At 42.5% G+C, this 144,179-nt stretch overlaps 1 protein-coding gene and 1 long non-coding RNA gene across 3 annotated transcripts; one reads left to right on the top strand and one right to left on the bottom strand.

Moving 5' to 3' along the window:
- Nucleotides 1-38,842: 38,842 nt before the first annotated feature.
- Nucleotides 38,843-50,915, bottom strand: Tmco5a (transmembrane and coiled-coil domains 5A). Of its 2 annotated transcripts, none has more exons than XM_070005668.1 (12): nt 50,813-50,915; nt 50,249-50,293; nt 49,369-49,521; nt 48,714-48,837; nt 48,317-48,367; nt 47,401-47,472; nt 45,346-45,402; nt 44,877-44,936; nt 44,397-44,461; nt 43,334-43,391; nt 41,390-41,430; nt 38,843-39,219 (listed from the first exon to the last, which is right to left on the bottom strand). In XM_070005668.1, exons 2-12 carry the CDS (start codon nt 50,281-50,283, stop codon nt 39,021-39,023), a joined length of 915 nt encoding a protein of 304 aa, XP_069861769.1. In that variant the 5' UTR covers nt 50,284-50,293; nt 50,813-50,915; the 3' UTR covers nt 38,843-39,020. The 2 variants fall into 2 exon arrangements, with proteins under 2 accessions (XP_069861769.1, XP_069861770.1); XM_070005669.1 differs by lacking the exon at nt 50,813-50,915 and adding an exon at nt 50,683-50,799.
- Nucleotides 48,159-77,969, top strand: LOC138816129 (uncharacterized). Its single transcript, XR_011368567.1, has 4 exons — nt 48,159-48,267; nt 65,842-65,958; nt 66,085-66,279; nt 77,892-77,969. It is a non-coding gene; the product is annotated as an uncharacterized lncRNA (long non-coding RNA).
- Nucleotides 77,970-144,179: the final 66,210 nt, after the last annotated feature.

The raw sequence follows: 144,179 nt of genomic DNA, 5'->3' as shown, positions 1-144,179 counted from the left end.
TCTGAGCCAAGTTCTCTTCGACAGATAAAGCCAAGATGATGTTATTGTTTACAGGGCAGAGCTTAGAAGATAAAAATCATAAGGTAGCTCAGAATAGGTGGTGACTACTAACTTGCTGTGTTTGCACTGTGGATGGAGGGTTCCGGCTTAAATTAGTAGGCCCCCAGCCTGCCTCATTCTCTGCAGGTGGGCAGAAAGGGCCTGTTAGGCCCCGGAGGGCTCCTTTTGGAAAACAGAGGCCTGTGTCTGGCTGGAGGCTCCGAGTTCCCTGCCGCACAGTGTGTCCCTGTGTATTTGTGGGAAGTGTCAGGAACCCCTGGTGTGGAACCTGGTCAGGCCATCTGCTTGGCCACTTCGCCTCTGTGTGAGGGTGACACAGCCACTATCCTCAACCTCTCAGCTTTGGTTCTTTTTGTGTCAAATGAGAACAGCAATGGTTTGGATACAGTTACTCGGGAGTTGGCTCAGAGCTAGCATGAGGATTCAATGAGGCCAGGCATGTAAAGAGCTCAGAATAGTACCTAGTGTGTGGCAGTGCTCGCCCCTCCTCCGTGAGCACATTCATTTGTCCTTTCTGAATAACCAGAGCAAAGTTACCCCAAGTGCATTTGAAGAATCGGAAGTTTTTCCCTGCAAGAGGAAAGGGGTCTAAAGTAAGGGGCAGCCAGTTGTGTTTTGTTCTGAGCGGAGCCCCATCACGGTGCAGTACTTCACTTTTGAGCAGGGAGGCCCGCAGTGTTTGAAACACAGGAAGTGAAGGAAACACAGGAAGTGTTCTTTGGAAAGACACTTGAGGACTCTTCACTTCTTGTGTCCTCAAACCTGGTTCTTGTCCATTTCCTGCCCTCTCTGGGCCAGGCAAGGCTGGACTGGAGGCATGGGGGAGAGAAGAAAACACTGTTCCAACACTGCTTTCTCTTGGTGATTTTCTTTGGAGGCTTAAATGTTCCATTTGAGGACATTTTGGTGGTGGTTATTAAAAAAAGACGGGGCAGCTTCTTTCTGAGGGTGGACAAGTCATTTTCCCCCTTGGGTCTTATCTCTGTCTTATCTGTAAAAAATGATAGATTAGGGCTGACCCCCCAGCCTGGAGTCCTTTGATTGAGCCATTCACTGTTGAATTTGCGGGGAGGAATGTGGATGTGGAATTGGTTCCTGTTTTAGATTGTGGATCCAGCCCTGGGGGAAGGAAAGGAGACACTGCTGCCCTTCTGTTTGACGTTTGAGTTCTTTGGACTGTTGGGGGGTCTAACCCATGGGGCCAGAGGGAATGTGCTAGAAGTCTGCGAACACAGTTTCTGAAGAACAAGTGCCCTTTCTTTGCTTTTCCCTCCATTTCCCCAGGAGTAGAGTGGGGGAGGAAAAACTGGTCTTTGTTGTGAAACCATATTCCCAAAATTTAACCTGGAGGAATGTTTTAAGTTCTGGAAAACACTGTGGCTGAGCTGTGCAGTTATGTACTTAGAACAAGAAGGGAAGAAAGTTGAAAGCTTGGGATGAAGGGATAACAGTCAGGAAATGACCCCTTCCTGGGGACCGCAGAAGGGAAACAAAGTCCTCTCAGGACCTGGGAGAGGGTGAGGCAGAGGAGGCCAGCGGAAACCCACGATCTCGGTGAGGGCAGGAGGCGGTCCTCGCTGAACACTCAGTGTCTGTCTGCCAGGCCCATTAATGGCAGCGAGGTGCAGCAGGCCCTCATTGTGCACAAAATGCAGCCGGGGTCGCCCTGGCCCGGCCGGGCGTCCTGAATCAGAGTCCTGTGTGCGCCCGGCTGGGCCAGGAGCCCGGGCTGCAGGCTGGCAGGCCCAGGCTGGCGGGGAGGAGCCGTCCCTAGGGATGAATGGGGCTTTGTTCACCAGCCCAGCCCAGGGACCCTCTCAGCAGGCTGCACAAGAGAGGCAGTGTGCAGAGGTATGGAAAGGAGCCCAGGGCTCTCCCCAGGAACACAGCCCTGCCCTCCACCCTTGGCTAGCCCCAGGAAAGGGGCCATCCTGTCTCAGTACCTGCACCTCCACAGGGTGGAGGTGACCTGGACACTCCCCTCTGCCGCAGCACGGGGAAAGGCACCCATCAACACACTCAGGACGGTTGGAGCCCCAGCCGGACAGGAGCCAGGTTGACCTGCAGGTCAGTGCCAGCTCTGAAAGGCTCTTTGGTTCTCCTCACAGCCGCCCACCTGCCCTGGTGCTGGGTAGGTAGACAAGAAATTGCCTTTGCCAGAGGAAGTTGTTTCTGAGGCTGCTGCTCCGCATTTTCCATTTTCTCAAATGTGGATTGGGCCCACAATGATGTCACAGCCAGACCTGCAAAGTGATGTAACCTGCCAATGTAGAGACAGCATGGGGCATTTGAGGCTTAAGTCACTCTCTAATTAATATCCTTACTCCCCCCATCCTCCCCACCGAGACGGCTGTTCTCCCTGGTGTCAAACAAAATTTCTCTGTGTTCAGTAGTTTTTAATCTGTTAAATGAATATTACCTGTGTGGTACATGCTTGTAGTCTCATGTACATGCCAGTACACGCCTGTGTTGTAGTACATGCCCATAATCCCAGCACCTGGTAGGCAGAGGTGGGAAGATGTACAGTTTAAGGTCAACCTGGATTACATAGTCTCAGCCTAAACAAAAACTGGAAACAAGCAATAACCCCACAATAAGACAGAAAAAGAAAAAGATGACTGTCATAAGGCCAGAGCCCAGCGTCATGAGCTTTGGGAGGCTTGCAGTAGAAGGGGTACTGTACACATGTAAATGTGCGGAGGATGCATTGGGCTGGAGTCGCAGTAACTTGCATAGAAAAAAAGCCATATTGCCGGGCACCAGTGGCTCACGCCTGTAATCCTAGCTACTCAGGAGGTTGAGATCTGAGGATCAAGGTTCAAAGCCAGCCTGGGCAGGAAAGTGCGTGAGACCCTTGTCTCCAAATAACCACCAGAAAACCAGAAGTGGCACTATGGCTCAAGTGGTAGAGTACTTGCTTTGAGCTGAAGAGCTCAGGAACAGTGCCCAGAGTTTAAGCCCCACAACCAGTAACAACAGCAAAAAGCCATTTGTTGTTTGCCTTTTCTGTTTTGTTGACTTGATGCCACTTTTTCTTTCTTTCTTTTTTTTTTGCCAGTCCTGGGGCTTGAACTCAGGGCCTGGGCACTGTCCCTCAACTCTTCAGCTCAAGGCTGGTGCTCTACCACTTGAGCCACTATGTCATTTCTGGTTTTTTGAGTAGTTTATTGGAGGTGAGAGTCTCATGGACTTTTCTGCCCAGGCTGGCTTTGAACGGTGATCCTCAGATTTCAGCCTTCTGAGTAGCTAAGATTACAGGCATGAGCCACTGGCACCCTTCATCCCTGAGCTTCTTTGGCTCAAGGCTAGCACTCCACCACTTGAGCCACAGTGCCACTTCTGACTTTCTCTGTGTATGTGGTATTGAGGAATTGAACCCAGGGCTTCATGCATGTTAGGCAAGCACTCAACCACCAAGCCACCTTCCCAGCCCTGGTGCTACTTCTTTTTTTTTTTTTTTTTTTTTGTCGGTCATGGGGCTTGAACTCTGGGCCTGGGCGCTGTCCCTCAGCTCTTCAGCTCAAGGCGAGCGCTCTACCACTTGAGCTACAGCGCCACTTCCAGTTTTCTGGTGGTTTATTGGAGATAGGAGTCTCACGGTCTTTCCTGCCCGGGCTGGCTTTGAACCGCGATCCTCAGATCTCAGCCTCCTGAGTAGCTAGGATTACAGGCGTGAGCCACCAGCGCCCGGCTTGGTGCTACTTCTTAATAAGGCTAATTGCCTAACATGGGTCTCTCTCTGTCAGAACAGGTATGTGCTTCATTCAAGATGTGCTCCTGACTTTTTTAATTCCCAGGTTCAGCATGCCCAGAATGCTCCTTGACTGTCGCAAGTGCTCAATAATATGTGGAGTGAATGACAGAGGAAGGGCTGAATTCAGTTCCTTATAGAGCCAGTAAGAAATAGTGGGTCCCAGACAGCTCCTTGGGAACCTTGGCTAGAGAAGTTTGCTGGCAGGGATAGGAAAACATTTTTGAAGAGTGCGTCAAATATGTCCTCAAAAGAGCCAGAGGACAAGAAGGGGCACTCGGGCTCAGTCACTCTTTCGGAGTGTGTGGCTGGTTGGTAAGGGCTGTGCCTTGCCCATCATTTATTCTTTAATTATGCCAAGAAAGCAGAATAGTGCTCTGCTGGAGGGGATCATGGTCTCCTTTGTGTTGCTCTAAATGTCTCTCCATGGTGCTTGGGATTCGGGGCCTGGATTAGATTTCTATTTGTTTTTTCTCTGAGGCTTAGAATATTTGAATCTTCTTCCCATTCAAAAAACCCAACCAGGCTGGGGCACAGGTGGTTCACACCTGCAATCCTAGCTACTCAGGAGGCTGAGATTGTGATTTGAAGCCAGCCTGGGAACGAAAGTCTGTGAGACTCTCATCTCTAATTAACCACCAGAAAATTGGAGGTAAGCCTATGGCTCAAAGTGGTAGAGAGGCTAGCCTTGAGTGAAAACGCTCAGGGACAGTGCCAAGGCTCTGAGTTCAAGCCCCACAACTGAGGAAAACAGAAAACAACAAACCCAACACCAAATACAACCATCCAGTAAGCTCATGAATATGAGATAATAGAGGAAAGATGTCCATGCATCAGCAGGACATATCACGTTAGTGACATTAGTAAGCAAATGTGTGCTCCACCCCTCTTCTCTCATTCTGCATGCACATCTCCCACACACACTTGACCTGAGCATGACCAGTCAGTGAGTAACAAAGTCCAGTGTAAAGATGGTGGTGCCCCAAGGTGACCTTGATTATGTCAGGTATAGCCTGATAAATACAAACTGTCCATAATGATTTCTTATCCGTGGTTCTATTTTGCTGTCATTTTAGCCACCATTTTGCCTTGATATGGACATCACCATGAGGACTGAAATCCTTTCTGTTTGTTTCATTCTGATGACAACCACGTGGACTGTGTGGGAGCAGATGAGGTCCTGTGACAATGCAGATCAGCCTCTCTCATTACAGGTCCAGTCTGTTAACCCAATCCCTTTGAAATCAATGGGTTGTTCTGCTTCTTTCTAAATTGCACTTTCATGGGGCACCTTTACCTTCATTCCTAATTAGTCACTAATGAACAAGTTAATGTATTATCTGACTCCAGCAAATGGTGAATGATCTAAAAGGGACTACTACAGGGAGGAATGGAAGCTTCTTGACTAATTAACTAGTTATACTGTGTCTTTTGCATACTGGGCATTGGAACTTAGGACCTGGCACACACCAGGCCAGAGCTCAATATCTGAGTTACATCCTGTTCGTTAATTGTAGTTATAAAGTAAAAAAATTCCAAACGAACAATCATATTTTGTAAGTTTAGATTTACTGCCTTGAAGAATTGTACCTAGAAACTGTTGTGATATTGTAGCACCTTTCCCTTAAGATCCTTGACCTCCACAGGGCTGTGGGTTGTTGGGGATGGTAAAGTTTGCAGAGACGGTACCCAAAGAGAGGAAAACAGGAGCCATAGCCATGTATTGCAGACTTAAAAAATAATTCGGCAAGGTCAAGGGGCTTGTTCCTGGTCTCGAACTGCAGATAGACTTAACTCTCCAGTCTCTTAACTACCATGTCTGTCTTTTGGCCTCTGCTGTTCCAGGGGAGCCCAACGCCGGGTCCCAAGGGAAATATGAAAGCCACTTCTTACTTCATGGTTGGAGTGCTTTGTTGTTTTTAGAAGGTATGAATTATTAGCTCAAACTCTCCCCCCACCTTTCTTCCCCCCTTCCTTGTAACTTGTCCATTCTCTAGAAGAATGCTGCGAAGACTGCTCTTTTCTTTACTAGATGACCCATGGCCTTCTTAGTCGGGGTTCTCTAAAAGCTAGGGTGGAGATTTTTATTTGTCCTGTGTTTGGGCAATAAAAGGGGAGGGGCTGCCTCATTCAGCTGCCAGTCTTTGGCTCTTGAAAACCAAAAAGGCAATGTCTCTGGGCTACCGAATGCTGGGGTGGGCCTCGTGGACTGAAGTAGGCCCTGTGCTGGGCGGGGTTCTGTGGAGCTGTTCCATCATGTGATGTTGCCAGGGCAACATAGAGTCTTCTGAGCTGGAATGCTTCAAGAAGTACAACAAGAAGACTACAAGAGTGCATTACAACTTACAGTCATGTGTTCAATAACATGTCATCTCGCCGTAATGGGGCTTTTATTTTGATTTTATTTTGTGGGATTGAAAGATCAGAAGCCGGAAATTAGCTGGAGAGGATAAAGAAAAGGAAAAATCAAAGGGGAAGGGGGGGGGTGCTATTTCTGTTCCTTAAGTGGGCAGTGGTTAAACAAGAACATCTGGTCCTGGAGCCGGTCTCTGCAGTGCTGCTTTTAATTACCCCGTCATTTGGTCTCATGCTAAATTAGTGACTGTGAGAGCAACTCACATCTCCAAACTGACAGGCCTGGAGAGCTCAACTTAGCCTGCCACATAGTCAGTCAGAGGGGAACACGCAGCTTCCGGTTTCATATTTAAACCAGGATTGACTCATAATTGTAGCTGTCAGGAGGGTGATGGAGACATTATGTAATCTGATTCTTAGGGTGATATGTGTTTTAGGCTTCTGCTCTGTAAATTCCAGAGGAAATTCTGTACTCATTGAGGAGAGTTGCTGGCTGCTCTGTGGTGTGCCCAGAAGGGTAATGACAGGGCTATGAAAGGTTCCTAAGTCTGCCCGAGTCCACACATGAATGAATTCCCCCCTTCCACCCTCCCCCCTTGCCCTGAAAGGCCCTCCTGCTTTTCCATAGACTTCTGAATGTGGATGAGCCTAGGAAAAATCTGGCAAACCTTGAAGAGCCTGATGCAACTAGGGAAAGATGTTTGGGTCCACAACCTTTTTTTTTTTTTTTTTTTTCTTGGCTACACAGTTCTCTTTATTCCCTCCCATCATCTCAGCCTAAGAGATTCTGTGAGTGGCCAGCCACCAGATGCTTCTGGAGACCCAGCTCTGGGGCTGGGGTCATGTGCTGCATTTTCATTCTGCTTGTGGCTTGTATCTCTAAGGCTTGGCATCTCTGTGGATAAGTTAAGTTTGCACGGAGCTCAGGAAGGCTTGAGACAGACATGGTGTGTGCTGCGGCCAAAAGTTAGCCAACCAAATTGATCATTTAATCAAATCACATGAGATTGTTTAACTTAAAGAAATGCCCTTTCAATACTTTTGCTCGAGGGAGTCTTGTGTTTTCTGTACCCAAGTAGTACAAATTCTATCTATAGAATAACGATGCATTGGCTCAGTGTGGTGGCACACACCTATAATTCCAGCTACTGGGAAAACAGACACAGTAAGACTTATGCATAGTTTCCAGGTCCTTTTTTTTAGTATATATATTTTTATTATAAAGATACTGTACAGAGGGGTTATAGTTACATGAGTAAGGTAATGAGTACACTTCTATCGAACATTGTTACCCCCTCCTTTGTTTTTCCCCTACCATCCCCTCCCTCTCCAACTCCCCACCTCCTCTATCTCTCCCCCCCCACCGGCCTGCCCAGTTGTAAAGATCATTTTCAACATTGTGTCTTGTACATCTCATTGTTACAATGGGTCAACCTGTATCCTTATTTCAGCATTTTGTTATTTCCCTTCCCCTCCCCAAATTAGAAAAATGTATATACAAGATGCAGGACACCGAATCAAATACAGTGAAAATAGGGGTTGTACCATGAGGGAAGAACATACAAAAGAAACAAAAAAAAACATATAGTACATTATAATCAAGTCCTTTTTAATGTTTTTTCAAAAGTTTTGCTTTCTTAAAATAATACTTAAAATATTTCTCCCTTTGCAGAATTTTATTCTTTAGCTTTCTTTTATAATTAAAAAAAGATACCTTCTATAGAGACCCATTTAATCATTTAAACTTAAAGAAGTTTAGGGTCTTCTGTTGTCTGGCAGGTTTAGGACCAGCAGAGGTAGGAAAGTGGCACTTAAGACAAACAAAGCTAGAGGTTCTCAGCACAAATCCCTAATTGTGAAGTTGAATACCTGAGGATTTGAACCAGAGCAGGCTGCAGCAGCAGGGTGACAATTCTGACCTCAAAGACCACATCTAGACAAGCTCTTTGGTTGTGGTTATTAATGTAAGGAATAATCAAAAGCAAATATATTGAATCCAAGAAATTTCTGAGAGGATTTGTATCCTTACAGATACCCTAATCTTGGCCAGTATCTTCAGGTAATTATTGAATCTGCAGGTAATTCCCAGATGATCAAACTTGCATCAATATGCAAGGATTGCTAAAATTAGAGTAACAGCTTTCTTCTGAATGTTCATCAGAGATACAGACAGTATATCTGATGATGCTCAGATAGTAAAGAACTTCTTACTAGAAGAGATCACCAGGGACTATGGAAGAAAAATGGGGAAGATTTTCATAAAAAACAAAACTAGAACTGTCATGTTGTCGAAATTCTTACTCTTCCAACAAGATGGAGAATATGCTAGTAAACAGCAACTGTTCACTTAATCTTTTCCCACCATGTTAGAGTGGAAACAGATAACTTGTTTCTTTGAGGTAATTTTTAGATTTGTAAGGAATTATCTCTGGTCCAAACAAAGAAGATTAAATATCATCAAGAGTTCCAGGGGCAGGACTTGTGTGTAGTAGTTGGGTGTAAGTTCATGTTTTCTTCTGCTGAGGAAGAGTCGACTTGTGTGTGTATGTGAACCACGTGTGTAGGAAGAGGGATGTGTATGGATGTTAGATCACCGAAGATACTATTAGTTAGCTATTGAAAATCACTGTATTAGGCTCTCTCCATGTCAACAGGTTCCTCACTAGATTCAATCATTGATGAGAATTCAAGGAAAGTATATCTGTTTTCAGCATGTATAGGCTTTTTTCTTTTTCTTTCTTTCTTTGTGCAAGACACTCTCACTATGTATACATCATATACAGTTGGTATCATTATTCATATTTATGTATTTTTATACACACATATAACACCTACAGTATCTTTTATTTGCTACCAGTTGCCTTTTAAGTTGGGTGTCAGTCATTCTGTTTCCTCACTTTTCTTTTGTCATTTATTCACTTACTCAACAAATAATTTTTGAGCACCAGCTATGAGTGAGGGCTGTGTCTCAGGAGGCCAGGGTCTTCTCCGAATGTTCTTCATGGAAAGTTGGCAGTAAGCTGGGAGCTGCTTTAAGTATTGAATAGTGGTAATTGTTTTAGAAAACCAGGCAAGTGAGGTGATTATGCTACAGGTGATAAGGGATGGTGACCCTGCTCCATAGTATTTTAGCAAAGATCTGAAGAGAATGAGAGCAAGGTGTGGCGGGGAGAGATCGTTACCTAGCGGAAGAGTCACTACAAAGGACCTGTGGTAGGAAAATGCTGAAGGTGATCCAGGAACAGCAAGCGGCGTGTGTGGAGTGTGAGGCGGTGCTGGAGGTGCATCCAGGGAGCAGGCCTCCTCAGGTGGGCTGGATGGCCAGCTGTGCGGCCAGCTGTGTGTTTAACACTCGGAGCCAGGGCTTGTGGGGCTCAAGTTTTACAATCCCAGGCCTTCTGAAGGGAAAAGAATATACAATTAGATACAAGCAAATACTTTTACAAGAATTACAAAACCTGTACACCCCACAAAATCTGCCTTGCTTTTCTCCCTTTCATTAGCATAGACGAAACTCTGATTTTTCCTCCTATTCTTTGGTGATACCATTTTGTATAGGAAGAATAAAGCGATGGTTGGCCTTGTCACTTCCTTGGTTATGATTTATATTATTGATTGTGCAGAAGCATTTCTTTTAATCTCCTTTAATCCCTCACAACTCTTCCTTCTGTCGCCCTGCTTTCCCTCAGTTACCCTCTCCCATCATTGCCCACAACTCACATGGCTCATTTTCCACTTCCAGCTTTTTATTGGTTGATTTGAGATAAGAGAGTGGCTGGCTTTGAACCACAGTCTTAGATCTCAGCCTCCTGAGAAGCTAGGATTATAGGTGTGAGCCACCAGATAAGATGCTTGACACAACTCTTCTTTAGTAATCTTATGAACATTTTTCAGGTTTGTTATCAATTTGGGAGAACTTTTCAGATTTCTTTCATTCTTTGAATTGTAAGAATTTCCATAGATTAGCTTCTGGTTCCATATATTTCAAACCCTTTTTCTTTCCTACTAGCCTCATATATCTAACATGTTGAGAAGTTCTTATGTCATGACCTCTAGCCATACACTTTAATGTTACAAGGTATATTGGCACAGAGGATGGTAGATGTATTCCTAGAAGCCATGTCTTCACCAGCAGAAACTTTACATAGAAATATTTGTGAACTGCACTAGTATAGCCCACTAACTCAAATGAAGTCTACAAAGTGGGAAATTATGATTCAAGTATCTCTTGTTGGGTTGGGAATGTGGCTTAATGGTAGAGTGCTTGCCTAACATGCATAAAATCCTGGGTTCGATTCCTCAGTTCCACCTAAACAAAAAGCTGGAAGTGAGGCTGTGGCTCAAGTGGTAGAGTGCTAGCCTTGAGCAAATGAAGCTCAGGGACAGCACCCAAGTCCTGTGTTCAAGCCCTAGGACTGGCAAAAAAAAAAGTATGTCTTGTTGACCTAGGTGTGGTCATTTAACACCTGTAATTACAGTTTATGGGAGGCTGAGTCAGGAGGATCAAGAATTTAAGGTCAGCCAGGCGCTGGTGGCTCAGCCTGTAATCCTAGCTACTCAGGAGGCTAAGATCTGAGGATCAAGGTTCAAAGCTTCAAAGCCAGCCTGAGCAGGAAAGTCCGTGAAACACTTATCTCCAATAAACCACTAGAAATCTGGAAGTGGCGTTGTAGCTCAAGAGGTTGAACACTCGCCTTGAGCTGAAGAGCGCAGGGACAGCGCCCAAGCCCAGAGTTCAAGCTCCACGACCGACACACACACACAAAAAAGAAAAAAGCAAGGCCACCCCAGGCTCCATAGTGGGTCCCTGCCACAAAAAACAACGAAAAGCAAAATAAAACAAGGAAGTTATCTCTTGTTTGCAACAACAAAAACCATAGAACACCCAGACATTGCAAGGGTTCCTTCTTGAGATTCAGTCATGGATGTCTCCTGAGAAAGGTAGTAAAATAAACTAACTTGTGTTGTAAAGGAAACGTTTTGTTAGAGCACACTCCAGAGGAGCTCCAGGGAGCCAGGAAAGCCAGCAGAAGGCTGAGTTCAGTCTGCAAAGGGAAAGCAAACACCCAGCTCCTTCCGAGTTCCAGGAAAGCTGGCTATGTTATCATGGGGTATTGACGTGTTTCCTGATAGTTCCTGCCCACCATGTCAGACTGCCTTCCTTTCTTAGCTCTTGCTGACTCAGCACCTATGGAGTGTTCGCTCAATCTTTTTCTCTTGCTCAAAGTCGTTTAACTTCAATGTCATCAACAGTACCTTCTTTATAATAGTCATTTCTGCTACTGTACAATATTCCTGTTGCTATTTTATAAAGGCCTATAGTGCTGGCTCTCCCAAACAATTTCGATTCAGTGTCTATGATCTGTATGTGGGTTTATCATTTCATATTATCAAATATTTCTTTGCTTGAGGAAGAACTGTTTGACTCTCATCCTCAAAGTTTTTCACCCCATTTTATTTGGGCATAAACTTTATGATGCGTTGCTTTAGAACAGAGATGAACAAACGTTTCTGGAAAGGGTTGTGTAGTGAGTTTCTCAGGCTTTGTGAACCATATGGTCTCTGTCAGAGAACTATGTGGGGCAGGAAGGCAGCCACAGACCACTATGTAAATAAAGGGACCAGGCCGTGTGCCAATATAATTTTATTGACATGAGCAGAGGCCGGGGCTAGATTTGGCCCACAGTTTGCAGTATGCTAATCTCTACTTTACAGTTTTCCTCTATCTGTTCCATATCCTTTGTTCCAGATCTCAGTCTCAACCTCTTTGAGTTTAGTGTCTCATCTTTATGCTAAGGACCCTAATATATGCCTTGCTTACCACATTGGATTGTTTCAAAGCCCAGTGAGGCGGTGGCTATAGGAATCTGTTAAAGCAACATCCATCTGTACATTTCTTCCTTTTTTCCTACCATGTTACAACACATTTCTCTACCCTTTTCTCACCAAAATCTCCTCTATAGACATCCAGTCACAGGGGAAATTAAGGTTTCACTGTTTTATCCTTACTCTAGGTCCTCATGTCATGCTGACTGTTGGCCACTAAACCATCACCTAACTCCTTGTGGTTAACAGAAAGCTGAGTTTGTTCTGACCATTGTAAGAGAGATCATGATCCAAGTGTAGCTTTAATAGAGCAGCAGAAGACAAGGGAGAAAGTCAGGGTAGTCACTGAGATTTTGAGGCTCACCTAGACAAAGCGAGGCCTGGTTGGAATTAGATAAGGACCATCATAAAGCAGGATTTTAAAGCATGGGTCAAAGAGTGTTGGAGTGTAGACTGTCACTTGACTTTCCTGTTAAAGAGCTGATTGGTCTTCAGACGTTTGCTGGAATGAGAAGTGAAGTTATATGGGTAAGTTTCCTGAGGTAGTCATTATGTTGGTGAGCACATTGGCATGGTAAGGTCATCTTAAAACGAGGCTAATAAGCTGGTGGGTGTAGAAGGTTTCGGTTCTCAGCTGTAAGGCATATTGGCAGTATACACACATGTGTGTATCTATACATATAATGTATGTATACTTTCCTCACTCCCTTCTTTATGCAGATCAAGGTAAAAAAATTCAGTTGAATAGACAAGGATTCAACTGAAGTGCTTGAAATGTTCTGGCATTTTATCCTTCCAGATATATCTTATATAGGTTTGGCATTAAAAAAAATGTGAATTCACTTTTTCTCTATTATGTCCCCAAATTGAAATGAACTGGTAGTAGCACAAATTAGAAAACTAGTCAGGAAAAGAAAATGATCAAATGGGAGATTTAGGAGAGACCATAGTCTTTATCCGGTCTTTTGCAAAGATGAAAGTGTGTATTCAGGACCAAGGGAGTCACTGAGACAGAGAAAAATGGAAATTACATGTCAGTGGTCTTTTTCTTGCAATAACAAGTCACTTGGAACCAAAGGATGCTATTGAACTTTTAGAAAATGGGACTGCTTTGTTGGCACACGTGAGAAATTTCCAAGGCTTTTTTGATTGACTGGACTATGCCTCAGAACTTAGGATGCTTCCCAGGTCCATATGTTAAAATCTTTCTAGAAGGCAGTTACTCTACTGCTTGCATATGTTTTGATTAGCTGAGTTACATAAGCTAGTCAACTGAATTTCATGTTGTTGATCAAGGCAGCTTGTGATCCAAAATTGAAACTTCTCGATCTTTGGAAAATTTCCCTTCTATTTATTGCCTCTTTGTCTTTCTTATCAAACTTGTGTTTTTCAAATTTAAACCTGAAATCTACTTTTCAGCAGCACCTGGCAATTTTGCAGACATTTAGTCAACTTCTTTTTTTGTGGTAGTACTTGCATTTCAACTCCAGGCCTCTTGCTTGGTAGGAAGGTGTTCTATTATTGAGCCATGCCTCCAGCCCTTTATATATATATTTGCAGGGGGAGTGCCAATCCTGGGGCTTGAACTCAGGCCCTAGACATTGTTCCTGAACCTTTTTTGCTCAAGGCTAGTACTCTACCATTTGATCGATGGCTTCATTTCTGGCTTCTTTTGGGTAGTTTAGTGGAGATAAGAGTCTTACAGATTTTCCTGTCAGGGCTAGCTTTGAACCGTGATTCTCAGAACTCAGCCTCCTGTGTAGCTAGGATTATAAGTATAGCCTCTGGTGCCTGACTACAGTGGTTATTTTTGGGATAAGGTCTCACTTCCTTTCCCTGAGAATGTTCCTGGGTTTGGATCCTATTTTAGGCTTCCTGCTGTAACTGGGATGACAAGTGCATACAACCACTTTGCCTGCCTTCTTCCATCGAGATGGATCCTTGCAGACTCTGTGTGCCCAGGCTGGCTTGGAGCCACGATCCTCCCAATCTCAGACACATGCCACTACTACCCACTTTGACTTCATTTTTTTGCGTGTGCTGCTCAGAGTGGGCAATTGTTACTTGATGCCGGATGGTGTAAGAAGGGGTCGGAACATACTTTCTGTCATAGAAGCCTTTTTACTGGGTAGGGGAAGAGGAAGAGTGGGATTTCAGGAGCAGCACTGAGCATAGTAGCACAGTAAGTGAACACTTACTCCATCTTTTTTCAGTTGTCAGAAATGACCAAACCATTTCTGTTCTGCTGTCTACCTTTATATAACTATTACGTGAGCAAATCATTTGGGTTAACTGGACGTGATTTTTGTTGTTGTTGGTGGTGGTGGTAGTGGTGGTGGTGGTTGTGGGGCTTAAACTCAGGGCCTGGGCAATGTCCCTGAGCCTCTTTGTGCTCATCAAGGCTAGCACTCTCCCACTTGAGCCACAGTACCACTTTCCATTTTTGAGTGGTTAATTAGATAAGAGTCTCATGTGGGCATTTCTGCTCAAGCTGGCTTTGAATCACAATCCTTAGATCTCAGTCTCCTCAGTAGCTAGTTACAGGTGTGAGCCATTGGCACCTGGCTGGAAATATTTTTTAAAAATATATTACTATTATTTTGGTGGTATTAAGGTTTGAACTCAGGGACTTGTACTTGAAAGGCAGGTACTGTACCCTTTGAGTCACATTCCTAGCTATTTGTGTTTGTGTGTGTGTGTGTGTGTGTGTGTGTGTGTGTGTGTGAGAGAGAGAGAGAGAGAGAGAGAGAGAGAGAGAGAGAGAGAGAGAGAGAGAGAGAGAGAGAGAGAGAGAGAGAGAGAGAGATAAAGGGTCTTGTGTGTTTTCCTGGACTGGTTTTTTTTTGAGATGGAGTCTGCTTACTTTTTGTTTGTCCTGGTTGGCCTTGGACCATGACCCTCCTGTTTTATACCCCCATTCTTATGCAGGCAGTCATCCCCGGGTGATGTAGTAATGTGAAGCACCCGCAGTGTGGTCACCTGTTTTATATACCTCGCTATGCCCAGCGTGCCTCAGCAGTAAACATGTCTGGTTGAGAAATGGGAAGAGTTGACTAAAAACCCAACTTTCAGAGAAGTCAATGGGATGCAATACTTTAAGACTGGAGACCAGGTTGCCATTTCCATTCTGGTTATGAAGGGACGAGGGAAAGCAATGTTTACCAGAATGGGGAGATTGAGAACACTGATGGAGAAGACCATTTAGCATGGGCTGGCACTTACAGTTGGGAGATGCAGCCAGTCCATAGCAGCGCATGGTGAGAGACTGGGGAAAAATACCCACTTGAGATCAGTCTTTTCTCCTCTGATACCTCTCACTCCCACCAAGGAAAGACCAACCAGAGCTTGGGAGCAAGGAGGTTGAGTGCTAGTTGTGAACACAGCTCAGACTCAATGGCCCAGAGAGAGCAAGGGAAGAGTGGAGGACAGATGGGGAAGGGAAACTAGACAGTACCTGGTGGAAGTGGTGCTGTGCCTCAAGTGGTAGAGTGCTAGCCTAAGAAAAAGAAAACAACAAAGCTCCAGTATCAGCACAAAACAAAAAACAATACCTAGTATCCCAGCTACTACAGAAGTCAGTATGGAAGTTCCTCTAGAAACTACAAGTATGACTGCCACATGATACTGCTATGACACTTACATCTAAAGGAATGTAAGTCATCGTACAATTGAGATAGCTGAGCACCAGTGTTAGTAGCAGTACTGTTCTCAGTAGTTACTATACATCAACCTTTGTGCCTAACAACTGACCAGTAGAGAGATTATTCAGCAAGAAAGAAGAAATTACATCATATTCAGATAAATGGCAGATTATCATGTTGAGTGAGACAAGCCAAGCTTAGAAAGACAAATATTGTATGTTTCACTAATAATAATAATGATAATAATAATAATAATGTATGATTGAAAAAGGGAAACTTTGTAGAGGGGGAACTAATAAAAGGGGAAAGGGAGAGGAGAGGATGGGGGTGTGTAGATATAATTGAAGTGTATTGCATATGTGTGTGAAAATAGCATACTGAAACCCACTAAAACTACCTAAAGGAAGGGGATAAGAGAGTAATAGAGGGTGAATTTGTCATTATATGTATGCATGTAAATATCACAGTGCAACGCCTTTGTACAAAGCCAATTTGTGCTAATATTTTTTCTTCCTGTGGAGATCCCAGTCTCATGCTTTCAATTTCCCTTGAATTACTCCATGTGTAAGCTGCTGAGCCTTGTGAAATGCTCTACCATGTGAAACAGAATGGGAGGCAGGGTAGTAAGCATTTGAAATGATTTTACTGAGAGTTTGAAGACAACAGGAGTTTTAATGCAGAGGAAGTATTAGAAATGCCATCGTAATGCCCAGTTTCTGGTCCACATAGCATGCCTTCCCAGGGCGGTCCCCTGAGGATGGCTTTCAATGTAGTGTTTGCAGTTATGAGGGAAGAAGAGGGGATTTTTTTCACCAGAGCATGTGGAAATAGGTTCTGTTAAACTTTGGGGAAGCTAAATAATTTTTTGGTGGACCATTGGGAAAACCACTTACTGTCTGGTCCCTTCTTTATTTTTGTCAGTACTGTGGCTTTGAACTCAGGGCCTGGACACTGCCCTTGAGCTTCTTTTGCTCAAAGGTAGCGCTTTACCACTTGAGTTACTGTATCACTTCTGGCTTTCTCTGCTTATGTGGTATGTACTGAGGAATTGAACCCAGGTCTTCATGAATGCTTGGCAAGCACTCTACCACTGAGCCACATTCCTAGTCCCTCTAGGTCCCTTCTTTTTACCTTCCTATATCTGTGTCATGGAAAGGTCTTATGTAGTGTAGATCTTCCAAAATTATCTCAATTTTGAATACTTATAGTCTCGAGCTGAGGGACAGCCCCTAAGCCCCAGAGTTCAAGCCCCATGACCACCACCACCAACAACAAATAATAATAATTTAAATGCCAGCAAATATCAATGTTTAAATATTTTAGTATATAAATAGTATTTCAGATTGTGTTTCTCCATGACACAACTTGTAAGCCTTGCTTTTTAGAAAGCTTTATTGATATATAATTCACATCACATAGTAGTCACCAGTTTAAAATGTTAGTATTTTCACAGAATTATGCACCAACACCATGGAAAGTTACTTTTCATCGTCCCATAAGTAACTCAGCAGCCATTCCCCTGGCAATGCTGCTGTTCTTTCTGTCTGTAGATTTGACTGTGGTGGGCATCTCATAAACCAAACAGTATGTGACTGGATTCTTTTTCCTAGCATGTAGTTTTTCCAGTTTGTCTATGCAGTAACATGTCTCAGTACTTCATTTCTTATTTCTAAGTGTTTGTCATAGTACTAAGTACATTTATCTGTCAGGGGACGGACCATTCGGGCAGTCTGCACTTTTTGGCCATGTTGGGTAATGTTACTATCAGTATATATGTTTTTTTTTGTGGACTTGTACTCTCAGCTCTCTTGGAAGTGTTCCTCAAAGCAGATCTGTTGGACTGTGTAACTGCATTTGCTAAGTTTGGCAGATTGTGATTCTTGGAGGACACCAACTGTCTTGTGCAGCTTGGGTTGCAGGGGTTGTGGAAGCTATGGCCAGGGCACCATTAGACAAGCTGTGACATATAAGACTAACGTGAACTCATTGCCCCCGCCTCCTTGTGGCACGCCATTGTGTAATCTCTCTCTTGAGTTGAACAGGAACTGTGACTTGCTTGTTAACTGTATGACCTGGAGATGAGATGTCACTTCACTGATGATTACATATGGCGAGACTCCATTTGAACAGCCTGGAAACTGTCCTGGAGGATTTGATGAGGTTTGCAGTTGTGTTGGGCAAGCCCATGTGGCAAGGATCTGTGGGAAGTCCCCATAACCCCACAAGCCACAGTCATACAGCTACTAGGAGACAAAGTCTGCCAGCAATGGGAGAGGACTGGCAAGTAGGTCTTCCCAGTTGAGCCTCTGATGAAAGTGCAGCCCAGCGAATGCCTGAGTAGAGCATGCACAAGACCCCACTGAGTGCTGTCCAGATGGCTGGCCCGTGGGCACTGACAGAATGAATACGTGGTGTTTGATGGGGCTAAGATTGTGTTAATTTGTCACCAGGCACACTAAATCAGAAGCCTGGGATTTGATTCTATTATGTAATCTGGCCTGGGCCACAGAGTTTCACTTGTTCAGGCAAATACCCCATTCACTTACCAATATGACTGCCCTAGGTGTAAGGGGAGGCTGCTATGGAAATTTAGGTACGGGCTTGTACTTGTAATCTGTACCTCTGGGACATAATTTCTACTATGGAAAGGGGATGGCAGAGGGAGGGGTAGAGTTCCACGTGGCCGGCTTAACTCATATGGGACACTTGCCTGTTTATAAACTGTGTTCCCAGAAAAATCGCTAAGTAATCAGAGTAAGTGCTTCTCTTTACTTGGGACTAAGGAGTGAGAGGAAATGCAAGGAGTTGAGGCTGTCCCATGATAGAGCTTGTGGAAAAATTAGCATTTGCCTGGCCCGCTCTGCACACAGAGGTGCACGCTTGATGCTGGCCTCTGCTGTGTTTCTTTAGCCAAATAATAACTGAACAGTCTCAGCCTGGCAAGCACCACTTCTGTTCTGGGAATTCACCTAGGTTGATTCTATCTTAGTCATCCATTTCTATATTTAACAAACCTTACACTCAGAATCTTTAACTAATAGCTCAGTTACACCCCTTGAAGCCCTGTGTCCTCTCCTACCTGCCCCATGCAGATGGACCAGCTCATGTGCATCTCTTGGCTGTCTTTATCAGGGCACTCTGTTTTCTTCCATCTGATGCTGGCCTTTTGCGAGGAGAGTGAGCTGGATTATATCCTGCAGCACAGACATACATGTGAAACACTTTTTTTCTTCTGTGCTCTGAATTTAATTTCAAGCACTGTATAGATGACTCTGTATGAAGGAGCTAATATAAACAGCCAAATAACTAAGTAGACTTACCTTACATGACTTGGAAATTTCCCCGTTAGGGGAACAAAATGATTTGGAATCAATGGTAAGTAAGTGTCTGATATCAAGTTGAGTGAAAGAGCCAGGCAGCATGGAAATTTCTGCCTTCTACAGTTCACACCAGTAGCTTCATCAAAAAGCAAAATACCTATTTTGCCAAGGAAGGAATCCTTGTTTTCTCCTAATAATTCTCTTACAATCACAGAGTGCCATACTCCAGTTATTGGGAGCAGAGATAAAATGGATGAGCGGGAGTTTTAGATGATGAATATCACATAAGATACAAAGGTTACCTGGACACAGATGGGGCAGCTCCTCTCTTTCCAATGGTCAGGCTCCATTGCTTTGTTTTGCATCTATATTTTATATTGATAAATGAGAAGGTATGATTACACTTTCATTAAACTGTGAGGGATGTCTGTGTATTGTGAAGTGATTTCATTGATGCTGGCATTAGGACTTGAACTCAGGGCCACATTCTCTTGATTAGCTTTTTTCTCTTCAAGGTTGGAACTCTACCACTTGAGCCACATCTCTCTGCTTTTGCTTTTTTGTCTTGTTAATTGGAGCTAAGAATCTTGGATTTGTCTGCTTAGGCTGACTTTGAACTGGAAACCTCAGATCTCAGCCTCTTGAATGGTTAAGATTACAGGTGTGAGCCATCTGTGCTCAGCTCATTTCATTGTTTTGTTTTTGGTTTTTTGGTGCCAGGTCTGGGGTTTGAACTTAGGGCCTGGGTGTTGTCTCTGAGCTTTTTAAACGTTTTGCTCAAGGCTAGTTCTGGAGGGAGTTTGTGAATGGCAGTGCCATTCACTGTGGCTGCTCTTCCCAGTAGCTGGGTCCTGGGTCCTTGGTGTTCCTGAGTTGGGTATAACTCAGTCCTGTCGTTGCTCTCCAAATGCTTTATCTACCATTTCTATAGAGGCTTATGCTTTTTTATTTGGACCCAAGCAGAAATCAGCTAATTTTATATGACAGTTATAAAACCATACAATGTTCTGCTGAGTAGAGTTTTAAATAAACCAGTAAAATGCTTACATTAGCATGAGGGTTAAACTGAGATGGAGCTGATTTTAAGTGTTTTGCTACTTTTTCCTTCCTCCTAAATATAGTTTGTACTAGGTAGTTTTGGGTTTTTTTTGTTTTTGTTTTTGTTTTTTTGGTCAGTCGTGGGGCTTAAATTCTGGGCTTGGGTGCTGTCCCTGTGCTCTTCAGCTCAAGGTGAGCGCTCTATCGCTCGAGTCACAGCGCCACTTCTGGTTTTCTAGTGGTTTATTGAAGATAAGAGTCTCATGGACTTTCCTGCCCGGGCTGGCTTGGAACCTGGATCCTCAGATCTCAGCCTCCTGAGTAGCTAGGATTACAGGCGTGAGCCACTGATGCCTTGCTCTAGGTAGTTTTTGTAGTATTACCCCTGCTTGTTCCAGTTCCTTCTGTACTGTGACTTGTTGCTCATGTGTTAAATATCACATTGGTATTTGCAAAAGAAACACCAATAACTTAGCTAGTTTCAAACCTAATTCACTCTGAAAGCTTGTGCAGGCATTACATGCTTAGCTGTGAATAACTTCTGAATTCTGCAGTAAATGCAGAGGAAGTATGTCTTAAATGAGTGGATATAAGGAAACACATGCGTCAGTTGTTCGAGTTTTACTCAGCATTTGTCATTCTTGCAGTCATCTAACAATCATGTCACTTGTTTCATGTTAACCACTCTGCTAGGTACTGGGGATTCAAAACTGAATAAAACAGTGGCCCTGCCCAGGAAGAGCTTCCAAAGATGGCCAAATCATCCAAGTATAAAACTAACATGATAAGAGGTGAAGTATTCTGGCAGGAATAAGAGGACTGAATCATGCTGGAGGAGTCAGAGAAGGTAGCATTTTAGTTGGTTTGGGATTTATCTGATGTAGAGGTAGGAGGGGTGATGTTAAGGAGATGATTCTAGACCTGAGCAGCAGTGTGGATGCACACAATGCTATGGCTGCTTTGGATGACAGTGGGAAGTTGTGTGTGACTAGAATGAAGTGTGTGTGTGGGGGGGCCCTCTGGGAAATAAAGTGGAGGCCAAGAACATTGGGAAGGATGTTGTAGGCTGAGTGTGGAATTGTGACTAAGGCAGAATAAGAGGAGCGAGCCAAGGTAGTGATCTACAGATGAGATTGGAGTTGAGGAAGATGGAGTTGTGAAAGGCTCTACAAAAGTCAGCCGAGGCTGCTAATTGGGGGCACCGCTGCAGAATCTTCTATAGGTAGACCTGGGTGAAGCTCCTGCAGTTGGGATAGGACTTAAACTAGTTGCTGAGAGGGAAATGCTGGGGATGACCTCCATCTGTGAAATGTGTTAAGGGTCACATTGTAAAGACTTGGGATGGATGAATGGGTTAAGAAGGACAAGGGAAGGGAGGTGAGCCCAGCATTCTCTTCCTGGGAGACTACTCGGCTAGTGTGTTATTAGTACAGCAGGGCACAGGCGGATGATAGAAGTTTCCCTGGGAAGTGCAGGGTGCACTGGGGAAAGGCAGGGTGGCATGGAAAACATTCCTGGTGTCTGTTCTCTCTCCCTTTGGCCCCCTCTGGTTTGACAGTGACTGGGGCAGAAGTCCTGGGGCAGCGTCAGATCACCGAGTACCTTCTGTGAGTGTTTAGGTCTTCGCTTGCTGCCCGTGGGCTTACTGAGCCCACTCACAAACTTGAGGCCGTATAATAAACAGTATGATCCACACGCTCATTACAGTCCCATCCGTCAGTGGGGGAAGCAGCCAGAGGATGGTCTATCTGGAAGCATCCATCACATTCTCAGTGTGCAGAATCAGTAGAGCCTCCACAGGACATCTCTTGTTGGCTTTTCTTCTTTCCTGTCTCCCCCTCTCATTCATCCGGCTCCCTTGAATCACCTCTCAAGCAAACTACTTGCTTGTCAGTTCTTACTTCAAACTCTACTTTTCAAGTACCGCAGGCTACGATGGATGAGGAGCCAGGATGGGTTTGATTTTGGATGTGTTAGGTCTGTAGTGCTCAAACTGGTTTAAGAGTACTGAAAAGCCCTAAGTCAAGCTAATGTACAGTTAAATAATACAATATATTCTAACCTGTCCATGTTAGAATGTAGAATTGTACTTCTGAGTTTCAGCACAGAGTATGGCTACATGGAAAGGCCCGGGCTCTTGTGCCTTCCCTTCTGATCATGGTTTTCATCACGTGCTATGGATAGCCTCTCCCTGTCCAGACCCTCCAGACCCTGATGTGCACTAGGAGGATGCATGCAAAGTGGCAGAGGTTGCACTTAGGAGATCAATTTAGGAAAGAAAACTGCAGGGCTCAGTATTGAGTTCTGCATACCTATAACATGGCCTAACAGTGGGTGCATGGACAGGGGTAGGCAGGGTACCCTTCTCTTGTGGGGGAATAACAGCCAGAGGAGAGTCTTTGGAGAGTCTTAGGAAGGTCCTGAGGGGCATGGGAACTGGGCTCCTTTGGTGGCTCTCTGACAGAAGACAGCCATATGGCAGCATGTTAGAGCTGTCTAGGAAGCAGTTTGGTAATGTTGGTCTGGGGCTTGGAGAAGTTGGAACTCGATAAAAACATTTGAGAGCTGGACATCGGTGGCTCATGACTATAATGCTAGCTACTCAGGAGGCTGAGATCTGAGGATCCAGGTTCAAAGCCAGCCCGGGCAAGAAAGTTCCTGAGACTCTTATCTCCAATAAACCACCAGAAAACCAGAAATGGCACTGTGGCTCAAGTGGTAGAGCACTGGCCTTGAGCTAAAGAGCGCAAGTACAGTGCCCAAGCCCAGAGTTCAAGCCCCACAACTGACAAAAAAAAAAAAAAACAAAAAAAAATTAACTAACAAAAAAAATTAACTAAAAAAAAATTGAGAGTTGGTAACGTGGATTGTCTCTGCATGGTGAAAGTTGATAGACTCATGGGGGGGGGGGTAGAGAGAATAGAGGAGGTCTAAGAACAGAGTCCTGTGGGTGGCTGGGGGTGGAGCCAAGGCAGGAGGCTGAGGAGTGACAGCCTCTAGAGGTGACTCAGAGAGTTTCATCTTGACATTCTAATGGAACTTCATTCTTCCAAGCTAGAAAAACAAATACAAGTTAATCCCCCAGTACGGTGTTGGAATTCATGTGTTTGTCTCTCTGTGCACTCAGGTGGCAATGTGTATGGACTCTTCTATCATCAGCACACTAGGCTCACTCACCAAGCTGTCTGAGGCTTTGACTTTGCCTTGAATCCTCTGGGCATTTTTTTTTTTTTTTTTGGTCGGTCTGGGCCTGAGTGCTGTCCCTCAGCTCTTCAGCTCAAGGCTAGCACTCTACCACTTGAGCCACAGCGCCCCTTCTGGGTTTTTCTGCTTATGTGGTGCTGAGGAAGTGAACCCAGGGCCTCATGCATGCAAGGCAAGCACTCTACCACGGAGCCACTTTCCTAGCCCTGTGGGTTGTAATTCTTGAAACAGTGAGTTATCAGCATGTGAAGACTGCGTGTATGGGCACATGTATACATGTGTGTATAGACTAGACATTATGTACACAAAGCAGCTCTAAATGGCAGCAGGGATCAAGAATTAAAATTACGCTAAACACAGAGAGCCAAATAGCTTTCCTTTTGCCTCCTTTTTCTTTCTATATTATTCCAGATCATCACCCTTCCCACTTGTGCTTTTCTCCACCAAGATAGTCTGATTCATCGGCTCCTTTTCTTCCTCACCTCCCACAGGAACTGCTAAAATTATTTTGCAATGAATGATAACAGGACTCCTATTGAAGCCCAGGCCCCACCTCTGTTCCATTGAGGTTCCTTCAGCCTCCAAGGCAGGTCTTCATTCTGGATGGGTTTTTGTTTATGTCAAGGAAGTCCTTAATGGTTTGTTCTCTAAAAACCAGGTAAGCTGGGGATCCTTTCCAGGCAGGACCAGCACTTTGCTTTAGCTGTTCACTGACCTGTCCAAGTCCCTCACTTCTTCCTACCATGGCTTTAGAGACTCTGTCCCCTAGATTGCTAATGCTGGAGTGTCTTCCCTTTTGAAGGAACCTTATCATGTACCTACAATTATCTTGACTCTGTTTGCTCTTCAAAAACTAACTCTGTAACAGGCTTGGTGGTTCATGCCTGTAATCCTAGTTACTCAGGAGGTAGAAATTGGGAAAGTTGTGGTAAAATGCCAGCTTTTGCAAAAAGTTCTCAAGATCCTATCTCAAGCAATAAAAGTGGCCATGGTGGTCCACACCTGCCACCTCAGCATCAATAGCAAGATAGCTGTCTTGGTTGATGTGACATAAACTTGAGATTCTGTCTCCAAAAGAACTGTCTGGGAGAGAGGCTTAAATGGTAGAATGCCTGCCTGCTGAATGCTGGGCCCTGAGTTGAAAACACCAAAGTACCACCAATTAAAAAAAAAAAAAAAGGAAAAGGAAAGAAAAGGGCTGTAGGAGCCAATGGCTCAAGTGCTGTGCTGTATACATGCTGTCTTATAAAACATTGAAGATGCTATCATTGTGTAAGACTTTGTGAAAGACTTGGGAAGTCTCTTATGTTGCTTCTGATCAGTGCATGTGACTCCACGATTACCTTAAAATAAAAAAGCTGAATTTAAGACATTAAACTGTTTTCCAGGGCGAGTTTGCCAGGAGAACAGAGACAAGAGAGAAGGGCATTTTAGGCGAGTGGTCAAATTAAATGGAAAGTAGGTCAGCAAACCCTGGATTCCAGAATGCGGTACCTTAGGGAGCGAGTGCGTGGTCAGCCGAGGCCAAGTTAGTAAAGGTGATGTTTAAGGAGTTTGAAATTTCTAAAAATTAGGATCCTTTGAAGAATTTTGAGTAAGAGTGTTAGGTTTTGTCTATAACTGAAGAGTGTCTAGAAGTCAAACCAGGAATAGACAGACATCTGGAAATGTGGGATTAAAAGCTTGGAGAGCTGGGGGCATGGTTCAAATGGTAGAATTCTTGCCCAACAAGCTGAGGCCGTGAGTACAATCCCCAGTGACGAAAAACAAAAAAACAAAACAAAAAAAAAAACAGAAAAAAAGGAAGTTTGGATTGAAGAGGTAGGAGAGTAGTGATAGTAAAAATAAAGAGTTAAAGATATGGGATGCTGGTTAAGAATGGCTGACATAATTTAAATTTAGAAAATTAAAGAGAACTGGTTGTAGAATGGAGGTAAATTGATGAAATAGAGCCAAAGTGCTCCTTCAGGTTAGATATCCCCAGGGCCACTAGATTGATGGCAGAGAGAGAGAGAGAGAGAGAGAGAGAGAGAGAGAGAGAGAGAGAGAGAGAGAGAGACAGACAGACAGACAGACAGACAGACAGACAGACAGACAGACAGACAGACAGACAGACAGACAGACAAGAAAAAAAGGGCTGGGAATGTGGTTTAGTGGTAGAGTGCTTGCCTAGCATGCATGAAGCCCTGGGTTCAATTCCTCAGTACCACATTAAACAGAAAAAGCCAGAAGTGGTGCTGTGGCTCAAGTGGTAGAGTGCTAGCCTTGAGCAAAAGAAGCTCAGGGACAGTGTTCAGGCCCTGAATTCAAGCCCCAGGACTGTGGAAAAAGAGAGAGAGAGAGAAAGGCAAATGTTAGGTAATGTACCTATTAGAGCCCCCCCCCCCCCAGGGTTCACAGTCCTCTCTGTTGAACCCTACCAAGATTGAAGACTTAGGAACAAAATATTCTTGTATGTTCATCTATTGTGTTGTGAGGTGTTTTGTCACTAGACAGCCCCATATATTTTGTCCCTTTCTGTAACAGTGCTGAGCTGCTTTAATTATCACTGTAGGCTTCAAGATCCAAGTGTGTTTAAAAACTTTTTCATTATTTTTCCACATTGTGTTTCCAAAGGAGCCTTGGATTCAACTCATCAAGTTTCAAATAGTACCAACAAAGCCCACTAAGCATTTTACTGGGATTGTGTGGAATTTGTATAGTAATTTAAGGTGAACTGATTTTTTTCCACATAATTGTTTTCCAAGAAGAGTATGCAATTATGTTTCTGTTATTCATACTTTTTTGTGTTACTTAGTTAAATTTTATACTTTTTTCATATTATTCTTGATAGATTATTTGTTACTTTTTTCAAGGGTCTTGTAATTATTGTTTTAGAGAGGTTTTTCAAAAGAGCAGCTTTATGGCCATAGCAAAGGGGAGAGGAGGGTAGGGACTTCTCCCTTATCTGCATCCTACGCACACCTTCTTTCATTATCAGTATTTCCTGCCAGGGTGATTCATTTGTTACAATGTCACTAGCACCCAGAGCCCATAGTTATATTAGGGGTCACTCGATGTTTTAGCAAAGGTTTAGTGCCATATTTCTACCATTATAGTGTTGCACCCTTGATGTTTCAGTACATGTAAAACGACATAATCTACCGTTGTCGTAGTGCACAGAAAGTGCTGTGTGTCTTTGTGCTCTGCCTAATTACGTTTCCTTCCCTTCTAATCTCTAATTTTGTGTTTTCCAGAATGTCATATAGTTGGAGTTATAACCTTTTTAGATTAGCTTTTTAATTTAGTAATGCGCATTTACATTTCCTCCATGACTTTCCAGGGCTGAATAGCTCATTTATTGTTAGCACCAAATACTATCCTGTTGTCTGGCTGTACTATCACTTGTGGCTGAGCACATCCTGGTTTCATCCATGTTTTGGCAGTTAAGAATAAAGCTTCTACAAACATCTCTGAGCAGGTTTTTGTGTGGACATGTTCTCACCTCTTTTGAATAAATATCACAGAGTAGGATTGCAGGATCATATGGTGAGCATGTGTTTAGTTTGGTAAGAAACTTTCAAAGTCTCCTCAAATATGGCTGGGCATCTTGTTCTAGCACCTACATTGGATGACAATTGCTGTTGCTCCACATCCTGGCCAGCATTTCCTGTTGTCAGGATTGTGGATTTTCACCATTCTGATAGGTGTGCAGTAGCATCACATCGTTCCCTAATGCCACTTGACTCTGCCTCTAATTGAAAAAAACTCTTTGCCCTGAAGATCCTTAAAGATCCACACTTAATTATGTATTCCATTTTCCAGCTGTATGCTGAAAGGGAGAAAGACAGTAAAGAGAGGAAAGTAAGACATTTTAGGCTTTTTGGGCAGGACCGTGTTTATGCTTGCAAAATAACATTTTCAGCTCTGTGTCTCACGCTTGAAAAATAATTCACATGCATGTAGAAAAACTGATAAAACAAGTAATGGTCTGGGAGACAGCTTATGTCTATCATTAGGTCTAGGAAACTAGTATGTAGAAATTATTAGTAAACAGAAACTATTTAGTTTCATTATCTAATGAAAATGAATTAGAAGTAAAAGTTGATTGAACAAATTTTTTAATGAAAAAAATTAGTGGTACTGAAGTTTGAACTCAGGCCTTATAATTGCTGGGTAGCTGCTTGCCAGTTGAGCCATGCCTCAGTGCAGCAAAAAATATTTTCAAGATTAAGTTAATTGAAGAGGAGGCACTTTTTATCTGGTTATTCCCTATGGTGTCTTGAAAATGAATGCCATATCTGCTGGGTTTTGAGACATTTCTAAATGAAATCACGTATATGAAGCAAACCAGATAATATCCTAGAGATGTTAATATTAGGAAGAATTGTATAGTAGAAAAATAATGCCTTCAATACATGTTCCTATCTAAATCTCTAGAAACCATGAATATGTTACTTTTTGTTCCAACAGGAACTTTGCAGGTATGATTACATGATCTTGAGAGATGAAGCTTATTTTGGATTATCTGAGTTGACCCAAGGTAATCATAAGGGTCTTTGTTAAAAAGAAAATAAGGTGGACAAAGTCAGAAAAAATAATGAGGACAGAAGCAGAGGTCAGAGAAGAAGAAAGATGATTCACTGCTGGCTTTGAAAATGGAAGAAGAGGCGATGAGCCAAGTTCCTTGGCTCACCTCTAGGAGCGGGAAAGGAAACGGTTCTCCCCTAGAGCCTCCGGCAGGAAGGCGTCCAAGCAGGCCTATTTTAGATTTCTGACCTTCAGGGTTGCAAAAGAATAAATTTGCGTTGTTTAAGCCACTCATTTTGTAGTAACTTGTTACAGTAGCAGTAGGAATTGAACAGATTGCCTTTTTTTTTTTTGTAGCATTTGGTATCTTAAAAGTGAATAAAAAATAGTATTAGTGTGAGTGCTAGGAATTGTTCGTGGTTTAGTTTGTTGGCTACTTTCAGTTGTTGAAGCAGTACGGTGGTTCATTCAGGCAATCAAATTCAAGTGATTCATAGATGATCTGAAGGAAAGTAACAGAAAGCCAAGGCGTCCTATAGGCCACCTGAAAGTTTGCTGGGTGTTATCACGTTAGCAGAGCCGAGAGTAGAGTTCATGTCGCCTTATGGATGACTAGAATCTGCAAGCTATCCATTTCCTGCCGTTCAGCTATGATGGATCTCATAGACAGACTGTTTCCTTGTATATTTAGGAACACTGCAGTGGGAAAGGATTTCTCTTCCTGGGTCAGATGTCCTTTGCCTCCCTGGAGGGTAAACCCCAGCAAGTTTCCATGGCACCTGTTATTTTTTATAGGAAGTGGCCTGGAAAGCCGGCTTCCTGGTGAGCTTTGGTAAGTTCTGTGGTAGTCCTGAGAGCTTCTTACTGAGTTCAACAGCAGCTTCTGCTGATGGCTTCTGAGCGGGTTTAGCACCTACAGATGGCCTTTGCCTGCAATCTGTGGACCACTCGGACCGTTCTGCCATCTCGGTGCTGAAATCCTAGGCCCTAGTGAGGACCCTGGCTCTGATAGAGGGTTTCTCCCAAGTTTGCTTCTCTCTCGGGTTCTTCCCATTGGACCCAGAGTATTCTTTGGATTTATCTTCTAATTCCCTCTTGGTAGTGAATCCCCTGTAAGTTATAAATGCTTCCTTATAGTAACACTTTAATTTCAAATTGTTACGTGAGTTCTGTCTCATGAATTTTGACTGATTGCTAGTACTAGAAACTAAAGAACTAATGTTTTCACATAGGGCTAAATTCACACTGACATCATTCCTCATTGAAATCCTGTTCATCTTTCTTTTGGGTATTTGTTCTAGGGTGGATTTTTGATGTTGCTTACACATATTTCCTGAGTGTATATTTTGTATTTGAGAACTAACTAGAGTATCTACAAGCGTTATGTAATGGGAGGCCCATACAGGCATAGGCAATCCACCTGAACCCAACCATTTCTGCTTGAAATTGAGACAGTAGATTCTGCTCACAGCCTGACCCTAACAAGCACCAAGACTTTCACAATATCAGAGACAAAACTCTCTGAGCTCTCCTTTTGAAGGATTTGGTTAAACAAACATGATATTGTCAGGTCAAAAGGATATTTGACCGTTTTGTAGCTTAGCAGCAAATTCTGAGGACACAGCAATAGTGAGGATTTGGGAGGGGCTGTACATTCATTCTCCCCTGCCCGGTCTTAGGAGATCACGTACAGTCCAATTTAGGGCCCGCTCTGGTGATGCAGATAGGCTCTCACTCACTTCTGAAGATACTTATTCCATGCTTGGTAACTTTGACAGGTGCCAGGGGTCAAGATATAGATCTGTCCACATCTTTGGGGGCTATTTTTTTGACCTACCACATATAGCTACCGTTTTGAAATTTTATTATGCACTATACCACGGAAAGCACATTGCATGCATATTTACTTGCATGCACTCATAATCATCTCTCCTGTATGCTGAGATATGGAGTCTCCAGGAGCTCGAGTGACTTGCCTCAGGTTGCACAGGTGGTTTTGGGTGGAGCCAGAGCCAGTGCGGCAGTTTCTCCTTGGACTGTGTTCATCTGACTGCCATGCTGCATTTTCTCCCCATGTAAGCCCAATAGAAAAGGGTAGCTGTTTCCCCTCATGTGATATACTCAGTGAATTCTTCCTAATGGCTGTCTTGTGGGCCCTTTATAAGTTTAAAAGAACACAGTTATTTTTAAGGAGAGGCACTGTTCTAGTATTTAGAATGAAGGATTCTTCTGCTTAGGGAAGATGGGCCAAGTGCAGAGCAATTTTGCTGAGTGGATTCTGGACAAGGATTATTCTTTTTGGAGGGGTGTGCTATAATTACATAAGCTCTGCCTCTAGTTGAGGGCTAGACCACAGGAATAGCTGCACTGAACCCTTTGTGTGACACTTTTCCAGGAGAACTGATTGCTTCGAGCACTTAGGGGCTCTTTCCATAATTAATTTTGGATGGGTGTGGCATAGTTTAGTTTTCCTGAGAAAAGTGGATCTTGAGGTAAAATCTGAATGAGCTATAGAAGATAAGATTCATGCTTCTCAGACTTGCTGCGCTATCCCTTCAATGATTTGTTGGTTTTCCATTTATGATGTGGGACTGTAGCATTCCAGGTCACACAGAAAGTTCAGTTCTGTGTAGTTTTCAGCTTTTGACTGATGAATCTCGCATAGGTTTCCTCATGGAGAGGAAATTGAAGGGAGAACTGGAGCCCAGGGCTCAGAGCTAGTTGGTTGCTGAGCTTTGCTTCAGTGTTGATGATGGCTCGGCCATCCTTTCCTCTGCATGACTCTCCCGAGCAGGTGGGCAAGTGGCTAGAGGGCTGGGCAGAGGGGACTCAGACAGCAGATGGTGATGGCTTGTCATGGCTCCAGCTACAGTTTGAACATTTTGTCTTTCCTCCAGCATGCATTGCTTCAGACAGCAACGTCATTTAGAGGTGAATGGTTTTTAGCTGTGTGTATGTGTGTGTATTGGTGTGTATGTGTTGGAGTTGACCTCATGCCTGGCATTGTGTGAACTCTGTTGGCCTAGTTTCTGCTTAGGGATACAAGAGGCTTACTGGTGTCTAATGAAGGCTTTGCCAATAAAACACTAAAGAGATTTCATTTTACCATACATCAGCCTTACCTTTCTATTACTTTAGTTGCAGCATCTCCCCAGGGACAGGTGTTACACAAGAAAGGAGTTCTAGAGTCAAAAAGTTAGATGTTTCATAGAAGAAAGTACTGAGAGGCAAAAACTAGGAGGCAGCCTTTCCCCTCCACCCTTCCATCTTCTCTGTTGTCACATGCTGTCGCTTTCTGAATGGTGGTGGATGAAGTTTCTGGCACGAGTGTGGTCCCCACCCCCTCCGTCCCAAGCCAGGTTTCTTCATTACCTTAAGGTTTTCTTCAGCCCCACCAAAACATTCTCAGGCCAGCCTTCAACTGCTGGGAGAAGGGACTGATAATAAACCATCCTCACCATAATGCTGAAGCTCTATCAGTCTCCCAAAGGGTCCAGAAGACCTCAGCTCCAGTGATCACAGCACAGACTTCCTCATCAACACAAGCTCTGGCTTTTTCTCAGATCCCTGTCATCACAACTTCCCATCTCCTTGGTGTCTCCTCTTTTCACCTCTAATATGAGCTACCTGTGCCCAAGTCTTTTTCCCAGATTCTTGCTTTGGGGGCCTATTCTTTGTGTAGTCTTAATTAATAGAGAATCAGAGGATCTATGAACCATCTTTTACCATTCTGTGTATGTAAAGCGCCTCACAGTATAGTTCCTGAATCACTTTGGTTTCTAGAGATAATGGTGGTATGGGTCCTCTCTTTCTCCCTTCCTCCCTACCTTCTTCAATGCTAGGGACGGCATCTAGGACTTCACGCATGAAAAAATAGCTCTCTGCCACTGAGCCTATGATATTTCTTAATTTTCCCTTGCTTTTTTTGGGGTGGAGTGGTTACTGGAGTTTGGACTGTAGGCTTGGAGCTCTACCACTTGAGCTACGACTGGTTCTTTTTTTTTTTTGACTCTGACTCTTTTGCTCTGGTTCTTTTTGCATGGGCTGGGCTGGACCTCCCATGGCCTGGACCCACTGTAGTTGGGCTGACATGCATGTACTACCACATACACACACACAACTTTTTTCTGTTGATATGGGGGGGAGGCTCACTAACATTTTCCCTCCTGGACTGACAAACTCTAATCCTCAGGCTCTTTTACCTGAGTAGTTAATATTACACGCCTGAGCCATTGTATCCTGCTCCGATTTGATTTTACAGGAATTTTTTTGTGTGCATATCCTTGGCAAAACTTGAAGCTCACAAATCCACAGATCCACAAGAGACCCTGGGCTCTAGTCATATCACCTTATCACCGAAGGAGCCAAGACCGGGAAACAGAGAACTGTCATGTGCTTCAGTCATCAGGCATGACACAGCAGGTGTGAGGAAGAGGAACCCTAGTCCCAAGGGTGCAGTGAGCTACGGTGGTGGACAAAACCCAGCCCACTGCCTGTTTAGGTGCAGCCCACTACACTTCGTAAAGGTTGAAGATTATTTCATGACACAACGATCATTGTGACATTTCCATGTTGATGTCATACACAAAGCTTCATTGTACTACAGCCACAGCTGTGAGTATATGTTTTACAGCTGTTTATTTCTGCCACAGGAGAATAGTTTTGACAGAGACCTATGTCTCTAACACATAAGACAGCTACTCCTGTGTGTACAAAGAAAGTTAGCTGATGGCAAAGTTAGCTGGATTGCAAAGATGTGGTGCAGGGAATTGCACCCTGACTTGGCGGCGGCAGGAGAGATCACAGGGCTGAGCGCGCTGCCCACAAACCGCTCCGTGCAGAGCTGACTGTGCCCTTGGATTTGGGCAGATGACACCACAGCCTTAAATATTGGCTTCCTCATTCCTAAGGGTTCTTTGGGCTTCATTATCTTAGAACCACATTTGTGGGGGGCGCTTGCAACTTGTCTCCTCTGATCTGGCTCTAGTAGGTGTATGAAGTCCTATTACCACTCTCCAACTACCCTGGGTCTATTCTCCCACCCCCCATCTCTAACCCACACAGCAAACCATATGTCCCCTTCATGTTCCAGGTTGTCAGCCTGGAGCCACTGGATGCTGCAGCCTGTATGGAGGTCTTTAAGCCTCTCTTAAGTTGTTTTCCCTACCACCGTGTCTCTCACACAGCAACCCAGCAAAGGCACTGGGGCCCGTACCCCCTCCTTCCCGCTGCTTCTCACAGGGCCCAGCCTGCTCCCTGCCCTTGCGCAGGGGACTGGGCACCGAGGCCCGCTGGTGCAGCTCAGCTCTGCCATCCTCAGGAACTTGTGAAAGCTAGCAGGCCGGCTCCCTGCCTCCAGGGAGCCCCCGCCTGGCCCTGCCTGCGCACCGGGCTTGCTTGTAAGCCTTGTGGTTTGCCTCCTCGTAAATCACAGCTGAGATTTGGAAAAACCTTCTCCTCTTTCCTCCTCACGCTGCCTCGACCCCTGGAAGCCTCGAGCCTCCTCCCTGGCCAGTGTGGGTGAACAACATGGCACTTTTCTGCTTCCTCAGTTCTGTTGGTGCCACCTTGCCTGATTCTAAGGTCTGTTATTTGGCGACTCTCCATGCTCTTGACCCATGGTCTTCCTCCTGAGGATTCTCTCTAAGTGGCCGCTAGGAATGAAGATGATTCAAGAAGCCAGCGTCCTCGTGGGTGGGGGGCACTGAGGAGTGAGCCCCCTGTGCTCTGATGGGGCTGCTGAAAAACACCTCCATTAAAAAAGTGACCCACTCTCAGATGACATCTCTAAAGTTATAACCCTTCATGCCAGCAACGTCAACACTGTGCGTGTGTGTGTGTGTGTCCGGGCTTGTGAGCCATCTCTTGTCTTCTGTCAGACCTGTGACACCTGCTCACACCCCCCTCCCCCGGGAAGCTCAGAACCTAGGTCTGTCAAACTCTCTGGTATTTGCTGACACTTAGTTGTCCCATCTGCCATCTCCAGCTCCCGCTCCCTGCTCTCTGATCTCCAGCTAATCTAATGAGCTCCTTCTAATGTGAACTTGTCCTTGAGTCTTGCATATTGTAATAAAGTAGAAATTACAGGGATAAGACTTGTCGGCATAAGAACGTTAGGCATATCAATTGTATTTTCCCACTGGCGGTTTAATCACAGGCCAGTTCACGAGTCTGTGGGGAGCCTGTGGGTGTTGCCCGGCGTGGGGACGCGTGCCGGGCAGTCCCCGATGCAGCTGTGAACGCCTTCCTGGCCCCTGTCGCCTTGCTCCTGTGCTCAGCGTGGGGGAAGGGGGGACCCGGCAACTTTCTGTTGGTTTTCTCTGTCTAAAGTTGAGAGGGTTTTGGTGTTGACAGGTGCCATGCTTTTAGGAATTGTTTAGACACCTGGTCGCTGGTGCCACTTGGCAGCGTCCGTGGCTCCTGAGCTCTTCTTAGGCGTTTAGAGACGTTATCCCAGCTGTGACACATCTGGAGTAACATGAAGTGGCGGCGGCGGCGGCGGGATCTTGGCTATTATAGGCAGAGGGCATCTGAGGGCTCAGCAGGGCCCACTCTTCCTGTGTCCTCTGCACCCAGGCTGGAAGGCACGCGGCGTCCGGCCTGCCGCTCCCCTTCGGGTCCCGGCAGCACTGAGAGCCCGCGGTGGCCAGGCCTGCCATCCCAGCCCCGGGAGGCCGGGGCCCGAGGATCGCAGCCCGACGCCGGCCCGGCCAGGAAGGCCACCAGTGACCTGCCGGACAGGCCCGAGGGGAGCTGCGGCCAGTGACCTGCCGGACAGGCCCAAGGGGAGCTGCGGCCCGGTCACGGCGCACGCTGGCCTGGAGCTAAACCAGCTCAGGGTCAGCGCCCAGGCCCTGTGGGAGGCCAGGACCAGCGTTAAAGATAAGTAAAAATAAAAGGTTGTGTATATATATATATATATATATGTATATAAGCATGGATAATACGTTATAATATATATGTGTGTGTGATATATACACAGTCTCACCTAGGACGCTCTCCGCCCTCCGCCCGCCGCCCGCCGTCCCAGGCCGCCCGGTTCGGGGCCCCGTCCGCAGTCATCCTGCGCTCAGGTGGGTAAAGATGGACGAGAACTCCGCGCGTGTCCGTGGAGGGGGCGGGTGGGGGCCAGCCCGGGGCGCGTGGCTTCACCTGGCTCATGGAGGGCATCTTCCGGAGGCAGGCGCCATCGGGTGGCCAAAGCGGGCACTGCGTCCTCGGGCTTGCATAACAGACGGGAGTGACGGGTGCCTCGGCTTCCCAGGTCTCTCCTGAGTCACCGCGGAACAATCAGCGGTAAAAGTAGGCGTTCCAGTGCGCCGCGTGGCCGGCCGCGGCCCGAGCCCTGCGGAGCGAGGTGCAGCGAGGGGCCGCGCGGGGGGCGCCGACGGCTCCGGCCTGGGAAGGCCTCCGAGACTCCAGAGAAAGGCGCAGAACCAGACGCGGCCCGCGGAGACCCCGCGGCCGAGGGCGAGCCGCGCACCACGGGCTCTGCCCATCAACCCCAGGACGCACCCCGCAGGCCTCGATCCCACGATGCGGAGCCCGAGGAGGCGGAGACGGGCATCGGTGGGGGACACGCCCCGCGAGGGCGGGCTTCTGGGCTCACGGCTGGAGCAGGTGACAGCCGCGGGCCGCAGAGGCCGGTGTGCCCGGCACTCACAGCAGACGCGGCTCTGGCCAGCGGGCCTGGGGAACCGGGAGCCCTCGGCTGTGGCCTCATCTACACACGTAGAGGCGACCCCGGCCTCCCCGCATCGGGGACAGCGCGCCCTCTACTGTCGGCGAGGAAAATCCGAGGACGCACGCCTGGGGGAGGCCCGCAGCCAGGCCCCGCCCCTGCAGGCGTGACGCCCACGGCAGCCCAGCGCCCCGGGGTCGTTTTTGGGTAGAGGGTGACTTGTGGGCGCCCCCCGAATGTGCCTGTCCCTTCTCACTGCAAGCCCGGGACAGCTGACGTGACTTTTGCTCGTCAGAAAGAATGGGATAATCCCTCTGAACTCTGACTATGGTAAAATTTAAAAAAAAATCAAGGCCTGTTAAGGCAGCCCACCCAGTTAGCAGCTGTGATGGAACAAAGGCGCAGTCTAAAACAGTTCAGTGTCAGGGCCCGGGAGGTGGCTCGGTGGTAGAGGGCGTTGACCAACATGCATGAAGCCCTGGGTTCGATTCCTCAGTACTACATAAAGAGAAAAGATGGAAGTGGCGTTGTGGCTCGAGTGGCAGAGCTCTAGCCTTAAGCAAAAGAAGTTCATGGACCGTGCTCAGACCCTGAGTTCAAGCCCCAGGACTGGCAAAAAAAAAAAAAAAACAAAACCAAAAACCACAAAAACAAAGAAGAAAAAAAAACAACCACAAAAACAAAAGAACAGTTTAGTGTCAACAGTTTACTCTGCCAAGGGGTTAACCGGTGCCTTCTTCCCTCTACCCTTTCCTTCCATCCTCCCCCCCACTCCACATCCCTGCCTCTCCATCTCTCTCCTTCTTCCTCTTCATATAACACACCATGGGTTCACATCCAGTAACAATGGAGGGTGAAATCCACCTTGCCAGCTTCCTCCCTCTGAGACAGCTTTTGGGTTGGCCCTCTTTACCTTCTGAGCAGCTGTCTGAACCGTCATGCCCACACCTGGCTACTGGACAGTGCACTGACTGCAATGTACCTCACATTTACCTTAAAATCACAAAAGGGGCAATTCTATAGATCTTTTTTTTTTTTTTTTTTGTCGGTTGTGGGGCTTGAACTCTGGACCTGAACACTGTCCCTCAGCTCTTCAGCTCAAGGCAAGTGCTCTACCACTTGAGCCACAGTGCCACTTCTGGTTTTCTGGTGGTTTATTGGAGATCAGAGTCTCATGGACTTTCCTGCCTAGGCTGGCTTTGAACCATGATCCTCAGATCTCGCCTCCTGAGTAGCTAGGATGACAGGCATGAGCCATTGGCACCTGGCAATTCTATAGATTTTTAAAGTGGAATTCGGGGCTAGAGTCCTCTACAAAGACTTCCGAACAATTTTCTTAGCATTATTTCGCATAGCTTCAGCTGAGAAAACACATTTACAGTATATTTAAAATATGCAATAAGATATACTTATGTTAAGATAAATTTTACACAATTGTCTCCTTTCCATGGAGAAGTTTCAGAAGTGTGTGGAAAGTGTCCTGAAAGGAAGACAAGCATCCCGGGCGCTCTGTACACTCCTCTGAGAGGAGGAGGTGAGCTCCCGAGAGCAAGGTGACTTTGTGGGAAGTTTTCCCAGCTAGGGAGGGGGAGGCAGGTGGAAGCAGTTCATCTTGCTGCTTGAAACTTGAGCAGGGGGTTGCTTCCGTGAGAGAAAGTGGAGGTACCTTGACCGCAAGCGTGGTGTGTCCGAAGCGCACTACAGGATGGGACCCTGTTGCTTCTACACAGCCCACAGTGGACAGAGATCTCCAGCTACACGTAATACTTTCCAAAATGGGCCCATCTGATGGTTTGTCCAGATACAATAGCTGTGTGTCTTTCTTCTATCAAGTGTGTGTATCTCCCCAGGACTCAGTCCCGCCACCTTGGGTAGGATTTTTTTCCAATAGCGACACTGTGTGGTCTCAAGAAGCAATGGCAGTGGACCAACGCATCTCAAGTTCATTCCTGGCCAGTATGGAAGCTAGGATGTCCCCATGCGGCCCACCAACCTCAGAGCTGTCAAGGGTCCTGACGATTTAGGGGAGAGAGAGAATGCTCAGAGGAAAGTTGAATACATCCTATTAATGAACCATGAGTGCATGCAGTTCAGTGATTTTTAGCTAGAATTGTTGGAAAAATTAAAGGCTACCCTGAATTTGTGCAGCAGTTCTTGTGCGCAACAGAGCTCAAGAAACATGATTAATGGCATGGCTCTTACCCTGAGCTTTTTGCAGTTATTTGCCTGCCTCTCAGTCTATGACGTAATAGTGTTTGCTGGTAGGAAGACATATTTAGTGATCTATGGTTTTAGGAGTGTAATTGCTATCGCTTAATGATTACATGGACGTCTGTCTGCTTTTGCCTGCGCAGCATTTTCCCTTCCACTGGAAACTCACCCTCTTCCTCTGTGAGCAATGCCTGACTCCTTTAAGTCATCCCTCTCAGCCCTCAATGTGGCCTTGGTCACGTGACAGGCCCTGCCTGTCAGCACTCAGGTCTTTTTGGCCACAGGGACTAGAGAACAGGCCTAGGTAGTTGAACTCAGAGCACCACTTTGCCTCTTTGCTGTTGGAACTATTTGATAAGACCAATCCTCCTTATCTGTTAGTGTGGAATTGAGGCTGCCTACGGCCATCTTGCCACTAAAGCACGAAAATGCCCATTCAGAGAGGAGGAGAAAAGGAGTTGAAGCCCTTAATGTTATTTTAAGGCTTCTGGAGATGCTTTGCCTGAAACTCCAAATCTATTTTATTAGTGAAAAAATTTTTTGTGGTTGTGTTTTGTTTTCTGAGATGTTATTGCTGGCCTTGAACTTAGGATCTCCTTTCTCAGCCTACTGAGGAACTGGGATTATAGGCATGCGCTGTTATATTAATCTCTATGTCTTTGAATGAGGACATGCATGTATATATACATATATATATATACATATAAACATTTATATACACACACACTAGCTTAAGTGAAGGTTATATGTTCTAGTATAGTGAGCAGTATTTCAGAAATCTATCCTTTTTAGACTTTTAAGATTCACTAGAATCATTGATCAAATTGTTGTTTTCTTTTTTTTTTTATTTGATGTGTGTGTGTTTGGTGAGGAGTTCTGGGGTTTGAACTCAGGGCCTTGCATTTGGTTGGCATATGCTTTACCACTTGAGCTATCCTCTAGTCCTTTCTGCTCTAGTTATTGTTTGAATAAGGTCTCAAGACGATGTCCTGGTGTCCAGGACGGTGAGTCTCCTATTGATGTTTCCTGTCATTGTTGAAGACCGCATCTTGTGGCCTTTTCCCCAGGGACGGCATTGAGCCACAGCCCTCTAGTCTCTACTTCCAAAATAGCTAGAATTGCAGAGGTGGGCCACTGTGAACCACTCTAACTTGGTTTAACATCTTCATAATTGGAAAATCTTTCAGGTTCGGTTGCCGTCGGACTCAATTTAGCTTATTCATATAGCCACAGAAACTTAGCCACAGCTTTTTATCGAGCAAGCTTCATGTTGGGAAAGTGACCAAGGAGTAAAAAGTGGTCAGGTTGGCAAACCTCCAGGGAAGAAGCTAAGGAAACCCTCTTTTCTCCATCAGTGCTACCATCTCCCGTCTGTAAGTCTTGGGTCCCACGCACCTCCGATTGCCCGAGGGTCCGGCTGAGGATCAGTGAGGTAACACGCCCTCAGTCTCCAGGGTGAGGGATGGACAGAGGGAACATCTCAGCCGCCACAAGATGCTCCTGCTCAGGACTTTGGGCAGTATGTTGACCAGGATATCTGGATTTATAAAACTTAAGTGGAAGACTAGGTATCCCAGCAGTCTTGTGAAAAATAGAGTGGTAAAAAAGAGAGTACGAAAAATCCTGGGAAGAGAAAGACAAGAAACTGTTAGTGGTGAGGACCAGAACCCTAAGCCATCACTGACTGCATGTTGGTTCCTTCTTGGTATCTTAGTGTCTCCCACTAAAGGTCGTCTTCCTTTCCTAGCCTTTTCTTTCACAGCATGGTTGAATTTTTGGTAGCATTTACCAGAGTCCTGTACATGCTAGGCAAAAATTGAACCGTATCCTCAGCCATCATTGTTTTTTCCAACAGGTCTCGCTGTGTAGCTCAGGTTGGCCTCTTAACTTCTGACCCTCCTGTTTCAGCCCCGATAGTTACTGGATTACAGGCATGTGCCACCATGCTGGGTTATTTTTGTTTTACATGTAATTTTTGTCTTGGTAGATTGTCTTTCAAAGCCATCGCATCAAATTGTACCGCACTAGCAGGGTAGTTCTCTGTACCCACATTCTTCTCCAACACTTGATAGCATCAGAGAAGTTTGCCAGTTAAATGGGAATGACAAATCTCCTCTGAGCTGTTTTCCTCTAGGCTCAGTGTTACTGAACACCTGTTTATATAGCTTTGTTGGTCTTCTGTGCTTTCTTTTGCTAATTTAGCTACTACAGATTTAGGGTTTTCATTTTATTCAATTCTATAAAGAAACCTTTGGGGAAATTGAAACTGAATTGAATCTGGTAATCTTTTGGAGACCATATAAGTATTTTTAAAAAATCTATGTTCATGGTATTTCTCTTATTTCATCCATGTTATCTTTAATATTTCCTAATGTTTATAAACTTCTCTGAAAATCTTGATTTTTTAAATTAACTTATCTTCTTTAAAATGTTTTGCATGCAGTCCCCGTACCACAATAAATAATAATAATAATAACAGCAACAACAACAAAAATAAAACAATTTCAACAAGTACATTTTCCCTACCCAACAAATACTGGCTCCTTCTGCCTCAGGTTAGATGCTCTACCTACCCCCATTTACCCCACAGAAACCACCCCTCCTCCCCAGCTCTCTCAAATGTCCCTCTCTATGGTTGACCGTTGTGACAGGAGCCATCTAGCACAACATCCTGGTCAGAATTGGAATCAGAGCTCTTGACAAATCTCCTCCTCCTCCTAAACCTGAAACCAGATCCACTTTGGATGAGAAGGTTCTGGGATGAGAAGATTCTGGGAGTCTGTTCTCAGGGGAGATCCCAGGGACAGCCTAGCTTTCATCTTGAACTTTCCCTACAGGAAAGATGGCGTTTTTCATCAGGTCTCTGGGAACGATGCCGCTCATCAGTAGGGGCTGCTTAGCTAGGGCAGTTCTTCCAGAGGAGCAGAGTTCTGGGGAATTGTGCTGGTTGCTGCAGAAATGTGGGATCCACAGCACCTCACTTACATGGTATAAAAGGGTATCTCCTTGAGATAAATCTCCAGACAATTGGAGCTGACCTTTAAGCACCCATAATTTTAACCATTTTGATGGAACTCTTTCTAAACCTATTCCAGACCACTTTGAATATATGTTTTTTTATGTCTTCTCAAACAGATCATAGGGAATGTAATTTGACCTTTTTTTTTCTTGAAAATGCGGGAGACACATGAATACCAATTTCACTTTGCTATTACACCGTTCCCTTGAGAGTGTTCAAATGCAGGTGTTCAAATCTTTGAGTTCTTACTTGGCTAACAAGTATTTTTTTTCTAGCAGTTGTCATGTGCCAGACATGATTAGGTCCCTCCTTTCGCAGCTGTCTCTCTCTTCCTGTCTGTTCTAGGGTGCTGCTGTGCTTCCAGCTGGGACTTCCTTCCTCATTTCTAGTCTGTCCATGCTATGGAAAAATGCATACTTGAAGCTATTTCTAATTGGTAAAGGAAGAAACAGTATTTTACCTTCTCTCACGTGATCAGATCCCATTTCTCATTATTTGAGGGTTTTGGTTTCTAATTCTGGAAAGCTGAGATTAATAATATACTTTGGACAAGGACATCATAACTCTAGAACTAAGATACATGGTGACTCTAGTTTGCTGACGTAAGTATGTATGTGTGTGTGTTTGTATGTGTGAGTGCATGTGTGCATCTGTGTGTGTGTGTGTGCGCATGCTTGTGCACGCCTCCAAGGCTCTCCTCATCTGTATGTGGCCAGGATGGCCAGGGTAGAGTTCTAGTTTCCCAGGAAGTTACCTTGAAGATATTTTGCGTACCTTTTACCGAACAATGTTGACCTTTTAAGAATAGAATTATACTACAAGAAAAAGAAAGGGCATTGATAAATAAGTGATTTGTGGAAGTTGTTATTATTGACAAATGATATTCAGCAAGTCATTAACAAAATGCAACATTTACATAACATCTCACACATTCTTTCATATGTACAGCACATATAATTTCAAAGATCAGTTTTAACATATCATTGCTATTACGATGATTATTCTACTAGAGAATTGGGGTTGGAACTCTGTGCGCTGTAATTGCCAGGCCAGCTCTCCACCATTAGAACCATACCTTTAGCGCTTTCTGTTTTCCGTTACGTTTCAGATAAGGTCTGGGACAGTGACATCTCCAGAGCAGCTTGGATCACAGTTACTGCCACTAAACCCAGCTTATTTATTGAGAGAGGGATCTCACTAACTTTTTGCCTAGATTAGGGCTAGTCTGCTCTGTACCTCACCTCTAGCTGGAATTAGAGCTATGGCCCACTGTGCCTGGCATGCTTGTTGGCTCTTTTTGATGGGGTCTTACTATGTAGTTCAAAGCTGGCCTCCCAAGTCTGTACCACCATGCTGGAACCTAGTCGTACTGAAACTATTGTTTTGTACAAAATCATGTAGTCAGTAAGAGGCTGTGATATTTCTAGGCCAGGCCTGGATACTGGATCTTTTGCCTTTACATTCTTGCTCTCTAGGCTATGAGAACCACACAAACATATCCTGAGACAAGTTTTAAAAGCTACAAAGATATAAAAGTGAGAAGTCTTGATTTCTGTGACACCACTCTCCCAAATTATTTTCAGTTATTTCATTGTCTTTTTATCTTACGTATGTGATCAAAAGGAAGAAAAGCTGGGTCCAGGTGGCTTACAGTTGTAATCCTAGTTATTTAGAAGGCTGAGATCTGAGGATTGAGGTTCAAAGCCAGCTGAGGAACATAAATCTAAGACTCATCTGCAATTAACAGCAAAAAGCCAGAACTAGAGGTGTGGTTCAAGAGTGCCATCCTTCAATGAAAAAAAACAAATGGAAGAAAAAGTATCATGTAGCTGGTAGAGCAGGCTAAGCTTGATTTTGCAAAACAGGGTCCAGTTAAATTTAGGAGTCTGTTGGCTTGAATGTGCCAGAATGACTTGTGCAGAATGTGGTCACCACAGCTATGTTCTCACAGATACTCAGACATCTGGGTGGTCTCTGGATACGGGGCAGTAACTTATGTTTTAAAGAGATGAGTTCTTTTTCCTGAGGTCATTGAGACTCTCTTAACTATATAAGATTTCTGGTGACTTCAAGCCAGTGTAACTCATAAAATTAGCATGTAGAAGTTTGTCTGTTGAGCCAGTGTGCCTGATGCCACATGACAGCAAGCAAGCTAGAAAGACAGGTCCCTGCATGGGGAAGTTCTGCAGCTTTCAGAGCTTTGCATGAAAGCTACTAACTTCCTGAGGCTGACTATGGAGAGACGCAGAAGTTGTACCATGAAGAAGCAATGGCTTTCTATGTTTTAGTAGCTCATAGGCCAACTGAAATTAAGGTGACAGGTATCTGGTGCTTTGTGAAAAGTTTGGGATCGTGTTGGGATGAATAGGAAAGAGTACTGTGGTTGGAGGAGAAGGAAGAGGGGTGGTGTACGCACCATGCATCCACCTCTTTCTGTAGCATATATTCAATGAATGATCCTCTCTACTTACATTTGCAACACAAGTCTTAGAGGAGTTGTCTGGGGTGACTTTTATTTGCATAGGTGGAAGAACAGGAATCATATTGTTTCTTAGCATCTTTTTTTTATCCTGTTGTTTAGAGTTAGATTCCTTGGAACTAAGGCTGGCAACTCTTGGAACATGCACACAGGAAGATTGGGTATGTACCTACTGCTATGTAGCTTTTAAAACTTCTTGGAAAGGCTGAGAAGGGCTGAAGAGAAAATGAAGTGCTCACCTTGTCATTTTGGCTGTCTTGAGTGTTTCTCACAGAGTCCATGCTTAAGACTTTTGATCTGTGAGGAAAAGAGCCAAGAAAGAGATTGAACAAAGCATTCAAGCACTCATAATACGTGAGTGCTATTTACAAACAGTTCAATATTGTAGTCACTATAGCTGGTTTAATTTACATTAATTAAACCAAAACTTCAGCTCCACTGTGACACTAGCCATCTTTCGAAAGTGCTCAGTTGTCACCTGTGGCTCCCTTTTGGACAGCACAGAATGTTCTGTTAGGCAGCGCTGTTCTAGTATCATAGTGTGACTGTCAGGCCCACCCTAGTGATAGACTTTAAGGGAAACATCCTTTAGGAGCAAGGACCTCCATGCTTAGGACTCCAGCTGCTAGACTGCTGTCCTTATAGGACATCCCAGAGGACCTGTGTGGTTTTGGCCTTTTGTTCTTGATCTGAACATCCTCAAATATTTAATAAATAGAAATACTTTTTGACTGAGTTATTATTTCACTTTCAAAGAGGGTGAAAAATAGGGGTAAGCTTTTCATTTTGGACTGATAGCATTTATATTCTTGACAAACAGGAATTTGGGCGGGGGCAGATTTTCCTTTATGACTTGTAATTTTTGATATTCCTCATTAAATGCATTGTATGGTTCTGGTTTCGTAATGTGTTAGCTGTAGTGTGTTTAGAGGGGAGTTACAGGCCTATCCTGTAGGTGTCTGTGAAGTGAGGAGGATATTAATTTTAAGGTCTTTCTTTGAAATATAAGGGAATATTCCCCTTACCGAAATCCTTGCCCACTAACACTTTAAAAAACACATGTTTCATAATACCAGCCCAGATAACAGTGTGATGAGATTATGAAGGGAGATAGGTTTCTATGGCCTTTAAGACTGGAGTTTTAAAGTTGGTGTGGTCTAGCAGGGCTAAAGCAGGTCACAGAGGAGGGAAAGAGTGCTGGGCCCACTCAGTTCCAGAGAGGAACTGGGCTGGTGCATGTGCTCCGACTCAGGCTGAGATGGGGTTACCACTAAACCAGGCTGCTCCTCTGCCAACGCTCACACTTCTCTCTCAAGGAATTGGGTCTCTAGTTCTTCTTCTATTCTTCTCAAAGTTTCTTGGTACTTCTTCAAAGACAAAGGAAGTTACAGTTACGACTTAGATACTTCATGATTTTCCTAAGCATGCAACGACTACTTATTACTCCCCCAGTGTGAGTGTTTGGTACTCCCACCATCATGCCCTCCTTTGAGAGACCCCAACCACCACCTCCATCGTTTCTGATTTCTCACTGCACCTCAGCACTGGCTAGGGTCAGTAAGGTGAGAAATAGCAGAAGTACTCGTCATTCATCTAAGAATGCGAGGACATTAGAGTGACATTGGGTGTGGGGGGAGATGGGACTGATGACCTTGAAATCTCTGCACTGCCATGTTGAAGAGTTAAAATGCTTCTAGCTAGCCCTCCTTGAGCAGCCTGGTTCCCGTTCAACCTGTACCTTAACAAGCTCCCGCTGTCCCTGGCCTGGGCAGCTGTCCATACCTTTATGCAGAGGGCTTGGTCTTCACAGAGCTGGGCCACAAGCGCATAGTCTTGCATTACCTGGAAACCAACACTGGCCTTACATTTCTCTCAGTACATTGCTCCTGAACAGGAGTATAAGCTATGTCATAGAACCAGTGTGGTTTTCTAATTGTTCTAAATGTTATTCGGTTGTACATCTGAATTCATCTCATTTTCCCCAGATAAACCCTATTTTACAGCTCAACTAGAAATTGCTGGAGGCAGTTGGAGGAGGGACAGATATTAATATACTGCTTTACAGGGCACAAGTTAAGGTGAAGGCAATCTGAGGATTGTATATCCACATTCCTTTTCTTACCCCATCCTAGCCTCATAATGTTCCTGAGTCAGGAATAATACATCAGTCATTTGAGGAATTACTGGAACTGGCTTAGGGTCATGTTTCCCTTTCTTGGGGAGACATATCAGTGAAGTCAGTCAGTGTTACCTTGACCAGCTCCTTCTCTTGGTCTGTGCAGGAAGTTTCCAGCTGCTGCAGCTTCATCTGCGGAAAGGAAGGGGGTGGTGAGTGAAGAGGTACAGGCCGCAGGGTTGGCGGGCTCCCCTGAAGCCTGTCTCACAGTTTCAGGTGTTGGTGGGGAGTGAAGCCTCCCAGTGCTCCCTACAGGTGCTTGAAGAATGTTTACACAGAGCATCTGTCTGCTGCTACCTGTACCCGAACGAGCTTCAGGATTTTTTGCTTCCTTCTCTTACTAAGCTACTTCCATTGGAAATTACTCTAATATTGGAAAACTTTACTCTCTTATGAAGTCAGTTTGACTGGACAGTTTTTGTGTGCTCTCTCCCTATCTCTGTATTCTTTGGTTCAAGACCAGGACTTGAACTTGGTATTTCATGTTTTCACTCATTGGCTAGTACTCCACTAGCTGAGCCTTACCTCCAACCCCTTGCTCACTTTTGTTTTGTTTTGTTTTGTTTTGTCAGTCATGGGGCTTGAACTCTGGGCCTGGGCGCTGTCCCTCAGCTCTTCAGCTCAAGGCTAGCGCTCTACCACTTAAGCCATAGTACCACTTCCTTGCTCACTCTTTTATACCTTCTGTATTCCTCTTTCGCTCTTTTCTTTCCTTAAATATTTGCTGAAAGACTACTCTGTATTACTGCTTCTGTATCCAAGGCAGTTGTGGGAAATGGGACTGACAGGCCTTTTCCTTATACAGATGATATTTTGTTGAGAGATTCAGCAAAAGAGCATGATAATGTTGTGCTCCATATTTGACACCAGGCAAATAAAAATGTGATACTTGAATTGGAATCAAGGTTATCAACATCACTCAAATGGAGATTCAGAAGGGACATGGTCCATGGGGGTTTACTGCCAGGAAGCAGTGCGCAGGAAGTAGAAGAGGGTGGCAGGAAGAAGAAAAGGAGGGAAAGGCCATCTGAGACTAGATTATGTATAGCCTTATAGCTTCTAGAAGGGATTTAAATCTTCATTCTCACTCCACTAAGAAAGGAAGAGTGGGTTTAAAGTATGAACATACAATCTTATTTGTGGGGCTTGAATTCAGGGCTTGAGCACTGTCCCTGTCCTTTTTTTTGCTCAAGGCTAGATCTCTACCACTTGGGCCACAGCTCCATTTTTGTCTTTTTGGTAATTAATTGGAGATAAGAGTCTATCTTGTGGATGTTTCTGACCAGGTTGGCCTAAGATCTCAGCCATCTGAGTAGCTAGGGGGACAGGTGTGAGCCTGGACTCTGTTGAGAGCCTGGAATCTGCTCCTGTATTTAATGTGTACATTTCCTCAGAGGCTTCACGCACACAGAACACATGGGTTTTAAAAATTAGATTAGGACAAATACTGCGGTTCTGGAGAAAAGGTCAAGACTGTACAATTAATTGATATGAATAATTTTAAAAGAAAGAATGTTATTTGCTTTCTGAATACAAAAAATCTTAGTTCTTGTGTTTGACCAGATGAATTATGGTTCTTACATCTGGAATATCACTAAGAGAAATGCTGAACATTGTCATATGATTAGGAAGGAGAGGTCGTTAAATGCCGAGTGGCTAATTAAGTAAGTCCTCATTGGCGTCTGAATTGCTTAGCACTCAGCAGACTTACAAGGCCTCTTTCTTTATGAACACATATGTGTGCTTTAGCTAGGCTTTTAAATAACAACTTTAAAATCTTGTGACTTTGTGAGGGTTTAGCCATGGAATCAAAGAAAGAATATTTTTATATACAATCTTATTTAATTCTGGAACAGAGACTGAGAGGGGTGATTTAAGAGCCCAGGCTAACATACCAGGCTAATAAACCCTGGAGCCAGGGTTTCAATGGAGGAGCTTCAGCAGCCTTAGGTATATTATAGGATTTGTGTGCTGCTCTGCCAGATAGCAGGGAGAACAGAGTGAAACTCTTCACTAAGGGCAAGAAAGAGAGTTCAGTGGCTCAAGCTTATGCCTGCTAGGGGCATTGCTTCCAACTTGACAGCTTGTGTCCCGTAGCCCAATCCCATTGAGACTGCAATTTCTATTTACCTTTGACTCTTCTGGGGTTCTGTCCAGACTGCCTTGTTCGAACTTGGTTGTCTTGTATGACTTCCTCGTAAGCTACAGTTCAAATAAAGACTTACGTTAAAAGGAATCGGTGCAAACAGAAAAGATCCTCTAGTGTGTGTGGACTGCACTGTGGCTTGATGAAAATGTTTGGAGGTGGTCACTGGGGAGGTACTCAGTGTCTCATGGAAACCTGTACTACCACTCCTCCCCTCACTAGTCCAGTTACCCCACTTGGAGGCACCGATGCGGGGGTGGGGGGACGTCCGTGAGCTTCTGCTTCATGCTAGACCACCCAAGGGCACTGGGACCTGAGGTAGAAGATGTGACTAGACAAGTAGTTTTAGGTGATTAAGTGACTTAGGGTGTGTGTGTGTGTGTGTGTGTGTGTGTGTGTGTGTGTGTGTGTGTGTGTGTGTGTGTGTGTGTGTGTGTGTGTGTGTGTGTGTGTGTGTGTGTGTGTGTGTGTGTGTGTGTGTGTGTGTGTGTGTGTGCGTGAGAGAGAGAGAGAGAGAGAGAGAGAGACAGAGAGACAGAGAGACAGAGGGAGGGAGAGAGAGTTTTAAAGTCTGTGGAAAGTAAAATTAACCTGTCACTGTAGCAGTCCCAGTCAATCACTTGGACCAGAGTACCTGTTGGAATACATTTTCTTGTGACAAAATAAAGAACCCATGGGGTCATAAACATACCACTCACTCCTTCCTCCTCATGCTTGCAGAGAGAATGAATGGCACTGAGATCATGAGCTGCAGCTTGGGAAAGTAGGCCAGAGAGCTGTGCCCATGCCAAGCCCAGGCTTCTCTGACACATACTTTCCTTCATGACCCATTCTTATCCCACCCCTCTTTGGTAAGTGAGGGTACTGAGGGGGCCCTGGGGAACACAGAAGCCCCTCCACCTTTCTCTGAAGTTCCGTTATACTGTGGACCAGCGTCTCATTCTTCCTTTCCTAGGGAGAGAAAGAAGCAGAGTGTTCAACCTGCACCGGTCTACCTTCATCTGTAATCATCTAGCGGTGGCTGGCACCCTAGCAGAGTTTTCCTGCAGTTGTTAGACCTAACAACTTGTGTACTGTAAGGGGGTGTGGCAGGGCCACCGGTGAAGTGCATGCTGACACACCGCTTCTCTGTATTGACATTAGCAGAGAGCCCCTGCCCTCCCCACACACGCTTCCATGCGGGACACATTCTATCCTGACCCTGGAGTTGACTTTGTGAACAGATTTGCTCTCTAACCATGGATGGGGGCGGGAAGGGGAGTGAACTCATTGGTGACTTCCCCAGCTTCTCGCTTACCAGTCTGGCTGTTTCTTCTTCTAGCTCCTGCAAGGCTGCCTCCTCTTCTAGTAAGGAACGGTTTTCCTTCTCCCACTCCTCCTCCTCTGCTGGGTCTCCAGTCTGGGTGATCTCACTTTCCAGCCTGGACGATACAAGCAACACCCTGTGAGGGCCTGGGATCGGCAGTGAACCAATGAAACACAGTTGCCTGGCAGAGGGAGTTCCAGTGATGGTGTGTGTGCATGGGTCTCAGATGGGAAGCCTTTCTTTACTGAATCCACAGAATCAGATGCCTTCCAAGGCCTGAAAGGAAGATCTGATTCTCATTCACAAACTCCCAAGTTCTCTCAACTCTGGCAGACTCTACCCAGTTTCAAAGAAACTTGTTTGAAACTTGCTATTTTAGTGTTCTGACCACAGAAAACTGCCAAAGAACAGAGGGCACACACACACACACACACACACACACACACACACACACACACACACACACACACACACACACACACACACACACACACACACACACACACACACACACACACACACACACACACACACACACACACACACACACACTTTTTTTTTTCCTAGAGTCTCTTCTTCTCCTCCACTCCCTTTGCTTGAGGTTGAGAATTTCCCTGAAGAATTTTCTTATTTTCCCAAGACTCACCTCTGGATCTCATTTTCTTTCTCTTGGATTTTCAGAAGTAGTTCCTGGTTTGCTTCATCTATTCTCTGCATATCCTTTTCGAGGTCCATGTTCAAGCTGATAATGTTCTTCTTTGACTGGGCCAATCTTAAGATCTGACATATTTTTTCTGACCTATAGATTCAGCCCCACAATAAGCAGGGCCAATTATTTCCAGAGCAAAGATCCCCAGGCCAAGGGGGATATCTGACAGACCTGGAATTTACCAAACCTGTTCTTTCTGGGAACATGCTTTCTTTCCTCACTCGTGAAAACTGATATTTTTTAACCATGCATACCATTTGTCAATAATTCTCAACTCAGCAAGGGACATCTTTTCCAGACTGTCCCTTCCCAAGTGCAGATAATACTGCATCTCCACTCTGGCTTTGTGAGAAGCTTTGCTTCCTTAAATAGTCTCTAACATTGGAGAGAATTGTTTCCCTTGGCAACTATTTTGCAAATTGTTCTCAAAACCTGTGCATGTAATACTTGTATCGAGTATTTTTTTAATCACTTCTGCTTTGTTGTAGCATTATATAGAGCAAAAATTTCCATGAGCATGTTAGGGCTTAAATCTTAAAATGAGAGGCTTATAGTGAGTAGTTTTCCTTTTTCTTACATGTAAGTCAATTCATTGTTTTGTTCTTGAAGTTGTTACGGGGTAATAAGGCTCAGGGACTTTTGCTTTATTTAGGAGTGGAATATGATATTGGAAAATAAAGTCATGTCTTTAATAGTTTAGATGAGAAAGTCATAATAGGTTTTTCTTTGTAGAGAGCTGGAGTGCTTGGGAAAGGGGCAGGGGGGGACGAGTGGATGGAGACTTCCTGGGTGTGGATAGCTCATCATGATTACTTACTCATTATCTAGCTGGTCTTCCTTGTGTTCTTCCATTGTAGATGCCCTAAAATGCCAGTAGAGATGTATCTATCAACTGGGGATATGAGTCCATTCATGAAGTAAAGAAGTCTCCCCAGATACAAAAGAACAGTTTTCCTTTCTCTGATTCCCCATTTTGGTCATGACAAGCCCTAGACTTCCATGTTGGTCCTGATCTGTGTTGCTTTAGGAAGGGAACAGTGAGGATACAGAAGTGATGCTAGAAAAGTCAATTTCCTGTGAGCAGGTCCATACAGAGATTGTTTTCCAATATGAGTGGACTTGGAATTTGATGAGGTAAGAGGAAGAACAGAGGCTATCGGTTACTCCCAAGTCCCTCTTCCTTTTAGCTCAGCAGCTTTCCATATGGCTCCAAGGGCCCCAGTGTCTGCGTCCCATGACCTAACACATCACCTCTGCGCTCCAGCTTGGCCTCTGCAGGCCAGTCAGTGGACTCCTTGGCTTTATACAGAGGGCTCAGAAAACCAAGCTGTCCCTTCCCCTGCTCATTTTTCTCCCTCCCACTTTCTCCTCCAGACTCTACCTCTCCTCTATTGTGTTTTGTCTTCCTGGCCCTGCCCTAATCAATTAGCTTCTCAAGAGTCTACGCTTCTCCCAGTAAAGCCCTCTAGTAGAATCTCGGAACGTTTGAGGGCAGCCACTCTGCTGCTGATCTGGGGTGGGGCAGCGTGTCACAGTGGGGGGGGGGTCAGGCTTCTCAGCGTCTCTGCAGTCAGTGCCTCAGTGAGGGTGTGGGTTTCACAGCACAGGCTGTCCCAAGTAGGAGAAGCTTCTGCGCGTCAGACAGGCAGCCTTTAACACCGTTTCTCTGCTGGCCAGGCTTCTGTCTTGCTCCATTTTGACTGAAGTGGGAATTCCGGGTCTTTTGGCTGAAATTCTCACTGATCTGGCTTGATCTTATCTGCACCCAAAAAATGCCAAACTCATTTAACAAACTAAGACTACTTTGTCAGTCATATTCTAAGAAGTAGGGAAAGAGTAAAAGAAACAGTCCTAAGTGTTTGCCCTCACAGAGTTCATTTATTAAGGTGTGTGTGTGTGTGTGTGTGTGTGTGTGTGTGTGTGTGTGTGTGTGTGTGTGTGTGTAATACAGTAGCAACAAAATAAGCCCATTTATTTAATATGATAAAAGAAGAACGAGATGAAGAAACAAATAGGTGAAGAGGGCAGGAGAAAGGATGTGGGTTGTGTGTGTGTTTATGTGTAGGTTTTACAGTTTTAAATTGAGGAGTACAGTGAAAGTGGTTGGGTCTCCCCTGGCCTAGAAGTGGGATGTAGATGTGGGTGAAGAGGCTTGTTGGTCAGAAGGAGACTTTGGATTGTGCAGAACTGGATTCAGAGTCCAGCAGGTCTGGGGGCACCAAAAAGAAGAAGGAAAACTCAACAGTTTTTCCGGCAAAAGCTCAGACTTACATGGCTTTCCCTGCACCTGCTGCCATACGTATCTTCCATACATACAAAAGCTCAGACACACACAGCTTTCCCTGAGCTAGTCCCCATCCTGGGACCTACCTAGTAGAGCTCTGGAGAAGCTCCCTAAAAGACCGAGAAATTACCTACAACAGCTTTTTAAAATGGGAAACGTCTGCAATAGCTTAAACTGGCTTCATCAGGTCTTTTCTTGACATCTTTGGGGAAGGATCTGTTACAGTACGTTCTTTATACCTGAATGTGTGTGGCCGGGTTCTGTACTATTTGGAACTTCTTGTCTTTGAATCATAGAAAGCTGTGAAGTTTTAGATCTCTACTTAAGGACCAAGTTGAGGAGATTTGTGAACCAGAGTGACTTCTTAACATACTGTAGTTTCTAACAAACTATTTGTAAAATTAATGGCCTCTGATGACCCCCATTACCATCTCCCTTCTTCCTGAAAGAAGGCATTTCATTGCTTTATGAAGCTGTACACAGAAGAGTAATTAAGTAACAATTCAGGCCAATGGCCTCTCCCAGGAATTAATGGTAGGGAGAGTTCATTAACCCCAGCTGGTTACAGCTTCTCTAGGAAATGCCCCAGGCCAAGGTTATCGGCTGTTAATGGATTGGACAGGGACTTTAACTGGGATAAAAATAAAGCTCTGTCTCTTTCCTGGGGAGCTTTTCTCCTTGAGGGGCTACCAAAGGCAAGCCCCAGGAACCGCAGAACCTCCAGGGCTGGGCCTGGTGTGGCAAGGACAGCAGATTGCTACCAGTGAGAATTGTTAAATCAAGGCAAAAACAAGGCCTTTGGGGCAAATTAAGGTCTTTGATCTAAACCTTCCTGCAGGTTAAGAGATGGCTTAATTAATGCCCTCCGTAGCTTCAGAGCAGCTGTTTTCCTTGTTAATTTCCCTGTGTCCTATCTTGTCCTGTGTTGTGCAGTCTCTGAGAGCCATTTTGCTTTTAGCTCGATGGGCAGTGCTGCTGCCGTTGTGGCAGTGTGCACGTGTGGTGGGGTCGGTCACCTGCCCTGTTTCCAGGCTACACCTTGCAGCTCTGTTTGTTGGGTCTTGGCCCTTGTGCTGTGGGGGGATTACCCGCCCCCAATCTCCCAAGCTCCCCTGGTCCCCAGAGCTGCTTGTGGGCGATGGAGAGGCCTGGCTTCCCTTGGAGCCCTACCTGCAAAATTATCTTGGATGTTTGTAGAAGTGAACCTTAACCAGCTGAGTCCAGAATCTTATTTTAGCTTTACATACAGATTGAAATACCCAATTACTTATGTGTTTTCTTATTTTTAGTGACTGTTTTGAACAGACTTTAGGCTTATGACATCTATTTGAATTTCAGAATACTTTTCCTCTAGAATTCACAGAAGCAGAAACTTGAACGACACTGAAATGTATGTATGTGTGAGAGGGAGGTGAGGAGAGGTGGGGAGAGGAGGAGAGGAACAGAGAACCACACATACACGCACGCACGCACGTACGCACGCACGCACACACGCACGCACACACACACACACACACACACACACACACACACTCAGAGAGAATATAACCATTAGTTAATATTGTCATTTGGCCTAGGTGCTTTTTATTTTAAATTTATATGAGTCAAAATTTGAATTTAGTTGTGAGCTGTTTGCTCTGAGTTTTCCTGTGTCCTCCATGCCCTTTCTCTGTTCCCACCTACTCCTCCCACACCCATACCAGTCACATTGGGTTAGGGTACCCATATGATCTGATTTTTCCTTCATTGCCATTTTAAACACTCTGTCTCATTTTAAAGTAATGCAGTGAGGACATCACATAAGAGTTTTGGAGGATGCAACTTGGTCATAACACAGCCTTCAGTGTCTGGCACACGTTAGGCCTCAGCAGGCGCTGAACCGTGGTAGAGATCATGAACATGCGGCTCAATCCCTCGCCCCTCTTACAGAAGCTCTGCTGTGGACAGATGTGTTGGGAGATGTGTTCAGGAGAAGAGCACATGCTTACTACAGGAGGCCCTGGGTACAACCCTGGCACACCCTTCCCCAAAGAACATGTTTGTGGGTATGTCCAGAAGGGGCCAAGTGCAGTCAGTGTCCTTGCTCTATAGAAACCCCCACTCAAGCACCAAGTCACTCCCCGGAATGAGCAGTGGTCCTTTCTGAGGGCTTTGTCCCAAGTGACATAATTACTTTCCACTAGGCCCCATCTCTCAAAGGTATAACCACCTGCCAACACTTCCTGGCTAGAGGAGCAAGCTTCCAGCACAGGAACTCCTGGATGGGACACAGCCATACCATAGCAGGGCCTCACACCACTGAAGCAGTGGGCCAGCATCTTCACCCGGGGATTCCAGCCTCTGGGACCATAAGAAACATTTATTTAGGTGAAGGAGCTTATGATATTTTATTATAACATCTTTTATTCTGATGATGTACTTGTACTTCATTCCCTTGACCAGGGTTTTCCTTTCCTTCAGTTTCCAGGCTGGATTAAGGCTTGGGAATGCAGTTATAATTTTGCATTCCTCAAAGCCTGGCCCCACCTGGTTCTCGCACATGGCTCTGAGGTCTGTGCCCAGGCTTCCCATTTCTGTTTATTTGTAAAATAGACCCGTCTCAACTGCCATTTGGTCGATTTGATTGCTGCTTCACGTCCACCCCGCCTCCTAGTAGCTCTCTAGATCTCAAAGGCTTGCTGGGAAACCAACCAACCCTGTGCTGCCCAATCCGATTCTTAATTTCTACCCCTTCCCAGGTTGTATTTCAGCGTTGTTTCTGATACATTCTTATTGTAATGGTATTAGTGTGTACATTGGGGTACTTACGATGAAGTGAGAAAAGGGACTTCAGAATCAGATGCAGTTTGAAAATTTATTGATGGGATGTAACCTGGTGACATTTAAGCACATACATCATTTTAGAGAGCTATTGTCATAAATAACATGCCTTCTCAAAGACTGGGTTAAGCTACTGCTTGTAAGGAAGGGTAATTCCCTTTAAAGCTGACCTTTTTACCCCAGTGTGAATTGATTTTTGAGTCCTTGTAATATCTAATAGACTTCTTTCCTCAGAAAATGTAAATAAACAAGGAAAGATTAAATTTTCTTAAGCTAATTTTAGTTTTGAAGAAAACATCTTTGAGGTTCAAGATAATTTTGGAATTCTAAACAGGTTTTATAACCTCTATTGGCTAGGATCTGTATTTGCAGGATCCATAAAGCTTTTAAGGTATCATTGATATTGGAACAATAATGACCCTAGGACAGGGTATTTCCTGGAGATTAATGACCAGCTGGGAGGGGTTGATGGCCTGAGGTGTAGTTGAGGGCCATTAACCTCAGACAGTCATTAAAGCCCAGGAAATGTCCTATGTCTAGGTCGTTATTGTTATTATAAATTGAAAATAGAAAAAAGAAACAGGCATACAGATTATTTGAAGGCTGATTCCATTTCCAGTGGCTTGAACAGGGAGTGTTCTGGGAGAATTTATTCCCCCATCCATTAGCCAACACATCTCCCCGAGTCTGCTGTCACTGCACCCTTTGGTGGATGGTTCTGTGCGCAGGAAATCTCTGACTTCCCCAGCGCTGGAGTAGAGAGGACCATGCTTTCTTTGCAGCTGCCTTTGCTGAGTGTGACGGGCGGATAGAGAAAGCCATGGGATAGATTACTGTGCGCTGCTCCGGGCTGCATCAAACATTTTCCTCCACTTCGTTCCCTGGGATCTACTGTTTTCTTCTCTGTTGAGCTGTATTAAGTCTCCCGCAGTTAAAATTTAAGCCCTAGACTATGTTGTTTGTGCTTATTTTCGAGATCCTTAAGGGCGAAAGTTCATGTCATTTGCTTAGCAGTTAGTTTTGTTAACCTCTGATCCAGGTAGATACGATATCCAAATGCAAGTCTGTGTTCATTTCCCAGAAAGAACTACAATTCATAGGTATTGTGAGTGCTGATGAATAAGCTGTGCTTAGTTTTGATTGTGTTTAATTTTCACCTGGTTTGTGTCCTGCAGTAGCAGATTCATCTTTTTTGTTTTTCTTTTCCCTAGAGAAAAAAAATCCAAAATGGAAAAAAAACTATCAGTTTAGGCTTTTCACTATCTCTAGGACTTTATAACAAATCACCAAAACATGTGAAATATTCAGTATAAATATTGTGAAACAGAGCCTGCCAAATTTACTTTACCTGTGAGTTATAGGAAATTTCATGGACTCTGGCTCAGTGGAGCTACCATTTCATCTATTCATGCAGGGTTCACAAGGAAGTTTGAGCAGTGAGTTTTATCAGCTTAATTCATCACTAGTGAATGAAAAAAAAAACCCCATAGCATTTGCTTTGATAGTATTGGTCAGAAATGTCAACTTTCTAGAAAGCTGCTTATTATTATTGTTATTATTATTGAATGCTAGATCACTGATATTGTAAAAATTTTTGTCAATATGTGGTTCTTCTTCAAAAGGCTTCTTTTCTTGCTGTAACGGTGCTTGAAATTTTTGTTATTTTGGTCTAAGACCTAGAATAGCTCAGTTTAAAAATAATGGTATAGTGAGAAACCTTAGTATTTACTTTCATCTTAGTTATTAAGCTTTCTAGACTACAATTAGTCTGGAGATTGAATATAACCGAAGTGAGAAGATTCACAAATACTAAAGAAAACATAATAAAAGTATTCTGTTTTATTTCCAAGGTCCTGTCAATACAATCTCTAAAGTCCCCTTGTTTGTCAGGATCTCCAGAGAGGCGTGCTTTCTCTTTTCTAACTATAGAAATCCTCTTTTGCATTATTGCATATTGATTTTGAAAAAATTCTCATTGACTCTGTGCTCTAGTTGTCCCTTCTTGAGGCCACATTCCTTTTTTTTGGCCGTAGGGCTTGAACTCTGGGCCTGGGCACTGTCTCTGAGCTCTTCAGCTCAAGGCTAGTGCTCTACCACTTGAGCCACAGCACCACTTCGGTTTTCTGGTGGTTAATTGGAGATAAAAGTCTCATGCATTTTCCTGTTGGGACTGACTTTGAACCACAATCCTCAGATCTCAGCCTCCTGAGTAGCTAGGATACAGGCATGAGCCAATACCCAGCTAAGGCCACATTCCTAAGAGTACTGACTGGCATACAGGCTGCAGGATTTGTCCCCGCCACGGGTTGGCGCTGCTCTTGACGTGGGTGTGTTCATGGAGAACGGTTACCATTACCCCTGGTGATGTGGACAGGAACTCTTTATCTGCTACTGCTTTTCTTTTTTACAACAGTGTCAACCCAACTGTTCATTTCCCCAGTCCATCTGAGTAACTCCTCTCCTCACTCCCACTACTTCACCAGTTCTTGGGGAATTTGGGACACACGATTACGGGTCTGGGTTAGAAGCTATTAGAAGTGATATTATGGTGGGATATTGCAAATCACTAGGATGAATTCTCTTTGTATTTCACACTGATGGGAACATCCAGGCCCCTTCTTTGGATGCTGCTGTAGTGATGGCTCTTCCTCATCCGGGCCTTGCTTCCTGCTGAAAGTCCTGAAATCACCTCTGGGAGTCTCCACAGAGTACCTGGTGTGTCTGCATTCTGTCACTGTCAAAGTTTAATAGTGACCTTTTCAGGGTTCTACCTCAGCTTAGTTTTTCAGGCCACTTTTCTTGGGCTGCTATGGGGGATACCAAGAGGCATAATATTCTGAATTTATAATACAAGGGAGAAAAAGGGAGAGAGAATATCAAATAATGACAGCATAGCCATCATCCTTGTAAATAAACATAAAGCATTGAGAGATAGAACTAAATAAATTTGTTGAAGAAGTTGAAGAATTTGCAGTTCAGTGAGGTGTAGGCTGAATAGAAGAGAGCCTCTTCAGTCTGAGCATTGGCCCTCTACTCACACTGCAGGTTCTACTAGAAACAGATGCGAGCTGGCATCCATCTTTCTTCCTGGAAATGCCCACGAGGCTGGCATTCTGCCTTCTCCGAGCCTATGTGCTTCTGAAAATGTGGCAAAAAGGGACAAGTAGCTTTTTGAAAAGAACTTAAAATATTCCTTTGAGTACTAAAATTGTGCTTGTTATAGGCAATTTAGAAAATTCAGTAAAGAGTAAGAGGAGAAGAACCATTCCCAAACTATTAGTGCTGGTCACTGTGTGATCTCGGTGTAACTTCTTTCCTTTGTCTCCATGATTTTGTAATTTTGTAAATTTTCAACAGTTAGGTTTTAAGCAGAGCTTTGTTTATTGCATTTTGATTTTGCAGATATAGTGAAAATATTTTGCTAATAGTTTTTAAAATACTCTTTGTAAATATTTTTAATTACATGATTTATGAAGCTTTTTATTATATAACATTTTATCTGTTTTACATCATGCCTTAGAATAGGTTTCTAAACATGGAATTATTTTTTTTGAAGATTAGAAGACTTACATTTAGTAGTTACTTAAAACTAAGTTTTCATGAAAAATTCAGTATTTCTGAGATATAGGTATCATTTTTATAATGATTACTAGTTTGCACATTTTGCTTGAAAAAATCCATTTTCTCATGTATTATTTGTTCTTAAAATATTTTAATTAGATCATATTTACCCAGAACCTTCTCCTTTTTTGGGGATGGGAGGAGTAGTCTTGGGCTTGAACTCGGGGCCTGGGCGCTGTCCCTGACGTTTTATGCTCAAGGCTAGTGCTCTATCACTTGAGTCACAGCTCTATTTCTGGCTTTTTGTTGGTTAATTAGAGATAAGAGTCTCATGGACTTTCCTGCCCAGGCTGGCTTTGAACCATTATCCTCAGATCTCAGCCTCCTGAGTCACGTACCCTCCCTTTTTACCATATTTTCCCCCATAGCTCATCTCTGACTCCCCAAAAGTCACTATTTTACATGCCTGCCATGTTTTCTCCTTTTTTTGGTCTAAATTCAACATATAAGATAAACATGTGATCCATGTTTGTCAGTCTGGCCTGGTTCCTAACACTGTGGAATTATTCGTCATAACCTGTAAGGGTGCTGAAGCATCTGCATATTTTCCAACAGTGTTGTAAAAACGATCTGTACAACATGCTTCCACAGCTGTGCAGACAGTATCAGTCCAGTCTCAGCTTCAGTTCCATTTCATACCAATATCATAGATAGTTTGGTAAATTTTTATGGGTGAAAATGGTATCCAAGATAGGTTTGGAGGAGGCAACAATGCATGATAAGAAATGTACTCATTATCTTGCCCATGTAATTGTAACCCCTCTATACGGTATTTTCACCAAAAAAAGAGACAGGTTTCAATTGTATTTTCTTAATAATGTGACACATTAAACACTTTTCATTCTTTTATTAGCTGGTTAATCCTCCCTTTAAATTCTTTATGTTTTGGGCTGGGAATGTGGCTCAGTGGTAGAGTACCTGCATAGCATGCATGAAGTCCTGGGTTTGATTTCTCAGTACCACATAAACAGAAAAAGCTGGAAATGGCATTGTGGCTCAAGTGGTAGAGCACTAGCCTTGAGTACAGAGAAGCTCAGGGACAGAGCCCAGACCCAGAGTTTAAGCCCCAGGACTGGAAAAAAAAAAGTCTTTATTTTTCTATGAGGTAAAATTCTTATTGGTTTGTATGAGTAATATATGTTTCCAGAAATCATCAATTTGATGCAATATTTATTATACTTTTTTTGAGTTTTTTTTTCAGCATTGGGAATTGACCTCAGGGTCTTGTACTTGTAGGCAGGTAGTCTCTGAGTTACTCTGCTAGTTCTTACTGAATTGACTGCTTCTGTACAGTCTTGGCTTTATGTCCAGGCCAGCCTGTTTGTGCTTCGTTGTGCCACTGGGATGACAGGCATGTACCACCACACCCATTCCATTGAAATGGAATCTTATTTTTTTCCTCCAAGCAAGCTTGGTGAATCTCCCAATCTCTGCCTCCCAAATTATTATGAGTTTTACTCTTTTTCGTTACAGGAGAAAAGTCAATCCTTTTTCGTTACAGGAGATAAGTCAATTCCAACTAGCTTGATAAAAATGGAAATATACTAATTAGCTGATTTGGTTGTAGGCCTGGTCCCATTGCCCTTGACTTTAGGGATTGAATAGAAACAGCCATAGTTGCAGTCTCCATCTTTCAGCTGGGATTTTCTTTTGACTGACTTTTAGCTGGACAGGTTTTCTATCTGGGGCTGAGATGCCAAGCAAATTCCTTCCTTCAGCCAGCTCTGTGTGGAGTGGTTCTTTCTCCCAGCTCTGTAGCACCACTTGCTCACTGAGTCTTATTGATAGACATGCACCATGCACCTATTCCTGAAACAGTCAGTCTAGCTAGAGGTAGAGAGTATAAGATTGACCATCATTATCTTAAATCTTGGTTTGTGCAGGGATGAAGACAGCCTCAATTAAGCTAAGAGGAGATATTGTTTGTCTGAAGGAAAATTAAAGTACTGCTATCAAAAGATTAGATGTCTGTTGTATTAAATTTTTCCAAGTGTCTTCCAGTATAAAGATTCAGCATTATATTGTCAAATTCAACTTTCTTCTACAATTCTTATCTATTTTCAAAGGTTAAAAAACCAGAGAACTGAAAAATTGTCTTTTATTTTATCTTTATTTTTTATGGCTTAGGATTTTCGTACTTCCAAATGAAGTAGGAATTAGAGATTTATAAAAAGCACCACAGGTCACTAATTGCCCCATTAATATTTATTATGGGAGCTGATTGATCACATTTGTTAGATATACATTTTTGGCATGGTTTAATAATACGATATTATCTTAATTTCATAGCAAATTACCTTAATTTTTTATTTTAAAATTGTTATTATGCAGGTAGTGTGCAGGGGGCCACAGTTACATAAGAGAAAATTACATCAGAGAAAGCGTACATTTTTTTTTGACCAATGTCACCCCTTCCCTTCTCACTGTGTACATTTTAACAAACTCTACTGTCTCTTTCTAAGCCACGAGCAGATGTTTCCTATCTGTTCTTATGCCAGACAAGAGGATTGTAGCTATAGATGTGACTTGATGCTTGGTGGGTTAATAAACGAATGAGAAAAAACAAAACGATTTCAGGCTGGAACTTGTGGTACTACACAGGAATATTTCCCCTACGTCTCATGAACTCCGCCTCCTCCCACTGGCCTGGAATCTTGATGCTCCTGATCTGAGCTTTTTGAATAGCTGAGATGACAGATATGTGCTACCACACTCAGCTATTGGTTGAGAAGGTGTTTCAGGAACTTTTGGCCCAAGATGAGCTCAAAGTACAATTCTCAGCCTCAGCCTCTCACATACTTAGGATTTCAGGTGAGCCACTGTGCCCAGCTCCTATCTACTCTTGATATGATAGTTGGCTTGGTTTTCCAAACTTAGCATGTTTTTTTTCCCCCATATCGTTATGATAAGAGTTTTCTTCCTTAGAAGTGGAATCTGGGCTCTTCAAGGTATGGGCTTCAACGGACGTGGACCTGTCATTGCATTCTTGGAGAGTTTGGTGTTGCAGTTTGAATGTTCATGCCACTTCCCAAATTCTGTTGAAATTTATAGTGCTGAGCTATTAAGAGGCGGAGCATTTAGAAGAGGATTAGTCTGGGACAGGCCCAATTTCCTGGCTAGGATTAATTAGTGCTTTATGAAGGGCTGGAGGGATCTAGCACAGCCCCTCTTTGCCATGTGTTGAAAGAACACCTGTCTCCCTTCCTTGGCGGTGAAGTGGGACATTGACCCTCACCAGACAACAGGCCGCCTACCACCCACGTCTTGGATTTCCAACATCTGGAACTAAGAGAACTAAATTTCTGTTGCTTATAAATCACTCCCTCTTTGGGTATTTTCTCACAGTCCAGCATTTTACACTATCCCTGTAAGAGTTTGTTTCGAACTGGGACCTGCTAGTTGTTCAGATGGCCAGCATGCAGCTGTCGCTCAGGCACACCACCTTGCCCTGCAAGGGGCAGCGCAGCCAGCTTGGGAAGGCTTCCTTCTTCATTGATCCTGCTCAGTGACAAGATCCTTTCTTTTAGTGTGAAGAATCTTGTCATTACATGCTCCAATTTATCATGCGATAGTCATATCACTTCTGTCACCTTCTGGCATGCTGTCAGCTGACCCCCTCTCAGCAGCAAGGCTGTTATCCCTCGACTTGCCACCGCAGGGAGCGTCCTGCCTGTGTGCTGCGACTCTCTGGAAGCCATCCAATGGGGACATCCATCGTTTACAAATGGATTTTGCACTGCCTTGGCCAGAGCTTAATTCCAGTTTTAATTTCATCTCCTGAAGGCCGATTGCAACATTTGTGCTATTCCATCTGGAGGTTCTCTTCCTTGTCTTTCAGCTTTACTTAGTTATTTGCTCTGTTTTTGACAAAAGCTACCAAGTTTATTGGTTGTTCAAGTTTATTTACTTTACCAAGCTTATGTGTTTTTAAAGTCCCTATTTATTTCCCCCCCTCTCCTAGAAATCCCACCTGACTACTTTCACAGAAGAGAAGTCACTAAACCTAGTTATGTACTGCCAGCTTGGTGCTCAGTTCTTTTACACCTGGTATCACATCATAGTGCTCAAAGCTGTAGAGTAGACAGTCAGACTCCCTGAGTCCTCAAGCTGCTTTTAAGTTATTTTCTATTTTTACACTTTGTGTGATGTATCACTGTAGGATCTATCTGGTGTTTATGGTTATAGCAAGCAGGTAGGAAGTAGTACTTTTAGCTTTTCTTTAATTTTTAGTGATGAGTGATTTACATTCTCTGCTACTTTAGGACAGAATTTCTTATAAATGTTAAACTGGTTTATAGACAAAGATGTTACTGAAGTATAGGTAAGCATTTTGATCTAAAGGATTATGAGGTCAGAATTTGTTAATTTGGCAACATAGCAAAAGATGAACTTATTCTCATTGGCGATCAGATTTACTTACCTGACAGGTCTCAAGAGAATGAATAGCGCATACTGGCAAAAGAATATGGCTGCATATAAATCAAATTACTTATTGAAACATTTAGGATAATTGACTTTTTCATGAAAAAAATTGAAGTGATTCTAAACAGACTCTGAGGAAGTTTTCCTTATGGTTTAGGTTATTTCTAATTTTCCCTAACATTTTTCTTGATCATGTTTAATCATAGAAAAATGAATGAAAAAGATTGATTCTGCTGCAGGTGTTTTTTAGAGAACTTATTCTCATATTGTTTGAAACTTAAGGGGTTGAAAGCTGTGAATACTGATGATAAAATTAGGTATGAGTTCAAATGACAAAGAAACAATTACCAACAAAAGAAACAATTACCAGAGTGAAGATGTAGCCCACAGGGGGCTGGGAAGGTGGCTCAGTGGTAGAGCGCTTGCCTTGCATGCCTGAGGCCCTGGGTTCAATTCCTCAACACCACATAAGCAAAAAGAAAAAAGCTGGAAGTGGCGCTATGGCTCAAGTGGTAGAGCGCTAGCCTTGAGCTGAAGAGCTGAGGGACAGTGCCAAGGCCCAGAGTTCAGGCCCCACGACCGGACCAAAAAAAAAAAAGATGCACTACCCTGAACAACAAGAACCAATATACAAGGACACGTGCACCTCCATGTTTATTGCAGCACTGTTCGCAATAGCTAGGATATGGAAACAACCTAGATGCCCCACCACAGATGAATGGATCCAAAAATTGTGGTATCTATACACAATGGAATATTATGCAGCCATTAGAAATCACAAAATAATGGCATTTGCAGGGAAATGGATGGAGCTAGAAGGAATCATGTTGAGCGAGGTAAGCCAAGAACGAAGAGACAAACAGTACATGTTCTCCCTGATAAGTGGATGATAAATCCAAAATGTTAGGTGATATGACAAAACTAACAGGACTTAAGAAACAAAGAACTCCCACTCATCTGGTTGAACCACTACCCATGCTGCTGATCACATATATGGTATATAACATGTGAGCACCGTTATATATTACAGACTGTGATAGACAATTTGCTCCAGGAAAGTTAGAATGAACTTGTGACTTTAAATGAGCATCATTATTCCACAATACTGTGAATTTCCGGAAATTAAGTAATCACTTAATCACAATCAAAAAAAAAAAAAAAGAACCTTGGGTAAGGGAGGGAGGGAGGGGATGGTAGGGGGAAAACAATGGAGGGGGTAACAATGTTCAAGAGGAAGTGTACTCATTACCTCACTCATGTAACTGTAACCCTCTGTATAGTATCTTTACAATAAAAAAATTAAAAAAAAAGATTCAGCCCACAGAATGGGAGAAAATTTTGGCTAGCTATTCAGTGAATGGAAGATTAATATCTAGAATATGGGAAGAACTCAAGGAACAAACGAACAAATATTGTAATCAATAAATGATTATTGTAATCAATAAATGATGGAATGGAGATTGTTAGGCACATTCTAGCTACCACATATGAGGGAAACCATGCAACCTATTTCTTTGGTCTTTAGACATTCACACACAGTGAAACCAAAGGAGGATATTCTTAGGAGAGGAACACAAAGGCACATCTGATCATACAAATAATACTTACAGAAATGAACTCCAGGAAATGGTAACAAGGTGTTTTTTTTTCTTGCTTGCTTGCTGTTTTTGTTTTCTGTTCTTTTTGTCTTGTTTGCTTATTTGTCTTTGGAAGGGTAAGGGGCACAGAAATGGTGGGACAAAGGAAGAATCAATGCAGCAGACACCATGTTGAAAATGAACTATACAACTTGGAGGTGGGAACAGGAGAGAAAAACTTGGAGAGAGCAAGGAAAAGAGTGACATTATTCAAAAAGAAATGCTCTCTTTTTTTGACAAGAAACCAAGATTTATGAAAATATTCTTAGCATATTTACAGTTGGGAGCCATGAATGCAGTTTTCTGCAGATTTCTAAAATATAGAGTTCTGTCTCTTAAAATGAATTAACAGAGGTTTCATAGATTAGGATAAATATAATCTATCACAGAGATAGAATTCTTTGAATAGATGATCTAAAATTAAGCAATGTACTGTTTATCTGACTTACCTAACTGCAGCCCCTCTGTACATCACCTTTATAATAACAGTAAAAATGCATGAAAAAGAAAAAAATTACAAAAGGAACTGAATACACAGTTCTCAAAAGAAGTAAAATAGCTAATACTTGGGAAAATGTTCAATACCTCAATGTCATTGAAATCCAGCTTACTCCAGTCACAATTGTAATAATGAAGAAAAACAACAGACCTGTTGGTAGGAATGAAATGAGGGCAGCCACTATGGAATTCAGTATGTATCAGATACTAAAAATAGCACTACCATAGAATCCTGCTTTATCATTCTTGTTCATATAGCCAAAGGGATTGTCAGCATGTGGTCCAGACACCCAGCACCCATGTCCACTGCAGCACAGTCACAGTAGGCAAATTACTAAATCAGCTTAGGCACCCATCAACAGATGAATGGATGAAAACAATGGGATGTATATGTCCAATGGAGTTTTAATCAGCCATAAAGAATGAAATTCTGGGGCTGGAAAGGTGGCTCAGTGGTAGAGTGCTTGCCTTGCATGCATGAGGCCCTGGGTTCGATTCCTCAGCACCACATAAGCAGGAAAAAAAAAGGCCGGAAGTAGCGCTGTGGCTCAAGTGGTAGAGCGCTAGCCTTGAGCTGAAGAGCTGAGGGACAGCGCCCAGGCCCAGAGTTCAGGCCCATGACCGGACCAAAAAAACCAAACAAACAAAGAACGAAATTCTGTTGTTTGTAGGAAAAAAATGGATGGAACTGGAGATTAGCACCTTAAGTGAAATAGGACAGATTGGAAAGATGAATATAACATGTTTTTTTTCTTGAATGTGGAATTAGCTTAAAAGAAAACAGACATGAAAATAGAAGGGGAACTATTTTGTAAGAAGGAAGCCCATGAGGAGAAAGGGATAAGAGAGGATAATGGGGTGTGAAAATGATCAAAATACAGCATTATCCATGAATGAAAATATGATGAAAATCCATTATTCTGTATAATTATATATACAAATAAAAAGGCAACAGAATGAGTATGAGCAAAATAATGGGCATTCAAGTAGTTGAAAAGCTTGGTGACAGTTTGGGATCTTCCCTCTTGGGAGAATCTGTTACAGGTATCCAAAACTCCCCCTTGCTTCAGAAAGCCTGTTGTCCTCCCAGGCAGAGAGTTGGCAGGTGTGTCTTGTTCCTTCCTCCAGGACGGAGAAGGAAGGCCCAGCACCTGACACTCGGAGAGCTCCAGTCTCCCAGTGAAAAACTGCCATGAATTTGAATGAAGATAAACAGAGAAGAGGACAGTGAAAGATGCTCCAGTGGTGAGTGATGGCTGGCGCTGCGGCTGCCCATCCCTCTTATCTCACCTAATGGCGGGTGCCTGCCAATGTTTACTTGGCCATTACCATTCAACAGCTGCTCCTCTACCATGTTGTTTTTCTTCCCAGATGGCAACACGATGTTCCACGATAAAACTGACACAAAAAACAATGCAAAATTTGTCTGAGAGAGGTTCAGCAAGCAGGAGGAAAACATCTGATATCTCTCAGAGCCCGCCAAGTTCACAGCTCACAGTGCCAGAGCCATTATGGGGTGATTTGAGCAGAGGCAGTGCAGTGGGAAGCCGCTTCCAAATGCTCCAGGTAGGTTTCCAGGACAGGCACAGCATCCATTGCTCTTGTTCATTCCATAGGCACCCTGACAGAATCGATAAGTATTGTCTGTGGTTCCCTAAAGCCTCGTAGATTACAGAATCTTGTGCTTTACCCTGTGCTGCCTAATTAATGGCTCACTATTTTAAAAACTCTTTTATTCAATTAGGCTCTGCTTTCAATAAGATAAACATTCCTGCTATTGAAAGTCCTGGGAGACAAACTGGTATTCAGGGCCAGCCTTCTTGCCAAAGCATCTGCATCTCTGTTGCCTCTTGCCTCTTGTTCTGTTCAGTCTTCATTTGGGTATTTCATTCTGCGCAAATACACTATTTGGGAGACTCATAGGAAAGGAAAGGGTGTCTCTCCACCTCATTGCTTGAGGACTGTTTCTCCTTTAACCTCTACAGAAGATCACACACTAAAAAGAATAAGATTTTTTATTGATTACAAAGAGTCACAGTTGTTATTTAAAATGGGACATTGACTAGGTCTTCATCGGTATTAGGCAAAGTATTGCCTTTTTTGTGGGTTATGATTACTCCATTCTTGGTCAAGTGACTTTTAGGTGAAATGCTAGAACACTCTTTCTTTACTTTAATGCACTCCCAGCAATGACTATATTCATGTCTGTGTGGTTGATTTGCAGAGATACCACATGTCATTTGATTTGTTTTACCAGGAAAAATGGTTTGAAAAAATTGAGCTTATAGCCAGGCACCAGTTGTTCACATCTGTAATCCTAGCTACTCAGGAGGCTGAAATCTGAGGATCATGGTTCAAAGTCAGCCTAGGTAGGGAAGCCCATGAACCTCTTATCTCCAATTAACTACTAAAAAAGCTGGAGAGGGAGTTGTGGCTCAACTGGTAGAGTCCTAGCCTTGAGCAAAAAAGCTGAGGAATAGCACGTAGGCCCTGAGTTCAAACCGTAGGACTGTCACCAGAAAAACAACAACAACAAAAACTTGATCTTACATTTGAGGACTCTTTCCCAAATTGGCTATACTGTGAAATTGGTTTTAAACAGTTGTTAATGAGAAGCAAAACCTAGGAAATACCCGTTAACCCAGTATGAACCCAGTATTCACATGAAACATACTAATGCCATGAATGAATTACATTTTCCTGATTTATACATGTGCCCATAGCACTTACAAACAGATTTTGTACTTATTTGGTCTGGGAACAGAGTTTTTATTGTAGGAAGTATCAATAGGAAAGTTTACTTAAGAAACATGACCACATGCCAGTAGAGTTGGAAGTTTCCTGAAAAGACCTAAGTTTAGTTTTTAGTGATGTCATTCATATTGGACAACTCATTTAACCTCTTGTAATCTCTTAGCTCTTTTGTAGAAAATATGAGTCAGTAATACAGATGGTCTAAGGATTAAAACAGCTCAGAGACACAGAAGAGTAGTATAAATTGTGAGCCATAGTGCCACTACTAGGCATTGTGTCAAGAACACGTTTCTCTGTTTAGCTGCATCTTTTGAAGTCTTCCTTTTTCATAGACTATAACTTCCTTCCACAGATTTCCTTTTTTCCCTTTAATTTTATAATTTGTTACTGCAGTCTCAGAAATCCTAGGAGGATAAGGCAGTGCAGATTTTATGACTGTTGTGAATATTTGACCTTCTAAGGGCAGAGGAAAGATCTGAATACATTAACATTTGAGGTCACATTCTAATTCAGTTTTGTAGGAAGCAATATCATTTGACATTTCAACCTTTTTTGCAGTACAGATTTTTTGGGTATTTTCCAAGTAGCAAGAGCTGAACCTTTTCTTCCCATACTAAGATCATCTGGCTATCTCTACACGGGTGGAATTAATATAATGAACATATTTCTGCTCATACTCATGTTCAGAATGAGAAGAGCAAGGTGGTCAAGCTGGTGACTTTCAGAGCATTTGAGAAGTTGATATTACTGATCTATGCCTATTGCAGCTTATGTCTATTTAAACTAGAGGCTTTCAACTTTGGCTTGAATCAACAATATAGTATTTATATCTGTTTGATTTACTAAATTAGCAGAACCCATGCTCAAACATTTTGAGTTAAATGAGTGTGCATGATATAGGTTCATCAAAATATTTTAAGGTTGCCAAGTGAGTTTAAGATGTGTCTTGCTGAGAATGCATACTCAGTTGTAAGAAGTAATATTATACAACAATATGCACACAGTGCTGAGGTACTCATTAGGTGTGGTTAGAATAGGTATGACTTTTGAGTTATCAGTAAGTAGAATTGACATTCCATCATGGTGTTAAAAATCATGTTTTTGAAATATACATGGTGACATAAAATTTTACATTTTTCTGCACATGAATTTATTTAGTTCTTTTAGTATGAAAACTTGGTATTTCCATATGAGTTATTAAACATGTATTACCATTTTTGAATCTCAAATACTGTATATTGTAGGATAAGTTGTACCAATGGCAGGTATATATTCCACATAAAAAGGCTTTTTGGGGGTCTGAGAGGTAAAGTGGTCTTGAGACCAAAATGCTTGAAGATCATTGGTCTAATCCATTATTTTACTTCTATCACAACAATTGGTTTTTGAACTGTCCCTGGCGTGGGAGATGCACCATCTGTCTTTCTGTCTTTCCCTTTGCCCCGGGTGCTGCGATGTCCTTTGATGGCAAATGAACCCTACTACTTTCCTTGGCACCTGTTCTGACACAAAGGAAGCATTTGGCTCTTCCGTTCCATAAACTCTCGAAGTTCAGGCTACTTCCACCAAAGCCCTCTCTTTTCCTGCCTTAATAGGCAAGTCTCCTGCAAGCCTTGCACATTTGGACTCCTTCCAGATTAGAGTCAAGCTCCAGGTTCTGTGTTCTCCAAACTTAGGTGATGCATGTCTAGTTTACCTGAAAGTTCTCTTGGCTTGAGTGACTATACCGAAAACATCCTGGATTTTAAAGACAGTTTTATGATTTTATTACAGAGTAAGTGTTGCTAAGAATTTTGTTGAGACTAGAAAAAAAAACTAGATGTAATATAAATGTCAATTTTCCAATCCATAGATCCTTCTTTGTAACATGTTCACCATTTGACGTAGCTCTCCATGTCTTACTGTATGATAGACACTATACTAGAACAAGATAGACAGCTGCAAAGTCCTGAACTCACATAAACACATTGCTTTGGGCCGTAACCCAATGTTAATAGGTCCTGGGTAAGGGTTAGCGAAGAGGCAGAGCACTGGTAGGGAGTGGCTGTACATCCATATCCATTATAGTTAGCTAATTACTTTTGTTTTGCTTCTGTTGTCATTTTGTCCAAGATAATCTTGCTATGCAGACCAGGCTGGCATTTGTGATCCTCCTGCCTCTTCCTCCTGTGTGGTAGAATCACATGCATGCATACAACTCTGGGCTTACTAGTTTTTTTTTTAATATATGATTTAAAACTGTATGAATTAGTACAATATAGTAGATAAAAATTACTGATGGGAAAAATACAGGTAAAGTGACTTAGTGAAAAGTTGGTCAGGGGAAAGGTACAATATAGAAGTGTAGTTTCCGTATTCCACTGGCAAATACTTATTAAAATTTCCTATAAACGATAATGTTTTACTTCATATTACTTGATAATAATATTCACAATATATATGACCTCCTGTCTTCTAGATACTATATAATTAAGGATGATACTGTATGATCATAAGTATGACTAAATTTATAGACAATTTCTGAAATGAATAGTATAAAAGATTATAAAACTCATTTTTTGAATGAGAATTATGTTCAAGGTTTCAAAGTTTCTCAAGCTCTTTTCCTTCCACTTTTTTTTAAAGCCATTCTGGGGCTGGAACTCAGGGCCTGGGTTCTGTCCCTGAGCTCTTTGCTCAAGGCTAGAGCTCTACAACTTGACCCACAGCATCACTTCCATTTTCCTCTCCCTCTTAATTACACTCCTTATCTTTACAAACCCCATACTACTTCACCTCCCTCCCTTTCTCAAGATGCTCACTTGAACAGTGCTTTCTTTCTAGTCTGACATGTGTTTTACCCTTGTGTTTCCACCCTCTGTCTTCATCTAGCAGAGCTGCAGGTGATGCAGAGAGGACAGAATAGCCCTTCTGTGCAGTGCCAAAACCCCACGCCTCCGGCCAGAACCGCACTGGGAAGGAATAATTGTTTAAGGGACATCTCTATATTGGACCTTGCTGCATTCTTCATAATCAGCATGGACTTTAGGCCTTTCCTATTCCACAAAAATACCAGATGTACTTAATCCCCTTTTAAAATCCCTTTATCACTTAAGTGTCTATATTTGTCCCTATGTCATGAGGTCTAAAAACAATTCAACGCTTCACTAATTGCCCCTGACAATTCTGTGAATAATCTTAAAATGTACTAAGCAATGCTTCTTCTGCAAAGAGCAGCACTGGAAAGATTTATGTAAGTTGCATCAGTAACCCAGGAGGGAAATGTAGACGCATTTCATTGCAAAATAAGAAATACATATTACTACTGCTCAGACTATGGAGGACCTGCATGTCTGGACTATAAAACTATATCAGGAAAATTTTGAGAAATGAGTTTATGAGCATGGATGGAAACAATTTATATCTTTTCATTAATCTCTTATTGAAATCTTAACATTTCTTCCAATTAATAATAAGGCAACAACACCTGTGAATTCATTAACAACAGAAATTACAAATTTTTATAGTAGAGTTGTTGAGATCTCTCAAAATGTCACTTATGCTCATTGCAACTTCCAAATTATTTTTAAGACTCACTACTAGAAATTGGTATTTAAGAACTTTAAGGAGCATGTATCTTACTATTTTATTTTAACACTGTTCTAATCCATTGAAATATAATTGGTTCTTTTATAATTCTCTGTGTGGTGTTATGTGAATTTAAAAATATCAATTTTGAAGTGACTTGTGTTTCTTTAGACTGTTCAAGGAGTCCATGGCACAGAAAAGGTTATGAATGCTGGATGAAGCATAATATGAATTACACTTACCATTCTTGTATCTGTTGGTGTTTTAAAAAGTAAATTTATAAGCCGGGTGCCGGTGGCTCATGCCTGTAATTCTAGCTACTCAGGAGGCTGAGATTTGAGGATCAAGGTTCAAAGCCAGCCTGGGCAGGAAAGGTCGAAAACCGGAAATGGCGCTGTGGCTCAAGTGGTAGAGGACTGAAGAGCTGAGGGACAGCGCCAGGCTCAGAGTTCACGCCCTAAAACTGACAAAAAAAATTATATATATATATATATATATATAATTTACAATCTCTAATGATATTGTCTCATTAAATTATATTAGTGTGTAATGTGTAACATTGACATTTACTAATAAGTTCTTGAAATATAAAGAGACAACATTTTAGAAGCCTTAAGATTTCAAACAAATGTTTTATCTCTGGCAAAGGTATTGTTCTCTTCATGTACTTCCTTATCTTTCTCCGCTGACCCTTCATTTCTGACTCATTAGATTTCCTGATTTATAAAGACTTCTTGGGTGGGCAGGAGATGCAGAGTGGTTTGTACCATCTACATACCTCATTCCGTCCAGATATTCCCTCTTTTCAGCTATTGACGGTGCCATGTGCTATTACCTTGCTGAAAGAGTTACAGTTCTGTTCACTTACACTGTGCTGTCTCTCATGTGACTCCTGTTTCAGGTGCTTTCTATAAGTGCCAGCCAGGCAGTGGTGTGCGGGGAGGCCGGGGCTGAGCACCCACAGTCCTGGGCACCACCCATGCCTTGCCAGTCTTTCTTCAGAAGAAGCTGCTAAGGTGTCCAGGATTTGACAGGTGTTCAGTAAATGCCAATTCATGGCAAAGAATGGCCCTATCTGATCCAACTATTCCCAGTAAATCTTCAGTCCTCTTTTGGGATAACTGCCCATAAAACTTAATTTGGTTGTCTAGGCTTCTATTAGGTGCTGGTATTGTGCTGGATGATTTAAGGCTACATATTCCAGTATGTTCTTCAGAATTGCAGAAACTCTCCTTCAGTAAAGATATGATAAAATATTGGAGGTATGTGTCGATTTGAGATTTTGTCCACTGTAATTTGACAAGAAGATTTTGGAATACCCACTCACTATACCAAACAGTAGTAGTAATCAGAATGACAAAGCTGGTATCAAGCTGTTTCAGAAAGCGTTAACTTGAGTATGATGCTGCTCTGGAAATAGTAGAGTCACTCAAAAATGTTTCTCAGAGGTAGCTCTTTCTATGACACTGTAAGGTTTGATGTGGTCTTGGTAGCTTTTGAATTTGTTGCCGGAGAAGAGCCAGTTGTGTAGCTGCTTTGCCACGGCAGAAGGAAGAGAGTTGTATGTAACTTTTTTTTTTAATTTTATTTTATTTTATTTGAGAACATACTGTACAGAGGGGCTACAATTACATGGGCAGGATAATGCATACATTTCTTACCAAGCATTGCAGCCTCCTCCTTTGTTTACCCTTCACCTCCCCTCCCAGCCTCCCCCCTCCCGCCACCCAATTATACCCCCCCCCCACCGACATTGTAAAGCTGGTTTTGACATGACATTTTGTACTTCTCATTGTTGCAACAGGTCCACCTGAATCCTTAAACGACTTGTTTGTCCCCATCTCCTCCACATGTTATACTGACATCAAATATAGTGAAAGCGGGGGTTACACTGTGGGGGAGGGACATACAAAGCAACAAAGAAATAATCTTATAAATGCGTTAGAAACACATGCATGAACGAAACGAAAACATTAAAATACATATTTAAGGGTTCATTTTCCTAACATCACATTATCTGACCTTTTCCGCTTGACTCATACCTATACTAGATATTGCAAATAAGGGAAACCATGGGACCTATGCTTCTTTGGGCCTGGCTTACTTCACTTAATATAATTTTTTCCAAACCTTTCCATTTCCTAACAAATGGGGTAATGTCATTCTTTCTGATGGAGGCATAGAATTCCATTGTGTATATATACCACATTTTCTTGATCCATTCATCTACTGAGGGGCATCTGGGTTGGTTCCATATCTTAGCTATGGTAAATAATGCTGCAATAAACATAGTTGTGCTGGTAGCTTTAGTGTGGTCTTGTGTAACTTTATATTACATATTATGTAGACTTTTTGAAGGCAGAGACCTAATAAGGAGCTTGTAAACCTTTTGCCTTTAAAAACCATATACCACCCTACTGGATTTTTATTTTGACACATTCCAAAGGGCCTGCCTACAAAGAAAGCTACTGAAATTTCACTAGGGGAATAGAACAAAATAGATTGAAAAGAGAAAATTAATTCTGACAATCACTTAATCAAAGATCTTTTCTAAATGGGTTCTTATGAATCCTGTGGTCCTTTTAGTCACTACAGGGCTCCCTTGCAGGCTCTCCCATGCAGAGCCTTGATGTTCATTCGAGGGACACAAGAGCCAGACAGTATAGCTCAGCTCCTCAAAAAATTGACAGGCTATCTTGTAGGTAGCTAGCCAAGTAGAGGGAGGGTTGAAATAAATGCTAAGTGGAGAGAGAAGAGGACAGTAACTATTTGCTACACCCTGTTGCAGAACGAGAGTCCTGAGCTCCCTGATGAATTGATATTAAAATCTAGTGTTCAACTCCACAGGGTTAAGAATGAATCCTGCTTCCCAACCAGGGTGGAGAGATATATAATGAAACTCATTTAATGAGGATTTCTGAGAGCCAAAGTGCTTTGCTTAGAGGCAACTTCCATTTGTCTAGTTATCATTGAGGTTTGCGCATAAGCAAAGGGCTTTGTTGTAAACACATTCTTTTTCTAGAGGGCTCCAGTCACAATAGGAGGGACCTGCAGAGCTCCATGCTGGCCAAAAGAGGGCGCTTGGAGCTCTCTCATGGCTGTTAGAGCAGATTTGTTGAGATGTTTCCCTGCTCCCTTATAAGAAGAGCTCTGATTAAATGTGGATTGGACCTTGGAGGAGGTGTTTTGACTTTGGTCTTTTCCAGTTAAAGATGTATGTTTAATTAAGTTTTCCTAATAGTAGAGTCATAGTCTTATTCTTGTGTATTTGTAAAGGAGTAGTATTTTAATGGCAAGAGGAGCTGCTGTTTGTATAGCCAAAGATTAAAACAACAAAAAAAGGAGATTATTATTAATGTTCACTTCAAAACACCAAATTCTGCTCTGTGGTGACTTGTTTGGGCAGTTGGTGGTGGGGGCTTCCCTCCATCTGCCCTTTTTCTCAGCTGAGCCTGCTGGGTTGTGCTGAACTCTGCAGGACTGAAACAGCTCATGAAGTTCTGAGGATGCGTCCATTAAATGTGAAAATCACATCCTGAAGATTTGGTTGTAGAACTTGTATAAACATCACTGACCAGCTTGGCACCGCTGGAAGGATTAGCCTTATTTTTGTTTTGCCTTTAAGGGCAATCCTGCCTAGAGGCCAGGATAAGCTAGGAATCTCTTGGGGTTAGATCAAGGACTCCATAAGAATTTCCATTAATCCTTTAAAAACAAAGTAATAAACTAGCCAGAGCCTGGATGTGTACAAGGAGGGGTAAACTCCAGCCTCTGTGTGGAAGTGGGCTGAGTAGCTGAGGCCTGAGAACCTCCTCTTTCTGTACATTGTCATCTGATTCGATAGATAAAAGTAGAATTGCGCTCATTCTGTCTGAGTTTTGCAACGGGATTATATATATATATTTTTTGGAGGCATCAGTGTAAGGCTATGGAAGGACACGGAGTGGTTTTTTTTTTTTTTTTCCTTTTTCCTCCTCTCTTTAATCAATGCCAAACATAACTTGTGTCTCAGATTTGAACCCCAATGAATATTTGTTGAATAAATGAAGGTGCTAAAATTATGCAATTCTCAAGAGATGAAACATTTTGTTATTTGACATTTTGTTGACCAACATTTTCCAGGGATACTTATGATAATGATAGCATGCATACATTGCTTGAGAAATTTACAAAACATTTTTACGAGGGAGATGATCAAAGAGAATACCTCAGATCTGTAAGAGAAGAGACCAGGATTCTGAAATCTTACATGGATTTTCAGGGCGAGACGCACAGTGGCCCCCTGATTTCTTCAGTGGGGTGATTTTGAGAGTGAACGAGCAGCCACTACTAAGTGTGTCAGTTCATGGCCTGTGCTGGGGCTATGCTTAGAAGTATGTGGCATCCTGTGGGGACAGCATGAAGTGGGACAGCATGAGGACTTGGGGCAGCATCTGAACGCTGTGTATGCATTATGTTGTAGTGAGTCAGAGGATATAATTTCTGGGTTTTTTTTTCCATTGCTAACAATGGCCTTTGCTAACTGGTGACCATGATGTATTGGGAGACAAACCTTATAGTAATACGTACATACATCTGCACCCAAATCAGTCACATTTGACGTACTTTTGATGCTATCCATATTATCCTGTGTTGTGTTTTTTGGCTGCTTAAAAATCAGCAAAACTCCATGCAATTCCCTTGTGCCAAGCGAAAGAGGGCTGCATGATGCTCATAGGGAGTAGAGTATTCACAGGGATGTTTGACATAAGTTAAAGACTTCGTAGTAGAGGTAGATAATACTAACTTTTCCATTACAGTCTGCCATCCTTGTTAGAATGGAATTATTGGCCTTCCAGGAAGCCTTTTATTCAAATGGGGAGGTGGAGGTTCAGAAAAGGAAGCAGTATGCTGTGCTCTGGCCACCAGCATCTCAGTGGTCAGTGTCTTCCCCTAGCTTCCTTAGGATTCCCCATTCCTCTCTCAGGCCAGGCAAGCCTGAGTACCAAAACACCAGCTCTGAATTCTATGCGTAAGTGAGCACGCCCCAGACCTGCCACTGCAGTGTCTCCTTCCTAGACAGAGGGAGGCTGGGTGACATCGCTGTCTTTCTGAGCGCTGCCCGGCAGAGTATGCTTTCCTCCTTCTTCCGCAGTCTCTAAGAGTCCACGCGCATGTCCGTTCTTGCTCAGGCCTCTCCCGCGCGCTCCCTTTGCAGGCTTGGGTAACGGGGCTGCATGCCTTGGGTGGCAGGGGCTGTTCTTTGTGAGCCCTCCCCCCCCCCGCCCCCCCCCCCCCAGCAGCACTTGCTAAGCCTCTGCTCACGGTGCTCCCCAGGCTCACCCCAACATCTAGTAAATCATGTTGGAAAAGCTTCTGGAATTTCTGTACATCCTACACATTCCAGATAATAAATGAAAAGTATTTGGGGGGGGGGGGGAAGAGAAATGGACAGACTTTGAAAGTTTACTTTAGAGTGATTTACAGGTTGACCTCTCTGTACCTTTCCAACAAAGTTGCTATTAAAAACAGACTCATCTATCACAGTTTACCTACATGACCCCATTAAATCCACAGCTAGCTTGCCATGCATGGACCTCTATAGAGAACATTTAACTTCTCTGGGAAAAACTAAGGTCAGTAATGATTCCTGACCAGAAGGGAAAACTCTGATGAAACGATTTCATAGATTATTACAAAATGTTGGGAAACAATTTGGTAAAAACCAGCTTTGCAGATATCAAATATTTATCTGTTGGTGTCTCTCTCTGTCTGTCCTACTTTTGGGGTAGTGTCCATACAGAATGAAGTATATTTTATTCTTCTTTTTTATGATCAATCAGCACTCTGCACTGAATACTAAAAATAAACTTTTTTTTTTATGGTGCAGTCCTAGGGCTTGAACTCAGACAGGGCCTAGGCATTGTCCCTGAGCTTTTGTGCTCAAAGCTAGTGCTCTACCACTTGAGCCACAGCTCTATTTCTAGCTTTTTGATGGTTAATTGGAGATAAGAGTCTCAGGCTTTCCTGCCTGGACTGGCTTTGAAACGACCTTCAGATTTCAACCTCCTGAGTAGCTAGGATGACAGGCGTGAGCCACTGATACCAGCAAAAGAAACATTCTTTGGAGTCATAGTAATGGATAATCATTCCCAATGTTTTAAATATCCGTCTTTCCCAAACTTCTTAAATGGGTTTGTAAAAAATTGTAAGACACCTTTATTAACTGAGAAAAGTTTGATGAGAGAATGTAATGTTGAAAGAAAAAAAAATCTTATCTTGGATGACTGGTGATATGATCTTGGTACAAAATCTTACTTTGTAGACTGTCTACAGGGCATAAAATTATCAACAAAGTGACATCTCCCATATTTTGAAAAGGACCACACAATTCCTCCTTTTTGTCTGGTTTAAAAATACGTGATAAATTCAGAGAATTGAGGAAAGCGCTCTTCCTATTCCTTGTCCAGCTAATTCAGACCAACTGGGAGAAATCACATGATGGACAATGCATCAGAAATCTAGGCTAAAAACCTGCTCCATCTATGAATAGCAGAGATGGGAAGCAGCCCAGGGCTTGTGTTGTGGAGGGTGACAGATAAAAATAGTGCCCTACATTTTTCCAAGGTGATTTGAAACCTCCCAAGTATAGATGACCTTGCTACCGAAAATAAGATGACAAGGGCAAAGTTGGGGTTGTGACCCCTTTCAGAGACTCATAGACTTAAACTCATGTTGGAGAAAGAAGGACTTTCCTCCTGATCTTCAGCGAGCTGCGTCTAGGCGCCAGTACTGCTTTCTTTTGATGTGTATATACATATATATGTGTATATCTATAATTTTTTATGTCTGTTTACCCTTTCCCCTGCTCCTTTCAGGAAAGGAAGGCAGTGCAGCTCAGGCTGGTGTGTTTTCAAAGCATCCCACCTTCCGTTGTTCCCTCCTGCTGAGGAAAGCCAAGTCCAGAAGACAAGAGGTAGGCTCAGTGTCCAGCCACGCCCACAGCACCCTCTCAGGTCAGACGCGGTCTTTGTTTCCCCTCCCGGACATTCCTTGGTAGGCGTCTGTCCTTCTCTCTGCTGTGCTTGGTGCGGGTGGGATGAGGCTTGAAGCCACCTGCCCCTCTCCTTAGAAAGGTCAGGTCCGTGCCTTTTAAAAACGGTTTTTAAATTATGTTCTGTTTGAGAAGAGTCCAAGAGGAAGTGAGATAGATTTTCAGCGTCCAGTTCTAAAGTTCTGTGTGTATCTCTTCCATGGTCTGCTGCTGTGTAAAGTATCTCCACCTGTCTCTAAGACTGTCTAGGCGAGACAGGGAGAATTTGGTGGGGTTTCTCTTGGTGACAGACAGATGTGAATGTGTCCTTGTCATTCTCTCTATGCGGGTCTCTATCCACAGATGGATGTTAGTAATTAGCAGTTGCCTTTCTGTCTTCTTTATCAAATTAGATTCGTCACAAATTCATCATTTCGTTTTTTTTATTTTCTTAAAGTAGCTCTAGTCCTGACAGCCTCCTATTGTTCTTGGTTGATAAATAATTTATAACACAGAAATATCTCCTCTCAGTCTTAAAACACACACTAATGGAATAACACAACATGATGGCCCAGACTAAAACCTCTGGATGAAGGAGAGATGCATTGCCTCATTCCTAACAAAGAGGAGCTGAAGTCACATGGAAGAGAACCCATTTTCCACCTGTGTGTAATTTTTAACTTTTAGTGCCATGCTTCCTTTCCAGAGTCTAGTAGCTTAAGGGAGTTTTAGATGGTACAAGCAAATGCTTTTCCAAATAGTGTACCGTCTTCTTATCTCCACATACACATGCATTTTGTTAGGCTATAGAGAAAGGAGACTATTATTCAATTAAAACATTTACAGATGCTCAAAAATGTGCCATGGTACATTTATTCAACAACTGTATGCTCATAACCCAGGCGCAGTCCTTAAGCACCAAATTACAGGGATCCAGTCCAAATTAGCAATAAAATACAATGTGTTTGCCCTCTGCTGAGTAGTAATGACTGTGTAGTTTTCCTTGCATACCCAGTGGTCTTGTAGGCAGCTTTATAACTGTTTTATTTAGTCACTCACATAGTGTTATAAACAAATATGGCTAGGATTTGTGCTAATTAGGGCAAATAGAACAATGTCAAATCAGTTTTTCTAAGCTAAATAAGGCCTTCTGTGGAGATGGTTTTAAAATTTTTCTTACATTGCTCTAGGCTTGCATATCACATCACAGGAGATAACTTATAAGTCATCATTTGATATCCTGGAAATATATTCAGGCTGTAGATAAATAACCCGCCTAACAATGCTAATGCAGAATGTCTGGCATGTAATTTAGATAGGAATCTGAACACCTCCTTACATCAGCTGTTAAGATTTTGCACTGAAGCAGAAATAACGTCTTATCTCGCATCTGGAAATGGGACAGAGAATGGTGACACAAGTTATTTACAGAGTTGCTGCAAACAAGAGCAGCTCCAGAGTAACTACAAAGCAACTCCTTGGGTTGCTGCTGCTGTGTAATGCCAGATAAATAATCGTGCCAGGGAAAATAAATTTCTTTCTTACATGGAGCACAGATCCGACTCTCACTGGTGCTGGGGGCTCTCCTGAGGCGTCTCCCCAAGCCCTAGTGCCCTGCACAGCACCCAGGTGCCCACTCCTGGCCCTCGGGAACATGGGGGGAGAGGATGGTGCTTTTGTGCTGTCCAGGAAGACACGCCTACCTATACTCTTAAATGATTGAACAAAGGGCCTGGCTTAGGGGAGAGGAATTTGCCTGGCATCTCAGCTCAGGTTCTCACTCACAGATCCAATTGTCTTCCTCTTGGCAAATGATTTATTTTTTTACTTAAAAGTGGGTTTGGGATTGATACTCTTAACTCGAGGCTTTGGAATGTGTTCTCCCGCAAACAGCGTCCAGCATTATTGGTTGGAGTGATTCAGGCATGAAACTTAAAGGATAGGCTTTTTTTCTCCCTTTCCCTTCATCCCCCTCTCCCCCGCCCTCCTCTTTTCGAAGTACTGGGGGACAAAATAATTACTGGCTTTACCACAGCCCAACAATTAACAAGAAATGAAATCCTTTCTCTGGCTTAAAACTATTCCTACATTAAGTCCTGTGCTCCGCCCCTCCTACCGGCCCACCCACAGGATGTGGGGCTTGTCTTTAACTCTGAGTGCTCCTGGGGAAGGGAAGTAGCCAGAGAGCTCAGATAAAAATCTCAAAACACAAAACACAAAAAGCAAGCGTTTTTTATGCGAAGCGCAGGTGCTGCGCCCTTGGCATGGCGCGCCTCAGAGGTGGCAGTGGGGAGGCCGGAGCGGGCCGGGTGACAAGGTTACTTTGGGGAAGAGATTTTACACAAGGACAAGACACTGTACCGCCACTGGAGGAACTTAGCTAATGAAAGTATTTACTGACGGTCCTAATATTTCTGGAATTTTCCTAACTGCCCTGTGTACCAGCACGCGTGGGAAGGCGGTGGCCTCTCCCTTCACGGCCGGTCCCCATCTTGCCAAGTCTGCACTTGGCTGCATCACGGGGGATGTTTGGTTTGTAAGGCAGTTCCTGTTCCCAGCTGCATTAACCTGCTATTATTAATTACCTCCTTTGGCCTAATATTATGCCTTTCTAGCACACTTCTTGTCAGGCTCGCTGTGATTATTGGAAGGCAGTGCCATACACAGAAGCATTAAGCTTAAGACAATAGAAGCTGCTTATTTGCCAGGAGAAGATGTCAGGTGGAGAGAAGCACAGTTGGCCAGAGCAGACATGAGCCCGTCATGAGCAAGTCAGGTGAGAGGTGGTCAGAGCTCAGCGCTGGGGCCGAGCTGCCGCATCTGCCGGCAGCTTCCATCATGCACACACTGTGGAAGAAGGCGGGGAATGAGCCCTAGTAAATGATGGGTGAATACCGAATCACTTGTCTAGTGTGACAAGACACTTTCTCTCTTTGTTTAATGTATAAATCGGGAGTCCTTGTGAAGTGATATTAATTAAAATAATGTATTTGCTTTCTTTCGACAGTAATGTCAGCCTTGTTGAAAAAAACAGGACGCTAAATCTTCATTAGACTTCCAGTATTAAAAATCTTGCATGAAATATGAATTATCATTGAACTTGTTGCTAGTTAGATTAAAGAAGCAAGTATGCAGAGGACAGTTAGCACTGGGGAGCAGGGCAGAGGGGCTTCCCCAAACCCAGCAAGAAATCTGTGCACAGAGCCCTGTGGGGCAGGGTGGCCTCTCACGGGAGTGAATGCATCGCAAGCAGAATTTTCCCGGTGCTGTCTTGTGCAGAGAATCAAGTGCACATCAAAAGTCCGCGATAGGGCCAGTTGCCAGAGTGGCTTAAGGTGAAAATTTATCTTATAAAGATCCCTACTGTTCTTTATTGTGGATTGGGAGACATGAACCAAAACATATTCTTTTGTTTTAGAAGAGAGCCCACGTGTGTCTGTTCATTTCTCTACCTCAATCAGAAGAATCGCCCAAAGCGCCAAAGTGTTGTGCCCACTTAGCTGTGTTAAAGTTGAGACGTTAGTGATTACTCTCAAGGAACAAGTGAGTGAAAGCCTTTTGCCCTCTTTTCAGATAGATGAGTGTTCCATATCTTCTGAGCTTGTTTCACAGGGGTCCTGAAACTAGAACAACTACATTGGAATGGCCAGGCCAAGACCTGCTATTGTATCCAAGAATACATTATGGAACTCCAGTGATCTTATTGGCAATGTGTTGTCTTAGGGAAAAGCGGCTCATAAATGTGCTTGCTTATGAAGTACACCATCGATCTCATAATTATGTTCTACCAGGATTTATATGTTTGGAAAATGTGATTGAATTTTAGCCCTCTCTAGGGTGGTATGCACATGCGCAGCAAGACCACAAGGTGGCGCTATGGTGCCGTGCATTCTTTTTAAGGCCAACAAGGAAAGGGGGTTTGTTTAATGAGCTTGCACTCACAAGCCTGCTCATCTAGTGAACTGTGACTTTTCAAATACCAACCTATTAATGTCAAAGGCAATACTGAAGGGAACAGTTCTGTTTGATTTAAAAAACACAGACAATGTGAAGTCCACTATGGCCTGGTATCCATCACCTATGGGGCTCCATTCATGCCTAATGCTTTATTCAAGCTAAGACCTAGTTTTTAGATATCAGATTAATACATATCTACAGCTTTGCACCTTTCTAGTTTGATTTTTTTATCATCAGGGCTCACCGGGGCCATTTTCATTCCCCTACTATAGCGTCTGCAAGCAGGTGGATTAGAGATAACTCTCATTGTGCTTTGTTTTTCTCCCGACACTGTCATTAATCATCCCTTAAGCCACACTTCAACTTCTAGTAATCAGGACTGGCTGCTCCTGAGCTGCACAAGAATTGCCTCTTGCCGTGTAATATGGAATTGGAAGCGAATGGCTGAGGCCACACGCCTCTTCTGCATTCCCCATCCATCTCATCATTTAGGTATTTATCCATCTCGGGCTTGTATGGAGAGCACCTCTCTCCTTCCCATGAGGGCGCAGATTGCTACAGAGGATCACATTTGTTACCTAGGCTTTGGGCTTTGATTGTCCTCTTATAAGTTCGGGATTAAAGTGAAATTTCCCACCGGGCTATGCAGGATTTGCTAGCATTTAACTGTTTAACCTGGATGTTTGTGAATGAGAATCCTGTGGTCAGCTGTCCCATAGAGAATATTATGGTAAGCCAAGCCTGAATGGTACACATTCCAGTATCTTCCTGTAAAGATAGGCGAAGTTGATTCCAATTAGCTTCATATCTGATGCCGGTTGTCTTCACGTACACAGAAAGCAGTGAAACTAAGGTAAAAAGAAAGCCAAAGCATTCCCTATTGTGAATGTACATGCTGCTTTTGAATAAATGCAAATCTGTTCCCTTGAAATTATGAATTAATCAGTGTTGTATTGGGTTGTTTTCTATTTTGTGTAGTTGTTTTAGGATCTCTGATTTTTTTTTAAAATTAATCCTAATCTACCAAATCTACAGTGTTTGTATTCTTTATTCAGGATACCTTTGAGTATGACCAAAGCAGAGGCAGAGGTTTGGATTTATTTATTTACATTTACTGTAGTCACAGTGATAAATATGTATTAGAGATGGCTGAGGTCCTTTACACAGATACAATTTCCCAGATCGTTCCTCATCTCTGAAGGGGGAGAGTCCTCTACTCTGCTTTTTATTCCCTCAAGTGAAGCAATAGGAAATTTGAGGAAGGACATTCAAAAATCAGGTCTATATTATGTTTCCTTTTTCTTTTGTTGGTATTGTTGTTATTTAAATTTGGAGCTACATAAAGAGGGGATTTGAAGGAAGCCAAACTTAGGTTACCACCTAGTATAGAAGGATTTGTACACCCATTCCTGTAGTTACCTTATGTGAATATGTTTTTTTTTTAATAGAAAGGATAGCATTCATTTTATGAGCTCCATCAAAACAAACAGAACAATGAGGCAGTGGAAACAAGGAATTTATCTAACCACTTTAATCTTACGCTTATGATGAAACCTTTTACAGAGAGCTGACTAAATCTATAAACATTTTATTCTCTTGTAAATCCCCCATTACGTTTTCTAAAACTTATCTTTTGTTGCCCAAAAGGTCAGAACACACACTTAAACAGGAATAACTTAAAAAATATGCAACCCCCCCCCAACTTGATTTAAAAAAATGTTGGTCACAAAAGACTAAAGCATTCATAAACCTAGTTTTAGGTGTGTCACTGGCAGTCTTCTCGTAGCGGCCATGTAGGTGGCCAGCGGGTGTGGGGTGGCCGGCCGGGGAGGGGCATGGCCAGCCGGCTGCCCTCGGCTTCGCTGCCCTCCAGGCAGACCATCCTCCTATTAGGAAGCGGCTTCTAAAGCTGCAGTGATGGGCGCAGATCTCCAGCCTGGCGGGAGCCTCGCCTGGGGTTAGCAAACAAGCCGGCAGCACGTGCAAAGGAGCCTGCACCTTCCACCCCCTTCCACGGCAGCAAGGCAGCAAAGCATTGGGGACAAATGGGGGGGTTGTCCCCTACCTCTGCTTCACAGATTTACATGAGTAGTTTTCAGCTGGGTATTATGCTCCTGAAGTAACCTCTCCATTCCCATTGTTTTAGTGTGAAATCATTTCCTCGGGAGATAATTAGAGTTGCTCCATTTATTACATTAAATGATTAGCATGCACTTGAAATGATCCAGTGTATTTCCCTTTATTGCTGATGACTCTTAAATATGGACCTCCATTCTTAATGGGTAAATTAAGGTTGTCTTGGCTCTTTGTGGCTGACTGTGTAGCCAAACAAGAAAACAAGAGAGGCTCTTCCTGTCCACCCACAGGGCAGGTGTGCTGGGTCTGAAGGGGTTCCCGTCATGCGGATGTCCCACCTGGCTGGACAGAGCTCTCTAGTAGCATGCTTTTAATGACAGTGTTTTATCTGGATTACTTATCCTGCATGTGGAATAAGTTCATTAGAAAGGACCCTATGCTCACATTTCAATTAAAAAAAAAAAGCTATGCTGAAAAGGCATGTGCCTGATCTGAGCAAGTAACACGCCCTACGGAGCCGCGGAAGATGGTATTTTAAGAATTGCCAAATATAGATTTCATTTGGATGCAAGCACTTCTTGCTGTCTTTGAATTAGGCTGGTGGTAGAGCTGACAGAGTCATCTGAAATGCGCTGGAAAGTTTGGATCAAGCAGGCATTGCATATTGAATAGGCACCATTGCATATGTAATGAGAGGAGAGGAAAATAAACCCAGTGCATCTTGTAGTTAATTTCTATATTCAGACTTTCATGGAATGATAATAAACGGGATAACTTGAGCATTAACTTTGTTAGAAACATTCAGCCCAGTGTTTAGCTACACGATGTAAACACGCACAGATGTAAAGCCTACCCTCGGCGAGGATCCCTGGTTTCACATTTGTTCACTCTGTCTAAATGTGAGCTAATCTTTCCTATTAAGAGATACCATTTCACATAAAAGCAAAAAAAAAAACAAAAAACAAAAAGGGCTTAAAATAATATAATGAGATTTCCCGCAAACTTCACATTGCTTTATATAATTTGATGACAGGGAAGTGTTTTTCTGCCACCTATGTGTGATGATTCAAAACTGTCATTTTGTTTTTATTGATTTACTTATGTATTTATTGTTTCTAATACCACTTTTTTTACAAGAGAAAATTATATAATACCGTAGAAAGCTTATGGTTCCGGGCAGTAACCAGAGGACTGAAAGAGTGAAAGTAGAAAAGAAGGGTTCGGTTGGTGGAGACCAAGTGGAGACGCCGTGGAGGCGGAGGTGGGCACAGGCAGCCCTTTCCCAGAGGGGCGGCTCACAGTCCCTCAGGCCTTAGGTAGAGTGCTTAGGGGATAAGTACCAAGTTTCAGGTATTACCTTAGCCAGTGAGAAGAGGAATTTAATGCTCTTCTCTTATAATGCATTTACTACTTTTCTCTTGTAATTCAGATCCCGGGAACAAGCACATAAATTCTCTGTAAACAGTAGCTTGCGTTTTACCGAGACAGAGCCCAGTAAAAAGCAGTGTGTTAAAGTTGTCAAGGAGGCTTTGTGTCTTAGATGGAAACTCCAGCAACAAGAGATTCTTCCTGTTGTGCTTTGTTGTAGGGGCGCAGTCTTGACCGTGGGCAACTGGCGCAACCTTGACGGGTTTCATTATTAGAAGTTACCGAACATGACAAATTAGCAGTGCCCATGCTCTGGTTAAATATTTAAACAGGGGCTGGACAGGTGGCTTATGAAGCCCTGGGTACAATTCCTCACTACCACATACACAGCAAAAGCCGGAAGTGGCGCTGTGGCTCAAGTGGTGGAATGCTAGCCTTGCGTAAAAGAAGCTCAGGGACAGTGCCCAGGCCTTGAGTTCAAGCCCCAGGGCTGGCAATAAATAAATACCTAAATAATCATTTTTTTTCCCTGTCCACTCAAACAGGTGCAAACTTCCTACCTTTTGTGTTTTATAGCAGAATGCTTCCAGGCTGAAGAACAATTGGTATTGGGAAAACTGAGTCTGAAGATAGACTGTAAAGACATTCCCTCAGCTGTGTCCCACATTGTCCTATTCCCAGTCACTCAGATGGGACACCATTGTCAGAGAGGAGGCAGCTTTCTAGTGAATCTGTTCATCAGTTTGGGAAAAGTGATCATAGTTCATGGATATGCAAGGTCTGTGTAGACACGCCTTAACTCCCTGTCCAGTGCTCTTCCTTGTACCGTGGCCATCCAGAATACATCCAAGCAGTGGCCCACATCCTCTGCCAGCCTCCAGCCTCCGGCCTCCAGCTGGGAATGCTATGTACACATGGGAAATTGGGGACATTCTGGTATTGATTACACATGATCCTCTCTGATGAATCCTACTGTCACATATGATTTTCATCCCCTGTAACCAACTTTAATTTAAATTACCCTAAGTGGATAATAGTCCAACTGTATTACCCTTTAACTAGATGTACCAAAAGGTTATTGGGGAGATGGCAGGTTCATTTCATACAAAGGCATTGGCAGCCTAGAACTTCCGAGAGCTGCTGCTGCGTGGCGTTCTGAGTGCAAGGATGCCTGCCCCGAGAAGCCGTAGGGGCCAGGCAAGCGGGGGTGGGGAGGGGTGCGTGGAAACCTCAGCAGCGCTCTCATCTTAGAGGAGGAATGACTTACTCCAAGCGATAGAGACGGAGGAGAGGTTAAATTTCACTTCTTTGACTTTGTGAATTTCTTTTCAAAATGCCTTTATAGCAGTGCTGATACTTGTGGATGGAAGGCTGCCGTGGCTTGCACAGAAACACCTGATCGCATATCCATTATTCACAGGGAATCACACAGTTAATGGTTTCTAGCTTTCCTTTTGTAAGCTGATTTAAATACTTGGGGCTGCAATTCACATTTCTACTTTGTTCAGACTTCACAGAGATACTTAATTCAATTGTTCACATTTTTTGTCTTTATTGTAGTCAAAGTCGCCTTTGATTTCTTAGAAACCTCAGAAGTTAAAATCAACTTGGTAGTCATATGAATTATAAGAATTCTTTCTATACCTACACTTTTGTAAGACCAAAGGCAACAAGCAAGCAAATATCTAAAGATAATAAGTACCAAAGTAAAAAGAAAACAAAAACCTACCTCTCCTCTGATTATTTAATAATTTAAGTAGATTATGTGGAAGGATAGCTATGTCCAATGGATTACTTGGTGTGTTAAAAATTTGGTGTTTTGCATGGATACAGCTTACTTGAGAGGAAAATTTTGTTTTTCTCAGCAGTCTGCGGTGAAGACATTTTCGGAGACAGCCAGAGACCTAGTTGGTACTTACAGTGGCTATATCAAATGAAAGATAGCCCCAGCCCCCCCCCCCCCCCCCCCAGCAAATCTTATCAGCAGACATGAATTCATCAAACAGGCTGAAGTTCTAACTCTTAAGAGCTGCATGATTGGCTGTGGTTTAAATTTCAGGAATAATGACTGCAGCACTCATTGTGACACATTAGGGCTGCCCAAGTTTTCCTTCTGAAAACTTTACCCCAGAATTTTCTGTCTAGAAAATGCTCTCAGGGAAAAACAAAGAAAAGAAAAGAAAATGTTCTCAGACAAATGAGAGAAACAAAACTTCAGAAGAAAATGATAGTAGCATAATATATAGTAAGTTTAATTCAAAAGTACTTTTAATTTTACTTTTATGCAAATAGGAAGAAGTCTGCTAAAATTAATCCATAGGAAAAGAGCAATTCAATTACCACAAAGAAGATGACATAAGCTGCCGAAGTGAAAGGAGTTCAGACTCTGGGAATGGTACATTGTGCTCTTTTATCTGAGTCCCTTTTAGGTGAAAATGGAGCACCTACAGTAGGGTATGGGATATTTGACTTTATTATGGTAATGCTGCAGCCCTTGAAGGGAAGATTCATGGAAGCATACCCTGGATGCCTTGATAGAGTAGAAGTAGAGACTCCACGGTCACAATACATAATTTAACTATGCAAATACAGACTCAGGTGTGCAGTGATTTATCCACTTGCAATAGCTTGAAATTCTTTGAGAGGATTTTAAAAGACTTTATTGTCTAAAAATGAATATTTATAATGCTTTAGAGATAGAGGTTACTTACTGACTAGGCAATGATTGGAACCCATAATAAATGAAATTAAAAAAAACATATTTAGAGAAACTTCTAAGAGGGTTTTGGATAGTTTTTTTTAAAGTCAAGATACATGCCAAATTACTTGAATGGACAGAACTCCTTTTAGAATGTGATAACCAGTTGTACATTTGTCATCAGTATGAGCACATCACATTACACACCTAAAACCGATGAACTGTTGGGTCTTATTCAAATATTCTTAATGCCAATTAGGGCAGCACTCATCTATTTATTGTTCTCTCTTTTTTTTTGCTCCCAGGAAAACCCAAGCCATTTCTTTTAAGATCATGTGAAAATGTTTCTTTATATATTGAAACAGAAACATCAAAATTCATTAAGAACAAAGCTTTGGCATATTAATCTGTCTGCCAGTTCTCAGCCTACTATATGAATTCATCTGCTTATAATTCTTGAAAGTAGATATCAAAATAGAAACAGTAACAATTTCAGTAGCATTAACAGATTTATCTTTCATTAAAAAAACAAAGCACAATGATTTTAAGATGTTTGCAATCCGAATAAACTGATCAGTAAATAGAAAAAGTTTTCCCTACATTTATATGAGGAGGCGTCACTATTTGCCAGTCTTGGAATGGTATTTGATTTATATGTACTTGAAAGATAAGGGCAAAATGTCCTAAGACACGGTAAATATATGGTTTCTTAATTGCAAAGCCAAAATAGATTACACACAGTCTCGAGAAATCTAAGACATCTGCTTTGTTTGAGGCAAGAAGAAAGACACCTGGGGGTCTGAGCGTTTCTTTGTGACCCGCTGTAGTGTAGTAACCTCGTAGTTAACCAGGCATTTAGTCAGATCACTGCCTGGGCTCTGCCTCTGAGGCCAGGCAGACCAGGCCAAAGCTGAAATGTCACACCCTGGAGACAGTGAAGCTGGGCAGCCAGGGGCAGCCTCGCACCACCGGGGCAGGGCCGCTCGGGGAAGGGGGGGGGCAGCAACAGCCGCCAACCATTTATCTCTCCAGCAGTTACAAACCCACACACTCGAAATAATCAATGGAATGGGGAAAATCCAAACCCAAGAATAAAAACAGCACAAATCTTATGGAATTATCCCCCCCGCAATTGTAATCCCACTGGTATTTTTGATGATCCTTAAATTATTTTTCCCCCTTAGAGTCAGGAAACCATTGGCAATTTCACATGGCATTAGGAGAATGTGAATTTTCACATTAAAACATTTTCATCATGGGTTCTCGCAGTCCCTTTTGTCATCTGACTGCTCTCACTGCAGAGAAGCCACAGCGTCCTGGGCCGGGCAGCGTGTGTCCAGGCTAACCCAGAGCCCTTGGCTTGTGCAGGGCTGCCTTCCTGGGGTTGGTGTTCACTTGCTCATTGACCACAGTGAACCCCCTTCTCCTGGTGTTGCTGTCCCCAGTGGCCCCCTGTGTGTGCGACTTGGTGACAGAGTCCAGATGCAGTGCGAGAGCTTGTACTGTTTGACAAACAAAACCAAAACCCAAGCTGCCTGTGAATTGTTGATAAACCTCTCCATTGAAGTTGCCCCCGTGTAAGCGGCAGGGATACAAGATTCACTTCTTATTCAGTATTTGAATGCCAGGAAGGCAAGTTTAATTACTCCCCATAGGCAAGAGTTTGGCAGAGAGAAAGTGACGTGTTTGAATCGGTCTGTCTGGCTATATTTTAAAGCTCCCAGTACAACGCTGTCTGCATATTTGTGTTGGCATTAATGGAACAAAAGTGTGTATTGGCCTTGAAAGGTGTTTTGATGGTAGGTAAACACATTTATTTTCCACCTGATTCTGTTTTCTGTACTTACTCTGCCAAGAGGATGGTGCTTGCATCAGGGAGGATTGAGAACGAGGTGCTGCTGCCTTCAGAATGTAAACACCAGGCTAACTTAAGTGATAAGGTGGCCCAGCGGTGGCATTCAGGACACACATCTGAGAGCAAAAAAGGTGTTTGGAACTTCAGTAGTAGAGCTGCTGCAAGTGAACTGGTGCATTGTATGCTTTACTTAAAAAATATTAGATTTCCTTGATGAAACAGGTAATTGTTTTTAAAATGTCTAATACCACTCTATAGAAAACACTGACATAACTTGTGATTGATTTTCAGTGAAGAGAAAAATAGTGTAATAGCCAGAATGCAAAATGTTTTGTGAGCACTAAAATATTGAAATGCACAGTTGATATCGGAGCAGAACCAAGCATGGTTGCTTAGAAAACCTCTTGATCAGTTGGTGTAGCATTTTTTTCTGATTTCTCTCATGTATTATAGGATGCTACCTTTCACTTTAAGCAAGCTGAATATTCAAGGATCCAACTCTCCAAGTCTCTCCCTTTGTAAGGCCTTTCTACTTGGGTTTCTCTTAAATGCCATCTCATAACAGTGTGTGCTGGGTTTTACTTGGAAAACTCTTGTCTTGTTTTGAAGTTATATGGATCTTAGAAATGGGCCAAGGAGCTACCTGATAAGTCCTTCTCCTCCCTTGTTACATACCTTCAGACCCTCTGAATTCCTTTGTCCCCAGCCCTTTCTGGCGGCAGATGCAAATAACCTCAGCTGCTTTCCCGGTTGAAAAACTGTTAGTCATTTGACTTACATGCAACTTGTTCTCCTTCCCCCAAATGACAGCGCATTGGGCCCATTAAAAAAATGCCAGTAGTATAATAGAGTAGCAATAAACAAAGTTTCCTGCCTTGTCCGGAAATTAACAATGTTCGAACATAAAAATAAGTCCAAACAACCAGCTGTGTGTTGAGATGCTAGAAATGGTGGAGTTGAAACCATTTTGTCTCAGCAGCTGAGAGATAGGCTCTTCAGGAATCAAAAAAAAGGTTTGTCTCTAAACTTAAAGAATTTCTTCCCATTACATCTCCATAAAGAATACTTTGCTAATGTCTAAGAGCGGTATCCTCTGTTACCACACTTATTATAGCAAAATGTGAGACTGCACGCGTGGTGGGTGTTTTGTTGTGACATCTGAACTATTTGTAAATATTGTTCACAGCTTTCTTAGCATATTTTAGCAAGGCAACATTTCAGCAAAGTATAATTTGTTGCACATGATATAGAGGGTGAGCTTCCCAACCCATTTGCTGTAGATGTGTCTGTGCAAAAGAATGCCTACACTGGTCACGTGAGGTCAGTGAGCCTGGCGTCCTCAAGTGATTTTCATGCCTTCATGAGACCATCCCCAGGGAGGCCATGAGACTGGTTATGCTTGATGATGACAGGGGAGGGGTGTGATGTTTTGATAGCAGTGTGCCATGAATGTACATATGCATGCATGCACGTGTGTTTATGCACATATGCCTGTGTGTGTGTGTGTGTGTGTGTGTGTGTGTGTGTGTGTGTGTGTGTGTGTGTTTGTGTTTACTGCATACATTTTTGTTCAGGCAGGCTCCTTTGGTTGTACATGCATCCCAAATTCCACCTTCTTGATTTCTCAGGTGAACACATGCATATCACATCTCTATCTCCATCTCCATCTCCATCTGCATCATCCCCATCCTTTGCCCCATGGCTCCTTTGGCTCTATTTTTTTTTTTATATATTTTTACTCAAAGGGAGACAAAGGTTTTGGAGGAAGGCTTAAGATAGTTTCTTTCCATCCCCTGTGCTGACTTCAAGTGACAATGAAAACAAATTTTAGGGGCTGGGAATGTGGCTTAGTGGTAGAGCGCTTGCCTAGCATAAATGAGCCTTTGGGTTCAGTTCCTCAGTACCGCAGAAACAAAAAATAATAAATAATTAAAATTAAAAGAAAAATATTTTAGCTGGGTACTGGTGGCTCACGCCTGTCATCCTAGCTACTCAGGAGGCTGAGATCTGAGGATCGTGGTTCAAAGCCAGCCCGGGCAGGAGAGACTGTGAGACACCTATCTCCAATAAACCACCAGAAAACCAGAAGTGGCGCTGTAGCTCAAGTGGTAGAGCACTTGCCTTGAGCTGAAGAGCTGAGGGACAGCGCCCAGGCCCAGAGTTCAAGCCCCACGACCGACAAAAAAAAAAAAAAAATTAAAAACAAAACAAATTTTATTTTTTTCCCTAGATTGTTTTATTATTTTTTCTCCTAAGCTACCATTTTTTGGAAGAATTAAAAGAGTAGAGACCATTTTGAGGTGTTCTGTGTTGTTTCAAAATACAGTTAATGCAAATGGTTAGTACAGCAGAGCCTCTATGTTTGCAATAATGAAAGGCTTGGCAAAACTTGCATCCCTCCTCCTCCTCCTCCTCTTCCTCTTCCTGCTCCTTCTTCTCTTTGTCCCCTCCTTTTCTTTCCCTTTCTTGCTTTCCTCCTCTTCCTTCTCCTCCTCTTCTTCCTCTTCCTCCTCCTCCTCCACCTCCTTCTCCTCTTCTTCCTCCTCTTCATCTGTTAGTTGTTCTCCTTCTCTCCTCTTCCTTCCTCTTCATTTCTTATTTCTCCTTCTGGCACAGTGAAAGCCACAGTGAAAACATGCTCACCATGTCCCAGATATTAGAAGCAACTTTAAGGTAGCTTTGTGAAGTAAGTGGGTTTTTCCCTATTTTATGAAAGTGTAAATTCAGACTTAAAGAGTTAAAATAACTTGTCTAGAAACATGTTGTCAGCAAGAACCATGCCAAGATTTGAGTGCAGTGTTGTCTGGCTTCAAGGCTCACACCCTGGGCAAGGGCTGTAGAGCTGTGGTAGAGCACACGCATAGCATGTGCAAGGCCCCGGTTCCCAGCAACGCACATGCACATGTGTACACACTCACACACGCACACCCATGTGCACACATAAACAAAGGAAGCTGGACTCTTCTCCTTCTTGCAGAGGCCTGCATAGTCACGGTAAATCTCAGGGCAGCGGTTACCAACCAAGGCTGTGAACCAGAATCACTCCACTAAACATTAAAACAAGCAAATGCTTGCTTTCTACTCCTGAGAGCATGATTTAGTAATTAGAGTGGGAAACTGGCATTAGAATGGTCTCGAAGCATTACAGGTGATTGTGGTACCCAGAGTTAAGAAGTACAGGTATGGGCATCCCTTCTCTGAGTTACATGATAACTGTCTGAAAAGATAGAGACAGTCATGTTGCCTTGGCATGTTCTTCCAGCTGAATTTCCATGTGCAATTGTTACTATTATTATTGTTGTTGTTATTATTATTGTCTTATTATTAGTCCAAGCTGATCTGAAACTTTCTGTGTAGCCCAGGCTGGCCTCAAATTCACAGTTCCCTCCTACATCCCGAGTGCTGGGATTCCAGGCATGTGCCACAACAACCTGGCTCTATCTGTGATATTTTTGCATCCATTTTTCTGGGAGATAATCCAGAGAGATTGTTGATCAACAGGGATAGAATGGCTATTAGAACTGTTTCAGAGAATCTTATCTGTTGAAGAGAACCACCGCAGGCAAGATGAAGATCTGTGGGCAGCAGGTTTTACGCAGTTGCTGTCCTGTGTCCCGGTGCCTCTGAGTGCACACCCGACTCGACAGCATGGACACCTGGCTCAGGAGGCACTGGTGAGAATGCTGACTAACACACATTTGCTAACCTGCAGCTTATTCAATATCATATGATACAGATACAAAAACGAAGGGAAACGAGGCTCTCTTCAGACTGTCTGGTGATCCTCTGCACCGCTTGCATTATGCTTTAGTAAACCACACAGAGTTAGCGTTTGACCACTTGTGCCTTGTCACGGTGCCCCTGGGCTGGCACTAAGACCCACAAGTGCCACAGTGTGTTACCAGGAAATTCGGAAGATGGGCAAAAATGCTCTGTTTCTGTAACCTTTCGTCAGTGGTTTGTGCCTACAAATGTACTGTTGTGCAGAAACTAGCAGCCTGAGAAAATGTTCAGCTTATAACTTAACTAAAGCTGGAGAAATGACGAATTGATATTTCATATTCCCTTTACCCAGTGCTCCTCCCAAGTCTCAAAGAAAATTTGCAGGCATTTTGCGACCCAGGAATAAAACTCATTTCACAAGGATTACCTAAACAGCAACTCAGAAAAGCATCTTTAGAGAAATCTGATCTTAACCCCCATGTCTTTGCTAAGCAGTATTAAAATTAAATTAAAATGGAAAGATACTTAAATAAATCAATAGCTCAATGGTGCCGTTCCTAGTCTAGTGTGGGAATTTGCTGTCTTACAAAATAATAATTGCTCTTCTACAAGATATTTTTGGCATTTATAAACAACATGTCTCGCACAACCTATACTATACCTCAGTTAAAAACACTACTCAGTGAGGTTTTACAATGAAAAACGTTCCAGTCCACTCTTTACACCCTTTCTCTGCAATGTCACCTCCTGCTCCCCCAGAGACAAAGGCATAGCTACTGGAGCAGCCGACGCATCCGTGTCTGTGGTGGAGAAGTGAGCTGTCTGCGTGACTGTCCCTAGTGGTCCCAGTGGAGATCTCTGCCTGGCTGCACCCAGCAAAGACCCAGGAGTCACAGCGACTTCCAAACATTCTCCTCTGCTCTCAGTGAAAGCATACATCGAAAAAGACCCTTGGTTTATATATGAAGTCTAAGCAGTAAAGGTGTGCTGTCTTAATTTTCAGTCTAACCCTCACTACATCCTCCACAGCGTCAGTATTAAAGGAGGAGCCAGGACTACACTTTCCTGCTGGATAATAAGCTATGGAAGTTGCATGGGGTCGAGTCTCTAGGAAATCCCCTCTTTCTTTGAAAAAATGTCATTGGTAAGATAGGAGATTGGCACCACAATGAGCAAAATATAGTGCGGGCTGATACGCATTGTCAGGTAGAATTTGGTGTGAGACACTGACTTTTGTCTGAGTGGTGCCTCCTTTCCAAAGAAGATGGAAGATGCAAAACTGCAAGTTTCCAGTCTCTGGTTAATGTGGTCTATACAACTGAATAATGCATAAGGAGATGTTCCTTTGATAATGTCACAATTATTCATTGTACAGCCATAAACTCAAATATTCACATTAACAGCTAGGTATTATTTTTCTTCTCTGAAATTAAGTGAGCGGCATCAGTGATCATAAATGAGAGCATTCATCAAAGGCGGAGCCATGGCAGAGGATTAGGCGAATGCTGATGAAGTGTCCAGATTCCCATAACTTGGGACGGAGCTGCATTCAACATTCCTTTATTATCCATCTGCCACATAACAAAAAGTCTCCTATATTTAATGCAGGTTTGCCCTAGGCCACGTAATAGGATTAGGAATAATTTCTACAAATTTACAAAAACAAATCACATGGGAAGGCTTAGAATTTGCTAATAATTTCTCCATAGCCGGGAGATCAAAGGGATGTAAGAGTCCCTAGCCAGGCGGTGGTTTGACCCTGGCCAGGCTTTCTTAATGAAAGGGTCAATCTTCTCTGAGGTGACCATAGAGGAGCAAATAGTGTGACCAAAGGCAGATTCAGGCCCCCAAAACAAGGCAGAAAATAGTCCAAGAAGTACAACAGCAAGAAAACATTTACAGAATCACACTCCATTTTCTGGTAGAAAAATAACACTGCAGAACCTCCTTGAAAAGGCTGCAAGACAAAGGAAGAGCCATGGGCCGGGATCCAACTCAGGAAGATCAAACCCCTCCCAGTGCCGTGAGGAAGAAAAGAAATTAGCCTGCTTGATTTTCCTTTAAAGCTTTTCCCCGTTCTCCTTTAGGGTCAGGTGAGAGCCACCACACAACCTTGGCCACTCACAGAGTCCCCGTGGGCTGTAGCCATCTGGCAGGCACCTACGCCTGCCAGAGCCAGGCCACCGTGAGACAGATAGGTATTGCTGGTGTGCCACTTCACAGATGGCAGCCGAGGATTCAGAATCATGAATCCTCATGGGGAAATGAAGGTGAACAGAAGCATGTATAAAATAACGAGGGCAGCTAAGACGAATGGGAGGTTCCTGCGCCGTCCACATTCTTCCTTCCTAATCCAGATGAGTGAAAACCGTTAGTCCAAATCTGCTGTCAAGCCTGTTCTTCCTGTGGCTGTAACAAGGTAGCCTGGCTCAGACGCAGCAGCAGCTCCGCCTCCCCATTTCCTAGCAGTGGCGTGGGATCCCACAGCGGGACTGCACGGTGTCTCCCAACACCTCCTCAGCACAGTCCTGGGCTTTGCATCAAGTGGGGGGTCTAGTGCATGACGGGGGGGGGGTGGGTCGCCCTTCTAGTCTTAGTGGAGGCTGAGAAGCTCCTTGTCAGAGGTGAGAGGCTCTCTGTTCTAGAGCCTTGGTCCACACACAGGGAAACCTGAGCTGCCTGTGCAGACACTTGCATCACCTGTGGGTCTGTAAAGACTGGTTGAGATGGAGATGAAGGTCCTTCATGGAGAGCTCTTGAGAGAAGAACCATCTCAACAGAGGTGGCTGGGAAGATGGTCTCAGGGGACTTTGTGCTTCTGGAGTTCTACTTTGCTTTCCACTCCCGGCTCCTGGTCAGAAGCAGGCTTGTGACCGGTTGTTTTTTTTCCTGGGTAGACACCAGAAAGTGGCCGTGTCCTCTTGCCCCAGAGTGGAGGGAGCACAGGAGCACAGGCAGTTCCAAGGCCTCGTTGGGCTGCGTGAAGACAGATGCCAAGAGAAACTTCTGAATCCCCAGTGTCCTGCCTGCCAGTTCCACACAGTGCTCGTTAGCTGAGCTTTGGCAGCAGCATGGAGGGATAGCTGGTTCTTTTGTAGAAAGAGAAGATGTGTGAGAGAAAATACAGACTCCAAGAGTAGCTCCAGCCTTGACATAGAGGTCCGGACACCCCAGGGCCACCGCTAGTCGACACGCAAATGAAACCCGAAGAAATCAACTTTACCTTCACTTTTGGTTTCTCTTCCATTAGCTAAGTGCTTTACATGTTTTGGATGCTATTGTAAATGCTTTAGTGTTAGTAGGGATTTGATTCTACATAATTCTCAGATGGGGGAATATATGTTAGTCATTCTGGTATTTAGAGAAATTATATATAATCCATTTACAGTTACAGCAGCTAGCCTGCTAAACCAGGCTTTGAACTTAGGGATTATGTTAGATCGTCTCTCAGTTTGCGTCCTCCTTTCTGGTCAACCCTAGCTTAGAGCTAAAGACCCAAAGATGAGAGGATTATTGAGTTTTGGAGGAAGGCTAATTGTGTGGAGTTTGTCCATCTTTCCAATGACTGTATTGAGGCTCAGAGAGAAATTGACTTATTCTGCGTTGTACAGAGAGCCACAGTTCCGATGAAAATCTGAGTGCAAGACTGCCGGCCTGCTCAGAGTTCTTCCTGGAATGCTCCCCGCCAGGAGGCCCGCCCTTTCATATTCACTGCAGATATGTTATGTTATTTCTTTCAACGTTTGTTATATATTCTACTTTTAAATTTCTCTATGTAAGAGCTACATTTTGGGGGCGGTGTGTGGAGATGATGAGAAAATAGTTTCTTCCCAGCCTTGGAACTCCTATCGACCAGGAAGAGAGGTGGAGAGAGCCTGGAAAAGCAGCAGAACAGCGCTGCCAGCACAGGTCTTCTTCATCCAGTGTGCAATGGTTGCTTGCTGGAGGGAAAAACAATCTGCCTCAGTGACTGGGAACATTCCAGGGCTCTGAGGATGCTCCAGCTCAGCCTTGCACAAGGCGAAGGAGGGAGAAGCATCATTGGTCACTTAGCAGGAGTCGGCTCACAGGCAGCCCTAGCTGTGTTGCCAGTGGCTGTGGCAGCTGTATCGGGGTGTAACAGAGCGCCAGTGTTGGAGTTAGGACTTCAGGCGTGGTTTGTCAAGGCCAAATTAAGAAAACATTCAGAATAAACATCTGTGCTTCTCACGCTAGTGGAACAGAGTAAAATTCACACAGATCTGAGTTCCAATCACAGCTCTCCCAAGCCCTGGGACAGGTGGTTGAATTAGTGAACTGGGTGGTAGAATGTGAGTGGAGATACTGAGATCAGAGGGTGATGTCAGCAGCTGCGTTCAGGGGTGGGCCGGGGGACCTGAGACGTAGAAGCCAAATTGATGTCATTGCACATCTAAGCATAGTGAGCTAGTTTGTAGAATACAATAGAACACATTCGAATGCTGCTGAATTTGCTAAAGGAAAAGAACTCCTAGACCTTGTTGAAACACCTAGCTCTGTCTCCTTTTCCTTTCTCCGGTTTTATTACTTCTTCCTTCAAGCAGTTTTTCAGCATTCTGAAGGGATTTGTGTGATATGTGAGGCACTTTTGGTTTAGGGAAATAGGATATTTCATGACAAGGATGAATCTATTTATTATGGTCTTGTTACCCATTCATGTTCCTGATTTCTAGCAAATTCACAGCAGTAGAAATGACAGCGATCATGCCTGTATGAAAGTTTTGGTGGAGCAGCTCATGGAGTGTCAGTGTATCATTTCAGGTAGAAGTCCTTATTTCATGGTTTGGAAAGACTTTCAGTAAGTTTTATCTCCATTGCCATAGTTTCCTAGAGACTTACGGTGCAAAAATGGTGCATTTTCATCTCCAACATTTGATTGACTCTTCTGGAACCATTACAGAACTTGTGATCCCTGGGTCTAGCATTGGAAAACTTGTTTCTAGGAAAATATGACACAACTTGGTCCTGAAATATTCAAATGCAAAGAACCATCTAGAATCTTCTAGGGGATAAACAAAGAAAAAAGACAGATGAGTTTTTAAGGAAATAGAGTTTGCTGTGCTAGGTTTTCTATCCAGTGTGAACCTAGCCTTTCCCTTTTGCACCTTCACAGAACCAGAAAATTAGTTAATGTTTCTGTTAGCCTAAGTACCAGATCGTTTGCTGTTTTTACGAGTGATGCTGGTGGGTAGAGATTCCCAGGCAAGGCGGGCGTGATACAACAGCACGCTCTGTGAAGTTTTGTATGCCAGCAATGCTGCAGCAAATTATTATAAAAATAATTAAGACCTGAATGCAATGTATTTTTATAATAGTAACTGAAGTAAATTATAAGATGGTGGTGCGATTGATTTGTTTTTACCCAGGACTGCTTTCGTGGTTTAAGACTTTCTGATGTCTGAATAATCTTCTTTTAACCATGAGCAGCATTCTCTTCGTTAGACCACACACTCTATGAAAATGCACTTGACTGTTGGTCCTGGGGTTTGAATTCAGGGTACTCTCACATGTGAGTCATGCCTCTGACACTTTTGCTTTAATTATTTTTTGCACTTATTGCCCAGGCTGTTAGTTTTTGCCAGGGTCATGATTCTCTACAGCTCCCAGGGAGCTGGGGTAACTGAAAGGAACCACCATGCCCAGTCTGTTTGTTGAGGTGGAAATCTCACTAGCTCTTTACTTGTATTGGCCTTGAATCATGTTCCTCCCCATCTTAAGTAGCTGGGATTAAAGACATGCACCACCACCCAGCCCTTACCCAGTTAGTGATTTTTAACTGAGTATAGCTATTTTGGTGTGTGTGTGTGTGTGTGTGTGTGTGCATGTGCATGCATGTACACACATGCATGCCAATCCTGGGGCTTGAATTCAGGGTCTGGGCACTGCGCTCCCTGACCTTTTTTGCTCAGGGTTAGTGCTCTACTGCTTGAGCCACAGCTCCACTTCCAGCTTTTTGGTGGTTAATTGGATTAAGAATCTTACAGACTTTCCTGAGCAGGCTGGCTGGCTTCAAATGGCAATCCTCAGATCTTAGCCTCCTGATTAGTGAGGACTACAGGCGAGCCACTGTACTGGCACCTGGCATGTGTAGTTAGCTATTTTAAATGTCAGGAGACTGGATTCATCCTGAAATTCTGGTTTGGTGAGATTTAGAAGGGCTCCACAGCTAGTATTTTTACGACACTCCTCGGGTGAGTCTAATGTGTGCCTTGAGCTAAGAACCCTTGGGACGGATATAATTAAAGTAAGAAAAGTGGATTATTTTTCATTTAAGAAACCGCATGGTGTGCTAGACTTCACACAGTTCTGGCTGATGACAGGGCCTGTAAGAATGTACGTTTTGAATGAAGTAAATGATTAGCAAATGTCTTTATTTGTGCCTATGTCTCATCTAAACTTTTTTCTTTTTGGAAACAAATTGTAGGCAAGGGGCAAAGATCAGAGGAAGTCAGGATTGCCTTTCTTCATATGGCCTTTTCGGTTCAGAGCTCTCGCTTTTATAAGGGAATGTGCGTGGCTGGCACACAGGCACTTTGGGTTTTGGGAAATGGGGTATTTCAGGATAAGGAAAATGAGGAGCTTTGGGCTCTCACAGGGTGGGGTGCGGAGAGCTACACCAAGAAAGGTGGTACTGAGGGTATGGCTGGAGCTGAGCCTGATGTGCACAGTACATCTGCTCATCCTCCTCACACCATTAGCACCGCTACGGACATGCCAGTCTTCACAAGGAGACTGCTTTCCCCATGAACAAGCTGGGAGCCTGTGACTGACATCTGTAATCCTCACTACAAATGAGGCTGAGGTATGAAGGTCTTGGTTCAAAGTTACCCCTGGCAGGAAAGTCCAAAGTCCCTGAGACTCTTATCTCTAATTAACCACCATAAAGCCAGAAGTGGAGCTGTGGCTCAATGGTAGAGCAAAAGCCTTAAACAAAAAGCTGAGGGACATGGCCCAGGCCCTGGGTTCAAGCGCCAGAACTGGCACGCACACCAGAAAGGCCTAAAGGCTAATCAACTTAATCACATAGCACCTTTGAGAACCTGGGATTCTTATATTGCTCCTCTTAGGAACCAATCTTCTGACTGGCAACAGTGATTCACACTTCTAATCCTAGATCGTTGGGATCCTGAGATTGGGAGAATCAGTTTGAGGCTGGCTGGGCCAGAAGAGTTCATAAGACTCCTTACATGGCATTTAGGTTCCATGGTATGCACCTGCCATCCTAAGCTATGTGTGAGAATTGTGGTTTCAGGCTAGCCTGGGCGATGGGGGAATCCATCACCACAGAGGCAAACTGCATGAGTTGTTGCTCACCCTTCATCTCCGCAAAGACAGGAAGGCTACCGTAGGTTGATATTGGTCCAGGCATAAACCTAGGCAGGAGGCGAGAGCTAATTCCCAAAACAACCAGTTCAGAATAATTGGTTAGGGGAAGAGCAAACAGAGGCTGAATGAGGGTGAGTACAGTCATAGAACTTTATATTCATGTACAGAAAGGGACAATGAAACCTACTGAAGTTGTTTTAAGTTAAAGAAAAGGGGAGAGGAGGGAAAGTGAGAAGGGTGTGGGTTGGACGGGTACTTTGTATGCATGCACAATGAAATGTCACAGGGAAACGTTCTCACTGTTAAAAAGTGTGATTTTGGTACTCTGGGTATTGTATACACATTTATCTGAATTAGTGAGAGGAAGGGGAACAACAAAATGGTGAGACAAAGAACAAAGGGAGAACCAATGCAACAGTGATACTCACAAGACAGTATGTTGGAAATGATCTGTACAACTTGGGGGGAGGCATTGGGAGGGAAGGGAAAGAGGGAGATAAATGAGGGAGGGGCTAACAAGTTCGACAAGAAATGTAGCCACTACCTTATATAACTTTAACCCCTCTGTACGTCACCTTGACAATAAAATTAATATTAAAAAATAAAAAAATGTAAGAATAATGACCAGCGAAAAGCAAGGCTGGAAGCATGGCTTCGTGGTGGAGTACGTGTCTAGCAAACATGAATCCCTGCGTTCAAACCCCATGACTGCCTAAAAAAGGAACTAACCATCTGGATCCACACCTGCTAATCCTTCAGAGGAGTGTGCATTATCACCTGTGAACTAAGAGTTTACATCTGTACCTTTGCCTATTCAATCCATAGGGGAGATGTGTGACCCTACCTAGTATCTGTTTTATTGACAACACATCATTTGCCCAAGTTTCTCTTAAGAAGGACCTAACTGGAATCTCACATCAACCATCCCCCCCAACCAAATACCAAACTGAAATATTGCAATCTAATTGAAATTAGATTAAAACATTAAGTGACATTTTGTGAACTGTTTAAAAGGGTCAGCGATGTGCTCCGGCCCCACAATATTAACCTTTGCTCACTTGGGAAAATGCAGACTCCAGTAGGGTCTCTGTGGCTGGGGTTGCACTTGCTAAAAGTTTAAAACAGTAATTTTTTCTAAGAAAGGTCATCTTGAGCTAAAATGTCAAATAAATTATTTAGATTACTGAATTAGAAAAGCGAAGATCTGACAGGCTGAATTTTTTATGCACATTAGCCACAGCCAGGGTCTCTCTATGCTCTTTTTATTAGGTAAAGTGCACCCCTTTGCCTCTTATTAAAAATCTCTCTGTTTAGCCCAATCTACTTCCTTTGATAGATGACCGCTGCTTTTCAGCATCCAGATGCAGGAGAGTGCTGCAGTCTCACGGCCGGTGTCCATTCCCCATCTTCTTAGTCTGGATTCCAGTGAGAGTGGACACGTGGGCCACAGGAGAGGAGAGCGAACACACATGCGCACCTCACACCACCAGTAACATTTCACACGAGTGTGCATCTTCTCACATGCGCACCTCACACCAACAGTAACATTTCACACGAGTGTGCATCTTCTCACATGCGCACCTCACACCACCAGTAACATTTCACACGAGTGTGCATCTTCTCACATGCGCACCTCACACCAACACTAACCATTTCACATGAGTGTGCATCTGCACACCCTCACACCAACACTAACCATTTCACATGAGTGTTTTTCTTCACCCACGCACACCTTCACACCAACAATAACCATTTCACACAAGTATGTATCTGCACACATGCGCACCCTCATACTAATAATAACCATTTTACATGAGCTTGCATCTGACCTGTAATAACCCATGTGAACAAACATACATGCTTTCTTTCCTTAGAGAGGTACCTTCAGACTTCACCAAAACAGAACCTCTTTATTGAATATAGTGTTTCCATAGGGAGTATGTGGTATTACCAGATTGTTCTCATTTAGGAAATCATGCTAACAATGATCTGTCAGTATGGGACCTAAGGAATTTTCTTGGATACAAGGTTATCTTGGGAGGAGCCTCTAGGTGCCACTGCCAGCTTGGGTATATGTTGATATTCTGGCTGGTGCTGAAGCGAACTGTGAGCCTGGCATGGAAACTTTGTTGTTTCAGGTAGGCGATGCTGCTGGCAGTCCCATCTTCCAAGTGAGAAGCTGGCTTACAGAGCTGTCAGGGAGGTAATAGTCTTCAGGTCTTATGTTTTCCAGTTCCTCCTTTCAAAGGATCCTCCTTCACCAGAATATCTATGTCAAATCAAGAGGTTTTGTGGCTACATTTTATTTTATTTTAGCATTAGCATACATGAATTCCATGAGGGGTTTCTGTGTGCTAGTTCGGTCCATTTGTACTGTGTACTTTGAGCAAGTTAACATACTCCCTTGTTTCCATCCTCATGTCCCTTCCTCCCTTACTTTCTCAGTACCTAGTGAGTTTCCTAATGCCATCATCACATTTATGAAATGTACTTTGAGCCTCTTCATCACTTGGTGTTGTTTCTTTTCCCTTTTCCCGTTCTCTCAGGTAGTCCCTGTTTTTCTTCATGCCTCATTTATTGTCACTATCATCCCTTTAGGACTAGGTTCTACAAATGAGCAAGAGCATGTGGTAACTGGCTTTTTGAACTTGGCTTATCTCATTTAGCATGGTTTCAGTTCTATCCATTTCCCTGCAAATGATATAACTTTATTTCTTTTTATGGCTGAGTGATATTCCATGGTATGTATGTATGTTTGCATAGGTATGTATAGCTCTCTCTCTATCCCTCTGATGAGGTCTTTTGAGTATCTGATATGCTGCAAAGATTTTTTTCTTTTCCTTTGTGACATTTGACTTTCCTCTGTGACATTCCTACATAAAGTTGATATTGATGATACTAGGAAGTACAAATGCGCACACACACACACACACACACACACACACACACACACACACAGTAAAGTTCATTTCTTTCATTATTTTAAAACATACCCAGGAAGTTGTGGAGTTTACAGATGTCTAGTTTAAGAGAAAGAGTTCAAGAAGAAAAGGAGAGGGTTCTGGCATATCTATTTCTTTTATATCACTGTAAAAATAAAGACATTGCCTTACCCACAACCCATTAGATCTCTAAAACTTGGAATGCATGACTGTGGCTTTCAATTGATCTTTAATTTGAAAGCATCTAAGAAGTGGTCTAGAATTTCTGGGCCCTAAATATAAATTTCCAAATATCATCTGAATTTTTGGCATTGAAATTACACTAAATTTAAGAGCTTACAGAATTGGCTGATGCAATGCAAAGGACAGCTCAGACTTCCTTAAGCTTAAATTCTTTGTAGGAGCAGTACTCTTCCAGGGTAACGTGTCCCAGACAACTTTCTGTAGTAAAGGCATCTTGAGCTAGGCATGCTTTTCTTTGTGGTACGGGGGTTTGAAGTCAGGCCTTGTGCTTGCCAGGCAGGTGCTCTACTATTTTAGCCACACTTCCAGTATTTTTTCACTTTTTGTTATTTGTTATTTGTCTTAAACAGGTTTTGCTTTTTCTCAGGGCAATCTGGATGATAGTCCTCCTGTTTATGTGCCTGGGTGTCTGGGATGAAAAGTGTATATCTGCTTTTACCTCTGGTTGATGTTGAAGATCTGTATGAGAGAAAGTAAATGAAGCTGACTTTTCAGGTTTGAAGGTGTGCCAGTAAGCCTGGTAACCAATGGCTGTTCTTGGCCCTAAATGATGTTTTGCATACATTATCTAGTAAATCATCAAATTCATGTGGGGGAGGTCCCAAGCTATAGGACAGAAATGGGTATTTTTTTGATATACAAGTCTAGGAAATGGAATGAAACTTTGATGGCTGAGAATTGACTATTCATCAAGCAGGAGGTATAAGGAAATGAGTAAGAATTGGTAATGGACAATACTAAAGCAGAGACTATCTGGTGGGATGTTCTAAATAACAAAGTTTAGTGTCCCCTGGGGAACCAAGAGTAAAGGATCTCAAGAGATCCAACTTTCTATCTCTTTCAACTGGTGCCAGATTAAGGTACTTCATCTCTCTGTGTAATGAAAGGCTTTGTTGCCATCCATGCAGGATATACTTAGATGCATGGAAGACTCCTCGTCTAGGCTCTAATGGTCTGAGAATGTCTCGTTCACAAACTACTGGCCTTTCTGTTATTGGGGAAATGGCTCACGTGTCTTAGCTGTGAGTAACGGAAACACAACTCAGATGAACTTAAACTAAGGATTTTATTAACTCACTATGAAAATAAAAGGAAGGAAGGAAGGAAGAAAGAAAATAAAGATGGAAGGAAAGAAGAGAGAAAGACAAGAGAGGAAAAAAGGAAAAGGAAAGAAAGAAAGGAGAAGAAAAAATTTTTTTGTTAATTTTTCAAAAAAAAAAAAGATAAGCTGTGCTATAAACATGCTAACAAATTTCCACAACACAAGTGCACAAGATGGCTCACAATAAGCATTTTGTCTGTTTTCTTCAACCACTGGGCAGCACCTGCAGCCGTGGAGTAGCAGCCCTTCCCTTGCATCTTGGGTAGGGGGGGTGCTGGGAAGACATCAGGTACAGGGAAGAGGATGGAGAACGTGGTTCCTGGTGCGGGAATTCAGTTTCCAGTTGGTGGCGACAATGTCATAGGCTTCAGTCCCAATGCACTCTACAGTGTGAAACTCGATTGATGTAAGCTTAATCAAGATGACTTATCAGATAAGATAAGCTCAGGCATCTTTGGTTGTTCTTGTTTGAAATGGGGGTACTGGGCGAGAACAGGGAGCTAATGTGTGTGTGGGCATGTGTGTGTGTACATTGCACGTGTGCAGGCGTGTGTGTGTGTGTGTGTGTGCATACATGTGTGGGAAATCTGTTCTGATACATGCTACATTATGAGTGGAGCCATGATTGATTGGATTAGGTCAACCTGGATTTGGAAGAACAGAAAAATATGTATCTGAGATGCTGTTGCAGGCCATTCACTGTTTGGTCTGATTATTGCTATGGGATTGGTGGTATACCAGGGAAAGGCCTTTCTTGTTCGCTATCAGAAGGCCTTAGATGCAGGCCTGGGAGAAAGCAGAGTGCCTGGATTCCCTCTATGTTGGCCCTCAGATGTCCCTTCCATCTCTGTCTGATTACCCTCCAGCTCGTAGAGGCTTGCTTAGTGTCTAACTCTTATGCAGAGTGGGGAAAAGACCTGCATACAAGGAGTCTAAGGAACTAATGACATTTTTTTCTTTTTTGTTTTCATTGACAAAAATAGACTGAAGATGGGTTCTGTGTTGCTTACTTCTTCCCAACAAACAAGAACAGTTAACTCCTGATGTGAAACTCAAATTCTTATATATTCAGTTGCTCTAAATGAAGCCCAAATAAGCATATTTAAGCTATTTTGAGCCTACCTGCTTTACATACACCACCAAGGTACACACAATATGTGCCAATCCAATCATAGCTAAGACAGACTCTACCTGTGCAAAATATGGAACTCAGAGTTTATTGAAGTATGTGTCCAAAAGAATACTCACTGGAAAAGAGAATAAAGTAAGAATTCAAGAATAGAGACACAGATGAGAATCAGGTACAAGCTAGAAGACTTGGGTAGCAGAGGGCTTGGAGAAAGAGCAGCAGTTAGGAACTGGCAAGCCAAGTCTGACTCCCAACCAAAAAAGTAAGAAATCTACTCATGGAGCTAAATCTGTGAAGATCGACATGCATTTGGAATATTTCTGTATCACCAGAACTGATTCTAGACCAGGGGAGGTGGTTAAAGGACATCGCTGAAAGAGACAACAGCCAGTTCACTGTCTGAAATCCTGTGACACTTCTCAGCCAGCCACACAGTGTTGTTTCCTATCTTAGCTCTTTCAGCATTGGTTTTCTATGCTCATAGTGTGAGCCACAGTGCACTAAGAACACAGTGGGCTGCACAAGGAGTGTTTTCCAGGGTGATTGATAGATAGTGTCTCTTATTTACAGAGGTTGCCTGTCTATTCATTTTATGCTTGCAAATATTTTCCAAGTGAGTATCCAGTCTGTTTTGCATGCATCCATTTCATGCATATTTCCTTGGCTCCCCCATAATCTGAATGAATTTCTCATTTTCAGCTGCTTCTCAGAGTTGTGGTACACAACTGTAACTCCAGTACTCAGGAAGCTGAGGTAGGAGGATCATAAGTTCGAGACCAGCCTCAGCTTCACAGCAAGGCCTTGCCTCAAAAACAAGCAGCTAGGGTGCTCCAGTGCCGCAATCGATTAGCGCACGGTACTTATATAAAAACAAGCAGCTATGTAAAGCACGAAAGAAAAGACCAGAAGAAACTGTGATAACTTCCACAAAGGAAAAGCATAGAAGCTGTGAGAAAAGGGAATAGAGGAGTAGGTGTGGACTAGGACAGTCAGGAAAGGCTTCTTGGGGATTTGATGTTTGAGCTCTGATCTGAGAGCGTTAGGAGTCTTGACCTTCCTCTCTACATCCATTCTGCCCTCTCCTTCCCATTCTTCTCCCCTAGCTTTCCTAACATCAGCAGATGAACCAAGCTCCTCTTCCTCTCGGATTCTTTACTGTGCTTTTCTGTCTCATTGCAATTAAGTTTTCTAATCTTTTATTTCTTCCTCTCATTTCAAGTGATGTATTTTGAATGTTGTATCCATCAGTGTTCTTCAGAGAAATGGAACCAATCAGATGCTCTCTCTGCCGCAACAGATTTATTTGAAGGTATTGGCTCATTCCATGTGGAGGCTGGCAAGTTTGAAATCTGTAGAGCTGGCAGCCTGGAAATTCAGCAGGAGTTAGTCCTATCCAATTCCAATTGGATAGAATTTCTCTGAGACACCTCAGTTTTTACTCTAAGGCCTTCCAACTGGTTGGACTAGGACCATTCACACCGTTGAGGTAATCTCCTTTACTTTAAAGCCTTCTGAATGTCCATGTTAACCTACCTACAAAATACCTTCACACCACCACTTGGATTTGGGTTTGACTACATGAAGGACTGGTGTTGTAGACTAGCAGAGCTAACCACAATGGGCATGCATATGTATGTCCAAATAATTTACAGTAGTGGCAATTTTGTAGCCATTGGTCACCTTGCCTACCATCATGTTTCACACCAGGTCTTTTTATCCACTCCCTTCTTGGAGGTCTTGTTCCTGTGTACACACCGCATTCATCTATTTTGCAGTTAAAACGTCTCTTGATGTTGGGAATATTGTCCAGAGCACATAGGTCTCTCTGTTTTTCAAGACAGTCTGCAATAGCTCCTGGCACTGGCATTTTCTTATATGCAGACCGATAGCTGAGTTTGACTTCATTATTAATTCATTGACTTAATTCTCAATTCATCAACTATGGTTTTTAATACTGTTGATGTATAAATGCACTATCCTATATGTCCTAATGCATATATAAGGTTGAATAAGACATTTTTATATTCTTTTTATTCCCTATGTTACTATTTAGCTGACCACAGAAAAATACATCCACTACTTTTCTGCTCACTTTCAAAGCGTTTTAAATCTTCCTGTGCTTCATCCCCAGGGACTGGACTTTGCAGGGGCTGAAAGCCATCGGTATTGTCTGTGGGCACGCGGATTCCATTAGAGATCTCGACATTCATAAGCAAGCCTTGGCTTTGATCCTTAGGAATTTTCAGTGCTAAACTTATCCATCAAAAGAACTCATTTATTTCTCCCTTTTTGTAACTTGTTAGTTTCATACTTATAAATAAATGTTCTTTCAAATCCTTTGTGATTTTTTTAAAGTAAAGCTTTTACTGACATACAGCATACACTCAGAAAAATTACCAAATGAATTTTCACAAAGTGAAATCACCACCCAGTGCAAGAAATACTTAACTAGAGTTCTCTCAAATCCTGTACTGAGAGTAAACAATCTTTCTGATATGATAATAGACTTTTACCCATCTATCGATTGAATTATACTGCATGTGCTGTTTTCATTGGTTTCATCCTCGAGACTACTTCTAAGAGATGTGATGTTGTTACTCAATGTTCCTCCCAGAAGCAAAGGCTGGTTGGTTCTCAGTGCCGTGTAGTATTTCACACTTTCTTTGTTCATTCTACTGTTAAGCAGTATGTGGGGGCTATGCCCTTTGGGCGACCTAGTGCTGCTAAGGACATTTGGAAACATCTTTTGCTACATACCTGCATGCAAAAACCTAGCAGTGCAGTTGAGTCATGTGTGTGTGTGTGTTTGGGTTTAGCAGATAGTGGTCTACATTTTCCCAATGTGATATACCAGTTTGTAAGTATTCTTGGTGATTTATAGTCTCACTAATATTTACCACCATCAGTGTTTACATTTGAGCGTTTGAATGGAATCACCATTTCCCAATTTCATTTCTCCTTCCTTCCTTCCTTCCTTCCTTCCTTCCTTCCTTCCTTCCTTCCTTCCTTCCTTCCTTCTTTCCTTTCTTCCTTCTTTCTTCTTTCTTTCTTTCTTTCTTTCTTTCTTTCTTTCTTTCTTTCTTTCTTTCTTTCTTTCTTTCTTTCTTTCTTTCTTTCTTTCTTTCTTTCTCATTGCTGATACTAGAGTTGGAGCTCAGGGCCTTGTACTTTTCAACTTTCTCTGCTTGTGGTGCCTGGCTGACACTCTACCATTTGTGCCACGTTTCCACTTCTGGGTAATTGGAGATGAGTCTGGATTTGTCTGCCTGGGTTGGCTTTCAACCATACTCTTCAGATCTCAGCTTCTTGAGTAGCTAGAATTACAGGTATGAGTCACCAGTGCCAGCCTTTTTGAAAAATAATCTTAGCTTTTACTTCGTAAACACTTAAGAAGATGAATTCTAGGGTTAGAGCAGGTACTATTTTTGGCCAAATTGAACATTAGTATAGGAGTTTTGTGTCTTGATATTGGGAATTTTTGACTGCACAAACATTTCCTTTAAAAGACTGTTTTGGGAGGTCAAGTCTCCTGCAGAGCAGTCTTAAGCCCAGGTGCAGAGCCTGGCAGTAGACATGGGAAATATTTTCTGGTTGAGGCACCTGTGAGGCCCTGCTCTGGTGATCACAGTGTTGTCATGGTTAAAAGGGAGAGGACAGACTGGTTAAAAGGGAGAGGACAGACCCTGTTGCCTACTCCTGGGACTTGTGTCAAGACTGAGAGAGATTCTGGACACAAATGTAACAATCTACAGATGGATAGGCCACATGGTTTCTTCAGCTCAGATCTGTAACATTTCTGAGCTCTGAGCCCTGGATGAGAACTTGTTTACCTTCCTTTGCCACACTAGAGACTATGGATTCTTTCAGTGCAAAAGGCAACCCAAAATCTCTCCACCCAAATTGCACAGTGAATTCCAAACATACACAGCTTTCTTCTGCCTCTTCTGCTGTCCTGTTTCTTGCTACCCCCCGCCTTACTACAATGGACAGTCCCTGCTTGTAATTATTTTAGCCCTCCTTAATCTCATTTTAAGTCTATCTGTGTCTCTTTCCCTTCTATTTGAATGAAAGGGGTTAAACTTCCCAAGTGTCTTTGGAACCCAGTTAAGATACTGTCCCCGGCTCTCGGTGAATAGCATTCAAGTGTGTTTGCATGGTGGAATTTTTCTCTACCCTTTCCCCACCTGAAAGTTCATGCACAGAACAGGGAGCTCCCCTTGGTATTCCTAGCACCAACTCCTGTTTTCTTTTCCTTCTTGTCTAAGCATGACTTTACTTATACAAAGCTAGCTTTTTTTCTCCTGCTCCCTAGATGACTTTGGCCTGTTTTCAACTCTCATTCTTTCTGTGGCATCGGGAGTAGTTAGTCATTTGTACATCAGTGAGAAGAGGGATTTAGTGAACAGGATGACCGTAGACTTTCCTCTTTGGTCCTTCCTTCCTTGACAAAGTAAATCCCACTGAAAAACAGCATTAATAGAGCATGACGGTTTGAAGAATAGAGCCCTAACTGTTGACATTTCTGTTGTCAAGCTAGGTATTATGCTCTGATAAAGGAAAGACACATTAAAAAAAAAGACAATCTCTGTGGCATTAGGTTTATTAGTGCAATATCATTGTCATTGTCCTCGACTCCCCAATACACTTAAGGGCCTATCAATATTTCCATTAAAAAATCCCATTTGCTGTCATTTAAAAGTAGCCTGGCTCTGCCAGGTCATTTAAACTGAAATTATAGATCAATTATTTTTAGGTTTATTATTGAACGTCAAGGGTGGTTAAATTCCCTGAATTGGTAGGGGTTGAATGGTCTCTGTTCTGGAAGACAGTGGTCAGTATAAATGCTGGATAGTGTGCAGGTTCTAGGGAGAGGATGAGACATGAATTACTGTTAGTTATCCATGTGTATCAATGGAAGGCTAGATTGACTTCTTCAAGATTGGTATCAGAAATGACCCAAAATAACCTTAGTTCCTCATTCAAAAGATACCAGCCTAATGACTGGCTAGATATGGTAGCAAGGGGTCAGCATCTCCTAGCCTCAGGAAAGATGTGTGAACAGTATGCTGGTTGGAGGTGAGGAGCACAATGACCCAATGCATTAGGCCCATGCTGTGTTACAGGAAGTCAGGATTCAGAGCTTGAAAACTTTGCAAGAATAGAGCTTATGCAGTTTTCCAAGATTCAGGGTTTTAGACTATACTGCCCTTTGTGTTCTTGTACCCTATCCACTGGTCAGTAGGATCTGTCACCTGGATGGGGGCTTTGTTTCTGATTGGTAATTTCAGAGGCTGCCCATGTTGATGTGTGTGTGTGTGTGTGTGTGTGTGTGTGTGTGTGTGTGTGTGTGTGTGTGTGTGTGTGTTCCCCATTTCTGGCTGAAACTTCGGTCAATTGTAGATTATATCTTATCTTTTGAAAGATTCCATGATTGGATCTAGATAAAGTTGACCAAGGTTATCTCTTATCTTCTTTCATTAACATTTTATGTATTCCCACCAGCAATGTTTGTAGATGTTCCCTTTTCCACATCTAACCTAACATAGATGATTTTGCTTTCTTCTGTTTCTACCAGTCTGCTTCTTTTATGGTGGTGTCTCTAGTTAAAATAGTAACTTCACTATTAGGTAAATTACAGCACTTTTTCAGCATATCTTGTAGGTCATTTGGATGGTTGCACTGGGAACTGTATGTTCACATACTTCATCTCACCTTTTCCTTGATGGGATAATTTGTCTTTTAGTTTGTTTGTACTTTGACTTCGAAGGGAAAAATGGATGAGGCTGTTGGGATACGTGTTAATTAAGCACAGATAGGATTGCGTCGGTAAGTCATGCCACACATTTGAGGGACAAATTTTGAGAAAACTTATTCTGGATACCTTTGTAGATGTTCTCCTCACACGTTTTTAGAAGGAGGAATTCTCAGCATCGAGCTAGGCCTCGTCTTCCCAGGAAAGGTGCTCGCAGCAGCATCTCCCCAGCAGGTTTTAGTGGGTGCTTGTTGTAGGCGATGCTCAGTGCAGCCGACACATCTGACAGCCGTGCAGTATGTGTTCAAGTCACAGGAGGCCAGTGCAATGAAGGTCAACGTGGTATTTTTCTTTTTTCATTTAGAAGTATAGGTTTGCTCATTGAGGAGTCTTTTCCTGCTAAATTCGATGTTTTACCTTTGTTCTACTGAAATGTTTTATTTTGTTATCTTTGTTTCTCCTTTTCTCTTAGATGGTTTGAAGCATGCTAGATTCCTGTCCTTCCCAGGGGTTTATAGGGTCCTTGAATAACTACTACCACCACAAAAGCAGGAAGAGGCATTTGTGTGCTGACAGCCTGCTTGCACTGGATGTAGGTAGTGTTCCCTCATCTTCTGGTATGTGGGTCCTAGGGAGGCCAGCTAGATTGCCCACAGTTACACAGAGGTGCTGCGTGCTTTGGTGGTCCTGATCTGTGTCTTTTTTTGTGGTGCTGAGGTCTTTCTCTCGTTTCCTCCCTCTCTCCCTTTCTTCTTTCTTTCCTTCCTCAGTTTCCATGATCTTCCTACCACAGCCTCTTTAGTGATGAGACTACAGGTGCGCGCCAGCATGGCCTGGCTAAAGTTCATGCAGTATAGCAAAAGTGTACAAGGTCTTGCTTGTACTGGCTCTCCAACCCTCACCCTTTCACCCGAACCTGTACAGAAATACCTGCAGAATCTCTGAGACTTGGCTCTTACAACTTTATTTAAGCAGCATACCTCCTCCTCCCTATCTTCCTTACAGACTCCTCTTTTCTAGAATGTGCTCAGGTGCCTTGTTCATGCTTCCTTCTGCAAGAGTCAGCTCTCCCAGCTGCTCCCTACTCCAGTTCTTCTTTCTGGGTATCCACTGTACCTTGTGCACACCTCAGTGAAGTATCACCGTACCCCAGGCAGTGATTTCAAACACTTCACGTATTGTGTGAGTTGGCGTGCAGTGAATTTGGAACCCCCGGCTTGTTGTATTTGGACTTTGTTAGTCTGTGTGTGCTGCAGTTTGGAAGGAAGTGGTTGGCGCTGGCACCCATTATTCTTCTATCACCACATGGCACTCATTTTCTAGAGTCTTGGATTCCCACTGTGTTTGTGTTTATCCTGTTGCAAGATTCTTGCATGGGGTATCTTGGCTTTGTGTGCAGAGTTGAGAAAGAACTCTTCTACTATGGGGGAGCAGAGTGGATAAGAGATTATTTGTCCAAATAATCTTGAATGAATAAGTGGATGGGCCATATGTGAGTGAGAGTAAGAAGGAATGATATTTGGGAACATTGGCTGTGGACATTAATTTTTAAAATTCTGTAGTGCACATCAGATATACAACAACTTAAAAGGTAGTCATTGAAACGCTGCAAGAAATTTGTAACAGTGAACTCAAGAGTTCTCAGCGGGCCTGAGGAGGAGAGTTAGGAGTTCAAATCTTTCCCAGTGATGGTATTTCTTTGAAGATTTTTTGCTGTTGGTTTTGTTGTACTTTTAGTAGAATGTCATTTATGAAAGTGAAATTATTTTTCAAAGGATTATTTAAAAAATATAACATGTTTTCTCATTCTTTTATGTAATGGTGATTTAGGAAGTTTTCCCCTCTCCCAAACCCATTGAAATCATTCAACAGGACCTAGCCTCAAAGTTCCCAGTGTAGCAAAGGTGTTTGAAAGGCACAAGAAATAGTACTATTTTGTTCTCCAGAAGAGTCATCAAAGGTAATTAAACTCATGGATTTCTAGTTTTTTTTTTTTTTTTTTAAAGAATAAAGGTGCACCTAACCCTCAAATCTGCTCTATTTCACCATCTCTGCAATGGTCCATTCTTTTTTTTATTTCCCGTCCTCCCCCCCCCCCCCCCCAGTGGTCCATTCTTTTTTTTTTTTTTTTTTTTTTGCCGGTCATGGGGCCTGAACTCTGGGTCTGGGCGCTGTCCCTCAGCTCTTCAGCTCAAGGCTAGCACTCTACCACTGGAGCCACAGCGCCACTTCCAGCCTTTTCTGTTTATGTGGTACTGAGGAATCAAACCCAGGGCCTCATGCTTGCAAGGCATGCACTCTACTGCTGAGCTACCTTCCCAGTCCAGTGGTCCATTCTTGATGTAAGTATTTCCAGGGCTTCTTTTCTTTTCTTTGCCTGGTTGGAAATAAGTTCTCTATACAAAATGCTGCACCCCTTACTAAGTTAGAGCCTGAACCCCCCTGAGCTGTATAAAGAAAGAGTTGAAAACGTGATAATTGTCTTGATACTGAGACATCCCAGTGGTCTACCTCAGTGGTTAGTATTACTATGGAAGAAGGGAGTGGTGAAGGAAGGCTTCTAGAAAACCCAGAGTGGCACGAGACACTTCTCTTTAGTGTGCATGAGGAGAGCTTTCAGGATGGGTCACAGAATTCTAAACACAAGTCTTCTCTCCCAAAGTCCAGCCAGCCACATAATCCTTTGTGAGAGTCTCCTTGACATATCAATTGAATGACATATTTGAATTCCACATAATTCTTTTTCTAAAGCCTAATTAAAATCAATTCCCTGGCATTTTGCTGCTGTTAGAAAAGATGATGCTGTTAGAGGTTTTAGTCATTAGCAATATGTTCACTGGATTAAAAACAAATTTCTGTATAATATTGTCATGATTAGTGAATCTATGATAATCTAAGCAATTATTAAGGAACAATGCCTACCCTGACTTGGTGTCTTGATTGTTTGTTGATGACATGTGAAGATGGAGATGTCAGAAGGCAATACTGTATTGTTTAACTGTGCTAATTTATTTTATTTATGTAAATTTCCTGCTTCCCAGTATTTCACAAACTTGAATACCGCTTAATTGTCTAACCAGTGAAGACAGAAAATTGAGAATAAAAGTAAATGACATTATAAACACATGAAAGGTTTTCTTGAAAACCTCACCTCCTAAGTTTTGTGAGGCTCTTATAATTTTAATTAGACTTATTTTGATTTCTAAAATGAGAATAATTGTTAACTGTTCCTAAAAGGAACATTAGGTGGGTTTGGGGGTTAGTGATTGTTCATAGTGAAAGCAACTTTTAAGATGCTAAATGTGAGTCAAGCTAACAGAAAAAAAAATTGATCCATGAGACTCAAAACTTTTCACTCTGGAATACAGAAAATGTCTCTGGAAAGGTCGAGGCAGGATGTCAAGATTTCAGCTAAGCAAGCAGGGGTTTGACACTGCAGAGAGAGACTGTGGAGGTCAGGCCATGAAGGCCTGGCACACACACACTTGGGAAGGACAGAAGTGGCTTGTCAGACTTACCCTGATTACGGTTCCCACCCACTTGGGGCTGGCAGTGAAGATTCCCACCAGGAACCTCCCTGGAAGAATCTTGCTGGAGGTTTCTTCCCAGTCCACAAGGCTAAGGACCAGGGAGGACAGGATTCTCAATTTCTCCCTGAAGTCTATTAATTCATTTTTATTCTTCTTTTAGTTATTTTATTTTTTAAAATATATTTTATTGTTATTGTAGCGGTCACATACAGAGGGGTTACAGTTACACAAGTCAGGTCATGAATACTTTATTTATTTATTTTTTGAACCTGTAAATTCTTGTAGCTTTGTTTGTTTCAAAATGTTTTCAGACCTGAGAAGGTTAATTTCTTCTTACCTAATTTGTTTTTGTTTCCTTCATTCACATGTGGTTACTTTGCTGTTCGCTGGTTTTTACTCCTTTTGATCTACTGTCTCTGACCAGGCTAAGGACTATTTATAAATGAGCTGTGTAGGTTATAAAGGCTTTGGAGAAAGACATCATCCATTCACTCTTTCCTTCTCTAATTATCTTTTTTTTTTTTCCTCTGTCAGTCATGGGGTGTGAACTCAGGACCTGGGAGCTTTTCTGCTCAAGGCTAATCCTCTGTTGCTTTGAGACATAGTGCTACTTTTGGTTTTCTGGTGGTTAATTAGAGAAGAGTCTTACAGATTTTTCTCCCAGGGGCTGGCTTCGACCTGTGATCCTCCGATCTCAGCCTCCCGAGTAGCTCAGATTACAGGCATGAGCCACCGGCGCCCAGCTCTAATGTCTTCATTGATGAACTCATATTATCTTCAAGGAGTCTGGCTGTGGACTACGGGGAATACAAGAAGCAGTGCTGTTTTGGAGGACTTGGTTGGGTAGATGTGACACACAGAAGAAGGTGCTTCCTCAGCCTACCAGGTGTTCAGGGAGCAGTCCTCGGGCTGGCTGCCTTCCCTGTTTGTTCTGTGGGGGTCGTTCCCGTCTCGTTTCCATGAGAGATTTAAAAGTAACAATAGCCTCCTCTTCCACTTTACCTCCTCCTCACCTCCCACACCATTATTCTCATTCTGTTGCGTCAGACACCTTCACATGAAACGTGGAATAAGGTCACAATCACTTGTGACACTTTATTTTGAATGAAATACGTACGTCTCTGGATGTGAGTAGAAGAGGTGCGCAGTTGTGAAGGTAGACAAAGATTGAGTTATACTAACCCAGTGGTTACGAGTGCCACACTTGTCCAAAGATGCGTGGGATGATGTATTTTTAACAAATTCAATATAGTAAAAGTTCTCATTCTCCCCCTGGTTGTCTGGCTCGAGGACGCACATAGAGTTTCACACAGCAGTGATTTTCCATGAGCCAAGATGGACACTTGGTCCATGTCTGCCTCTGCAGGAGCTGTAAAAGTTAAATTAGGTTATAATTACAGACTATTGAACATGCTTTAAAAACCTACATAAAATATCTTTACTAGTCTAAGGATAGGAACATATATAATTCTGACACCGTGTCTTTCTCTAGGCCACGGGACAGCAAATGACAGCTCATTGGCTACATTCTTCCTACTGCAGGGTTCTATATGGCCTGGCAACTCAGAAGGATATTCAACTATTTTTAAGTGGTTCGTAAAAACCCCAAAAATAATATGTAATAACTTGTGAAATATGGAAATCGTAGTAAATTTCAGATAGCAGTGTTTATGAAGTTTTACTGATTCCCAGGCGTACAGCGTGTATAGCAGGTGCGGTCACATTCGTGCTGTGATGGCAGAGAAGAAAGCAGGAGCCACAGAGGCCTGGAATGCTGACACCCTGCCACTGTGCAGACCTCTTTGCCCACCTCTGGTCTAGGCAGGGCAGAGGCTCTTGGGTGAGGGTGCGTGGCAGTGCTCAGGAAATCTGCCCATGAGGTGTTTGAGCTTTGCTGTCGAGAACAGCTGTTCTTCAGATCCTCCATCCCAAATTGGGAGAAAGAGAAGGCAGCTGAAAAATTGTCAAGTGGCAGCCTGTGTCCAGGCAGTGTGGAAGCAGAAGAAAAGGAGTCATTCTGGAATACGTCACATTAATCCTTGCTGTGGCCCTCCCTGCCCATGTGTGAGAAAACCTGATCACCTGTGTATTTGCTTGAAAGGGCTGTTCCGTGTCTCTCTTGATGTTCTTGAGACTTACATGCCTGAGAAAATACCAGATCAACATCCATTTTGTTGTTCCTGTCTTTGTAATGGCCTCTGGCTATAACCCTCCAGTGTCAGGCAAAGGACTTGGCTTCCAGACCCAGGCAGAGACAGACTCTGCCTCTCAGGAGAAATGGCCTAGTGCAAGAGGCGCTCTAGTCAGAGCCTACTACCCGGGTGCTGCCTGGTGTCTGAGTGGCACTTCCCACCCACCCATCATTATCAAAACACACTTGGCTGCTAATTTCCTGGAAGATTCAAATGCTCCTGCTTCAAGGTCATCTCAAAGGAGAGTTTAAAGAGCATTCTCCCCCCTCCCTTCCCTTGTAAAATATGTATATTTACAAGAGCATGCATAAACGGTCACCAGGGAAGATAAGCTATCAGAGAGTTGGGAGATGTCTTTCCTCATACAGTTCACACATCACTGAAGCAGATAAAATTGGTTTTGTACCTAGCCTCCGAATATACTGTTAAGGACTCTGTCCTGAAAATTGATCTATACCACTGTGATAAAATTCAGAGCATCTCTTTCATAAATATCTCACGGTGGTGTCAGCGGTGGCTGCCCCTGCCTGGCTCCCAGGTACAGCGCTCTGGCAGACACAGGGTGGCCCTAGTCCCCACGCCTCCCTCGATGCCGAAGCTTAATTAAAGCATTAAGTTGAGTGGTGCATGATGTAAGCCTCAGTTTACAGTTTACAGGCAACTTTCAGTTGCCTGACTGCCTGTGAAATGCTAGATTAAATCTCAGCTTCATCTTAATAATAATAACAATGGCCTCTGAGATCCACAGCTTGTCATTTTCCAAACACTGTATGTCTCTTCTTATGCTGCCTTCGATGGCCCTGAGCACTACTGTCAGGCTCCGTAACTCGCTAGAAGCTCGCCCGACTGCAAGCTTTCATTGTTCTGTCTTACAGTCCTAGTGGTACTTGGAAAGTCAAGGTACACTGCATCGCAAGTTTTATATAAAGACCTTGCTTGCAAGCCATGGGCACCACATGGAGCATCTGTGAAAAGACAGAAGTGACATAGTTGGTAAGAATTAAGCTTTCTCCAGCTGGCCACCAGATATGTCTTGGTTGGACAGATAGGTTCCAGGGCAAGGAAGAGAAACAGGTGAACTGCTCTTTAAGGGGTAGTATATTATATCAGGATTGAATCAGAAGCCTGGCATACAGTAGATATTTATCAAATAATAGAGTATTTGCTGTACCCTTCAGGAAAGACAAGGAACTCAGCCTTAGCTGAATGCTTACTTATGGAATAACTAGGTGTTTCCTCTCGAAGGTAGAGAAATCACTTACTTTTAAAGACTTCTAGATAAGCTAGGTTGGATAATTATTGTCAAAGTACATTGCAATCTTACATGAAGTATGTGTTGTCTTAATGTTATTCTTTAAGAAAATAGCTACCTTTGCAGTGATGTTTCAGACAAGTTTTTTTTAAGGGTCAAAGATGCTAAAAGACAAAAGATAAACTAATAGCAACTTAAAATTGGATATTTAAATTAAAAATAGTACGCTAATGACATAATAGTTTTTTTTGGGGGGGTCAGTCGTGGGGCTTGAACTCTGGGCCTGGAGGCTGTCCCTCAGCTCTTCAGCTCAAGGTAAGTGCTCTACCACTTGAGCTACAGGGCCACTTCTGGTTTTCTGGTGGTTTATTGGAGATAGGAATCTCACGGTCTTTCCTGCCTGGGCGGGCTTTGAACCGTGATCTTCAAAACTCAGCCTCCTGAGTAGCTAGGATTACAGGCGTGAGCCACCAGCACCTGGCTTGACATAATACTTTTGTTAACATGAATTCCAGAGATTCAGAATCATGAGATCTAAAACCTAGTACTGGCTTTGGTAGTACTCGAGTAGGTGATTGTTGGCCATCTTTTCCCCAGACTGTGGAGACAGGGCTGAGTGATTTCAGGCTCTTCCACACCTGTGATTCAGCAGTGCCGATCTGAGCAGATTCAGAGCATACCAAGTTTCCCATTCTTAAATCCATATGCACGTGTTTTGTACAGCTCCAAATTGTAGCATGTTCCCTGTAAACTCTTACCTATCCTCTTGCAGGGCCTGAGCGCCCTGAGTGAGAGGGGGAAAAGAAGGGTATTGGCCATGTGAAAAGCACGTTCACTTTAGTACTTTTTGTCACGTCGCTGGGCTTTGGATGGCTGGTTGCATTTTGCACGATTGAATTGCTCTACACATGGGAAGTTTTTCTGAGAGTTTTCTAGGCAGCTTTCCTGAGTGTTTTCTTCCTCTTGGTAGGTGAGTTGCATGGACATTGAAGGGTCGGGTAGGCGGGGGGATTTGGCCAGTAAATTGTCTTTCAGTGCTTTGTTCTTGGTTCAGCCGTGGACAGAAAGCTCTCTGGTGGTCATAGCTTGTGGACATCACCTATGCTTTGGTGATGGGTGGTTCATGAAGAGTTAATGGAGCCTGACCTAGGCCAAGGCCAATGACCTAAGCATTTTCTGGATGGAATGAACGTCTTTAACTTTGGAGAGACATCGGTGAACCATAACTGCTTCCTCTTACCTCTTCCAGAGAGACCTATTTGTAAAGCTTGATTTAAGTTCCTTATGTGATCAGGGGAAGGTAAAGGACTAATGAGTTGTTGCACAGATGTAGAATAATGCAATTACCTCAAAGATAATTATATTGTTAAAAACTCCCGTGACGAGGGCTTTCCTCTTCTTCCTACCACTATTATTTACACAGAGTGGTTTGGAGATGACATGTGTCCATCTTTTTTCCATCACTGTGTTGTTTATTGAGCCTCCTCCATAGCAATTGAGTCCTTCAGCTTTCTTTTGAAGGGGGTTAAAAGTGAAATAAACAATTATACTCCAGTGGGTGGGGGGAGGAAACCCTGAAATCCGCTTTCTCTCGAATTCACTTATGCTAACTCTAAGCCTGTGGTCTTATTTAATATCAGCTGGTAATAAAGAGCCCTTCAGCTAAATATGGTTGTATTCCTCTATTAACTGCAGCTCTTGAAGCCGTCATCCAGGGAAGGGGAGCGGGAGCCCTTCAATGTCCAGGCGTTTAGTGCCACTCTAGCATCAATCAAGATGCACGTCCCTAAGTGCCTGCTTTCATTTACATGAAATATTCATACAGCATTCCGTTTTGCTTTTCTCTCTCCTAATCATCACTTTTCGGAAGAAGCCACAATCATCTCAGTTAGGGGAGGGTGTTATGGGATGTGCTGTACCTTTCAAAGTCGGGCTTCCTGCGGATAGCTAGTTCCGTAATGAGGCAGCAGACTGCAGAGACCACCAAAGGTCTCCCTCACAGAGGCTGGCCTTGTTACGCACGGTTCCTCTCCAAGTACACAACTTAGTGCAAATGAAAGTAATTAATTAACCATAACAAACCTGTCAAAAACGAGTTAGGATTTTGACAGAAAAAAATTTAACATTTGCTTTAAGTGGAAAACAAAAATTGTCCAGCTCAAAATTCAGAAGCCATTCTATTTGCATAAGTTTCCTCATTGCTTTTCTTTAATTACAAGATAAGTGGTACTTAAATTAATTTTCAATTAATTCAGTTAATTATATATGGTTTTTAGAGTTGATACAAAAACGCTAGAGTAAGAAAATTTTACCTTATATAAATAATTTAGAGAAGTTGGTAGAGTATACTTTTGGTCATTTAGGTTGTAATTAGTAATACATGGTTACTGGAGATTTCTTTTCCTCCCTCCCCCCTCCTTTTCCCTATTCTTTGTTCTTTCTTTTCTCCTTCAAAAATAGCAATTTAGTTACGTTTTGGACTTTTCCTTTAAATACTCAGCTAGGCCCCAGAAATAGCATTTGTATGATACAATCTCCATGATATACTTGTTTGCCTATATTATGTATAAAAAAAACTCTTACCATATGCATTTGTTGTCGCTGTGTTCAGGAAAGTATTAATGTTTTGTGCAAGAATTTTGAGCCAATATATTTCAAAAGATTTTTCCATTTTTAAAAAAATTCTCTACAAGGAGATGTAGGAGTTGGTCTTTGCTTGTGGAAATACCTTTTGCAAATGAATTTTTACATTAAAGGAGAAATGTCAGGTTAATTGTTAAAGTCTAATGACAGTCGGAATAAACCTGCAGATTGCAGTTCATAATTGGCACACACCAGATGAAGCATTCCTATTTAAAGTTAGAAATGTTAATGGCCCTGACACAGTTTTTTCTTCATCTCTGTTTAACCCCTCCTCATCCTACATCAACTGAAATGGTAATCTGAGTAGCTAGCGAGGAGGTGGCTTTACATTTACATAGTTTGCTGCTTTAGAACAAAAATACCAAAATTGTAAATGATCACCCAGAAATGAATCATAAATGACAAATTGGTTAAGTATTGGAAAAATTCAAATTCTAGTACTATTTTGATGTGTTTAACCCACAATTTTAAGCATTTATCTTTATATGTTTATTTTTGACCCATTTCAGATTGGAATCATCTTTTAAGTTATATTTCCTTAAATAACACAAAATACCTTAAAGATTATATGTTAAGGAAAAAATCTAAATTCCAGTTACTTGTGCTTTTATAGATTGAAGTGGGGATAATATAAAGCAATTGGAGACAATTCAGGTCAATGATCGTCAGTTACCTCAAATAAACAATCATACTTAGCTATACAGAAAGCCAAATTGTGATTTTTCTGAAGTGAAAAGATGCTATCTATGAAAATTTTGGAAAATGATATAGGCTTTTATTTTTGTTGTTGAAGTCCTAGGAACTTTGTTCCTACCGAAAGCAAAGCAAAAGCATTTTTTTTGATGTATAATGGCACAACAGTTTTTAATACAACTACCAATCTTCACAAAATAACTTTAATACTTTGTGCCTAGGATAGCAGCATGTTGCATTGTTATATTCCTATACATACATGAGCATTTTACCTAAGTACAATGCTAAAAGCAGAGTAACATAAGCAATTGCCTATACAAGCTAAATAGATGTATGTTATTTTTCTTGAATCATAGCAAAAGCATTTTTATACATTTTCAGAGTCGCTCTTTGTTATATAACCAACATTTATAAATACACAAGTGGGGTGAAAAATTGAGCAAGTGGTTATCAGGAGCTATGTGGTGACGGTAGCTCTAAATGCCATTTTGTGCATGGCTAGTCTTTCCCCCTTTTTGTTATTTAAAGATATTAACAACTTGAAGACTTTTAATCTTTTTTTGCTTTAAAAGTACTTTTCTAGGGGGAAAAACCCAAAGAGTAATAGTTACTATTTCACACTACATCAAAAGTTGCCAGTGAATTGAACACAAAGCATAATTTGGGATTGGTTTTAAAGCCACTGGGGGTTTGGAATTATCGAGAAAATACTGTGGGTTTGAGATCCAAGGTGCTATACGTTCCAATAACGATGCAAGAACTAGCATCTTCACAACTACAGCCACGCCCGTCTTGAATAGTTTTAGAACAGTAAAATTGCAGAATTTTGCAAGACTGAGTCATAAGCTGCAAATTGCATTATCCCCCTTCCCACAGGTGAATTTTAGAGTTGATTTGCTTCTACTTTATGGTTTGATATTGGGAACATATTTAAAGATTTCAAATAACTACATAAAATGGATTATTCTCCCTTCCCCGAGACCTGTACAAAATATGTTTTGCTCAGATTTCAGGATAGCTGAACCCTCATGAACTTTGAGGGGCTCAAGTCAAGTGAAACCCATCATACCTGTGGAACACCTTTAATCCTTGCAAATAGTAGGAATTATACACACCATTAGCTGTTGGTCTGATGATAATGGCTTTGATTGTGACTCTCTGAGAAGACATAAAAGAAGGGGTTCTGCCTTGTTCTGTTTCCTGTAGGACTCCCCAGTACTCTTAGCTCCGAAGTTAGGGTGGATTTTACAGAAGTAAGTTTTCATGGAAGAGATGTATTGTGATAGTGAATTTTGCTACAGTAAAATAAATAAATGGCAAATGGTGAACATGAAATGTTTTCAGATAAGCTTTCTGATTGTTAGTTTATTTAAAAACTATTCAGTTTGGGGGAGGCTACAATGCTTGATAAGAAATGTACTCATTATCTTGCCCAGGTAATTGTAACTCCTCTGTACAGTATTTTCACACAAAAAAAGAAGAATTTAATAAAAAAACTATTCAGTTTCTTTGCTTGGGCTGAAACATATTCTTAGGGTAAATAGTAACCATGGATAAAAGAAATGGCTTTCTGGACAGAGACATGCATGAAAATATACTATTTCAAATTGACATAATCCTAGCTACATACCTTAGGAAGCCATAGTGATTTTAGTTTCTTGTAGTTGTTTATGGCAGTTTTTTTCCTCATCCCTCCCAAATTCTTTTTATTTTTTTGTAAAAAGAAATTAATGTTTTTTCTCACTTTGGTTCTATTGAAGCATTATTTACACATCATAAAATTCAGCTATTTTTTAAAAATATTTTTTTATTGAGAGTGATTACATACATTTCACAAATCTCAAAGTATTGTGGGATACTGATATTTAGTTAAAGTCACAAACACATTTTAACATTCATGAGGCAAATTGTCATTATCGTTATCTATAAAGTTAATGGACTCTATAAACTTTGACACTACAGCTATTTCTTCCAAATCAGGTGATATGTACATTTCTTTCCTTTTTCTCAGTATAAGCTGCTCCCTCTTTCCCTCTCATTCCCTCCCTCCTATCGCTGCCCTTGGGTTGCTTAGTTTGTCCTCATCAATGTCCAGTGCAGCTGATGGGCCCCTCTGTTGCATGTTTTCCCTCTGATTCTGTGCCCTCTTCCTAGCTTCCCTCAGATGTGCATATGTATATACCATATATGAGGTCAAGAACATGGAGTCATCTAGAAATAATATGACAAATTAAATAGTGGCTTCTTGAGTCCTGTTTACTTTGTCATATCTCCTTGCATTTTGAAGTTAACATCCACATATCAGAAAGACCACATGCCATCTGTCTCTCTGATCTTGGCTTCTTTCATTCAACATGATTTGTTCTAGTTCCATCCATTTCCTTGCAAATGGCATTATGTTGTCCTTTCTGATGAAATTCAAGTATTTTGAAAGTAAAGTCTAATGAGGATTAGCAGATTTACAAAACCTGCTATCATCTTATAATTCAATTTTAAAGCATTTCCACTACTCTAAAACAAAGTCCCAGGTCCACCTGGAATCAGTCCTTGATCCAGCTATTAAAGATTTACTTTTTCTGGAAATTTCATATAGGTAGATTCCTACAATATGTGTTTTATTGAGTTTTGCTTTTTTTCATTTAGCATGATTTTTAAAAATCTGTCCATGTTGTACCATTTAGCAAGAGTTGTTTTCTTTTCATTGCTAGTAGTACACCACTGTACAGTTATATAACATTTGCTTATCTATTTACCAGTTCATAGACAGTAGGTTTGTGAATACTTCTTGAGTATTGTGAATAATAGTGCTGTCCAAATACTTGGGAAGAATGTTGGTACTGGTAAATGTGTGCCAAGTGAAGATGGCTTTAGTTTTGGAAGAAAGAATATTGCCATTTAAAGCCTACTTGGAAAGGTAGATAAACAGTTTAGAAGTATTCATTTATATTAACAGCCAAGTGTCTTTATGGTCAGGCGACTTGCCATTGCTGTGAAGAGATTTCCAACGAGCAGTTCGAGTACATTCTGAATAGTTTAATCATTTATGAATAAGTAAGGTCTGCCATATTTATTTGAAAAACAAATCCGGTCACCATTTAGTTATGTTGTTAGATGTTTCTTTTTTTCCAAGTTACATTTCAGAGAACAAAATATATCCCAAACATAAACAGTAGCTGAGAGATATGAAGTATAATCCCATCAGTAATGCTTAGTGTCTAAACTTTTAAAATCAGTTATTGGGAAATATGTTTAAAGTAAATTAATCAGATTATAAGTACACTGACAATACTAACTTCACTTTTAGATGCTTTGCTACCAAAGAGAAACTGTGGATTTTGAATGCTCAGACCTTTCTTACTTGTGCTTGAGTGCGTGTGGATACGTTCTCAAGTATGCTGTCCAAGATAGATGTATACATGAGTCTGTGCTCCAGGATTTCATCACATAATCCCACCAACCAGTGATCGAAACTCTCACCAAACAACAAACAAAACTCACTATCCACCTGTTCATCTGTTTATGTGAAATTCCTAATTTCCAAATTAATAATAATTTCATATAGTTACTGGATAGTCACATGTAGTTGTTAGATGCTGTTTATTAAAATGCTTAAGAGTTAAGAGTCTCTTGCTTGATTACTAACTGTACATTTTTATTTGTGGTCTCTTTGTAGAAGCAAGGGCCCAATCCGTCACACCACCTGAGAAGTTTGAAACTTCCCTCCCGCTTCTGTAACATCTGTAGTTCTCATTATCCAGAAGTTATTCTGTCTCCTCTGTTAAATTACTTTATGCTGCAGCTTAAACGAACATGTCTTGCTTTCATCTAACATTTCAAATAGGGCAAAGACTGCTGTACAATTTCCAAACACAACTGTGCTAACAGAGATGAATTACGAGAGTTTATATAATTTATATTAGGAATTCATAGACCTAGCAAAAAGGATTAGTACATTTTATTTCAGGAAAGGAGATGATCCTGTCATTAATGGTCGATACTTTCATCATCTTTTAAACCTGAGGAATTTCCTGGGTGACAAGTCTGTGAGGGCATATCAGAGACTCACAGCTGTGGCTTTATCTGCACACGCGCTGCTTTACCCGTGGTATGTGGACTACATTCCATCAAAACGGGATTAGGCTGTCAATCACGTTTTCCGATGTATATTGTATTATGATTTTTTGAAAATGTCACTGAGATCAGAGTAATTTCGTGGCTAATTGCATCTTGTCTCTGCTTAATACCATGCATTTAATGGTTTCATTACCTGACGTGACAATCATGGGCTCTGGTCCCATGTCAAAGGCAGCTTTCTCTCTCTTCTTTCCTTCACACACATACATATGCCTATGTACATCTAAGGCATTTCTTTAGTAAGAGAGAAAAAAATCCCAACCATGTTTAAGCATTTCTACGTTTTATGAAACAAAATGAATGTGAAGGATTCCTGTTTTCCCTGTGGCCTAACATAGACATAATAGCTAAAATTGTTTCTGTAATCCCCAAAGCATACCCAATGCTAATATAGTATTTTCCTTTCCTGTTATAGGAATAGATTAAAGGAGGTATTAACCTTTAAGAAACTGTCACGCATTATTCACGTCGCTTGTGCCTTTCTCTAGAGCATCTGCTTCAAACTCCCAAATTTGTTTGTGTTCCAGTGCCACCTATTTAGCAGCGAGAGCTTCACCTACGTGGACCAGGGTTCATGGCGGGCTGCTTCAGTGCACGTGGCTCCAGTACCTGTTATTGGTGTTAAATTAGGCACCAAGACATAGTAAAATAGCTATGATAGCAAGTTGTTCTGAAAGGGTAGTTATTAAAAATATCTCCCTGAACACATTCAGGGCATACATGGATGAGTCATATAATGTAATAATCTCTCACCAGCAGAGAAATGTAGATTATGGTTCTCGGTAGAAAGAAAAATAGAATAGAGTTTTTTTGTTGTTGTTGTATTTTGTACTGCTTTTAAAACTGCTTTTGTTTATTTTTACAGTCCTGGGGTTTGAACAGAGGGCCTGGTTCTTACTAGGCAGGTACTCTGCCACTTGAGCCACCAGGCCTTTTGTGTTGGTTATTTTTGAGATAGGGTCTCACTGTCACTGGGATGACAGATAGGCATTACCATGCAAGGGGGTGGGGAGGGGGCGTTAGGAGGGGCCCTTGATTGAGATGGAGTCTCACCAACTTCTATACCAAGGTCTCTCAATCTCTCCCTTCCAGGGAGTTAGGTATTAAAGGCTTGAGCCATGGCATCTGGCTGTATTTTGTACTCAAAGAATAGCTCAGTGCCGTAACATGATACCATGGTCTTAGTGGTGGGGTAGTTTGCTATAGGCCTGCTGGGGAATGTTTTAAAGAAAGGCTGACAATGGGTTGGGACTGTGGCTCAGTGGTAGAGTGCTTGCCTAGCTTGCATGAAGCCCAGGGTTCAATTCCTAAGTACCACATACACAGAAAAAGCCAGAAGTGGTGCTGTGGCTCAAGTTAAGAGTGCTAGCCTTGAGCAAAAAAAGCTCAGGGACAGTGCCCAGACCCTGAGTTCAAGTCCCAGGACTGGCCAAAAAAAAAAAAAAAAGGCTGAGCAGGTATTGTTCTAATCACTGAAAGGTAGTAAGTCCTGTGAGCTCTGTGGATTGGGTATACACTGTGATCTAAGATGGTAGAGGTGGTAACTACAGTTTGAAGGGAAACAGATCATTTTATGGATGGATTTTGTTCCATTTGTGCTTCTGGCTACTCCTATGTTCTATCAGCAGTGGGGATGAAGCTGTGCCTCTGCTTTCCTTTGATTTTCCTTTTCCACTAAAAATACTAATTGTGAGCAACAGGGAAGGAGATGTGGATGAAAGATGGGCGGATTTTGCCTGGCATTCTTGGTAGGGGCGGCAGCTGAAGGATGCACTGGTGTTTGGATCTGACAGCAGCTGTGGTATCCAATTCAGATTTGCTGTGGCAGGAAGAAAGAGTGTGAGGGCTACAGTACCCAAGGTGTTTGTAAATACTCTGCTTTGCAGCCATTCAAATCTGGTTTGCATAGATTGCTGAAGTTGCCGGTATAAATGTAGAATGACATTTATATATATATAAAAAGAATGTACAACCAGTGATGAGTTTTCCTTCTAAATGTTTTTTAAAACAGTATTGCACAGTCCATTGGTATTCATAAAAAATAGGGGAAGAGTGATGAGTGGAAAGCAGCTTCCGACTACAGTGTATTTCAGGGGAGAAAATTAATTATGGTTTCACCAGGAGCTTCCTGCACATACATTCAAGAATCCTCTCCATGTTACCATATCTTCCATCGAAAGTTAATGAGCTGTCCACCTGTCTTGCACAAGGGTTGCAAATCCTTCTTTGAAAGGGTGGTGGATGGTGAGAGAGCACCCTCATGTTGGAAGGCCATGGAGTGTCTGTCGTCAGGTGCCCACGTGAAGCAGATGACTTTATTGGTAGACTGACCTCGGTGTATGCACTTGTAAGTGGTGTGCTTGGTTCTCTTGGATGTCCTGCATGGGGAAATGGTACATGCTAGGAATTCTATCCCATCTTGCTTTGTGGTAGCAGATTTGCAGGAGGTTATTGGAGATTTAGGAGAGCAGAGATGGAATGAATATGGGTATACTGAATGCTCGCAGGGAGAGAACCTGGCCATGTACCTGTGTATGGGGAGCCATACTCACCATGAACTGTGTCAGCCTTCAGCATGCCCTGACAGATGTGGCCAGGCTCAGTTGTACATGGCCTGTAGTACCTTCACCTTTTTGCTTTCCTTGGTCTTCTGTGTCCCTGTGTAGAAGAGCCACTGACCTAGGCCAGGGCCACACAGCATCAGATTTCACTGAATGGTTTTGATTTTCTGTGGTTCCTCTATCCACCTGGGATCACCTTGGTGCTGTGGCTTATAAATGAGACAGCAACCCTTTTTTGGCCTTCAGAGTCCAAGGTGATGGATGGTGGAGTGATCTCCCACTGCTTTTCATACTGTCTTCTGAATGGATAAATGTGTCAGAATTAAAAGATAGTTTGTGCTTTGACATCAGAGGAAAAAATGAAACAAAGCTCTGTTGTCACCTGCCTGGTAATACACAAACACCAGAGATGGATGTGTGTGCTGCCTTGGAAAGATCATTGGTGACACCAGAGCTTTACTTAGGAGACAACAAGAAATGCCTTGATTGAGAAGAATTACTTAGCAATCCTTTGCTGTTATACTTGGAATTATAGCTGACAACTCTAAGTGCGTCATCGATAAGAGTTGTGAGCTGTGTACATAATTCAGGGCAGCTTTCTTTAAATGAAAGGATTCTGGGCGTGGGCTTTGTAGACTCCTAACCAACCCTCTGGAGTGGTGTGCAAAGCTGTATTCATCTGTGACAATGTGTGAGGTAAGTCTCAAAGAGTGACTAAAAAATAGATGAAGGAATGATAATGCAAAGTCAAGATTATTAACAGTGAAAAGCACCATCAACAGTGAATTTTTGTTGTATGCAATGTTTGCACTGAAGTCAGCAAGTGAGGAAGCCTTCACAAGGAATTTTATCATGTATAAGAAATTCTTTAGGCTGCTAGTCATGATGGTGTACCCCTGTACTCTCAGCTATTTGGAAGGCAGTGACAAGGAGGATCACATTTCAAGGCCAGCCTTGGCATAAACATGAGACACCATTGGTGCCCAGCTGTGATTCAGTGTTCTACAACTTGAGGAATAAAATCAAGCATATGAAAAACATTAAAAAGTGTAGAAACAGAGGGGGAGGTGGGGATTAAGCATAATAACAATGGGAGCGGTATGACCAAAGTACATGATTATAAACATATATGGATAATCAAATAAATCATGTTGTACAATTTAAAAAATGGACATGAGAGGATATAGTTAGAGATACTCAGTAACTAGTGAGTACAACTGATATTGTGTTTGATTTGAAGCATGTGTACATGTGCACACACATGTGTGCTTGTACACATAGAACACACAAGAGGTGGAAGGAGGGAGTGGGGGTAGAGAGAGAAAACATCTTAGGATAATTCACTCACCAATGAAAAGTGGATGCAGATGTGTTTTATGTATATGAGTGTGGAGACCATGAATCATATGAGGTTAACTGGATTATATCACAGGTCAGGTGCCGCCACCAGGGCATGCATGATTCATGGAAGGGTCTCAGGTGTGTGCTGTTTTCCTGACTCACGTGAGAAGGTGGGGCCAGGGTACTGGGTGATCCGACAATGAAACCATGAGGTTTTCTGGAGGTCACTGTTCCATGGACCTCTTATATTAATTTTTATAGACTATACTCAGTGTTAAGTGTATGTAATGATATTGATATGCATGAAGTCAGTTTTTAAGCCATAAGATTTAGGAAAAACTTATTTTTTTCCCCTTGGGGATACAGACACACACAAAATGGATTTTATACCTAGCATGATGTTTGATACACCTAAACAGCTGACTGTTTCCTCCTGCCTACAAATCATGATGCAACCAATGTTGAGCTTTATGATTAAAAAAGCTTTATACAAACAGAAAAATAGGGAGAGGGGTTTTCTCCCATAGAGAAGATCCCAGGAACCACTCAAGCAGAGGAGAGAGAGAGAGAGAGAGAGAGAGAGAGAGAGAGAGAGAGAGAGAGAGAGAGAGAGAGAGAGAGAGAGAGAGAGAGAGAGAGAGCTCCAGAATTAAAAAAAATTTAAAAAGCTTCAGAATTAAAGGAAAATGGAACCCATTTGCCATATGGATTATTTCCATCTGAGGCATGATATTTAGGTAATGTCTCCTCTTTTTCACTTGGTTCTGATATCAACATAAGTACCAGTTCTGTGAATTGTAATCCTCACTAGGGGATAAAATTATCCACATCACTTGTCAAGCATCATGGCAGGGAGACAGTTCTCAGATGTAAATGTTAACTTTCCCTTTCATCGGAGATATTTTCCCCTGTATTCTCTACCCCACTGCATGGCGATGATGTGCCTCTTCAAGAGGTGCTCCTGGTCACCATTTTGTTCATAAAGAGTGACTGATCCAATCAGTGTCTTCAAAGGCATTTTATTTGTTCAAACTCAGTAAAATACTCAAAAGATCTATCATAGAGCAAAAAGAATGACAGGTTCTATGTCATAAGTAGTCAAGCTAAAATGAAATCTGCATTTAGTTTGGTAAAACTATTGAATTGTCATATAAACTCAACGTTGTAAGCTGCACTTTGTATTAATCAGCAATTTTTTAAAGGAACATCTGATTTCACCCACATTGTAGACCATAACTTGAGATACTTATATCTACATCTTTCATGTATGACCAGTATTTTTTTCCAATGGTTATAATTTCACATGATAGTAACTCTGATGATGAAATTTCTGGTCACAACTTATACCAGTCCCTAAAATGAGTCCTTGTTAACAGTATGGGTACAGATTGGTATGTAGGTTAAGAATAGCATAGAATTTGCTGTTGTAATGATCTTATAAGTTAGCTTTTTCTTCATTACTTTTTGAAGACGTTAGGTCATGGTTAAAGAGCATTGTTTTTTGGAAGTAGGTGTATCTGTTCAGAATTCAGGGTCTTCCATGTGGGTCTAGGCAAGTTACTTACTGTCCTTTATAGAAAACACATACAGACACTTTGACCCACAAACACATACACAAAATAGTCTTGCTTAACATTTTATAAGTATATTATGTGTAATGTATTAATTCATATTAATGTGCAATATATGTACATTAATATATTGTATTACAAAATAATGCACTTTAATATATTAACATATGACATGTATATTATATATACATAGCTGCAGCATCTGTAGAACAGCACCATTTTCAGAATTTCATCATAGAGAATAAATGAGATTATGCATGCACAGTAATATAGAGCCAGACACATAGTATATGTTTAATGAATATTGAATTCGTTATTGTTATTATTTCAGTTGATTCAGATTCTCAATTCCAGGTAAGTTAGGTCTTGTTTTTCTTAAAAGATAAAAAGTTGAAATTTTTTAAGACTTTATTGCTTCATATTTTAAATATATGTTAGTGGAAAGTATTTAAGAAGTTCAGAAGTATGAGAGATCAAAAGTGAAAGGCGTCTCTCTTTCCATCTTGAATCATGTGGATTTTCACCCCCTGGAATTTGCTTTTTGCCTGTTTATTATTTATTTTGACAGAAATGGAACTCACCACAAATATCCCTCAACAATGCATCATGGGCATTCTGATCTTTCTTAAATGATTTCACAGTGTGTGTATGAACAGCTTGTACCTCGGTTCTGTGAGTTCATGAGGTTGGCTTTGTTCTTTTCACTACTGTGTGGTATTCTATATTTGATATACATTCCACCATTGACTTAATCATTCTTCTAGTAAAGGACAGTGAGAGGAAGCTCAAGATATTAGGATGAAACTCTGATTTTCAAAGCAGAAAGACTGATCTCATTTTTTTCAGTAGCAGGATAGGAATCTCATAACGATTTACTATAGGCCTCAAGGAGCAGCTACGCAAATTGGCTTGGTTAAGGCTTTTATGGTCTTTACTTATGTAAGACTAAAGCTATTAATAAAAAGAATACAGATGCCCCTTCACATTGGGTATGGTGATGCGCACTTGCAGTCCCAGCCCTTGGAAGGTGGGGGAAGGAAGATCCCGAGTTCGAGGCCAACCTGAGCCTCACAGGTCTAGTGTGTCTCCACAGAAAGCTTCTTTGTTCTTTCTCCTTCTGGACCTCGGCCGCTGACTGAGACCTACCGTGTCGAATGCTTTTATTTTCTACTTCTGATAAGGTTAAAAGACAGGCCCAGGGGGACGAGCTAGACACAGGGACACCTGAACTCCGGGCCCCAAGCCTCTGCTCGGCCAGGCAGCGACTGAAAACGGCCGAATGGCAGGACACCGAGTCGGTCAGACGGCAGCGCGGGCCTCGCTGGGCCCCGGCCCTCCCAGCCCGGCCCTCCCAGCCCGGCTGGCCCTGCGCGGCTCTTCCTGCCCGGGCGCTGCCCTGGGGCCGCGCTGCCGTCCCGGCCCGCCCGCGTCTGCGGGTCTGCGGCAGGAGCACCCACCTCTCTGAGGGTCTGCCGGTCTTCCCGGTGCCTTCTGGTTAGCCTGGGCCCCCCGGGCTGCTCCGCTGCCTGCTGGTGCTGCCAGCCCCTTCCGGTGCCGCCCTGCTCCTCCCTTCCGGTGCCGCCCAGCCCCTTCCGGAGCCGTCCCTGTGCTAGAGCTCCAGGACCGGAGTGCCCCGCAGGCCCCTGTCTTAATGCCCTTCAGCGGGTCCCCATGTTGGGTGCAAGGCCCTACCAGTCCTCCCTGAGGAAAACGGAAGTGAAGCCCTTGAGCAGCCCGCCTTCTCTGAGCAATTCCTAGGAGAGCATGGTCATTCCCGGTAGACAGGAAACCAGCACCAACTGAGCGTTGAACGTAATCTGATCTACGGAATGTTGTGAGCTTAAAGTGTGTGTGTGTGTGTGTGTGTGTGTCATTTTGAAGATAAGCAATATTTAAGTAGAATATTGTGCAAAATAATAAAATATATCAGCAATAGTAATATATTTAGATAAACATATACAACCCACCAATGCACTTTAAAGAGATGAAAATTTTCAGAAAAACATTATTTGTGGTTTTACTCCCTTCCAGGAAATAAAAGAGGGGGAAAACATAGGCGAAAACTATAATGAATTAATGTATTTAAAATATGGTGGTAAATTTCAAGAGCATTTTCATGGAAATTACAGTGTTCAGAAGCATCCATTATAGGATTTAAAAAAAGAAAAATGCGTGTTGCTGATTCACGTATGATGGCTACTGAACAGATGGTATTAATGTCATTATATCCCTGAATCCTGCCCATAAGTACCTTAATTTTTTTTTAAACCAAGATCAATTATTTTAAGCCCAGCATATGTTTTAAAAATGCATCACTTACCATGTGGATTAACATCATTGGTGTCTAGTGGCTAGGAGCTTCTGTGTTTGAATACAAAGATGTACTGTTTGGATAGCACGCATGCTGCACAGCGAGAGAAAACCTGTGTTGCTAACAGCGCCCTGCGTGTGTGTTCTCGGGGGCTGCCGGCAGGGCAGATGCTCTCAGATTTTGGTCACTTGTTTAGGTTTACTCTTCAACATTTGTGCTTTTTAGTAAAACACCTGTAGTCAAGTACAGCAAGCATGCCACATGGAACGTGGCCTGGACAGTGTGGTTCAGGGACATGCAGGGAAGACTCAAGGTTGAGAAACACTTGTTGGCGGCTGGAGGGGATGTGGAACCTGCTATGGATCTGGACCACACAGACTCGTGTTTAGCCTGTGCAGACTGCTGAAGAGTTGTCGACTCTCGAGCTGAAGGCCTTTAAAATAGTACATTTACTTTATCATTTCTTTTCTATTCTCTTTTTTTAATACCTTTTCCTCTCTTTGATATTAATGGCATGAAGGGGTTTCATTGTAATATTTCCATTCATGCATATAAGGTACTTTGACCAAATTCACCCCCTCTCTTAACATATCAATTCCCCAGTGATACCCTGTCAGGGTTCCAGGAATTACCCTTTGAGAATCACTGATGGAGAAGAGAGATGGATGGGACTCAAAGAAAGGTGGTCAGAGGGTGATGCTATATGGGAGCACTTTGTGAGTGCTAGTGCTGCTTTAAAGGAAGATGACAAAAAACACCTGACAGGAGTCAGCTCCCATGACCCTCCATGACCCTTCCCCCCAGCTCTGCTCTGCCCTCTGAGATGGTATTACATGGGGTAGGAGTTGGGTGGAGGGTAGTTTGGGGGTGGGAAGAATACTTGCCAGATAACATTGATAGTTCATCCCTTCTGCTTTAGAATCAGTAAATTTTGGGAATGATTGAAGTACACCACATGTTTGTGAAGGAGGCATCACAGTGTGGATTTTCAGTACACGCTTATTGATTAAAGTAAACTTTGTGCTCAAGTCAGGGAAGCTTAAGATTTTAGGGATGCTGAGGCTAAAAGGAAAACATGAGGCCAGGGGCATGAGAAGACAAGAATGGGATTGAGTGCAAAGAAGCACTTGGGAAGGTTTAAAAATAGGCTGGATTGTCAATCCTGGGTGCTGATGGAAGTACCAAGATGGCAGCACCATTCATGGTCAAATATTAATGTCTGAAAACTCTCTGGGACATTCAAGGAAGTTTTCGATGATCCTTCTGACAGCTATTTCTGATTTGTTTGCAGTTGTTTCACGAATAATAATAATGGCTGAGTAAGGAGAACATTACCCCTAAACTGTCTTCTATCCTCCTTCCTATCATTTGTGTATGACTTACCTTTCAAGTGGGTTTTGAGTTCCTAGCAAGCACAGGTCGTTTCACTCCTTGCCAGGTAGGCATTTTATAACTTCATTAGTGAGTGAAGAAATGAAATGCTGTATAATATACTTGAATGGACACTGTCCTGCATTTCTGGGAGGGAGACACATCTTCAGCATTTTCTAAGTGAGAGGAGTTTCTCCATTCTTCACCATCCCCTTGGTTTCTGCCTGAGAGCTGATGCTGATGGAGTGACTCCTAGTGGGTCCCTAAATGGCTTCAAGATGGAGTTCTTTCCACATGGAGATTCCCATTTTGTTGAACTATAGGAAACTCACGCTGTTCATACCCGCCTCAAGACACTCCTTGAAACAGACATGCAGGACATTGTGCAGGCCTGGCCTTTGTTCCACATGGCAAAGGACACAAATGTCTCCCATGCTCCAATCTCACGGCCTGCTTAGCGGCGTGGAGGACCTTGACTTCCATCCAGAGGGATGGCGTGGCCGGGTAAGTTCTCTGTATAAATTTCCATGTGGTCTGCCAGCTACAAAAAGTGAAAAGTACTTGGTCACCACATCTGGAAGGCCAATTAGGACTTAAAGTGTTCGAGGACAGATGGTGTATTTTTTAAATCCTGAGTTCTGTTTCTGAAGGTATCATACAAGAGTTAGTGTCACTGAACACGTGGCATTTATGAATTCTGATTGGCATTTCCTCCTCTGTGGTGAAGCCAACCTAGCTCAGTTTACAGCAAACATGACAATAGGCCGGGTGTCTAAAAATGCAGCCCTGGGGTTAAACATGCAAGCTTCTAGGAGACAGCATCAGTTTCAGGTCAAAGTGCTGTTCTTAAATGATCAGTACAGAACAGCAAAAAAGCATTGGAGTGACCTTGCTCAGGGTCTAAAACTGCACAGAAGCTGTTTCTGCATGATTAAGTGAGCAGAATCTCAGATTAGCTAAAAGCAGCGCAGAAACATAATGAGTTCACTTATTTTGGAGCATTTAATAACAGTTATAGACAGTTATGTGATCAGGCGGAGTTATGACTTATTCATTCTTTCATTGCTATTAAAATTACTGCATTTGAGGTTTTTAAAGTCATTGAAATAAAAAAAGTCTGATTTATGTTAGGAGAATTTAGCTTGCCCTTTGGTCTCTCGGTTTTTAAATGATATAATTAGACTTTTTAAAGACCATTCTAAAAGCATTATTAGCATTTTGTATAGCAGAAAGTAAATGCATGTTTTCTGGATAGTTTAATTTTAAAAGGCATAATAATACTTGATTCAGACAGTGATATTCATAGATTATTAAGGAAAGATTTTCTTGTATGAAATTTCTCAAAAGGCAATTGTATAATTTTAGTAATAGACTATACAGAATGCGTGTGGATTTTGCTGTGTGTACACACGGATGCTCTCTTTCTAATGCACTCCTTAATTTCATTTTGAATGGACATTACAAAGACAGGGAAATAATACCACACAGCTTTCCTCCCATTTGGAAAAGCAAGGATGGGAAGAGAAAGTACCAGAGGCTGTATTAACTCATGACCTTTAGCATATTTCCTTGGAAATTACAGAGCCATCTATCCGCCTTTGTGGAGAGGGGAGCCTTCTTCACTCATAACAAAGAGATTTGCAGGTGGCTTGAATTAGCAGTAAACAGCAATCATTAATAAGTCATGTTGGAGGAATATGGAGGCTTCATGGCTACATCAACATGCTAATTCGATACTACTCTTAAACTTCTCTTCTGCGTTTCATTGTATGCAAATGGCATCTCCTGGCCAAACAGCTCCGAACCAGACAGTGCTTCCACTCTCAAGTGGTTTACGGCATGATGCATAAAGGATAGACAAAACACATCTCCAATAAAACAGTGAAATACAGTGCTGACTTAACGTGGACTCTGCAGGAGTACTGTGTGGTGTGCACATCTGCTGCTGCCATGGGGCTGACTGCAGTGTTCTCAGATAACAGCTGGCTGTGCCGTGAGTGCTCCATAAACAGTCTGTGTATGTGTTTTGGAGATGCGGAACGCAGGGCACTATCCTACTGGAAGAGCCTACTGGAAGAGAAAGCTGACAAACACATTACAAAGGACTGAACACAAAGGAGCCCTCTCAGTAACCACGGATGGAGACTTGCCCGTGTGACCAAACGTAATGTCCAGCTTGCGCCCGTTAGGTCATCGCTGCACAGTGGCAGGCATGTTCACGTTCATGCAGGAGAATGTGCTTACCTGGGTCTCGTTTTGTATGGGTACGCTTGGATTTAATTACCGAAGTTGGCCTCCTACATGAGCAAGTACCCCCTGGTGCTTCCTGGAATCTGGAGTAACAGCCACGTAATCAGCTGTGTTTGCCTTCGTTTGTTAATTGGCAGGAAGAGGTGTCATGCAGTTTATAGAAGGGGGTTCAGGTTATTGGGGTGGCTGCTGAGGGGCCAGGGCAGGAGCCGGCAGGCTCTGTGACTTTCCTGGCCAGGTGCTATTTGAGGAGTCTGTTCAGAAGATACTCCCACAGTGTCCCAATAAGGATGTTAGCTTCCACCTGGTTCCTTTCCAGAGGGACAAGACAGATGGGAAGCGCAAGCCGGGTCAGGCCTCAGTGAGGACCCAAGGCCTTCAGCCCATGCAGTGCGGATCTTTGTCCACTAGAGACTGATCTCCGCCTGGTAAACATGTCACTTAGGCTCAGTTTACACTTAAACTATGGTCTCAGAGGTGAGAGGCTACGTTTCATCCACCGAGCCATTTAGCCTTTTCCTTTGAAGGAAGATTGATTTTTTAAAAAGCTATTAACCTTCAGTGATTTATCTCATCAGATCATCTTCATTTTCTTCTGCTTATAATAAGACTATATTACATAGTTTTATTATTCAGTTAATTCGATGAGACTATCTCAAAGGGAAATACACGAGAAACATAAAGAAGGGAAAGATAATAGGAAATGATCAGCAACACTGAAATGGAAAAAAAAAAAAACAGGCAGTGGAGTCAACATAACCTCTGCGCTCAGAAGGGCAAGTACGTTGGGCACAGTGATGCCACCTCAACCAGTATTACCAAGAACTTCAAAGGTCACATCGTTCCAGGGCCACACCCCACACTAGTGATGGAGGTATCACTACCCCTTCCTCGGGGAAATAAGAGTTTTTGCAGTGACTAACTTATATGCTGAGAAGCCAGTGATAATTTGCTCTACCGAGTATATATTCAGAGGTGCACAAGAAACCGCAGTGTTCAAGGAAATTGCATTAAAACACATTCTGTTCAGAGCCTGAAATTAGACATTTTATCTATTTTTAGTGAAAAATGTGAAATATGTGCTAAACAGTATCCTGTTCTGCTTCCTTATCCTAAATCCCTTTAAAGTGAACTCGACACCAATCGCTTCCTGTACCGAGTCATATTTGATTTATTACATTATATTGATTGAGTTTCTACTTTGGAAAAAGTGTTACATTTTGTGAATAATGTGCTAGCATTAATGACTTTAATTCATTCTCCATAACTTTATGACAGATACTAATTTACATTTCTTCTGGAGTACCTGATAGCAAAAGACATTCTGGCATTCATACTTTTACCCCTGGTGCGTTTGGAGGCTGAGCAGGAGGAATGCACCTCAGAGCTGTGATCTGCTCTGTGAGCCTGGGTGCCTCTAACCCTCCCTGCCCGCCTCCCCCCACCCCCCACCGCATCCTCCCCGCCCCTCAGGTATGTACGCTTTAAGTCAGACTGAAGGCTTAGAATAACATTTCAATATTTGGTCAGACTTAGAAACAATACATGTAAGTCCCTTCCATTTTCAGGGCTTACTTAACACTCATGGTTGAAATTCCTGTTGTTTCTGGTACGGTTAGTTTATTTAAGTTGGTGTTTGGGCAGGTGAGTTTAGCTCCATAATGGCAAGTTCTAACAACAGATTTCTAAAGAAATCAAAGAAACCCAGCTTGTCAGGTTCTTGTTCTGCACTTCCTGAACTGGTCAGCAAAGAATACCAAGTATGAGGACCAGAAAAATATTTGTGGTGATAAAGTCACCCCTGTCTATGTGTTTAAGCAAAGAATAATATTAACTCTTCGGTAGCCAGTTATAAAGCCCCTTGCGATGTGTTTTGGTGTGCACAGTGACTGGGGTTGATAGGTTACTTTCTCTATAATTTTTCAGTACAGATTTAACTTCCTCACCCCAGTTCTGTTAAATAGACATTCTCATTCATGTGGAATTGAGGGGGAAATAGCACATGAAAGGGAAAGAGAGACTCACTCTTAGGGATGTGGTGAAGGGACAGGGGGCGGGAAAAGTGAAGGGCTGTATATGAGGACAGGACATTCATATACACGTGGAAGTGTCGACATCAAACCCATTCCTTTGTACAGTGAATGTATACTGAAACCAAAAACCAACGAGTAAATAGCAAGTCCATAAGTTACGAAACATTTTTTATGATTTTCAAATTGTTCTCTCATATAGGAAAATGCAGTACTGAAATCTGTTAGCAAGTAAATGAACACATGAATGAGCTAGGTTGCCTTGACACATCCAGTATGCTCTTCCATCCCAGATATGAAATTATATGACAATTAAAATACCAGAATATATTAGAAGGTAGGGAAAAATGAGTAAAATACACAATATAGATAGCTTCGTTTTGGTACATTAACAAAAGAGAGATATCACTTATCCCTCTCTGCTTATATTCATTAAAATATTGTAGCAGATTTGAAATTAAGTTAGCAGGTCTCTGATGAGAGACACTTTGTTATTGATTAAACAGAACCAGAAGCAAAGTGGAAGATTAAGATGTGAGAGTCCCAGTGACCAAAATCAAGCATACTTCAGAAATCTATCAAATCACATACTTCGTGAGAAAGCAAGGCTCTGGTGACTTAAATGTCTTTTTGCCAGGTCTGTTTTACCCTTTCTTCTCTTTTTCACAATGCAACAGATAATGTCTACATTGCCCTCCTATGGCACACACTTCTTATATCCAGCTTCCAAAGGAAGCTGGGTCTTAGCTCACACACAGTGCAAAGTGTCCAGACTTGACATGGAAGGCTACTAATGGAAATTAAGAATTACACATGGCAGCCCCAAACACCATGCTCAAAGACAGCTGCAAAGAAATGATGGTGTAAGAGCAGATGGGGTTGACTGTTTACCAGAAACAGTTCTGCAAGTATTGCTGGGAAGTTTTATTTTCCACCTGTTCTTTACTTATGCCTTGTTTGGGGCATTGAAAGTGAACATTAGGCTGAAAGAAGTAATAAAAAGAGGAAACAAAAATGTAAACTCAATTAATTAAAGGTTTGTCATTGGCTGTAAGTGGCAGATGTGTTTGCCCAGGGTACTCTGCCCTGGTTACAGAGGCACTGGGCCTGCGTCCAGCTGTCTCTCAGGAGGAAGGAATATGTAAGTGCTAAACAACAATGAGATGTGCACTTTTCATTGCTGTTTCTAATCAAATGTTTAAATTCAGTGTATAAAAATAACCTGATCGCAGTCTTTTTTCCTCTCAAAATAAAGTAGAAAAAAACTAACCACGTGAAAATTATAGTTAGGCTGCCACATTCAGATTAAATATCATTGTTTTTGGTGAAGTTCTGGGCTCTTTAACAATGTATAAATGCCTTTGAATCTCACATATGAAATTTCTTGTAATTGATTCCTTACCCAGTTCAAAATCTAAAGGATAGTTTATTTTTCCCTTCAGCTTTTCAGTTATTCATTCTTTGGGTCACTTTATCTTCTCCTCCTCCTCCTCCTCCTCCACCTCTTCCTCCTCCTCTTCCTCCTCCTCATTATTATTATTTGGGACTACTGGGGTTTAAACTCAGGGCCATGTGCATGTGCTTGACTGGTTGGTGCTCCACCATCTGAACTAGGTCTTCCCTTTGGATCAGTTTAGTTCTCCTTGTCATGTTTTCTAGCTTGATGATCCCTTTTATTTAATTGGTCTGCTTGTCCTCTTGTAATCACCTCACAGAAACATGCCACCCCACCTACCAACTCACGCATGCACACGCACGCACGCGCGCGCACACACACACGCACACACGCGCGCGCGCGCGCACACACACACACACACACACACACACACACACACTCCTTATCCCACAGCTACTGTGTGCCCTTGGTAGCTCCACTACTCACTGTTCAGCCATGCCTCAGTCTTACTAAAGCCTTTGGTGCTTTAGCTTTACTTCTTACCAAATGGCCTGGTAAGCACTAAGGTTTTAACAACCATTCATTTAATAACCATTCATGAGGATTTGCTTTCTATTTCCTCCATCTGTTCAGAGCCTCATACCTACATACCCAGGGAAAAACTAAATTTTGAAAAATTCGTAGAAATGCCTCATGGCAAGATAATTACTCATTGCCATACATATTTACAAAAAAACACTAATTTTTAAAGACTCCTAAAAGGGTAAGCCATCTACATTCTGGATTTTAATTTTTTCATCTCTGAGGCCAGAGTTGGATTAGATGCTAGGTTCTTTATATTCTTGATTCCTGATGATGCCACTCTCTCCTGGTGTTTTCAGTGTAAGCTCATGCTTCCAGCTGTTTCCAATCAATAGCACGTCATTGGTTTGTGAACTCCTATGCTTAATAAATGGAATTCTGGTTTTTCGTAACATGAAATTAACTGTGTTATAAACATATTGTATGTGTTCCAAAGATGACCTCTGACTTGTGACATGGAAGTGGATCTTAACTTCAAGGTAATAAGTCTCAGATGAAAAATTATTTAAATATATCCCAGCAACTATTTAGGATGATGAGTTGCTGAGACAGTTTATGGTAAGCTATTTAAGACTGAAGCCAATATGCTCTTTGCCCTTATTGGCATGAGGGAAATTTGGGTCTGTCAAACATTTGATGATTGCTGAGGCTTAACACACACTTACTTGCAGACTGAATGTATAATTGGTGTAGTCTTTCTACAGATTAAAAAAATCAAATTGTAAAGGGGCAAGAAGAGCCGTGACAAAGAAGGAACCTTTCACCTTCTCTTCATGTTTCCTACTAGTTCTCATGTTTTCCTACAATAGACACTTTCCTCCTCTACTTGCGTTCATTTCTTCCTTGAAAAGAAACTGAAAATTCTTTCCTAGGACAACATAATGTATAACTTCAGAGATAATTTTGGGAGAAAGTACACAGAAGATAAGGGTTCCTTTTCTTTTTCCTTTTTGTCAAACATATACTGGTTTGTAAGATTTTGAGAAATCAGATTCAATTATTACTTGATTTTCATTTGACTACTTTGCATTTAAAAAATGTTTAACTTTGTAGATTTTTAAACCTTTTCACTTAGAAATGCATTGATTTATTCCCTCTCTATACGTTTGATCTTTATGAAGTGCCCTATGACTTGATCTCTCATTCGCTCTAAGTGAATCATATTATTTTTCCAAAGTTATTTTTTAGTCAACACTTTAAGTGAATCCAGTCCACTGTGAAATTGAGAGAATCATTTTAGGTTTAAGTATGTGTAGTGATACAGATGTGGAGAAAATAATTTGCTTTAAAAATGATTATAAGTGATAAGATGGCAAAATATACTGGTCATTCTGATTTTATGTTTATAATTACCAGTGCTTACTCTTCATTTCCTACAAAAATTACTAGTGTTCCACACTCCCAGTTTATTTAATATTAGCGAAGAGAGGGTTGGGTGTTTAAGAAGAATTATGAAGGGAAATCCAGCCATACCTAAGGAAGACTAAAATTCTCTTGACTTTGTTTGGCACTATGAGTATGTGGAAGCTATTATTTTTAGTCCACAGAGATTTAATGCAGATCATTTTTAAAGTCCCAGTCACCTGGGGTCATATCCTGTGAGTGTCATCAGAAGTTGTGATTTGTAGTCACTGCAATTCTAGAACTAAATTCATCAGAACTGCTAAAAAAAATACTAGGAAGATTTTGTGCTTAAAACATTTCTTAGAGGCAGGAAGGTGAATTTAGTAACTATTTTGTGTTTGTTTATATGACACTGCTTTTTAAAAGTCAAAGAAGCGTCTGATGTTAAAAACCTAAATTCCATGTCCTGTTATTCCTGTAAGCTCTAGTAATGATAGAGTACTCTGCAGTTCCTAGCCTTTCTGAACTATTTCCATCCAAATTGCCTTTCTTTACCCCAACACTCCCTGGGGAATTGATCATCCAATCTCCTGGGCCTACTTATACCTGAGTATTTCAATTATGGTACCTGTAATATGTCATTCGTGTATTTGTTGAGAGCTCTGTGTACACTTTTGGCCTACAAGGGCTTCCCTGTCTGTGATAGTCCTCTTTTTTGAATCACCATGATTTGTATAGGATAG

This window comes from Dipodomys merriami, unplaced genomic scaffold (genome assembly GCF_024711535.1).
Source record: "Dipodomys merriami isolate MVZ:Mamm:240054 unplaced genomic scaffold, mDipMer1.0.p SCAF_69, whole genome shotgun sequence".
Taxonomy (NCBI): domain Eukaryota; kingdom Metazoa; phylum Chordata; class Mammalia; order Rodentia; family Heteromyidae; genus Dipodomys; species Dipodomys merriami.
This window is presented reverse-complemented; position numbering and strand designations above follow the sequence as displayed.

What these genes read in the sequence shown, in the direction of transcription:
- Tmco5a (XM_070005668.1), bottom strand. Translation starts at nt 50,283, where the DNA reads ATGGAAGAACACAAGGAAGACCAGCTAGATAATGA. An exon ending in AAAGAAAATGAGATCCAGAG is followed by an intron (nt 48,838 to 49,368) that starts GTGAGTCTTGGG and finishes TGTATCGTCCAG; the next exon opens with GCTGGAAAGTGAGATCACCC. An exon ending in ACCAAGCCCTCTGCATAAAG is followed by an intron (nt 44,462 to 44,876) that starts GTATGGACAGCT and finishes TTGTCTTTGAAG; the next exon opens with AAGTACCAAGAAACTTTGAG.